Below are 143,771 nucleotides of genomic sequence, written 5' to 3'. Positions count from 1 at the left end.
TCTAATTAATTACATAAGTAGTTTGAATTAGTTGAAAGTTGACTTTGGGGGAAAAAGTCACATACCTACTTCCACTGTCTATTATATTTAACCCACCAACACTATTCTGACCCTACAGTCACTGACAACTGTTCTCGTATTGGCCTGTACGTATTATAAACTGTCCTCACTCGGGTTTCACTTCAGACTAGTGATGAACAACAATGTGCCATTTTATTTGATTGACTTTGTGTGTTCCAGGGGTATGATTAAACGCATTGCGTTTCAGTTCACCCCATACAGCTGGGTGAAGTTTGAATGGAAGCCAGCATCAAGCCTGCGACGTTGGCTGGCTGTACTGGGAATCATTTTCATGGTACGATAAATGTACATCTGACTGACTGTCTTTCTACATGTCTCTCTTTCAGTGGTGTAGACTTTACACCACTGAAAGAGAGTACTTGAGTAAATGTGCGTAGTTACTTTACACTGTAAAGTAACGCACATTTACTCAAGTACTGTACTAATTTTGTAGTATTTTTTTACTTTACTGGAGCATTTACAAATTGCAGTACTTCTACTCTACACTACATCTCAGATGTTACAATTTTACAGTAGATTTTGACTATTAATACAAAACCACTTCAGCCATATATACATTTCAACCATTTGAAAATGATCTACATGCTCACATTGCGCATTGGGAGCTTGCTGTTTTCAAAATATATTTTTGAAAATTTGTGAAATGGTACATTCTGCAATCTGCATAATGAAAGAAGATTTGACTTTTGGTAATTTTAAGTACATTTTGATACCAATACTTTTTACTTTTACTCAAGTAAATTTTGAATTCTGGACTTTTAAGAGAGTATTTCTAAATTGCAATATTGATACTTTTTAGTACTTTCCCCACCAATGCTCTCTTTCTAGTTCCTGTTAGATAGTTTCCTTTTAGATAGTTGACAACTGTGTAGCTGAAGACTGTTCTGTGGGAGCAACTTCTTGACTGATTCTCTGTTAGTTCCTGTTGGCAACGTATTGACTGCTTCTTTGTTAGTTCCTGTTGGCAACGTCTTGACTGCTTCTCTGTTAGTTCCTGTTGGCAACGTCTTGACTGATTCTCTGTTAGTTCCTGTTGGCAACGTCTTGACTGATTCTCTGTTAGTTCCTGTTGGCAACGTCTTGACTGATTCTCTGTTAGTTCCTGTTGGCAACGTCTTGACTGCTTCTCTGTTAGTTCCTGTTGGCGGAGTTGAACACATTCTACTTGAAGTTCGTCTTGTGGATGCCTCCGGAACACTACCTGGTCCTCCTGAGACTGGTGTTCTTCGTTAATGTCGGCGGAGTGGCCATGAGGGAGATCTACGACTTCATGGACGACCCGTGAGTCACGCATAAACCCTGCTCTATAGGGCCAGAAGTCACGACAACATCCCCTTATACTTTCACTATATCAGCCACTGTTACTGTATATTTAACAGCTGTATTATTGTTACATTATTTTGGCAATTGTTCTAATGTATAACACGTTATTGTTTGTTGTAACTACTATGTTGCTCTCCCCCATTGATGCCTGGTGCAACCTATACGTTGTTCTACCTTTGATGCCAGCGCGCTCTCTGTGTCTCATCAGCTATTGCTATACATGTAGCAACATAACGGTATTTAAAAAAAATAATTAATCAGAGTTTGAAGGTTTTCAGAAACCTTAGGTCAGGCCCTAGAAGGTGTTCCCAGATTCGGCCTCAGGAATCAATGGGTTAACAAAAAAAAAAGTTTTAATTACTTAAACGCTTTAGTCTTGACTTGGTAAACCGGACCTGAATTGGCTCTGTACTTTTTCCTCTACAGTCTACACCAAATCAATTGACAAAAATAGTGGATCTACAAGCTCACACGACACGTCACACTTGTAGATTTGCTATTTTTTTGGCTAATGTTCCCCCATGCTAGGGTTCAGTCAAATTAAAAAAAAGTAAATTAAGGCCAATTGACAACTGTTAATAATTTGAATTCCACAGGCGGTTCTATAAAAAGCTGGGTCAGCAGGCGTGGCTGGTGGCGGCCATCACCGTCACAGAGTTCCTCATCGTGGTGAAGTACGACCCCAACACCATCATGCTTCCCATTCCCTTCATTGTCACTCAGTGCTGGGTGCTGGGAATCATCCTCATCCTCACCTGGACTGCCTGGAGATTCTTCCTACGGTAAGGTGGAGGAGAGGGAGGCAGGACTGACAAATGGAGAACTACACTTTCAGCAGTGTGTGTGTGTGTGTGTGTATATGTATATGTGTATTGTTTTGTACAGTTTGAACACAAAATGTTTTTAAGCCGTCTTCCCATCTTCTCTTTTCTCCAACCCTCCATTTTATTTCTCTCCACCCCTCCAGTGACATCACACTTCGCTATAAAGATGCCCGACGTCGCAAACAGGAAGTCCCCGGAGACCGGGAACGACCCCTAGGCAACGGTAATCCGCAAACCCCGTCTGGGCGGAGCAAACTCAATGGCAGCTCTGATTCGCTGCGAAGCAGGAAGTCGTGAGGAAAGCGGTGCAGTCTTCTGGTCTACACTGTCGGTTAGAGTCTGTTTAAAAAAAGAGAAAATGAAATTAATGGGACAAAATGAAGGATAAAAAATGCGACATCACACACATGCAGAAGTGGCTTTGTGTGTGTGTTTGTGTGTAGATTGCAGTTCTTGTGCCTAAATCCGAAACATTGCGTCATTCCAACACAGGCTTCTCCACAGTTAGCAACACTAAAAATCAATACACTAAAAAGCCCCTTTCCCACAGGGAATCCATTGCTGATTAAAAAACATATTCTGTGTAGGCAGTGCAGACTAATATCATTGCGTAGATATTAGTCTGGAACTTCAGTGTGAAAGAGGAGCGGTTCCAAACAGATTCCAACGTCACAGCAAAAACGTCTCACTTTGAACAGTGTGCTCTGATTGGTCAGCCACAACTCTGGGGTGAGAGAAATGTCATTCAAACTGAGTAGTGCCAGACCCAATCTGCCCAGGGCATTTATTTTTCCGGTGGCAGATTCGTCTGGCTTCCTGGCTAGATAGTCATTCACACGTTGACCTCCTTTACGGAGAGGTTCTTTATGGTCTCTGTTCCCACATTAGATGAATGTTACGGGTACAGCACATACTGTGTGCACGGGAGGTGTCTAAAGTACGCATGACTAGGCATTTGGGCATGATATAATATGTATTTCGGACGAATAGAAATCCTCCACTGCACTCATACCTTCATAGCTACTGCTAGTTAACTCTCTGCTCCAGTCGCGGCCTCACCATTGCTCGCGTGCGTGCGCTGTCTCTCTCTCCGCCCACTCCCTACGCACACAACCTAGGAGTTGTGCTGCTTTTAGAACACCAGGACATGCAGAATCCTTCAAGTAATTGCATTGTTGTTGGTAATCTGCATGTAAATTAAAATTTCAGCATATTTTAGCTAGACCCAACTTTGTTCATGTGAAGTTTTTTTCTTCTTTATTTCATTGAAGTTTAGAAGAGACAAACATCATACATTATGAAAATCTAACTCCTTCAATCCCACATCATATTATGCAAACCAATCACGGTAGGGAGTTGGGACATTTGTGTACCTGTAGCACAATAACCCGGCATTCAAGACCAGCGCCTATCTTTCCACAGGACGCCAACATGCATTGGTTTTACATGCCAGTGGAAAAGGGGCTTAACCTACACACACACACAGGCAGGGGGAGAGGCATTTGCAAGTAGGATGTAGTCGGAACTGACAGAGGTAGGGCAGGGCTTGGGATGTTAATGGGAGTGGTCTGTATATGTTGGTAGTGGTTGCGTAGTTACCATGGTTATGATTCCACACAGTGGACTTACCTCATTGTATTATTATTTTTTAAGTCAGATCTTCCGGTTGAAACATAAACGGGAGAAATATTGTATTTTTGTTATTTATATGAATCAAAATCGGGGTGACAAATTATTTTTGTGGGTTTGAAGTACGGAAGTAAAACATGGCTTAATGAGAGAGAGAGAGAGAGAGAGAGAGAGAGAGAGAGAGAGGGGATATTAAATGGTAGGAATGAGCTCTTCTCATAAAGGTAGACTGGGAAAACAAGCTATTTTGGAATCCTAAAGGAATTGCGTATCGACCAATAAAAATGTATGGCAGTTTCCCCCACATCTCTTACATGCACTGATTCCAAAATGAGAGATGGGCGTGCGCAATATGGCTGCCAGCCTTTGTAGATAAGCTCTAAGCATAGGTAGGTCCATCCTGTTGTTGTGTATATCAGTGCAGACGAGGGGGTCAGAACCGTGTCGGGTTTCATCCACCTCTATGCAAAGTTCACCTAAGACTTTACTCTATTAGCCACAGTGTTGCTAAGAAACATCAGAAATTAAGCATAATTCAAACTCACCAGTCAGAAGGTTCTATTCAAACATTGTCACCCTGTAAAAATCCTGTTTCTCTCTAAAGTTTTGGAAATAATACAATTCCTCAATTGACACCTCAATTCAGTGTTCTGAAATGCATTTTCACTGATTTGTCTCAGAACCAAATAGAGGTATTTAAAATATATATATTATGGAGCATTGAGTCCTTCAGATATCATGATTTTATAGGAAGATATCAAAACGATTGACTGACTACACTTCCCAGAATGTTTAACAGCACAGCGAGTCCTGGGAGAATTTCTTTCATAGTTCATAACAAATAATTGCTCTTCATATTCTGACAGAGACCTCTCTTAAAAATAAGACAGCTGTAGTTTGTAAAAGCTGTAATATATTCTTGCTAAGCTAACTGACGATTATATATGCACCCTGTAAGAACTCTAGTTTGTTATTGTGATGTTGTTTTTGAACATTGAAGAACATGAAACACTAGATTGTTGATTTGTGTTAGAATTTGAACTCTGTGTAACTCTACTGCCCCCCGCAGGCAAAGAGCAGCAACTAGCTAGTGTAGATGGATGGATAGCTAGATGTCAGGAGGTGGGTCACCAAAGACTTCTATGCAGAATGCTACTAGGAATCATACTGCCCACTTCTGTACCAACAGTACCTGTGATAGGAGAGGAGATTTAAATGTTTCCATCGGGTTCATTGCTCACAGTTACCTGTTTGTTTCTGTAGGGGTGCCCGCACGCAGTACACGGTTTGTCCCTGTTGTCTCCACTGGACAGACGGTGCTGTCTGGTTTGTCTCTGTAGGACAGTCTAAATTAGCGGTTCCCAACATTCTCTGGACCAGGGCCCACTGGAAAATATCCAAAGCGCTCACCGCCCTCCCAATGTGCCGTGGTCAGATGGGTGGGCGGCGTGCATTTTTAGGTTTATTTTAACCAACGTAGTATACTTTAAAGTTCAAATTTTTCGTGTCTTAAGGAAAAGTAATTTTGTCCCTTTTTAAAAATATATATATTTAAAAACAAATCACACTTGTGTGAAGTGAGCGGTGCCTTGTAATGTGACGATGTATGATGAGAATGTCATCATCATACATCACATTCCGTGCTCAGCCAATCAGCTGAGCATATTCCGTGCTTAAACGGACCCGAGTGGAATAGTAAGAGTGCGGCGACAAGCTTTGATCTCACCGCAAAGCGGGTGCCTATGGGCTATAGTTCCAAATATTAGAGCTATCCCATTGAGATAGAATGAGCACTTCCGCATTCCATTGTTTCAATGGGAGTCAGCGCTAGTGTCACCACTCTCATACTATTCCACTTGGAAACGGACATACACACAAAGCTGTGCATTGGAGCGGCTGCACCGCTCAAAAATCTTAGGGTTTTGCCCATTATTTCTTTGCAGACCCTTTTGCTAAATCTTCACGGCCCACCATTGTGCCCCGGCCCACATGTTGAGAATCGCTGTTCTAATGTACATTCAAGACAATCATAGAGCTCTCATACAGCTGTTCAGAGAGCGGACAGTTAGTGTTGTTTGTCCCTGTTATTTGTCCCTAGGTTAGTCTAGAGCAGTCGTTCCCAAAGTGGGGTCCGGGGACCCCCAGGGGTCCTTGAGGTAGCTCCATGGGGTCCCCAGCTAAATGATAGTTTGGAACCAAATGGACCCTTATGGGTCTGTAACTCAGAGAGTGTACAAATGGAACCAAATGGACCCGTTAAACTCAGAGTTAATTTTACAATATAAATTGCCGGTCCCAGAGATAAAAATGCCATTAAATGGGGGTCCGTAGACTAATGCATGTCAAACTTGGCGTCCTTGAAATTAAAATGGTTGAGAGTCACTGCTATAGAGTCGTAAAAATCTTCTGTTATGGGGGGTCCCTGGCATCTCTTCAAATGGGGGTCCGCGCGCTGATAAGTGTCCATTTGGGGGTCGTTGACATGAAAAAGTTTGTGAACCACTGGTCTAGAGGTGCTGGTTGGTTCTGTAGGACAGACAGTTGGTGCTGAGTGATAGTGTAGTGTAGGACAGCTGTAGTAGGTAAGCTGGGACTAATACAGTCCAAGACTGTCATGTCTTTAAACCAAATCCACGTGAAAAGGGATGTTGAGTTCTTAGTTACTAGTCTTTACTAAGCTACTCGAGTGACAGCTTTAAGAAAACTAGAAATGCACTCTGTCGAGGTTGGCAACTCGACAGACAAGTACTGCTACAAGTACTGCTACTAACTAATGTCTATTACAACTGCTGTTCTAAATCCTTTAGACCCGTTATTGACCTTATATCAACCTTGAAACATACCTTAGTTACATCACCATCAAAAGCCAATAAGGGACCACCATTCTTCCATCACCAAACATACCTTAGTTACGTCATCAAGAATGGTGGTCCCTTATTGGCCAGTGGACAACACCGACATACCCAGCCGGTCGCAGTACTTGCGCGCTCTGCTTGCACAAGTAATAAGGCTGTAAGTGGAAATGGCTTTAATATTTTTATTTTTTTTATAATCCAGTTCAAACTGGATTATATGAACAGTCTGAAAATTTGTGAAAATGCTTATGTTCTCGTTTTTTGTTAGTCACGCCTTTCTAAAGTGTCGCAAACCATATGCTGTCAGAACAAAATAAAGTTTGTCGACTGATGTCATTAAGAAGAACTATGATTTGTACAGGACATTTCATATGCAAGTCAAACTCAACGTGCTTCACAGAAAATGCACAGAAACTGGCAAACAGAACGCAACACACGGCTCACTTCATCAATTTCAGTTACTTTGTTATAATTGTTCTGAACCAGGTGAAAAGGACATATCCACTCTTCTTCCAGTGCAGGTGTTCATATTTATTAACACCTTGATATAATAAAACATGTCAGTGTGTAATAATAAAGGTTTATACTTCATCAAAGGGAGATGAGTTAACTTTCTCCTGGTTTTCAGCACCACTTCTCTCTCTCTCCTTTTGGAGAATGTAAAACGATCAAGAAACAAAATAGAAAACGGGTATCCCTGCTGTGAGCTTATCGGTCGGATGGTTTACTCACCGAATCAGATCATTTCTGGACACTTTGAGATGCTAGAAGGAGAAAATAATTTTCCAAAGATTCAAGACGGAACCGTTTAGTCTCCTATTAAACACTGTTGAGGTTGTTTCTGAAGGTTGTGTAGTTGTGGGTTTCCAGTCTTATGTGCGTGTATAAACCAAATGGGTAAAGAGCAGGGACTACTTGTGTGTTTGACTTGGTGCTGTTGTTGTAGGACAATATTAGTGCGGTTTGTCTCAGTAGTCAGTAGGGCAGAACTTGTGCTTTTTGGCCAAATAGATACATTTGTGTGAATGGCACTCAAACATGCTGAGTCCAGAACAATTCTCTTCTTCCTGTGAATGTATATCAACATGGATTCTGTGCAGTCCCTCTCTCGGCCACACAAGGGCAGTAGAGCATCTCTTCCCCAGTTACCTTGACAACAGTTTAGTGCTGTAGTCTGTAGAAGCCATTTTGTACGTGGTTTGAATAATGTGAATATGTCAAAGGATGTAAAAAAAGAAAGTGATATGCTGCTGTAACATGTTATTTTATAATGTTTACAATAAAATCAGCTGAAACTCATTAAAAAATACGCTTAGGCGATGACTGTGATCATTACCGTTTGTTTAATCACTTACAAACATAACAGACCATTTCATAAACACAGCCAACGTGCTTCTGCTTCACCTTACTAATTGGCTAACCAAGGGCCTTAGGCCAGTGGTAAATTACTCTGGGCATCTTCTGACCTTAGAAAAAGTCACTTTATTCATAGTTGTCTGACAGAAACAGAAACCGAGTAAACACAGTCAATAAGCAATGACACAGCTGGCTTCCTAACATTGCTGGCAATGGTGATAACAGCTTTACACCCCGATAAGATAAAAGCATAAAATAGGTCAGTCGTGTTTGTGGAAAAAGGCCTATTGCTCGTTTAGTCTTTCCCAACAAAAGAGAAGACTGCTGTATTACAGTGGGATGTATTCATAAATGTATAGAATGGATGAATAGGATGGCAATTGCCAACCCCTGGCGTTCGCATTTAAGCTCAAATTGTGTTCTTTTGTGCATAATACTCTCCACTCGAGTGTTTTTTTGCAGATTAATCAGATTTTAGAATGGCGCTGAATGCAGTTGTGTGGTCTCAGGAAATGAGGTCACATGAACTGTGAGACAATTACTGCAGAATCGGATGTTATTGCAAACTTTTCCTTGTATCAAACAAACGACCCGCTTCATCATTCAAATCAACATTTTTTTAAATAGGGCTTAAAGGGCAAGACCACTTTTTGATGGAATTTGCGGAAATGATAATTGCGGGAATTGTGGAAATGGAAATTGCGGAAATCGTAATTGCGGAAATTGCGGAAATTGTGGAAATGGAAATTGCGGAAATGGGAATTGCGGAAATGGTAATTGCGGAAATTGCGGAATTTCCATGATGTAACTCCAAAGGTGTACAAGAAATCAAAAATAATAAAATAATAAATAATAAAATCAAACATAACGGAACACACGACTCACTTCATCAATTTCAGTTAACACAAAGTTTATTCAGATAATACAGAGCATCACAAAACCCTGTTTTGTTTTATATTAATGTTAACATCCTGTTGATTTGACTATTTGAAGATGTGGATCCGGCTCCACGGATCCAGTCTGGGCTTTCTTCCTAATAAAAATGGCAAAATCAACAGATAACTATACAACTCAAACCTCAAAAAAGTGGTCTTGCACGTGGTTTATTTCTGAAATGACGCCTCAGAATTGAATATAAGCAACACATTGCATGGCACTTTGTCACCGAAACATGAATCAAAGTTATAGTGTCCCAACCAGAAGGACTCCAGTTCCACAGGAGTGGACAGGAAGTGTCCCTTGACATTTTACTTGGCTGCCACAGCAGACAGCTGGTCCCTGATCCGTCCCAGGCCGTCCAACATGGTGTCCAAAGACTCTCTGCTCAGCTCCACGGTTACTGAGGACTCTCCACCTCCTAGACATGATGCTTCCTCTATCTGAATGGACAGACACACAATCTATGGTAAACAATGGCATTTCTACCTAAAACAGTGGCATGGGTCAGAATGTAGTTTCCACTTATGTTGTACAACATATAGAGGACATAGTTGGGGAGGGTGAGTGAAAGTATTTTTTTGCTTTATGAACATTTGCCAAAAATATGGATGGCAGGATTCATTTTGTTAAGATGTCTAATTTGTCTATTATAGCTCTGCTGTCGGACAAAAAACAGCTTACCGTATATTATATTATGAAAACCTTATATGTATATATTTTTAAACAAAGCAAAGTTGCTATTGTGACTATTGTGAGATACTTGCATGAGAGGCGGTGGAGTTAGCTGCTATAGCAGAAAGTTTGAGGGTCCAATGGAGTTAGTTGGTTTTGTCAGAAGCACTTTTTAATACTTCATTCGTTAAAATTTTTTTAACCAACACACAGACATCAAGGGTGTTTAATAGCTTTGTTTTAATGAAAAGAAAAACCTGAAAAATAGAGTAAGCTGGTTTCTGCGGGACAGCGACAATATGTTATTATGTACTCTGTATACCTGTAGTTGTAATAAACAGGAAGGAACAGCCATGCGGCTGATGGAGTCAGATGCGGTCATCATGTCAACTCTCCAATCCAACTGCTTTAGCTGGGGAAGAGAGACTACATACACACACACACAGTAAATATATTAACAGTAAATCTGATCTATGTAATGGCACTCTCATGCTGCACACAATATAGATATGATTAAAAAAAACTCACTATGATTGTTGAGAGCCTCGTTTCTCCACGCCACACTGAAAAATATAGAAATCAGCCGTCGTCAATCCGATCTACTCACTATTTATAAAAAGTAAAAACATTTTATAATCTTCTTAATAAAACATATTTGACAAAAATAGAAGTGAACCTGTATTTCATAATTATAATCCAATTATAAAAGAAAGTACATAAAAAAAATATATAGACGTGAACCTGTGTTCCAATATAATCTTGGTGATGAGGGTTTTGAGGTTTGAGTGGAAGGACTCAGGGAACAGAGAGAGAACCTGGTCCGCGGTCTTCATGTTGGACAACACTACGCAGTGGGACAGGCTGTGCAGAGCTACAACCACCTAGAGTGACAGGTACCAAACACACACTTGTTTGTAATTGTATTACTATAGTTACGATAGTAGGACAATTGCATTTATGAATGCAATTATTTGGTCTTTTTAACCCCTAAAACCTGAAAATAGACGATCTACAAGCTCACAATGTGTCGCTACGCAACAGATCGGCTACTGTAAGTCGATCTACAGAGCTTGTACATTGCCTTTTTTTTAACTAAGTAGCCAGGCCTATAACCCATAAACCTAACCTCTAATTGCCTAACCCTAACCACCTGAATATTCTTTTCCCTGTGAGGACCAGGAAAATTGTCCTTGAATGTCAACTTTTCACATTCTTCTACTGTACTTGTTGGGACTGTTGGTCCTCACAACTAGTAGCGAGCAAACGCACACGTGTGGTCGTGCACACACACACACACACACACACACACACACACACACACACACACACACACACACACACACACACACACACACACACACACACACACACACACACACACACACACACACACACACACACACACACACACACACACACACACACACACACACACACACACACACACACACACACACACACACACACACACACACACACACACACACCTGTGTAGCTTCTGTTGTAGAGATGTTCAGGACCTCAGCTGTTTTCCCAGCCAGCTGCTGTGACTCTGTTGCTGCAGGTGGAAAACTCTGAGCACACAATTCACGCACAGCATCCTTAGATGGAGCCTGAAACGAACGAACACGAACACACACACACACACACACAGCTTTTACTGCAGGAACCCCCTCAAAGACCCCTGGAAGTTTGCAAACCCCACTTTGAGAACCATTGGTTTAATGCAACACATAACACAGCTTTAATGTTATAATTGTAACACAAACAATATGGTGACTGTTCATAACACTGATGTAAACCAGTCTTAGTGCTTTTTCTGGGGTTTAGCCTCTTAGCAGTTTTTGTATTGACTTGTATCTTCTTTGTACCGATTCTGCAATCTGTTAATACAATTCAATTAATCAATCAACCAACACAATACTAGAAACCAAGACAATATTTAGCTCAATTAGCTGCATTGTAGAGTAGACACAGACAGAATAATTACATGTTTGACATTTGACGACAAATAGTGTTTCAGAAAATAAAGTTATTGGTGATGATAAATAGACTACATCTCTTCGAGTTTTAATCTGCACACATATGTCACAAATTCAAAAAAGACAGTAGACCTAAAAGACGATGTCAATAAATATTTAGCTATTTAGAGATAAATTGCGGCGGCAGCTCTTTACAATAAATACCTTTAGAAGTAGCTGTAAGGAAGAAAAATGTTCATCTGTAACAGCAGCCATGTTGACATGTGACGATGTGATTGCTGCGTGTCATGTGACTTAGTCTACAGTAGGGGGGATGATGGGAAATGCAGTTCTACAGCAGTATCTGTTAATATTCCAATGTATTCAAGCCTATGATTCAAGCGTATTAGGGGGGGGGGATCTATGGAGGTTCACAGGCATAGTCCACAATTAACAGGTCCAAAAATGTCATAATAAATACCACAATGAAATAAATACTATTGACAATGAAATAAATAAAAACACAAGGATATAAATGAAAATATTTCCATAAAACACATTACAAAGTTTTTTGTTAAAACTCTAATAACTGCTCTCTACGGCTATTTAATAAAGAGTGGGTTTCCAATTTCAGCCAATCAGGACAGAGTACCTATTTATCAGCTTCAATTTGATAGCGTTCCAATTTTGTCTGTTCAAAGTTTTTTATTTGTGTCTGTCATAAGAACTTCCAATTTCACTTGTTTATCCTGTATTGTGTACTATATGAGATCTCTCTTCTGATTGGATAAAATTGGTATCCCAGCCTGAAAATGCATTTTCTGTTTACTTAACGGACCACTTTTCAACCTATCTTCATCTAATAGGTCCTCACTAATAATCATGATAAAATGGCACGATTTCTTTCTACTCAGTCTGTGTCTCATAGGAGGGCTCCGGGCAGTTTAGAAACCGTCCTCTAGTGACATCATCATTAGGCTGATTTCTTTTTAAACAAGATTTCTTTACAAAAATGTTTAGATTTTCATTATCATGAGAACGATGGCTTACATTTTCGCATTGCAACCTTTCAGGACTAGAAAGCCTGCCGTTTCTATTGGCTTGTATTCCCCATCGATGATGTCACTGGAGGACGGTTTCTGAACTGCCCACAGCCCCCCTATGAGACCATTGCACCATTTTATCATGATTATTAGTGAGGACCTATTATATGAAGATAGGTTGAAAAATGGTGAAGTGGTCCTTTAAGACCTGGAGAGACTAGGGAGACCCCTGTTACTGAACAAACACTCGATAGCAATGAATGACTACTAGCAGAAAAGTGTGTGTGTGTGTGTGTGTGTGTGTGTGTGTGTGTGTGTGTGTGTGTGTGTGTGTGTGTGTGTGTGTGTGTGTGTGTGTGTGTGTGCGTGGGTGTGTGCGTGCGTGCGTGCTTCCTGGGGCTTCACTTCAGCTTCTTTAAAATAGAACAGAGTATCTCTTACTGTGCTGCTATGTTGGCTCCTAATGTGCTTTGAAGCTGGTCTGATACATTTGGTTTGATCTTCCATGCAGATGCAGAATGCAGATATTTTTTGACACAATGCTGTGTTGTGTTTTGTCGATCACATTTAGCTCTGATCAGGGCAGATCCCACCTGCTGTGTGGATAAAAAGAAATGCTTTTAAAATGTTCTAGTCCACACCAATGCAACACGATGCAACAAAACCGTTGCAGAGAAAAATTACACAGGTCTGAATTCTCTCAGTGCAGTACTTAACATGAGCAAGAGTACACATGTTAAATCCAACAAGAATCTGTATGATGGAATTCCAAGGGTGCAGCCAGAAAATAGCAGCCAGGAGAATGAGACTAGCAGGACACTGCCAAAGACACCAAGAGCTGCCAGCTCTTGGTGCGCTTGGTTCTCTGTGGGAACCAACACACGGGCACCGGTCACAAGGACGTCCCACGTTAACATTATGTGGATGTACTCAAGAAAGACGCAGAAGCGCAAAACACCAAAGACTGATTGGAAGCAACGATGGAGGGCTCGTCTGAGGACGACCTAGAGAGATTGCAGGTCAGCATCCGGGTGTGCACTGTCCAGTTGCAAAGCACATAAGTTTTAGGCTTCTGTTGCAGGTTGCAATTCGTTGCATTATGAATCTTAATGATTTGCAACACAGCTAGTTAGAACTTGCATATTCTTGCAACATTCTTGCCAAACTGTGCGGACCTGCTGCAACAGGTCAATTCAGGCCACTGCGATGTCCTGCAACCGGTTGCGGGTTACAACTGGTTGCAAGTTACAGCTAGTTGCAATTTACAAATAGTTGCGTAATGCGTTGCAAATTATTGGTGTGGACAGGGCACACCAATGATTCAAGCACAGACTATAATATTTCCTGTACATTAGTTTTTCAGCCCACTGTTAAATTATTTCCCAGTCAGGAGAAGCTAATATTGGGTGTTTTTAAAGAGTGGTCAGCAAAGTCAGTAGTTGAACCATACAGACATATGTTGAATTTGTCACTGGTCTGAGAAAATGTCACAGGTACGCAAACACTGAGCTGCTATTTCTGGACCTTAGACTGTTAGATCAGAGCTGCTTTGAAGACTGACTGGCTGGCTAGCTGGCTGTTTGACTGACTGACTGACTGACTGGCTGGCTGGCTGGCTGGCTGGCTGGCTGGCTGAAATGTACTGTTTGAACGTCATTCACAATGCCTTCACTCACTGGAAGAAAGTAACTAAGTGCATTTAGTCAAGTAGTGCTTCAGTACGATACTTTTAAAACACGATGCATTGTGAGTTTGTAGAAGTCTACATTGGCAGCCGGAATGTAGACGGCACCCGGGAGCAGTATGGGTTGGTGCCCCAGACTGTCTTCCGAGAGGAGGAGGCCCAACAGCCCACGGTAAGGCCTTTAGGGGGGCCATTCAAGCCGCAATTGGAGCCTGCAGCACCACTGTTTCCCTGCCGGTGGAGCCTATGGAACCATTGCAGCTCAATAATCCGCCACATCACCACTCCTGAATGAAGTGTCTGGTGCTGGGAGTCTGATGCAACGCACAGGTCCTGCGCTGCACCTGGTGAGTGGTGAGAGCAGGAGTGGACCTGATGAGACGTAGGAGGGGCCCGGACAGGAGTCAACCCACAGTCAACACAGTCAACCCACAGAACCTAGTCCTAGAACACGCCAGCCCTCCCAGTCCCGGCAGAGTAGTTCGGGAGCGGCGGACTGTGTGACCCTGTCTTTCCCTAATGGGACTGATTGTGGGTAGCTCCGTTTGGAACCTCTATATCTACGCTGCTGCACTTAGCTCCAAGATGAGGTTCCGTGAAAAGCTATCACTGCGCTGGTAGAAAGAGTCTAGCTGGGTAGAGCCCGTCGACAAGTATAGTGGATTAAAACCCTTGGCTTTCACAGTATTTATTTTAAAAAGTAAAGGTATCGATAGGTATACAGTTGAAAAACTTAACATAGGCCCCTAACATTTTAACTGAGGCATTAAACAACCGCTTACAATGCATACTGCGCATGCCAACGGGGGTTGACTGGACTACATTCTTATTTAAGCCTGATTTAAGCGGTTGTTTGAGGCCTCAGTAAAATGTTAGCGGCCTATGTTAAGTTTAGGTATTGATACCTTTACTTTTTGAAATAAATACTGCGAAAGGGTTTTAATCCACTACTAGTGGACGGGCTCTACCCATCTAGACTCCAATTCTACCAGCAGGGATAGCTTTTCTCTTAACCTCATCTCAGAGCTAAGCACAGCAGCGTAGATATAGAGGTTCTAAATGGAGCTAGATTGTGGGTAGCTACTGGGACTTCAGTCAGGACTTGATCACCCCGGCTGGGTCACCTGCGAGGGTATGATGTCCAAACCCTGATGACCTTAATTGGGATACATCAATGATCAATGAGGATACGTCCCAGGTGCATACATCCATGCGATATGTTTTTTAGTTCTTCAAGTTGAAAAATTACATAGCCTAATTTTCATGTCAAGGACCCCCAAATTTATATTTTTAAGCATACATGAAACAAATAGAGATTATGTCTCTATTTGTTTTATGTGGGTCTGAAATAAAGATTATTATTATTATTTAAAATGTTTGAGAACCACTGTTAAGAACAAATCATCTTATGAATATTCAACATATATGACGACGTACTGTATTAGCAGCTCGTGGATATTCAACCAATGACGTAAATCGTACCAATCACTAACAGGGGGAGGGACCGCGCGCCACGAGAACGAGCCCCCCCATGCAGCCTGTTGATGCTTGGCGTCACTTTGCCTTTTTGAATAATAGTATAGTAGCTGTTCAGTGAATAGTGAATACAGATCAGACAGTCACAGCATTGTGATGATTTTAGGATGGAGCTTTCGTTTGGTTTAAGACAAGAGTGCAGTTGGACAAGGAAGCGGGTGTTTGACAGATCCCTTAGATGCACTTCGTTTGTTTATTTATCTTTGTTTACGCCGAGGAGGGCTCGGGGAGCGAAATGCACCAGTTCATCATCATCATGAGGGACTGCAGGCGGACTTTGGCAACCGTGCTATTAATTATATGTTCTCCGAGGACTAAATTTCACTGTGTGAATTTCAGCGAAGGAATTGACGTCTCGGCAGTCTGAAGTGATTTGGTAACAAAATAAGGTTAGTTTATGTTCTGTCTGAAATGTCACCAGTAGGCTACAGTACACTATAACTGCTATGTGAAAATAAACACAATTGGTGTTTAAATTAAGCACAATGTGTTTATTTACAGAAGCCTCAAGATTATGATCTGTATCTCACAACGAGAATTGTTGCTGCAGGCTGCATGTCTTCAGTTGCAAAGAGAAAGAGAGAGCTCAAACAAAAAACTCCACCAGTCCAGTTTGTGTCAACCCGATCAACCGATGAGATCTTGTGCAAGTTGTGATGTATATAAAACCTTAGCACAGCCACAGGGTGTTCGATCTAGATCTGTACCCCGCAAAGTTAACGCGTTGGCAATGCAATGAATCATACATTCAGGACTTTACATTTCACATGTTATATAGCTGAATCTGATTATGTCATGTGCTCAATAATACGGATTTCAATCGTTGGGATACATTTCTACAAATGAGAGAGCTATAGGAAGATGTCTGTGACTTTCTGTATACTACATCGGTTTCAGGGGAAGTGAAGATGCTCAACTGATGATGAGATTGATCTACGGTATCTCTCTCCCTGACTCTTTTCTTATCCTATCTCTCTTTTCTTAATTTTCCCTCTCGCCAATCTCACCTAGCCCTAGAAGGGCTGTGTGATGTTACATTATACATACATTTCATTTGTATGGCAAATGGCATACATGAAATGTTACCCCTATTCTAATTCTAGGGCTATATCCTCCCTCCTCTGACCCTAGCTCTGTTCCATAGCCTTCTACTGCTTCGATTCTGCCCTGCAGTAAGGCTATGTGACTTTCCGTTTTAAATCTCAAATCGAAATCAGACCAGCCTCTCCTCTTTTGTGGAAATTTCACGAACGTTTGACCTACTCACCAATATTAAGATGGGTTGTGTCAATAGAAAGCCTACTTTCCTTAGTGGAAGCACTCTGAGCCCCCCACCAAAAAATACTTTTAGTTACTCCGCTGCGCCCTCTACCGATATTGCCCAGAGAACTGCCTCATAGAGAATATTTTTTCTCCGGTGAAAGAAAATCCCTTTCTGGCCAAAAAGTACCGTTTATACGTGTGGTGGGGGGCTCAGAGTGCGTCCACTAAGGAAAGTAGGCTTTCTATTGACACAACCCGTCTTAATATTGGTGAGTAGGTCAAACGTTCGTGAGATTTCCACCAAAGAGGAGAGGCTGGTCTGATTTCGAGTTGAGATTTAAAACGGAAAGTCACATAGCCTTACTGCAGGGCAGAAACGAAGCAGTAGAAGGCTATGGACCTTAAGTTTGGCTCCTATAATATTGCTCTTTTCCTCTCTCTAGCGCCCATCTTCTCCCCTTCTCTGTCCTCGCTTTATATACCTTTCTGCCTTTCTCCTTGCCAGTCATTGTGTTTTGACCCCTGGCACATAATTGTATTAACCTCACTGAGTAGTTTCCCATGACAGGGGTCGCCTGTTGCAAGGATTAGAACGCAGACTCTGTTAATACCGTAACACACAACACACAAAGACAAAATCCAGTCCCGTTCACTCACACCCCCAGCCCTGCAGTGCAGCCCACAGATAGGTCATGAATTCATGATGGGTCTTTTTTCATTCAATTTACAGCCTGTAGCTTAGGGGGCTCGGTAGCACTGACACCATCACAGCTAGAAGGTCCTGGGTTCGATTCCCGCCGGGGATGCTGGAGGCGTGTTCTCTCCTCCGCGTCATCAGCGCCCTTACCCCCTAGTGGTGTTGGCAAAAGGGCCTTTCTGTATAGAGTTCGCATGTTCTACCCTCACAAAAACATGCAGTAATCCATTATCCTGGTCTCTATACTGCCTCCCCCTGGCCAGCCGGGGCACCTGATGGAGGGGAAAGGAACTGGTTGGAATAACGTGTTACTTCCACGGTGCGCTACGTCCAACGGGGGAAACTCCTCCCTGTCAGGTGAAAAGATGTGTCTTGGACTCCTCATGCATTGAAAGGAGCATGAGTCAGTCTGTTGCTCTCCCCAGGTTGGCAGATGGAGTAGAGCCCAGGTTTACATTAGACAATTGACACTGAAAAAATGGGTTACAAAACTCATGGAATACATTTTTATTTAAATGAAATATTACAGACCTGTATAGTTTGATTCGATTACATTTCACTCTTACTTAAGTTTACTTATACTGTGTAATACCTTTTGCCTATTAACATACAATTGTTTTTTTAAGATAAACAAGCAATGCAAAGGTCAGTTATAATTTAGCATATATACTGTATGCTCATTGACAAACTTCTTTATAATTTAACATGGACAGTGGAGGCGTGGCCGTTATTTCAGGAACCAGAATGGATGAGTTGTGACTGACCGCTTCCCCTCTAATTCTACCTACCTGTAGAATAGAGAAGAAGAGGTAGTAAAAAAAAAAAGTGTAACAGATTGTGTAAAACAGTGGTTCTCAACCAGTGGTCCGGGGACCACAAGTGGTCCTTGACCTTGAGTGGCTTCCAACAAAGTGGACCCTATATAGATCTTTAACTCTTGAGAGTGTAACATTTTACGCTCTCAAGAGATATCTTGGTGAATTGTTCTCAACTTCAAATGTTTTTGTTAATTAGATTATTAGACCACGAATGTTAAGAACGTTATTTATATAGCATGACGTTTAGACAAATACTAGGTTCATTGTTGGTAATACTTGGTATCCTAGTTTCTTTGAGGCACCACATTGTACTGTACTTAAGTGACTATTTCCCTTGTTGTTCATTGACTAGATTGCATGCCAATCCGGCTTGTTCCAATCTAATTATGTGTTAACTGTTTTAAGGTCAACCGCATCAATGCAACTCCTTGCAACTGCCATTGGGGATAATGGTTGCGAGTACTTGGCTTATTATGTCAGTCGCATAAGTGTAAACAGAAAAAAGAAATGTTTGCAACGCTTATAGGTAAATATTTTGCACAAGGAAGTAAGGGACAAACATGTTTGAAACTTCATGTAGTTTATGCAACCTCCTTAATATTGGTCGATTGTAAAGGTTGCTGATCTAGGATCTGAAGCGTGTGATCTCTCTGGATAAGAAGAAGCCATCATTTAAATGAACACAATGCAAAAACCCAGCATTTGTCTCCCGTCCAGACTCCAGGTCAGGGGCCTCCATGCTGGGCTGTGGTGTGGGGGGTCCTCCCCAGCCCAGTGTTGTATATCCCACAATCCTTTGCTGTTGATGTGGAGCCATGCTGCAGTAACAGGAAGTACCCGCAAAGGGCTCACACACAAACACATTGTTTGTTTTCTTGTGGTCTGCCAAAGAGAGCAAGGGAGAGGTTGCTAAATGCCGAGTTATAGGTCGCTAGGCAACCGGTATAGCGGAGCAGACACAAAGAGGAGGCTCGGTGCTGCTGGGGGGGGGGTAGTGTTTTATGTTATATTTCTAATTTTAGATTTTCCTAGCACTTCTTTCTCACTTCACAGATAGTCTCTTTATTTTCTCTCTCTCTCTCTCTGTGTGTGCACCTCCGTCTTTCTGTTGCTGCTCCCTCCCTCCCTCATGCACTTTCCAGTGACTGTGCTACACTGTGTGTGTGTGTGTGTGTGTGTGTGTGTGTGTGTGTGTGTGTGTGTGTGTGTGTGTGTGTGTGTGTGTGTGTGTGTGTGTGTCCAGGGCTGTCACGATTACACATTTAAGTTGACGATTAATTGTCACACAAATTTTAGCGATTTACGATTACATTGTGTTTTTTTTTTATTTAGTACAAATAACTTAAATACACAAAGAAATCACTGGCACATTTAATCATTCTTAATATTGTTTTCTTTCCAAAAAAGTACAAAATAGCAGAGATAGCAGAAATAGCATGATGTTGCTGTGCGATATACTGTAGTGTGTTAATCAGAAATGTGGACCTCCTATAGGGACCTACCAGTGTGAAGGGTAGCGATCCAGGAGTCCCGAGTTGGTGTTGGCTAGACCGCACTCTCACAGTAACTAACTTTGTGTGTGTGTGTGTGTGTGTGTGTGTGTGTGTGTTCGTACGGGGCGGGCGTGGGAGAGGGACCATGTGTGACACACCCACAGTCCCGTGCACACACTCATCTGTTAACCACATGTTGGCCTAGCATTATTTGATGGCATCAACTTGAAGGGTCTTGAAACTTTCTTGAGATAGGTAATCCTACACACGATGTAACATTATCATTTTCTGTATTGTATAATAAGTGACATTACCATTGTGTTTTAATGCATTTTAAAGTGTCTGCCAGAGATACTATAGCACTATAGCATTACTGTTCTTGCTGTAGCATATGTCACGGTTAGGGATGGAAATGATCAATTAATTAATTAATTGATAATTAATTAATTGATAATTGATATGTTTTGATAACCTTATCAATCGATTAACCAGTTAGTGGCGTTTTTGTAAAAGATCTGAGAATCTTAATTACTTTCCCTCAGTGTCTAACATAAAAATCTACATTTTGCTGATATTCAGAAATAATACAAAAAGACATAATATTATATTCCTTAATCAAATATTTATTTGACCATTGACGATAGAGGGCCAGTCAATGGCATCTTTGTATGTGCGTTCCTTGGCCACACACTCGATTAATGATGAACTATTAACATCCCTAGTCACGGTCTATGACTTGGCCAAAAATTGCACTGTGCTACGAAAAATGTGGGCGTGGAATTTAGAAAATTGTAATAATAGATATAGCTAAAGCTGTGAATAGAGTGGGATGTATTGACAGTGTATGGTTCAAGCTGAACAGAAGTGAGACCATGTTGATTATAACGTTGCTGATCTGATCCTTGTATATACATTAACTATTGGTTGATTGTAATGTAATGAATGTAAGGAACTTAGCTAGGCCTACACCTAACGTGTTACCATAATGTAGTTGGAGTTTTTTCTGCAAAAGTTGCTTAAAATGTCGGTAGTTAAAGTTTTTTGCTTAGTGTCTTATTTGAACTTGCTTCTTAATATTGTTTAAACCATTATATTATGTATTAGTCCGTGGACCCTCCGTGGAATATTTTGTGCCATGGACTCCCATACAACATTTGTGTTGTTAAAATGTTTCCAAAATAGTCCAAATACTTTCAAATCTTTTCCAACATTATAACCGATGTGACATGCTGTGAGCTTGTAGATCGATCGCAAAAATCTGGCAACGTCTATCTGCACTACTGCTGGCATTGTCAGTGTGTCCGTGGCGTCATTAAGGGCATGTTCGGAAATACCACACCAGAGCTCACTCGCCTATTAGTTTGCATTGCACAGTGCGCTCATTTCCGAACGCACCCCTAAGACAGATGTTTGTGCTGTAAACAGTTCTGTGGTGGAGTCAGAATGCTCATACAGGAAGCTGTGGATGCGAGGGAGGAAGCTGCTGTCACAGCCTGACTGTACTGGCTTTTCACATGAGTCATATCATAATATGTCATTATACATGTCTCTCTCTGTCTTGTTCTCTTTGAGAAACCCTTGTGTGCGTCTGTCTGTCTGCCTGTGCCAATTAATGAATGTCATTATACCTTTTGTGGTCTCTCCATCTGTCATCTTTGGGACATCTTTGAGCCAATGTTTGGTCTACTAGTCTCTGCTCTATCTTTGTTGTGAATTGAACTGAAGTGAATCGATCCACTCACCTTTTCTTGTTCCTCTCTCTGGGTTTCTTTAAGAATGAACAACTAATACCAAATCAGTTGTTCGTTCCGAAACTCACGATTCCACACAGACACGTCAAGACATCTTAACAATTTGGATGTCGCTAGCATCTGTGCTAGAGTGCCAGCAGATATGGGAGATTTTACTCTGAAAAGCCCCGCCTTCCGTTCCCTCCAAAACCGGGAGACATAATCTTCCATTCTCAAAAAAGCCCTAAAGACATATATACTACACGTCCAAGGCCACCTGCGGTTTGATTAGAAAAGACGTGTATACACGTCCAAGCCCTTAATTGTCTTAATACACTGACTGCTACAGTAGGTATCAATTAACATTCCTTGCCCATGACGGTATTGACAACCTTTTTCAAAGTGTCAATTTGTGCACTTGAGGCCTTGACGATATTTGACGACTTTTTGACATTTTCTGGGTACAGACGACCCTCACTTCCACGAAGCGTAAGCGGTGTTGTTTCCATAGGAGACGATTTCATTTTGCAATGGTGGGCGATCCAAAAATTTGCCCCTCCATTCACAGGTTTTCCCTGAATCTTTTCTCCATCCGTGCCTCGATTGGCAATTAGGCAATTTGGACCTCAATGAATAGAATATTAGCGCTTCTAGCAGCACCAAAGGAGCTCCAGAGTGGCTCAAAGATGGTGGATCAAAATGCCAACGGGAACCACATACCTGTACAACGCACCTGGCCGTTGTTGCATCATGAGGAGCACAGTAAAGTGAACCAGGGCATCGGCAGTGAATTGACTGAATTCTTCTATCTGCTCTTTTCACAAATTTGTGTGACACTCTCACAAAAAAAGATATGATGTTTCTGCCTGACAGCATCAATATATTAAGAGAGGAGGAATCAAATGGAAAACATCACCAGTGGGGGGTATTGTTGGAGGGAGATACTGTGTTCACAGCTGCATCGCCAAGAATCTACAGGAACAGAGAAATGTTGCAACTTGCAATAACGTGTCTGAAAGGCAGGTGTATTCCTTTTGTTGAATCACCCCCTGGTCAATAAAGTCCATGTCATCTTCAACTCCAGACAGCCCTGCCAGCCAGATGGCGTTAAAGATGAGAATTATGAAGACCAACTGACAAAGGTCAGGACAAGGGATTGGATTTCTGTAGGCCTGCCACAATTAGTACATAATCGTCCAGTCGCAATTCATTTTCAAAATCGTCCACAATCATTGCCATGGTTAAAAATGCTCAAACAAATAGCAGATCTACAAGCTTACAACGCACCACTTTGAGATGTGTTGTAAGCTTGTAGATCAGCTATTTCCGCTATTTTTCCGCTTTAAGTATTACATTATTATATGTAACTAATTTCTTTGTATTTTTAAGATATTTCTCATATCTACGCTGTGCAATATCTAATTACGAAACCTAAAAGGCAAACGGAAATTACATTTGTATTCTATTCATATTTTAATCGTCAAATTAAATTTGTAATCGTGACAGGCTAGCCCTAGATTTCTGTTCTGGTTAACGCATTTAGACCGGAGGCAGATTCAAAGTAAAAATAAATAAAAGTATGTTGCTATACACTGTACATAGCAACAACTACCCCACCTTGAAAGATAAAAACCCCAAAAGGGGTTCCCGTCCTAAATGGGTTAACTGAAGTACTTCTGTGTACAACACTTTGTGGGACAGATAATGACATCTGAAGTCGTCGCTCTGTCTGTCAGTTAACAACTGTAATCCTTGTGATTTTTGTCTTGTGTTTTCCTGAAGGAGCCCAGGTCCGTGATGGGATCATTCCGGCGCCCGCGCCCTCGCTTCATGAGCTCCCCGGTGCTATCGGACCTAGCTCGTTTCCATGCCAACTCTCCCTCCATGCATCGGTCCAACGCTAGTGTCTGGAACAGGTAAACTGAACGGGATTATCCAAACGACTAACTTGATCTGTAGAAGCGAGTCAAGCTAAATGAAATGACTACAATTCCAGAGGTCCCCGGGCCGATTCAAATATGATTCAACTACAAAATGATTCCCGAGTGCGGCACGGCTGTGGCTCAACACCCCAATAGATGGGTCAAATGTGAACAAGTTTCACTGCGTTAACGTGCGTGACAAGTAGGACTTTAACTGGAACTCGCATAACATAAACCTTACTCTTAACTCGAACCTAAACCAGATTTACACATTAGGTTAGTTCAAGTGAGGTTTAACCTAACTCTAACTAAACATTTTTTTCTTTTTTTCAATTTAGTCATGTCAGTTAAATTCTCTTATTCTCCACACATATATTTCTGTGTGTTGTCCAATATGAGGACGTAGAGCCCTACACCAACACAGTGTTGTGATAGCCATAGCCTTGCATGACAAAATGACACTATAAGACACGACAACACACTAAGACACAAGAAGAAAACACAGCACGACAACACACTAAGACAGTAAAGACACAAGAAGAAAACACAGCCCGACAACACACTTAAGACACAAGAAGAAAACACAGCACAGCAGGATTCTGGGTGGCCACAGTGGGTGGCATACTTTACTTGCAGTGTGTTTGTTTCCCCAACTGGTATAAATACACATAGACAAGGTAACTAGTACTACACAGTACACACACACACACACACACACACACACACACAACGTCTGTGTGTGTTCAGATTGTTGTTTGTGGCTGTGCATGTCTAATGCTTCAGAGATTACCATATCTTTTCTCCCTGCTGTTTACTAAACGTCTCCCATCAACACACCAAACCACTGTCTCTCCTCATGAGACATTTTGCGTGGGAAAGAGATATTTCTATGTGCTTACAGTGTGGACACAGTTTAACCACTTGGACCCTCACAAGCATATTCCGGGCAGGGCATGTCATAACATTTCAACTTTTGGCAAAAAATATTCTACAAAGCGTTTCCTGAAAATAGCCAATCTTAGACCATTGAGGATTTTCGGTGAAGAGGGGGGGTTAGGGGCTAAGTGTCTTGCTCAGAGACACTTTGACACATTGCTGAGGCCTGGAATCGAACCTGGGACCTTTGGCTGGCGGGCTCTCTAACCATTCAGCTATGTTATCTGGTCAGGCTTAGGATCAACAACTACTGAATCAAATCAACACTGAGTTGGTCAGCCCCCTCCATTGCAACAACAGCATGATCTGTCACGGTGTCCTCATATTTACATAATGTTCTCTCTCTTCTGTTCATAATCACTGTCACCAAAGGTTTTGATGTGTGTTACGTTTTCATCAGTAACCAAGTCCAAGATGATCTCAGCCATTTCGAGACGCGACGACGGGTCATGTGTGTTTCCAGAAACACATGACATTCCTAGGTATTTCCGGTGTAAATGTTGCGACGCAAGCTTAGTGAAACTGAACATACAGAGCATCTCAACTTCGTTAAACCGGGAAAACACAGTTATGCCCAGAGCCTATTAACTAATTTGATCAAAATCAGATTAGACGTAATTCTATCTTTTCGCTATTCTTGTGAAAAGCCCCATATTTTCCACACTGGGTCGAAATGCACGCGGCCTGACCACTTAATAGGATGCTGTGTTAAGTGGTCAGATGGGTGGGACGCAAACGCTTTCAGGGATTTTCAAGTGGGCTCTGATCCAGAAAAGGATCAAGCACTGGTCTAGGAGGATCATTATTTCCTTTGTGTTTCCTCTCTGCCTACTGTCTGTCTCCAAGAGAAACGTGAGTCAGCCGTGGGCCTTAGAAACGTGTTCGTTTGTTAAAAATCACACCCGTGTGAACTGAGTGGTGCAACACCCCCCCCCCCCCCCCCCTCTCTCTCATTAGCAGGCAACAGTGCAGCACTCTCTCTCTCTCTCTCTGTTTCTGGCACAACAGCGCCCTACTGGTACTAATAGTCATACTGGTGCTCACAGTCACATAGGTGCATGGGTGGGTTAACGTCACATAGTTAGGCGGACACGAACATTGCTGTTCCTTGGAGTGGTTGCACCACTCAAAAAGAAAGAGAAAAAGTAGCATGTAGTTTTCCACCATTAGCTTGTTTTTGTTGTTTTTTGTGAGCTGACCTGCTTCCCTTTGATTCCTTTATGAGTCTGCAAGCAGGAAGAGAATACAGTGGGAGGAATGTTAAGAGGAAGTGTGTGACAGTTTGTGCACGTGTGTGTGTGTGCGTGTGTGTAGGTACTAGGTGTGTATAGCACGTAGGGGTGCGTGTGTGATTGGGTCTGTGTGTTCATTTTTGTGCATTACTTATCCTTAAAGGGATTGTGAATGTGTGCTAGTGAGGATATAGTAGCCACTCGACTCCACTGGGCTTTCCAACCAGGAGAAACGCCACGTGTGTCTGTCTGTTTCCTGTTTTGCCACAGGAACTGGTCAGAGCCCTCGGCAGGAAGTTCAGTAGGAAACGGACGTTGCAGTAGGCAGATGCGACCCATAGGGATAACTTCTTTTGTCTCTTCCTGTGACCTGGCTGAATCAGCTGGAGGTGCCGTGGGTGGCACCAAAACCATACTAACAAAGTGCCGGCGAGCAAGGCACTGACCCCCCCCCCCCCCATGCCGAGCGTTCCAATCCATACCGATTTAGCAGATTTACCCAGGTCAAACGGTAAATCTCTTCAACTGCGCGATTATCTTTTATCTGCTGTAGATGATGTGGAAAATAAGTCCACACAATGTTGTCTACTAGAATTTCATGCCCGCTTCGCTGAGAGCTGGTGACTCTGATTGGCTTGCCACATCTTTTCCGCACATCTTTTTCCGAACATGTTTTAATTGGCTGGGCCGCACATCTTTTGGCCACGTGACCAACTTTACAATTGTTAAAATAGATGGCAGTCCAGAACGGCGTTTGGCCCCGCCTACCTTCTTAAAGCCCCAGTGCCTTTTTCTCTGCCACTAACAGTGGTTCACGTACACATTATCAACAGAATTCAGTAAAAAAAGAAACAGCTACTGTGGAATTCTTCATTTAATTGTTATGAAGAAAATAATCAAATAGGAATTTGGACGTTATACTTCCAGACAGGAAGGCCCTGGGTCAGGTTCTGAGAACTGAAGGTTCTGACCTTCCACAAACCTCTGACCTGCAGTGTGTGTGCGTGCGTGTGTGTGTGCGCGCGTGTCAGTGTTCAGACAGCCGTGGTGAAGGTGTTTGAGGGAGGAGGACTGCAGCCCAGTGAACTCTACACCCTTAACGAGAGCATCAGGTTCTGAGAACTGAAGGTTCTGACCTTCCACAAACCTCTGACCTGCCGTGTGTGTGTGTGTGTGTGTGTGTGTGTGTGTGTCTGTGTGTGTGTGTGTGTCTGTGTGTGTGTGTGTGTGTGTGTGTCAGTGTTCAGACAGCCGTGGTGAGGGTGTTTGAGGGAGGAGGACTGCAGCCCAATGAGCTCTACACACTTAACGAGAGCATCAGGTAATTAGCGACCTTCTTCCTCAACTTCTGAGTTGGCTTCATTTCTCTCGATATAAACCCTTTATTGCGGGTGAGGTTTTCCACGGTTGAGGTGTTTTTGAACCTGCTATCCCTTTCTTCTCTTCGTGGCTTTATTTCCACTACATCGAGTAGGTCGGTCTTTCCATGGTTTAATTGTTTTCTCGCCTTGATCTCTGATTTGGTTTTACAATACAAATTGCTAGAGCCGTAAAATGTTCTCTTATGGGGGATCCTGGCATATCTTTTCAAATGGGCTAATTGTACTGTACTGTACTGTACTGTACTGTACTGTACTGTACTGTACTGTACTGTACTGTACTGTACTGTACTGTACTGTACTGTACTGTACTACTGGGTTCTGTTACATGCTGTGTTCTACTGTACTTTTTCTGTAGGTGGCTTCTAAAGACTGAACTTGGTTCTTTCATCACTGACTACCTCCAGGTAAATCAACTCTTTCACCTCTGATGTGTTTGCATACATACAGTGTGTACACACACACACACACACACACACATGCACGCACGCACGCACGCACGCACACACACATACATACAATACCTACAGTACAATACAAACAAATACATGTACAATACAAAAGTATAATTATTTACATTTTTCATGTCCTGCTTAAAGGCATGTGGACAGTGATTATGTGGTCTGTGGGTCAGCCGATGTTCTCTTTTATTTGTCTGCTGACGGTGCAGTCTTCTCAGACACAAACCACCAACAGGGCTGCTGCTGATGGCTCACAACTCCAGCTCCAGGCTATAACATGCACTCTTAGCTGGTCCGGAATCAGAATCAAACTTCATCTGGGATCAGATCACAGTCTTCTCTTGTGTCTCTCCTAAACTGTCAACTTGTTTTGAAAGCAGCTCTCGCTGCGGCTGGGTTCCCTTTAATTGTGGCGCTGTGACCGTAAGCTGATTACTGAATACCTTCCTTCTAAACTTTGTTCTAGAGCAGCAGGAGAGCAGGAACATTCAAAGAGAAACTGCTGCTCCTTTATTCAGTCCTTCTGCGACTTACTGAGTCTAAACCGGGCTCACTGCTCAAGACACTGACGCCCCATTTATATTTAACTGCCCACCACTGTCTCGCACACCAAAAATAGCCGATCTATAGGCTTACAACGCCTTGCTCTGCAAGGCGTTGTAAGCTTATAGATCAGCTATTTTCAGTAGATGCATTATAGTAAGTATACATCAGGCGTTAAACTCCATATACTACTACTACATGTACTGTACAGTACGTTGCGCTGGTGAAGGATACAATACCAGTAATCCTACGGGTTTCCCATGCACTCTCTCTCTCTCTCTCTCAAATCCTGCTATAGCCATGTTTCCTTCCTGTCGAAGTGTCCTTGTGCAAGACGGCAAACTCCCACCTGCTGTTTATTAGAAAATATAAATCACTCTTATGGCGAATTACTAATATGACATTGTGATATGAAGTCAGCTGTCAGATGCTTTTTGAGGTGTCGGACAGGACATAAGGTGTCGTCAGGAAGTCATCCTCTTCCTGTGTGGAGGAGACTTCCTGCCACTGACTCCTCATCCATCCTGTTCGGTGTGTCTGGCCACAGCGCAGGCTGTCCATCCTGTTCGGTGTGTCTGGCCACAGCGCGGGCCTGACTGCCAGGAACCATGTCACGGAGCGGGGAGAGCTGGGGAACTTCCTCACCACACCGAGTGACTGACTGGAAAGGCTGCTCTGTGTTTTGGAGTGATGCTATTTGTGTCCATTTGCCATGTAGTGTTCTCTCCTTTCGTCTCATTCCCGGTACAGCCGGTCTTCTGCTGTTAGAGACTGGGAGCTGCCCAGTAAATAAAATGGTAAATGATGCATTTATAAATGTAGTGCTTTTATCCAAAGTGCTTTACATAGATTTACATTCGCCCATTCACAAACACATTCACACACCGATGGTGGAGGAAACCATGCAAGGCACCGGTCAGCACATCGGCAGAAATTAGGCTTTCAAAGTCTTGCTCAAGATTGTGTGTGTCTTTCCCTAATGGGACATGATTGAGGGTAGCTACTGGGACATAAGTCAGGACTTGATCACCCTGGCTGGGTCGCCTGAGTGAGGGGTATGATGTTTGACAGACCCGAAACCCCGATGACCTGATACATCACTGAGGATACGTCCCAGGTGCATCCATGCAATGTTTTTGTTATAGTATGTTTGATTGATTGAGTAAAAAAAATTCAATACTGCAAAAGTACAGAGGCGCAATACTGCTAAAAGCATTAAAAAAAGCCCTGGAGGAAAGACCAATCGAAGGTGCTCTTTATCTCTACTGCAGCCATCGGGCGTCCGTCAGAGTCACGCCATCATCAACGATGGGAATGTTCCCTTATTAATCAATGAATGTTGCTCCACTGCCGACGTTGCGTTTGGACGGTTTCACCCGTTCGCCCCGGTTCAACACACTAGCTCAAGGGTGCCCCGGCCTAATACAGACACTTCTCTGGACTCTTCATCAACCACAACAACATCTGGTGTATTGGCTGTCAAAGATATACAAATGTTTGGTTTATCACAGAGATGACACATGGATGGAATTACACCGGAATGTTTGTACATTCTCACTGAGGATGTGAGAATATGTTGACACACACAAATTCACACACAGCCCTTTCACACAGCGGATGGCTCTATCTGTTTATCATACAAACACATAGGCCCTCATTTATCAACGCGTCATATGCCAAAATATGGGCATTTATCATTCCAGTGTAAACTTGAACTTCAAAGGCATAAGTATAAATGGCACCCTTTTCACATTGGCCTATTATAGAGCCACCAGGAGGCCACAACCTGACCTGCCCTGGTGGAGACCTGTGAGACTTTTTCTAGTTATTATTATTATTATCTTTCAGATTTATTGCTCACACGGAGAGCTGTTTAGCCAGGCCGTTTTCTTGACTTGTAGGAAGGATGTGAGGCATGTTACTTTGATACTTTCCCTGTTTTCACCACAGAACCAACTCCTGACCAAAGGACTGAGTCACATCCTGGAAAGGATCCAGCTGTACGAGGGTGAGTGCTTCTGTTAGTACATGGTGATAGACAGTAAACACAACACATTCTCTACCCAGATCCCTAGTCCACACCTTAAGGTCCGTTCACATTTTCCATTTTAATGATTGATTGATTGAATACTTTATTAGTCAAAGATGTACAGTAAGACTTCAACATTCAAGATTGCTTTATTTGTCATTTGTTTTCCCATTTAGTAAAATAAATAAATATATATATATATATATATATATATATATATATATATTATTATTAGTTTCTCCTAGTTAAAGACATTATAAAGTTCATGGCATAAAAATCAGCATTACCAGATAAAAACAGAATAAGAACTGAAAATAGAGTTCATCTGATCTATTTTGTTCATATACTATTTAGTAGGGAGGCTGGAGTCCAAAAGTCTGATTGCCTTGGGAAAGAAACGGTTGAGCATCCTTTCCGCCCTGGCACTGATGCTCCTGTATCGTTTCCCAGACGGCATAAGGGAGAGGGGTGGGTGGTGTCCTTGAGCTAAAAGGATAACATTGTGGACCATTCGTTTCAATTGAAACCAAATTGGGAATCCATCAGTTAAATTCATATTAAACGGGTGGCTCTGTCGAGCATTGAGCAGTTAGAATAGGATGCACTTTACTTCTTAGTAGCCTACAGGTACAGTTTGTCTTTCAAAGCTACATTGAAAGTTGAGGTTTATTGCAAATAGTGACCCTGCAATATCCCCAGTCTTTTCTAAATCTTATACTGTAGTCTGTGACAAATTACCTTTAGAGGTGAGTCTTTTAAATGTCTTTTCAAAGTCTTCTATGTTGGAAGGTGTCAAAAGACTTCTTTTAAAGATCTTGGCATAAGCTGAGTGCCCAAATCATAAAGCTCAACGTGTGTGTAAAGACACAGGGCCTGCAGGAAGCTGTAACAAACTCCTGAGATACTGTCACGGAATTTGAAACCTTCGTGTCAATTCTTTCCGGCCAAGAGGAACGGCTTTCAGAAAAGTGCTTAGACCTGGAGAGGGACACCCTGGGGTAATAGAAGGGGCTGAAAACCAGGGACTTTGTTGCAAAGTCGCTGAAGAAAGTGCTTCAACTGTGGATGGTTATCCAATATCTCAGTCTATGTGATAGACTGAGCCCGGCCAAAGGCACCCAGGGGATGATGAGCCACCGTGACATCTGATTCTGAAGGGACACTACTGCCATGCTGTTGGCGGAATACTGTGTAAGGTGGCAACCAACAGGAATCATAACATTTCAATGGCAGAGCATACAGGTATTCAGTGATCTTCCAGGCAGTGGTCCAATGCTGTGCAGCTTTTTACTCCAGAAAGAAATCCTCCAGAGCAAATTTTGGACAGCCTGTAGTCAGGCTCGATTGTTCATATCTATCTATAAATGCACCACGTCTCTGTCTGTATGTACGGCTGAAATGCACGTAACTCGAGAACCGTTCGCCCCACCGACTTCAAATTCGACACACGAGTTCCAATCCACACCACCACAGGTGGTGGTGTCGAGTCGGTCGGCCCCACGGTTGTCCAGAACTGCCACAAAAGGCCTCTGCCCGGACTCTGGACAGGACCCCTGCCCAGGCTCAATATATGGAGCTGCCTGTTCTGACATCACAACACTCCATATTTGGGAAGGTCTGACACAGAACTCCATATATAGGAATAAAGAGACACAGAGAGAGATTACAGAAAGAAAGATGGGTGGAACGGGTACAAGCCGGATGGGGCATGGATCTCCAACTTCCATCATTACCGACTCTCTGCTCTACAGCCAGGCACTGGTCTAGTTGAAAATAAAGTGTTAAAAATAAAAAGCACACAAACTTCTATACTAACTACTAACTAAGTTGGTGTGCTTTTTATTTATATACTTCCTGATTTACGTGACAACAACCCATGATGGTGTGCAGGGATTGGGGAGGGAACACGACGTTCAGTATGTAAACACAGCTGCAGTGAATGATGGAGGAGGTTAAACTAAAGTTTATAACTATCAAAAACCAAACCGGCAAATTGGCGGTATGGTTGGATTTCAATTTAGTCGTCAGTGCTGACACTAACGATGCAGTTGGTTATGTGAAATGTAAAACTTGCTGTGACCCGATGACAGCAAGAACACCGGGAATTCAGTCTTGCAGCGACATGTGGATAGAGCCGAGGGTGCAAAGGCAAGATGCCGGCCTGCACCTTGGAGATTACTTCTGGCTTCGCTACTACATAGCTCTTTATAATTCTCTTTATAAATCTTTATAATCTTTATAATCTTTATAAATTATACATCAGTAAAAAACGAAGTTCAGTGTGGTGAAGATACTGTATACAGCGAGACCATTTGATTAAGTTGCAGGAGATGGCTTCATGGATTTGGTGGAAGAGCTATTCCACAGTCTGTGTTTCACAAGGACCTGTCTCAGCGACAATACTGCTGACAATTTCCAGTTTTCTTAATATTCCAAGAATCCATTGGTTTCGGGGACAGAGTGGCATTCCGACGCACTGCTATTCCGACTATGGTACATTTATTTTAGTATGGTATTGTATGCAAATACCATACTCATTGGGCTAAACATGCAATAACACAGTATAGCCCTTGTGGTGGTGTTAATTAAACTGTTAATTAAACAAATTAGACTGTTGAAGCAGGACTCCAAATTCAGCTACATGGCATTTTGTAAGAATATGGGTGAGAATATCATGAGATAAATGATCAGACCGACAATAACCGAATACAGCCTAGACATTAATGTGCTCAATAATGTGGTATGGGTAATGTGGTATGCTCTCAGACCAGACAGACAACTTGATTGCCATATAATAGTGTGCAGCCATTCCCTCTACTCAGAGCCTGGTAAAGACGGCTCATGAAGATGTGTACGTTCTGCAAGCTGCCAAATCGTTGAAGTGTTTAAGAAAGTCAGGCTATGGCAGGCTTGCTGTCAAAACCGGTGAAGCAAATGGGGGACACGAGATTTTGTACGGTCTACCTCCCTTTAAAATCTGTCAAATTGGTGAGCCAAGAGTTGTGTGAAAAGCTAGAAAGTTGGCCCACCGAGCGAGCACTACTGCAGAACAGAACAACAGCCACTCCTTGCCAGGCACTGATCCGTGAACGTCATGTGGAAACGTTTTGATAAAGGATCAACACAAAATAGCCACGTTTCTTTGGCCCAAAAACAGTCAGCTCAGATTGTCCAGTGCCAATATACTGTATAGCAGGTGTTCCCAAACTTTTTTGGACCAGGTACCCCTTTTGGGGTAGATATTTTTCCAGGTACCCTCTCATCCTCGCAACACGGATAACAATATATGTACAACCACAAGCAGTGTTTCCTGCAGGACAAAGCTTTGGCATGGTGCTGGGCACAGGCCGCAATTTTGATTAATTAATTAATTAATTTGATTAATTAATTAATAAGATTAATACATTAAGATTAATTTGTATTATTGCTCTTGTATTACTATTGGAGACACTGGGGGGACACTGGGGGACACTGGGCAGGCACTGAGGAGGCACTGGGGAGACACTGGGGAGGCACTCAGGGGCACACTGGGGAGGCACTGGGAAGGCACTCGGGAGGCACACTGGGGAGGCATTGGGGAGGCACTCAGGGGGACACTGGGGAGGCACTCAGGGGGACACTGTCTAAATGTAGACGTCTAAATGTATACGTCTAAATGTATACGTCTAAATGTAGACGTCTAAACGTATAAGTCTAAATGTAGACGTCTAAATGTAGACGTCTAAATGTATACAGACGTCTAAATGTATACAGACGTCTAAATGTATACGTTTAAATGTATACAGACGTCTAAATGTATACAGACGTCTAAATGTATACGTTTAAATGTATACAGACGTCTAAATGTAGACGTCTAAATGTATACAGACGTCTAAATGTAGACGTCTAAATCTAGGTCCACGGGCTAAGTAGTGTCAATTTGGGGGTCCTTGACATGAAAAAGTTTGGGAACCACTGCTTTAAACACTTTAGCACTTTATGAACATGAACAAAATAGATGGGTCCCCCCTGGAACTCCCTCAGGTACCCTACCCCTGGGGGTCCCCGGACCCCACTTTGGGAACCACTGCTGTATAGACCAGCTTCACCAGTAGGTTCAACAGCTGAGCGATGCAGATTATGTAACATGATAAAATGTAGTGCTGCTGTGTTACTGTATGTGAGACCCTCACTTGACTATGGTAGGGATGTTTACAAGGAGCACAAGCACAGCACTTAAATACAATGGAGTCAAACCGCTGCTTATCTAGTGGATGATTAAGTTGATTGCACATTGTAAGCACATCATAGACCAACGTAAGCCTACAATAGCGACGCAACTCACGCAGGGACTCTGTAAGGACCGAAAATAAGCTTGTGTTTTTTGTGTGCATTTGACTCCCCTCCGTAAGGCAAAAACGGACTCTGTCTTTGCCTTTAGGCGCAAACAGGTGTGACCATGCAAAAAGGCACGGTGAATGTTTTCACCTAAATGAAAAACGTTAGCACAACAGTGCTCCCAATGTAAATAGTTATTCTGGAGCCCTGCACTATACAGACTACATACTCATCCTGTTTGAGGTGCACAGATTAAAGATGACAAGATTAAGTTCTGTAAAAAGATGGTTTGACTTGGCTTTCTGTCTTCTGTGTCTCTTGTCCAGGAGAAAGACAGCTCCTCATCCTGTCTGAAATGTGGATTCGATTCTTCACTGAGACTCTACCTACTCTACAGGCCATCTTCTACCCTGTACAGGTACAAATACACCAGCACTGTCTGCTGAGCACAAACGCTGTATGGAAATCAAGTCTTTCAATTGCGTGTGAGCGCAGAATTTGAGAAATGGTATTAATTTGTGTGTGTGTGTGTGTGTGTGTGTGTGTGTGTGTGTGTGTGTGTGTGTGTGTGTGTGTGTGTGTGTGTGTGTGTGTGTGTGTGTGTGTGTGTGTGTGTGTGTGTGTGTGTGTGTGTGTGTGTGTGTGTGTGTGTGTGTGTGTGTGTGTGTGTGTGTGTGTGTGTGTGTGTGTGTGTGTGTGTGTGTGCGCGTGTGTGTGTGCGTGCACGTGTGTAGGGTCAGGAGTTGACTGTCAGACAGATGTGTCTGTTAGCCTTCAGGGACCTGGTCATATTAAAACTCCCTCTGCAGGACAACCTGAGGACTTCAGGCTGCATCCCTCCAGCCATCACACAGATGCTGCTAATACTGCAGGTACACACACACACACACACACACACACACACACACACACACACACAGTAGGTAGACACCTTATAAAGTGTGTAATCTCTGGGTTCTATTTTGGCCCACTGCTTTTTACACCAATTGTCTTTGTCAAAAATAGCGACGTGCAATGTGTTGCACTGTGAGTTTGTAGATCTGCCATATTTGCTGAATGTACACCTAACCCAGAATAGGGCCACATGGGGTTAATTGTCTGTCTGTCTGTCTGCAGGGTGTTCACGACAACAGTGCAGAGTATTTCCAGTTGGAGCGTTTGGTGGAGATGGTCATCTCTCCATATCTTGGCAAGGTCCTGCATAACAGTACCCTGTTGCTAGGTCAGTTATCTTCTGCTTTATTATTATTATTAATAAAAGGTTAAAAAAATGTGCGCGCACGCGGTAGCATGTGCTCGCAGGATTCCCGCAGGATTCCCCCCAGACATTCGCACCCCCTGGGGTCAAGTTCAAGCTACGCCCATGATCGTACCTCTGATGCTGGTGCTCTTCTGTGTGTAGGGTAGTAGAGTGCAGGTATGCAGCTGTATGATCCTCTTATGAGGAGCTAATCTCTTGTTGTTACAGTCAACTGTGGGAGCAGCTCAGCCTGTTGGGCTGCCCGGGAATTAGTGAGGTCTTACACACACACACACACACACAGGTTTCGTTTGATGCATGTACTGTATAAACAGAGAAATGGTCAAACAGCTTGTGAGCAAATACTTGACCTCTGGCCCTGCTTTTGTTCTTACAGCAGGGAGCCGAATTTTTCAGAACAATTTGTATTCCAAAAGGAGAGTTGACAGCAGGGAAGGAGACAGTGTCAGAGAAACAGACAGTAGGAAAGCTGAGAGGGAGACAGTGTAGGAGAGACAGAAAGTTGAGTTCTTGACTGACGAACTGTCTTGGAGAGTCAAAGTGTTTAAATTAGGGATTTTCATGTCATCTTATTGAAGCATTTTATATACCCTGAACTTCCCCTTCTATTGTACTACCATCGAATATATTTGTTGTCATATTGTATTATGAACCGTGTTCCTGAAAAGAAAACACAAATTGTCCAGAATATTTTTCTTAATTGTAGGCCTATAGGATCTATGCACACAAAATAACTCTTCCTACTTCTGGGCCCCTTCCCTACTTCCTTCACAGGTGTTACCAATGATACTAATAAGGCTCTGTTCATTTAGCACAGGGGTTTTCAACCCGTGGGTCGCGACCCCTCGGGGGGTCCCACCTCTAATACTGACTAGGGCTGTCCCTATCTGTGCAGAGTCCCACCTCTAAATACTGACTAGGGCTGTCCCTATCTGTGCAGAGTCCCACCTCTAATACTGACCAGGGCTGTCCCTCTGTGCAGAGTCCCACCTCTAATACTGACCAGGGCTGTCCCTCTGCAGAGTCCCACCTCTGATACTGACCAGGGCTGTCCCTCTGTGCAGAGTCCCACCTCTAAATACTGACCAGGGCTGTCTCTCTGTGCAGAGTCCCACCTCTAAATACTGACTAGGGCTGTCCCTATCTGTGCAGAGTCCCACCTCTAAATACTGACTAGGGCTGTCCCTATCTGTGCAGAGTCCCACCTCTCGGGGGCGTCGCTAAGAGACCGGTCCCGGCCGGAGATCTGTGTGACCCAGCACCACCACGCGTCCACCACCTCTGACTACTCCCTGGCGCCCCTGGTGGAGCAGGACGGCGAGGCGTACCTGGAAAAGTCTGGCGGCGTGCGGCGCCACACGGTGGCCAACGCCCACTCCGACATCCAGCTTCTGTCCGCCTCGGGCAGAATGATGCATGCTGGGATGGCGGAAGAGGACAGCGGCGGAGGAGGAGGAGGAGCGGGAGATGAAGGGGGAGGGGGGATGGCCGAGCGGCCGTACTACAGCCAACCGGATATCCTGGAGGTTCCTAGGTGCAGGCCCGTGGGAGGGTCTTGCCAAGCTGCGGAACTAGGCTGACGTCGGACTGCTGCCGCGAATCATAGCTAGCCGCCCAGAGGCGAAGGCTAACGAGATGAAAACAACCACGACGATGGATGGATGGATGGAGAGGAAGGAGAAGTCTCCAAAAATGAGGAGTGGAACAGCGGGTGATTGGACAGGATGTGACAGGACGACCATGAACAACCAATGGACTGTCTGTCCTCTGGAAGACACGGTGTGGAGGTGTGGCGCCTAACGATGCCTGGGCGAAATTAATTCGTGGTTCACAAAAAAAAGTACTAATTTTAACCTTATGAAGCCTTGACTTCACAGAGATACATTTAGTTTTTGTCTCATTCCTGAGCCAATAATTTGATGACCAGCAGAGATTCAAACATCTCGGCCCGGACATGAAATTATTGGCTCCGACAAAATGTAAAAATCTCAGTGAATTCACGGCTTTATGGGGCATTTAATGTAATTTTTTGGGTGAACTGCTCCTTTTTTTCTGAAAACCCTGGTCAAACAGAGGCTACATTGTGTCTCGGCCAATCACAGTCTACCGTTCCCTCAGCTATGGGACATAAAACGACACTGCCTTATGTCGAGGCAGAGAGAGAGAGAGAGGCAGTGCGAAATGTTACTGCCTCGCCTATTTCTCACCTCAAATGTTTTCAGATCCATATTTTAGTGAACTGTTTAAGACGAGAGCATTTGTAATGCACCGTCCACCATCTTGAATAAAATTATGTGTGTGTGTGTGTGTGTGTGTGTGTGTGTGTGTGTGTGTGTGTGTGTGTGTGTGTGTGTGTGTGTGTGTGTGTGTGTGTGTGTGTGTGTGACACCAGGGTCTAACTTTCTAGTAGTAGGGAGACCACCTCCAACCACTGCAGATGTGATGGTTATATTAACATAGTCTAACATACATACTGGTTAAAATAATAATAATAGCACTTTGAGTGCCTTTATATTGTCTGTTGAAACTGACATCAGAGATTGAGGTTATGTTGTTAGGAAAGCCTGATTAATGTATGACAGTGTGACGTGCTGCTGAAAATAGCCTATTTTACACCTGAATTTTTGTTATGCCAACTTACTGCCCGTACATTTCTGTGTTGCCACTGCTGTGGCAGCGACAAAGATCACCATCCCCACCCGGCTTCCCTTACCTGAACTCTGCCATTTGTGTTCATATACTGTCTGTAGCATCTACAGTGTAGATGCTCAGCCAAACTGGATGCAACCCCAAAGGTGGATTCCAACCCCTAGACTCCGCAGTGGTGGGCAGGCAACCTGACTAATGTATAAATGAAACATAACTGAAGGGTTGGATACCATAGATGAAGGACATACTAAACTGCTGCTGTGGGTTCAATTCATGGTGTTTCAGAGTCTGGTCTGGATCAGTTGTAACTAGCGATTTTTTTGCTCATCCGATTCCGATCATTTGATTTTGAGTATCTGCCGATATCGATTTTTCCCGATTCGATATTTATATTTTTTACAGAACACTTATTCCATATCACAATAAGTACAATATCCAAAATCACAGACAATGTCCAGTCTAATATCATGATATGGATATAATATTGATTGTCCCGATTTACGCTTTTTTGTTCCCGATCCAATTCTGATCATTTGGGATTTGATTTCCGATATGATTTTTGGTCAAACTACAATCCCTCTCGGACATGACCATTAAACTGTTGGAATACCTCTGATGAACTGAACCGGTCCACACCAGTTCATATACCGCCTGGGCCCTGGATAGAACCAGAGAACTGCTAGGATAACTGGACTGGACTAAACTAAAGGTTCTGCTACTGCTTTATGTTGACATTCATTAATAAAGCCTGCTGTAATGAACTGTTAAATCATCAAGCTGTTTGAAGTTATTTATTATTTATGTATTTAGTTAGCTTGTTGCTGTGATAGTTTTAGATGTACTCCGACACTGGATAACTGGTGCATTCAGTGCATGATCAATTCTAAACTAGCTGCAAGAGCAGCAGTTTAACCCATTTTGACCTGAGATCAGATTCTAAAAATATCTTCTACATCCTGGCCACTGTGTCGACCCCGAAGGTCGCCGGCTCAGGCGCCCTAGCTAAATCATTATAGCATGTGGCTAAATCTGTGCAAAATTTGGCGCTTTTAGACAAATTAGCACAAAATATTCCTAAGCTCCTCCACTATGAAGTGAGGGGCACCTTTTTTGCTTTTGTACATCACAGGAGGGTATAGGCTTGGCTGCTACTGTACATGACGAGGTGACGTTTAAAATTACACTTTTCCTAATCCTTTCTACAGTACAATGCTTACAGTGGTACTGTTTATTTTCCTTTTTCCATTCTGGTCTTTCTCCAGTGAATTCTCCTGTGCTGTTTCCATTTATTGTTTCTTGTGAAGCTTTCTCCACATTGGTTACAGCTGTACTGTTTCTTTCCTTTGTCCAATCCTGGATAGTTTTTTGTATACATCAATTTGTTACAAGATGTAATGGGCTGCATGGCGTCTTACGTTGGATGTTATTTAGTGCCCTAAATGAAGTATTCTAAGTTGTGTTTATGTTTGAGGTGAGGAGGTGAGGACACGTTGATTGAGCTGATCAGCTAAGATTACAAAGTCTCAACCTCCTCTGGCTTCACATTAACCTCTAACGACCTCTGCTCCCTGTTGGGCCCTCAGGCCTGTCACTTGCATATAATCGCCTAATCGCAGTTATTTTTTAGGCCTATGCCCAGCTTTGTGTGTTCGTGTGAATCATAACGATGATTTGATTGGCTGAGCAAAGTATACGTATTGAGGATTAGAAAGTGAGGACAGAAACGTGAAACCTTGTATAATCAAGTTATTTGTCATATCTGCCATAGTGCAATTTGTGATTATAAAGCCTAAAAAGGCAAATAGAAATACAAATTGTAACGTTACAATGTTCAATGCAAAAAAGTTTAAACTTAAATGTGTAAATAATCGTGACAGCCCTAGGCAGCGCCCACCAGCAGATGGTCAGGTAGACTAGAAGTCACTAGAGGAAAGGAGAGGTCATGTCCTTTGATCTGCGACAAGCTCTTTTAAAACCTGCTCAGACAGACACGCTTTCAAGGTTGGTACTGCACCCTGCTGGACAAAATGGGAAGTTACTCAGCAAGAGCAATACCAGTAGTTACATCTTAAAACAATATTACTCAACCTATTACTTAATATATCTAATTACGTTACGAGTTATATTACTAAACTATACTTTTACACATAGGCCTACAGCTTATATCACAAATTAGCAAAAGCTATTTCAAAATAACAGATCTACAGTACATACAAACTAACTGACTAGCATGTCACATTGCAACGAGTTGATGTCTTGTAGATCTGTCCTTTTTCACATGTGACAATCTCCTACTATGGTGTATAAATTATAGGCAAAATAAAGTATCTCAGTCAAAAACAAATCACATTTGTGTGTAACTTATGTTACTAGATCTCTTGTATTTCAGTATGAAAACCAAGTAACCTGTGTCCTGTATCATAATTATACTACTTCATACCATACCAGTTTGGGGATATGATGATATATTTTTTTTCTTTCTTTTGCTGAATTTGGTTGAGTGCATTGTGAGTACATTTGACCCATGCATGCTGTCTGTAAAGCCTACTTGAGTTACACATTTGGGCACCAATTTCAGCACAGAATATCTGCCACTTATACGGGTGTCCCACTCCCCTGTGGCACACCCGTTATGCGATGCTCAGCCGATTCTGTCCTCATTACTAAAAATATTAGTTATAATATCCATGGGATTATTTGCATGCCCATATATGGCCATATACTGATGACATCAGGGATCTCGATATATGGGCATAAAATGGATAGCTCACCATACAGTATATGGGCATATGGGACATGAAAGACATCAGACATCTCTATATGGGCATGTCAGTAAGATAGATCACTGGACTGGTGAAACCAGTGATCTTATTTATGTTATCGTGAGGGCCCTCACAATAGGGCTGCACGAGATGCATCATATATCATCTCATTCCGGCCAATCACAATTTGCGTCCTCACCTTCGTCTTCAATGTTTGTGTGTTTACACAAAGACATAGCTAATATTTATAACGCAAATATTTAACTTTATTAGTGTGGTTGCTCAGAGTGCAACCGACTTTATTATGTATTTGTGCTGTATAAACGTTAGGATCCCTGTGACGTCGTGACTCATGTGGGTCAATATATCATCATCATTATCATACTGGACTTATGCAAGACTCAAAGCTTGAAATTATCGGTGCAACCACATTTCTAGTTAATTTCGGTCAGATCAGGGCTGAAACCTATAGTTGCCCAAATATGGAGGCTGTAAGAGCCATTTGAGCCTCCTTATCATCTCTGTAATGTCACTACAGGGCAATGCCAATTTATCAATCAAGGCCTAGGTTGCCATAGTTACTGGGAGGGTATTTAACCCTGTCCCTAATGAATTGCAGGTGTTGCTGATAGGAGGCAAACTGTTTTCTGACTGTGCAGACAGGGACTGTTGCATTCACCACGTTTGACTGTTTGTTATTTATGTTATTTGCATTAAAAGTATAGGATTCTGGACAGTAAATAAATATAATTTAATATCAACGAACAGCGAACATTCTGGACCTCAGGTCTTTCAGTTTCAGCACACGTCTATGTCATACTGATACATCATGACATCATAGACTATGTTGTGAAGCGTGTGTTGACCTTATATGGTGTCGATGTGTGCAGCTACATCAATTTGACATTGTTTTCAGCACAGGAGCTTTGACTATGGAAGACGAATGGGAGGAGCAGGAGCAGCTGGTCGTAGTGGAGCTGTCTGGTGTGATGCACAACGACCTGTCCAAGTTACCACGAGGCACCTGCAAGATCCTGGACATCGACAGCGAGAGCCCCATGATGCAGCTGGGCCAGTGTGTGCTTGTTGGGGAGTATGAAGACGCGGTGGGTACCTGTGTGCTTTTTGAGGAGGGGAACAACCCCAAAGAGCTCAAGTACAAGTGTCACACTGTGAAGAGGCTAGTGATGCAGCGTACTTTCCTCACTGAGAAGGAGGGAGAGACCAGCACAGGAAGTGGTGATAGACGCTGAATGGCAAGACGCTATACCTTCCACCCTGCAGGACAAGGAGAACACATGGACGAAGGACACAGGGTGTGAACATTAGCAGGGGGTCTTCAAAGCGAAAAGAAGATGAAAATATTAACAGCAGAAAATCCAACATTCAATGCAGGGGAAAAAAAGGAAAACGTGAATAATTCTGTCTGTCTGTACTGTAATTACTGTTAGTTCAGCAAGTTCATGGTAGTTCAGCAAGTTCATGTTTTTCTGAGAGGCAATAAAGGATATAGAATATTTGAGGCATGTAGAGATTATAGACCGGGGCCAGTGCCCTGGGGCCTCTCCAATATGGCATACGGCCGTAAATGGGGCCCCAGGCCCTCCTAGTCCTAAAACCTGTACATCCTGCTGTAAATAGGTCTGTAAACGGTGCTTTCAAATGTTCCTCCCTTCAGTCCTCTGACTGGTATTAAAGTTAATACATAGTGTACCAAGTTAACCCCATAGCGCATACCCTTCATATCATATTACGTCACTCATTAAATACCTGATGTTACCGGTGTATATATATATATAAAATGGCACAATTCACCCTTTGTCAAGTCCTGCCTGTGGTTATGCCCCTCTTCGCACCCATTGGTTGCCGTTTCATCGTCCTTTCTCTCCCTCCACTACCATTGAAATAACGTTGCTTCAGTTGCTTCATATTCATATTGATATTCTATGCATTCTGTGCATTCTGTGCATATTGATATTCTGTGCATTCTGTGCATATTTTAAACTTTGTGTCAGTAAAAAGGAACATCACAGGTGCAGCATGGTCACTGGGCAATGGCATAGGCCTATCATGTTTATTTTTGAGGGGTGCTAGAAGGGAAAATGTACGTCGTCTTGTCCCTAACACAAACATTAAATGTTTGTTTTATTCATGTTTTCATTATGTGGTGCTGCTAACATCACTGAGGTCCAAGACCTGAGGCTGTGGCCCCCCCTTCTGGACAGTAGCCCAATCAACAGTACAGTAAAAAGCTAGGGTTCTGTTCACATTATGGTTGATGTGAACGGTGCGTTCTAACATGCCAAAGTACATTTATAAATAATACATAATTAAAATAATGACATATGTGCAATATTAATAACCAGTAGGCCTACAAAGTGTCCTAATGTAATTTCTAATGTTCAGGGTATATCAATTTGCGGATATATACTATATAGACTAGAGCATAGACAGTTGTTGGAGTTGGGCAGTCTGATCTGAATCATCTGATGCTCCTAACCTTTTTCCTAATGGGACTGATCGAGGGTAACTATACTGGGACGTAGGTCGGGACTTGATCACCCCGGCTGGGTCGAGTGAGGGTATGATGTTGTGAGACCCGAAACCCAGAGGACCTTGGGATAGCCTACATCACTGAGGATACGTCCCAGGTGCATCCTGCAATGTTTTTTTGTTCTATGTAGCATGTGACATGTCAAACTATATAGGGCTTTTGAATCAAATGTAGCCTATTAGTTTTGCACAATAGCCACTTGCCCAAATGTGCCCAAATTCCCCTACTGCTTGGAATGGATTCAGAATATGAAAAACCCCTAGTTTGACATGTCACATGCTACTTAAAGCATAATGAAATTTTGACATTTTTGCCTTTATATAGGATGTTAATGGCATGGTCACATAAAAACCCCTATAAAAACAAATTGCTCAATATCGACAGCCGGTCAGTAATTCAGATTCATGAATGTATGACAATATTTTAGGCCAATAAAAAAAATATATAAACCAAATGTCCCACCCCAGAACCCCGGCTGGCGGACTACGGCCTATATCATTCACTACAAGAGTTATGACAAGATAGGATGGACAAGGCGGGCGGAGCTCACAAGAGGGCAGTCAGAGGTGGAAGGGAGGGGGCGACCGGCGGACGGACGAGTGAAATCCCAGCAGGAGAACCAAACAAACCCGGTGGGCCGTGGCATTCTTCATTATGTTTAACATGTAGATTAAACAAATTTCTGGCATCCAAGCGGATTCCTTTCTACTAGTACTAGTACAGAAGTTGAACCTGACAACCTTCTCTTCTCAAACAAGTTCGTCCTTGCTACGCCTTCGCCTCGCCTGCGGCTTGTTGTTAGCTGAGAAGCAGGTGGATTATTTGCGCCAGTCATCAGGGAGGTTTCACATTCCCCGCCTCCTCTCCTTCACCGGTCGCTGATTGGCATTCATTCCTACACATCACGTCCATGCAGTCGCTGCTGTGTTATTATGGTAGCACGATGCAGCTGCTGCGCTTCAGTGAATCAAACTGCCTTGCCGTAAAACAGCGATAACTTAGGGAAGGCGCAGCCAGCAGCAGGGCCAGGAGTCAGCGGACAATGGCCACAGTGCCTTCGGATTGAAGAATGGGTTCCGGGGCATCGCAACAGCTATGGCTAGATCAACAAACAGATGCGTCAAGGATGGAGATTCACGGGTGTCCGCTCCCACCACAGACCGAGCAGAGGCCCGAGATCTCACCGGCGACCCCCGGGAACTGTCTCTGGAAGAGGTGCTGAAATCCTACGACCAGCCTATAAACGAGGAGCAAGCATGGGCGGTGTGCTATCAGTGCTGCAGAGCGCTGAGAGTGCCGCGCCCGCCGGCCACCGGCAGCAGGGTCTGCCGGGTGAAGGACCCGTCCTCTATCTTCCTCCACAGAGACGGCACTGTGTCGTTACACAACGGTAAGACTGTTTACTTCACCCCCAACTTCTCTTTATACTGTTCCGTCCACCGACGTGCCTGGAATTCATTCATAGTTAAATCACACTGCCTATTTGAGTTGTTAATTTAATTTAATTAGCCTGCCTGCATGTATTAAATAGTTATGATTTGATTGATCTACCCACTTACTTAATGATTTGTCGCACTCCGGACAGGTACAGTACAGGCCTGCACTTGGATTTATAGCTATGTCAGTAACTGATTAATTATTAATTAGTATAGAAGACGGCTTTCCTCTTGGTTCTGGTCAGCGTTTAGACCTACAGTAAGAGGAAGTCCATGATTGATTATACACAATCTTGATCCTGAAAATACCTGCATAGTAAATGCCCCCTGTACTCCAGAATAACCCGTTTCAACATGGACGTGTCAGACTTGATTTAGTTTCTGGTTATACATATAATGTGCAGAGAAGGCATGATGAAGACGGGCTACAACCCAAACATTCCAATTATGAAGCATTTGTGTATTGTTTGGGTGAAGTTTTTAAAATGAGAGCAATAACCATTATGCGTTGACTTTTATTGCATATCCCCAAGATACTAGAGGCTATTATGATGTTTATAACCCATCAAGTGGGCTTTGGACAGTCCACTTCAGATAGTAACCAAAGAGAAACAAACTTTGGTTACTATCTGGTGACCCATAATAAAAGCAGACCAGGCTCATATCACCTCACCATCATGATTTGTTTGTTGCAACCGCATGTCGCATTTACTATATGAATTATGAAATTCATATGGTGGTCATGCCCCGTGACATCATGTCATCAATATTAAGCCCATATATGGAGATCCCTGATGTCATCAATATTGGCCAGCAACTCTACATCTGACCTCAAACCTAGTCATACCCTTAGATATCCATATATGGAGCTGACCTGTTCTGTCATTTCATACGTTGATCCTTCCCCTTCCATCCTTCCTCTTCGATGTTTCCCTTTTTGAGGGGTGCTAACCCCTCCTATACACAGGTTTAATGTTTGTCTTTAGTTCAATGTTTGTTTTGTAAACTCCATTTAATGTTTGTGTTTGCACTGTTTGTTTTACATCACCATTACATCACCATAATCAACATGAGTTAGACGTTAATATATTAGCGCCCCTCACTTCACACAGGTGTGATTTTGTTAAACTCTAGATGGGCCTGCCCCAAAGTTATTAGTGTAGCTGTGCCCACCAGCCAGGCCTGAAAATTAAGGCCCGGCCCTACCTGGGCCCTACCTGGGCCCTCATCAAACCCTGTACACTCCAGATACTGCCCCGCTGCCACCCTTAGATCTCCATATATGGAGCTGACCTGTTCTGACATTCCACATGTTGATCTCACCGAGTCACCTCATCAAACCCTGTATACTCAAGACTCACTCCATATATGGCCAGTACAGAATTTATTCCATATGTTGATCTGACCCCCATGCCAAAGTGCCAGTGCTTGCCCAGCAGTCTGCTGTCACCCAGGCATATATGTTGATCTGATCCCCCATTCCAAAGCGCCAGCACTCACCCAGCAGTCTGCTGTCACCCAGGCAGATGCGTGCACGCTTCTCGCCTTCAGGCGTCTTACTGGTACTGTGTAGTATAGCCTACAAACCGATATGTTTGTTATTGGTAGGCCTACAGTATGTTGTAGCCTAATTATAGTTATTCATACTGCTTACTTACAAGAGGGCAATTTACTGTCTTTTACTGACCAATAACTGATACATATTATGCTATTTGCAAGTTATGGTGAGATGTAATTAGCCAGATGGCAACAATAAACAGCTACTATAACAATAATTTCATTTCAGTCAGACAACTCTTAGAGCCTAGATTGGCGTCAGGGCTCTGTCCCTGTAACATTAACATTTGAGTTAAATTATAAGCCAAGTAGAATTACAGGGAATGAATGAAGAAAGAAAGACAGAAAGACAGAGTGTATAGTGTGCCAGCACACGACACCATGCGTTGATGCCATGTGTGCATAATTATGTGCAAGCACCCAACACTATATCCATACAAAAACACAATACAATACAGATAAAAGAAAGACAGAGTGTATAGTGTGCCTGCACACAACACCATGCGTTGATGCCATGTGTGCATATGTGCAAGCACCCAACACTATATCCATACAAAAACAAAATACAATACAGTACAATACAGGAACAGATCAACATGGTACAGGGGACAGAACAAGCAAAGTGAAGTGAAAAATGACACAGGAGATGAATACTAAATAGTGCTGATAGTTACTCATGATTACAGATTTGAATTGTTTTTAGCCACCATTTCAGGTTAAATTTGAAGGTCAGATAGTTAGAGGTCTCTCTTACTTCTGTAGGGAGACTGTTCCAGTGATGGGAGGCTCTAACAGAGAAGACTGTTTTACCAAACACACTACTGTACGTCTGATTGGCACTTCACAGTCTCCTCTGGTAGTTGTGTGTGTGTGTGTGTGTGTGTGTGTGTGTGTGTGTGGAGACCACTGGACCTACAGATGAACAAAACGATCTTAGAATCAACAGAGCATACTGGATGTTTTCACATTTAGATGATTCTCTTTTCATGTGAATGTCAAGTACTGTAGCAATAATTCCAGTGTGATTCTTTTTCAAGTTGACTCGCTTCTGATAAACCTTCTCAGCTTCAGAAGACTGCAGCACAGCGCCCCTCCTATATTCAGCTTTTTATTCAGATTTATTCAGAACACAAACATTAAATGCCATTAACAACGAATGGAGAATTTACGTCATACAGTATGTGTCTGAGCAAATCGACATGTTAGCGCCCCTCACTTCACATGGGTGTGATTTTTGTGCTCTGATTGTCATTGCATGTTAAAATCAGGGTCTCTCTCACTGGTAGGCTCTATTTCTCCCACATTTTCCTCATTAGCCATCAGCCCTTCTTTAACAGAAGCCTAATTTATACTTCAGCAAAACTAAACCTGAAAAACATTCAGAATTATCTACAACATACAGGATTTTGCCCCTCCTATGCCCAGATTTGTGTGTCTGTGTGTAGTCTGTGTACCCCATAGTGTTGATTTGATTGGCTGAGCACGGAATGTAATAAAAATGTATGATGATGTATGACGATAAGAGCACCCCTCACTTCACACGAATGTGAGTGTGAAGTTATGTGGTTGCCCCTGACTACAGGTGTTCCTTCATATTGCCAGATTAGCCACTCTTTAAAAGGTGACCAAGTGCTACCTTCTGACAATGATTAAACAATCTGTCTCATTGAAATACCAACATTGTATTGTATACAACACTTTCCAACAAAAATAACTTTCACTTGCTGAATAATAAGGTCAAGGCCAATGGCGGAAAGGACAAGGTTATCAATGGCATAAATAAATACTGGAAGTCTGAGGCTCTGTTTTCTTCAACAATGAGAGAATGGCTTGTCTTTTCAGGTAATGACTAAGAAGAGATAACTCATTACTATCAAACAGGCACTTACAGTATATGCTAGTTAGCTAGTACATGCAAGATAGAGGAGTATTCAGCTGGACAGTGAAGAATTACTGAATTACTTCTCTTTAAACTTCTTAAGAGAGATAATCTGCAAGGTCATCCATCCTTAATTATTAGCACACATTCATATTAGGGGAGATGAATGTGTGCTGTTGTTAAAACACATCTCCAAGAACCACAGCTCGTCAGCAATGTCCCCTTCTCGTGTAAAGCATAATTTATACTTCGTCATGCAACGCTGGTATACGTTGAAGTATAAATTTGGCTTAACAACATAGATAATTATTTTCCCTTGTGTTTACCAGCCAGTAACCGTGGGAAACTGCAAAGTGTCGTTGGTTCCGTGACCCTGTGCCCATTATTCCAACCCACCCAACAGGTTCAGAGGGGGCTCATGTTATCATCGTTCCCCTGTTCCGCAGGACGCATGAATAGAGGACGTCTTCACTCCCTCGGGAGTCAGGACGCGGCCAGAGAGTTATGTTACTGCTCTCCTTCAGTGTCTTTTGTTGTACATCAAACCTGCATTCCTATTCAGCCAAGGAACAGTGCACGGCTCTGTGTTTGTGTCTGTGGTGAGCCCCGGTCTCAGCACGTTGTTGTTGACAGGAAATGATGCAGTATGCCAAGGCATATCCCTCTAGTTTCCTCTACTCTTTTGCGCCAAACACTCAGTATATCTAGCCTTATTCCCTGACCCCCACGGCCCACCTGTCTGTCTGTCTGTCTGTCTGTCTGTCTCTCTGTCTCTGTCTCTGTCTCTGTCTCTGTCTCTGTCTCTGTCTCTGTCACTCTGTCTCTCTCTTCTCCTTCCATTTGCTGGTCCCTCTTCCTCTGCAGTGAGAGTTGCTGAACATGGAGTTTCAGGCCTCCTGGGTGTCATCACTGACATCTGAGCTTTGAGCTAGCTCTTTTTTAACATGCTCCCCTCACACTGAGCTAAGGCATATTACTGTCAGGCTGAGTTGTGACTGCAGGACATAACATATGGGTACGGTGCGAAATGTGATTTATTGACTCTAGAATGGAAATCGGAGGTGGAGCCTCAGCCTCGTCTCAGTCATAAACTGAGCAATGTTAGGTTTCTGTCAGCCGATTTGGCAGTGAATCATGTCCAATCGCAGTTGAAGTATATATTCTGTTGTTTTTCCTGTTTTTATTGTAAGAAAGTGCTACTGCAAGACAGTACTAGTCTAGTACTGTACATGTACAAATACTGATGAGCTGCCTTTCTTCCTCATTTCTGTAGATGACTCTGATGGACCTCCCCTTCCACCCACTGCAGAGTGTCAAGTGAGTTTCTTTGTTTCAAGTTATGTTTATTTATACCAGTCATCTGAGTTTTCTTGGAACAGTATTAGCCTAAAAGGAGACTTTCTTCCCCCTTTGTACCTCATTTGTGGTAATATTTAGGTAAAAGTTTCCTCTATGCTTTTGTGTTTTCTTAAGTGATTCAAAAGTGGGGCACCCGAGTGGTACATACAGTAGGTAGGCAGGGCGCCTACAGGGCTTGACCGGACGTTCCAACGAACACAATTCTCTGTGTTCACGAGGAACACCCATGCAGCGTTCTCTGTTGCTGCATGAGTGATTCCTTCTGGTTGGTCAGAGGCCTGTTCAATAAGGGAGTGGAACTGAGAAGAATGGTGTGTTCCTCTACATTATGTCCTCCTGGTGAAACTCCTCACTATCAGGTGAAAGAAAGCAGCTGTTGTGTTGGAGGGCAGCCATGGTTGTCTTACTTTCTATAGCCTCCTCAAGACCAACAAGAATGCATCAGCAGTGACTGTGACTACCGTATGTGTGTGGGGGAACTTGGAATTGGCCAACTAAATATGGAGAAAATGAAAAATGGTAAAAAAAAACCACAATGACAACAGTCAAAGGCATTAATCTTTAACGTTTCTTCATCCTTCCAGCTGGTGCAGTCGCTGGGTGTGGCAATCTACCAGGCACTCGACTGGGGTCTGGATGAAAGTGAAGAGCGGGAGTTGGGCCCGCAACTGGAGCACCTCATCGAACGCATGGCAGGAGGTGACCAGAGCCTCGGAGCGACGGCCGCCAACGGAACGACAGATGAGGGCTACAGTGGACAAGAGGAGGAGGAGGAAGGTGACGACGAGGAGCAGGGAGTCGTGAGGCCAGTGTGCACGCTTCGGCAGGTGATGGTGCTGTGTGCGTCTCGGCTGGCCAACCCGGCCCTGGCTCCGGAGCACTACCAGGCAGTCTGCAGGGCTCTGTTTGTGGAGACTCTGGAGCTGCAGACCTTCCTCAATAAGATCAGAGATGCCAAGGAGGTTTGTTGGTGTATTATTACAGGGGCTGTTGGATCTTCTGCTGTCTCACTAGTCGATTCCGATTCTTGGGGTCACGATTCGATTAGAATTATTTTTATTTTATTTTATTTTAATCGAAACAAATCTCAATTCCGATTCTTGGGGTCACAATTTGATTAAAACTATTTTACATCTACTCGCCTCGGAAGGGAAACCACGCCCCCGTAATACAAATTGATATGAAACAAACGTAAGCATAGGAATTAGATATGCCTACGTCACGTCGCAGAAATCCAATGTGTATTTTCGTTCTATAAATATCCATTTCACATGTTTTTATTACCTCTGACGAGACAACGGACGCTTTTCGGCTTCCTCAGCGTTGTCCATATATGGCTGTATGGCTAAGCACTCATCACTTAATGATTGGGTTATCTTAAGAAAGGTCCTGTGCGACTGAAATGTCAATATTAACGTCAGTGCCGAGATGAGACTCCTTTTGAACTTTTCTCATATTGTTTTTGTTGGAATATTTTCAGATGCTGAAGAAGATTAAAAAAGAAGAAACTCAGGAAGACAGAGCCACGGCTGAGCTTGACGCGTTGAAAGGCACAGACTGGGTGAGACAGAACGATATCTGAAATTGTACCTACAGTATGCTGAGAAAAAGCTGAGTTGTATGACAAAGTGTGTGTGTACACATGGCCCTTGTAGGCACGAATCTGGGTGCAGCTGATGAAGGAGCTGAGACAGGGAGTGAAGCTAAAGAAGGTGCAAGAGCAGCCTTTCAACCCACTGCCGACTGAATTCAGCCTCACACCTTTCGAGATGCTCATGGAAGACATACGAACACGCAAGTTCCAACTGCGCAAAGTCATGGTGAGAATGTAAAGTAAACTCACATTCAAAGCCCTGGAATGGTACTGTTAGGACAGTAAGGGAACTAAAACCTTGTTCGCTAGCCAAGGCTTGGCGAAACATAATTAATATCGCTGGACTGTATAATAACTAATATAACCATAACTAATATAAACAAAGTTGTACTCCAGGTAGACAACTAACCTGCATGTTCACAAGAGACCACGTCCACAGACGTGTACTCTGCTCTCTACATATCTCGGAAGGATGATTGTGCTGCGATTGCCTAGTTCATCGTTCTGTCAACTACATCCCATATCCTTGATGGGATGATTGCTCTGCGACTGCGACAGGCAGAGACCAATGCTGTCAGTCAAAAACATAATACATCTGTCTCTTTTTTTTGTGATCAAGATCTTATTTTATTTTCCGTTAAAATGTTTCCCCTACCCCCACCCCACATGGCTCACAGGTTGAACAAGCATAGACAGGAAAGATAAATAAGTAAATAAAAAGTGCCCCCTCGGGGCACAGGTCTCCACCAGGGCAGGTGAGATTGTGGCCTCCTGATGGCACTATAATAGGCCAATGTGAAAAGGCTGCCATTTCTTCTTATGCCTTGGATGGCAATTGGATGTATGCCTTGGATGGCAATTGGATGATTTGAGGCATTTTGTTCCAAAAATGTGTTTTGCAAAAATCCACCTGTTAGTGGCACTATAACCCAGCCAATGTGAAAAGGGTGGGACTGGGATATATCCCTCAGCCTAGTAGAAAAGTCTGTGAAAGATTTCACGTAAATCGCATGCTGCAATCTGGAGGAGTAATATCAAAAAATGTGTTTTTACAAAAGTCGGCCTCCTGGTGGCACTATAACAGGCTGTTCTGGAATATTTGGGGCAGAGGTTCATGTTGGCCTCCAGGGAGTGTGTGTGCAAAATTTGGCATCGACCGGGTTAACGGTGCCGGAGATTAGCTGTTAACAGACGGACGGACGGACGAATACACACACAACACACACACACACACACACACACACACACACACACACACACACACACACACACACACACACACACAGACACACACAGACACACTCACATCACACACGGACAGAGTGCAAAACATACTCTCTCCCCATGCCTTCGGCTTGGTGGAGACAATAAGCAAAGAACTAAAACAAATGCAGGTACAAAACCGTTGAAAAAAGGTGAGAAGAAAATAACAATAATCAAGACAGTAAATGCATAATAATGTTAATGGCATGATTTAAATTTCTCCAATGCTGTGGATAAGACGTTAAGTGTGTTTTCTTTTGCCCCATTGGTTCGAGCTATAGAGAGTTCCAAAGAAATCCATTAGTGAGATGATCCATTGTGAAACCTCCCTTGGGCTGGCATGCCGGTCAGCGGTCCAGACAAAAAATAAAGTCTGTAGGGCTAGGCTAGAGTACGCTGACGTAAGCAACACAGCTGCAGCTAATAAACGTAATAATAATAGTGTTAGATTTAGGTGTGCCAATGAGTAAGTGATGGTGAGCAGCGATGCGGTCATTACTGAGAAATATTACTGAGAAATATAACCTGACGGTGTGACGCAGAATCAATCATTTCCACCTCGCTGTTCATTATCCCGCTTATTGCACGTCTACTTAATAAAGAAATCAGTACTTTGACACAAAAAATACATGTTGTTGATTCCGATGGCCCCATTTTGGGTTGCTGTGTGATCCAAAAAAGACTTCCGTTTGTGAAACACCGGCTGGATTGTGTCTAGAATATTTCATCCTGTTTCAGTGTGGATTGTAAAGAACCAAATTGCCAATCATTTCAATTTTATGTGCCTTACAGGCAAGTACAAGAGTAACTACAGCATACATGTGATTTAGTGTTTCACCTTGAACGCCTTTACCATAACTCTAAGAAGACAGGTGCTGGTTTTATAGCTAAGCAGCCTGTACTATTAAAAGGACCTATAACATAAAATTCAACTTTTTACATTTATTTTGTGTTTTTGTGGCTCTATCCCCACAAATAATTTTTTTTGAACAATCAGGCTTTCATATTATTTAAGTGCTTTAAAGTGAATGGCAAATCGAGTGTCAAAGCAACATGCAAAGTGAGTTTAACATCGTTTAATGTTGTTTAATGCAATCAGATAATTATGACTTCTCTGTTTGGATGCATGGGCTGTCAAGGCCAGAAAGTAGTTTTTAGCCACTCAGTAGGCATTCCTGCATAACTTTCGGGTTTGATGATGATGTCACGCGCATACCCTCTATTCTGAGTGTCATCTGCCCTTTATCTTCCTCAGGTAGATGGTGATATCCCCTCCACAGTGAAGAGAAGTGCCCATGAGTTAATCCTGGACTTCATTCGATCTCGACCTCCTCTCAAACCAGTGAGTGGTCTTGGCTTTAAGCACTGAGCATGGTTGACTTGAGTATTTACACGTATATTTATATACTGTATATGAACAGCATTTCATTGCATATCAACCCCCGTTTTTTCAATATAAATGGATATATCACTTTATTATCATCATCATTATTATTATTATTTCTTTCAAAACATTATTTAAAACGGTATGAAACTGCTTTTTCCCCCCTCACGTCTTTAACGATCGGACGTTTCAGCATGATTAAAGCTGTGTTATTATTTTCTCCTCCTCCTAGGCTTCAGAACGATGCCTAGCCCCTCCTCCTCAGGTGGAGCAATCTCTCCATGAAAAGGTTCTGGCTGGGATCAAGCAGGAGAGAAAGCTAAGGCCGGTGCTCCAGCATAGCTCCAGACGTAAGTGCTTCATTAACGCATTTTGGACCGAGATCAGATTCTAAAAATGTCTTCTACATCCTGACCGTTTTCTATGTCAGTCGTCGGTCATTTTTCAAAAATAGCAGACCTACAAGCTCGTAGCGTGCCACTCGGTGGCGCACTATGAGCTTGTAGATCTGCTATGTTTCAATAGCTAAAGCATAACATAATGCTAACACCAAAAGGTGTTAGTTACGAGGTTCACGTGCTCACTTCTCTGCACGTCTCAAATAATCGCCCGCCTCTCTTGTTACAATGCATTGTTCCCACGTGTCCCTAACTAAATATTATTATGTGTGGGGCACAACATGCTAAATTGTCAATCCATATGTCTGGACAATCATTTATACGTAATAGTTTTAGTGCCCATATAAGTATTAGCATTTTGTGTCCTTTGTGATAGGGAGCAGCAATGATATAGTACAATTCTCTCATAGGCTTCTGGTTTAAACGCTTTCTGCTGTTTCTGTAGCTATATTTCTGTGTGTTTCCAGGTTTCTGGGTACAAATAAATATTTGGCGGCAGTCGTTAAAGTTTACATACTATGCGTTCGATTTCTGCGATGTGACGTAGGCATATCTAATTCATATGTTTACGTTTGTTTCATATCGATTTGTATTACGGCCTGTAATACAAATCGATATGAAACAAACGTAACTTACGGGGGCGAGCAGCGGAGAAGTGCAGAGAGCAGAGCATACTGGCTCTTCTAACCTCGTTTACTCACCCTCATAACAACATGACCCCCGTGTGTGTGTGTGTGTGTGTGTGTGTGTGTGTGTGTGTGTGTGTGTACACAGTATGTGTCAATCTGTATGTGTTACTTCTCGACTCACAACATGCTTTCAACTACCTAGAAACAAATTGGATACTGAAAGTTATTAACGCATACATTATGGCTCAGACAGTGCAGTGTCTAATCGATACCAACGCATATAATGGCCATACTATAACTAAACCGCTTACTGTATATTGTGTACATTTTGCTGAGGTTTTCCAATAGAGCCGTGGTAGTAGTGTACATGTGGAGGTGGTATCATATTTCATGCATATTGACTGGCTATTTTCAGACCAAGATCAATGTACTGTCTCCGCATACTAAAGGGATGGATAGAAACACATGACTTAAAACAAAATAGAAAATAAGGAAGCACGAATGTGACAAATGGCTTCAATTACTACTGTTCCTGCTGGGGCTCTTATTGCTCTACTGTATGGTAACATAAATTACACTATTGTCATAAATAAAGATTTGCTAGGTTTGTAGCATCGTTACATCAGAGTCATTTAGTCACTGTTGTGTTTTGGCCTCTCTCCTCAGCATTTGGCTCTCTGCCCTGCCTTGCTCAGGCTTGTCCTTGCAATGTCAAGTCTACTTCCTGCATCGACCTCTCTGAGTCCGGGTCCCGCCCCCCTTCCCGTCCTCGCATCCTCCTGAAGGCCCCTACTCTTGCTGAGATGGAGGAGATGAACATATTTGAGGTGAGAGAGGAGACAGAGGGACAGAGGGGCGTCTGTGGCTCAGGAGGTAGAGCAATGATCCATGGGTCGGCGGTTTGAATCCCGGCTCCTCCTGTCTACATGTCGAAGTGTCCCTGGGCAAGACACTGAACCCTAAATTGCTCCCGATGTGCTGGTTGGTACCTTGCATGGCTTCCGCCGCAATCGGTGTGTGAATGGGTGAATGTAATGCACAATCTATGTAAAGCGCCTTGGATAAAGGCGAAACACAGAAAAACATGCCTCTTCTCCTTCATTTCAACACAAACCTTCCTGCTTCCTTCTTCACCTATTCTCCCCACACACACACACACACACACACACACACACACACACACACACACACACACACACACACAGGAAGAGGATTCCCCAGATGGTGCAGAGCTACGTCGGATTGAGAGTTCCCCCACGCCGATAAAAAGGGACCGTTCCTTCTCTGAGCACGACGTGGCTGTGCTCCGCAGCGAGATGCACTCGTCGCTCACGGACACAAACCACCTGGGAGGTGGAGGGGGAGTGAGACTGAGGACGGAGAGGACCCGGTCCCGAACATTGAGCGGAGCAGGGCCACCTCCTTCACACAGAGGTCAGTGTGTGTACACATAGACCTCCTTCTGGTTTTCTTTGTGTGTTTTTATTCAATATGAATCTATAACTCAACAGCAACTACTTTGACATGATGTGTCAGAAGTTCTGAACAGATCACACTCCGTTGTGCTTCGTTCGCCCTAGTGGTAATGTTAGCTCTTGTCCAGCAGAGGGAGAAATTACTACAGCAGGTCTGCCAACTTGCATTCGATGTCTAAATACTTTTCATAATCTTCAAATTATGTTTAAAAGAATGATATAAAAAATATGTGTGTATTTTTCACAGAACCAAGTAAATTTGATATAATTCTATTGAAGATGTGTATCAGACAGACAACCACTGGTTGCCTCTTAATCCTGAGCCATACAGCATGTGTGCTTGGTAGATTACTCTGAGCATTACCGAATGATGAGAGCTGAAACAGTGTAAAATAGAGAGCCATAATGTGTGTCAAATTCAATCCACCGCCTGTAAACGGCTTACAACACTTGGTTTCAGAGGCTGAGAAGCACTACACTATTACTCTGCTGCTGTGTAATAGAACTGTGAGTGTTGGATGGATTCTGATCAATTTAGTGTGCCATCTGTGCCCATTAGACTATCTCAGCAGAAACAGAGTGGGCATCAGGCCTCGGAAGAGTGGGCACTAGGGGGAATCCGAAACGGGATTATTTGAAGGACATGCGTATTACTGGAATGCAACTACATTCAGATCTTTTTTCCCCCATCCAAAACATTTTCAGGTTAAGGTTCGGCACAGTTCTGTGAGGTTAGGATAATCACGGTAAAGCACACCGTCTCATGTAATATTGCTTAATTCATCTGTGTTATTGCAAGTAATATTTGCTACACAACATGACCCAAACATCTATTTAGTAATAGTTGTCTGTCATGAGGTTCAAGCAATGGCATGATAAACATGGTGGTTTATTATTGTAGTTCGTTACTCTGCCAATAGAGGACTGTCACACCATAACTATCTAATCCCAGAAATGTAAGCCTGTAAATCTGCACGCTGTCATCCACATCTGATCCAAAGTATACCTACTGCTAGTTGTCGCCGATCTCTCAGATGGGTTACTTGCTTTCCATTTAAGACTTGAATTGGCATCTTCCATTTGCAGGATTGATGAGGCACCCAATCTCAACTGTGTGTGGTCTTTTAGGAGTTGCATAATTTAGAGCCCCCTGCTTGCCCCCCTCACCACCTCACCGCCTCACCTCCTGCAGTGCCCGTCTGGTTAATTTCTTATGGTCTCGAATCTCTCGATTGATTTCTTCTTTTGAACGCGGCAGTGAGGCGGCCTCTCGCTGTGATCTGAGTTGCAGGCGTAGGTCAGAAGATGCGGCTGACGGACACACTCCTTTAAAACCAGATTAATAATGGAGAGGAGCATTAGTGTAGAAATAGATGACTGAAGGCTCTGGGGTGAGATCTGAGATGCAGCCGGATAAAAATAATGTTGGACTCAAAGCTTCCAAATTTGCTCTCTGGCCTCCACTCATCTGATTTCCACTGTATCTTTACCATTACCAGGGGTGTTATCTGAAGGTGGGAGGGATGAGCGTGGGGAGGGGATGCGCGCGGGCACAGCCCGCCTGCCGAATTTGGGCCTATTCCCGGCCAAAATTCCCAGGTAGGCATGCTTTGGGTAGGCAAAAATGGCACAGTTGCTGTTCAATCAATCTTAAATGAGCCAACAGGCTTTCATATAGGAGAAACGGAGTTGTTGCTGACGTCCAAGTGGAAAAAAGTCGGGTGGTAAAAAGTGGGGGGGGGATGAAATCACCTATCTGTGAGAGTGGGGGTGTCACGACGTACTCACAGTGAATGGTGGTGACGTGCCTGACCATTACTTTCTTTATGTAGCTGGCTATCTCTTACTCTGCCCCCCCCCCTCCACCCTCTCTCTTTTGTAAACTGATGATGCTCTCTTCCCTTTCTACTATTTCTCCACTTTACTTTACTTTTTTCGATCTCTGCCCCTCCAGCGTCTCTGCCCCCGTGGCTTCCCCCGTCCCCAGCTCGCCTGTCTCTAAGCTCTGTCAACGAGGCCTCAGAGGGTTCAGAAACCACCTCCAGTTCCAACAAGCGCCAATGGATGGTGAGTTTAAAACCATATGTGATGAATGACCGGTAGTTCTTTTTTGGTTGCTTTGTCACATTCACAGTTGTACTAGTTAACAGACTGACAGTAGATAGTTGGATTATAGCTGAAAGTAACATCTTATATGTTATACAACATAAAACACACCCTCGACCATGACTTCTGCTAAATCGCTTTTGGATCTAGACCCCTTAATGTGTGATTGCAATTTGGGTCGGATTGGACACTGCGTTTATGATTTGTGGAATTTATTTTACTAAACAGGCCCCTCCAGCAAACTTTTGGATGGCAATCATATAAAATAAATCTGACTGATACATCTTGATCGATGATCACATGACTCAAGGGAGAATTGTGTACCGATTTGTGTGAATTTTGGACAGAATCTGTATGAGTATTAGCAAAAAGTATGTTGGCAATGTGTGCAATGTTTCCGATCGGTCCAGCGGTGCCCGAAATTTCGCGGTGCATACACACACAGGGGTGAAAACATCATCCCCACCCCAGCCGTAACGGCCAGGCGGAGATTAGAAAAGAAAGTGTTGATTTTCACATTTTGCAGAGATTGTCTTGTTGAACAAAATATCATAAGCATTTGTTTGTTACAAAGCTCCTTTCCCCATCCAAAACGGTGCAGAGATTTCACTGGAATTCTGCCATATAACCCATGGTGGAAGTACTTTAACTACTGGATTAGCATACAGAAAGACCTCATTGCCTGAACACTCATATTATTGTATAATTATAAACCCACCCAGGCCAGTACTGCACTTTACCTTAACTGCACTTCACTATTAGAGTGCTGCATCCTTGATGAAACCTTATGAAACCATCCTTGATGAAACCTTACTCTAGCAGTACGTTTTAACAGTAGGAGACCTTAGAGAACAACGGCGAGCGTCGCTTGAATTTCATTGGCTATTGCCCTATCGCCGGTCGACGTCGCCCCAAAAGATGAATTATTTTTCATTATCTTTTCGGCCGACGTTCCGCCGCCGACGTTTGTAGATTTGTAAATTAAAAAAGACAAAGTAGTTTAGGGTTAAAGGAGAATTCCATACTAAAAGGCTTTCTTACCTTTCTTTGTAGTTGTTACGTCCCCACCAAAGAGGTCCAGGTGTTATTTTGTGCAAAAGCTCCTTATTGGCTATTTCCCCTACCATAAGCCCTAAATGAATTGCATTGAATTGAATGGGAATTGAATGGGGCTATGGGGTGTTTGCTTATTTCCATTGCTCAAAATTATAATTTCTTTGTATATATCCTCTCTTCATAATGTAAATAATATCCCAAGCGGCACACTTTACTACCGGTACTTCTTTCGATGGAAATAAGCGAACTAGCATAACACCCCATAGCCCCATTCAATTCCCATTCAATGCAATGCAATTCATTGAGGGCTGATGGTAGGAAAAATAGCCAATAAGGAGTTTTTGCACAAAAAAACACCTGGACCTCTTTGGTGGGGACGTAACAACTACAAGAAAGGTAAGAAAGATAAGAAAGCATTCTAGCATGCAATTCTCCTTTAAGGGGTTTAGGAGCATGGATGAAAATAGAGCCCCAGGTCTAAAAGGGATATCACAAAAAAAAAAAAAAAAAAAAAAAGCCTGCTGAAAGGTGTATTTTCTGGCCTGTTTTAAAGGATACCAGGAGGCTCAACTGGAGGCTGCCAGGAGGCTGAATTCAAATATTACAAAAGATTATGATTACATACAGTATGTACAACAGTACAACTCTGGTTTTTCCCATGTAAAAGGATGGATAGATGGAGTTTTAGACCGTTTTTCACTAAAAGGTGGAAAGAGAGGCATAATGTTGATCATTACAGTATACAGTATTATACAGTAGGAGTCGGACCTAATGCAACATACAATTTAATCTGTTGTACACATCAAAGACTCTCAATTAGAGCACACAGCATGCCCACACATCTTACTGCTCCACATATTCCCTTTGGTTATTTGGCAGCTGACTTCCACTTTATTCTGACCTTTACTAATTACCAGCCTCTAGACTTATGACCTGACTTCTATAGAGATTTAAAAGGCAACTTCACCCATGGGGTGTGAGTGGGGGGGGGTCTAAAAACTTTCAGAGAGCCCACATCGACCTTTAACGGCCTTCTTGTAGCCATGAATGTCAGGTAGAACTTATATTGGATATTGGCTATGCGGCACAAACATGGTGTGGCGCTTCGCCAATCGTGTGTGTGTGTGTGATTTTGGTATGGTTGTGGTCAGGAAAGAAGCTAACCATTTGACTGTTAGCATTAGCTGAGGCTCTATGATCTAATGAAGGGAAACGTCTTGATTATATAAGCCAATTAAGGTGTGACTCTCAGACATTGTCCGTCCATGTTCAGGAGGAGTTTAGCCACCCTGTGGAAAGTCTTGCCTTAACGGTGGAGGAAGTCATCAATGTGCGCCGAGTACTGGTGAAAGCGGAGATGGAGAAGTACCTTCAGAACAAAGAGCTCTACAATAACCTGAGGAGAGGCAAGGTAATCACTTCATGGACAATGCCAAGTGTTATGATACTCTAGGAGTTCTCACAACTACAGTAAAAATCTATTTTTTTTAAACATAATTTTATAAATTTAAAGAAATTTCATTAATGAAAAATCACACCCGTGTGAAGTGAGGGGCGCTCTTATCATCGTACATCATCGTGTGTGTGTGTGTGTGTGTGTGTGTGTGTGTGTGTGTGTGTGTGTGTGTGTGTGTGTGTGTGTGTGTGTGTGTGTGTGTGTGTGTGTGTGTGTGTGTGTGTGTGTGCTCCTTACAGGTGTGTTGCTGTTGTAGAGTCAAGTTCCCCCTGTTCTCTTGGCCATCAACGTGCTTACTATGTAAAAGGTATAAAAGATGCTATCTTCGACCTCATGCCTATTCCTGCTTCACAGCTGTGCTACTACAGTAGTACAGTATACTGTATAGCAGAGGTTCCCAAACGTTTTCATGTCAAGGACCCCCAAATTGACACTAATTAGCCCACGGACCCCCATTTCAAAAGATATGCCAGAATGGCTGTAGTGATTCTCAACCCGTTTTATTTCAAGGACCCCCAGTTTGCGTAGTCTACGGACTACGCATAGTCTACTACGCATAGTCCGTAGTCTACTAGTCTACGGATCCATTTGGATCCATTTGTACACTCAAGAGTTACAGACCCATAAGGGTCCATTTGGTTCCAAACTATCATTTAGCTGGGGACCCCCTGGACCTCCCCCAAGAATCCCTGGGGGTCCCCAGACCCCACTTTAGGGAACCACTGCTGAATAACAGCACTCCCTCTCATGTCATGTCACGTGATACAGTACATAAAATGACATACTTTGGAATGCACCTTCTGTTTTGAGCAAATGTCCTGAACTAAAATAGCTAACATCCCAAATTATATACCAATTTACAATTTGCCACATTTTTATTCCAGAATTTTTATTTTCTACCATATTTTGAATAAACCATTCATCCTTATGTATTTTCATTCCTTTTATTTCCCCCTACAGATCTGTCTGTGGGTCCTGCTGTGCAAAGGTAACTCGCATTATCTGTCTGTCGTGCTGTGGCATAGTCAGTTTATTTTATTGTTTTAGTATGCTTGCAGTGCTCTGCGCTTATTTGTCTCATTGTTCAGTTACAAAGCCTGAACAAGAAATAGCATTTCCAAAATACATGAGCTGAATGGAATACTTCACCCCCAAAATTGCTTTATTTCTATCAATTATTCACGGTTTGAAGCCTTACTTAATACCAGGAGAAATGTTGTTTGTGTTGCATTTCTTTACAGTGATTGAGAAATCCAGACATTTACATAATACTTGACGAATCGGAAAACAAACAAGAAATCCAATATTAACAGCAAAACGTTTTATCTCCTCTAAAACAGCTCTTAAGTGTCTTGTATCCAGTCGTACCCGCCTTACTTCCAAAACACTGCTTTTCCGCTGAATCAAATTTATATTGTTTATAATACTTCTGGGCTAAACAGGCACGTGTACGAAGTACGAACAATGCACATGCCTAGCCAGCACGTGCATGTGAACTCGGCTTGTGTGTTGAACCCCACATGCTCATCCAGTTTACACTGGAAGTAATTTTAGAAGTACAACTTTCAGTGAAATGCCAGTGTTTTGGCAGTACACTGTGGAATACACTGAGAGTCTGAGAGTTGTTTTGGAGTTTGTAAATGTTTGTAAAAGTTTTGCTTTGTCAATATTGGACCTCAAACATTTTTCCAATTCATGAAGTATTCTCACGGAGTGAGTAATTGATAGGAGGGAACAAAAGTAAATTTGGGGGTTGAAGTATTCCTTTAATGAGTTATGTCAATATATTGAGTATATTATTTGTTTCCATTGGCAGATATTTCTGTGAATGTTAATCATTTTGTTGATTTTGATTTGCTGCCTCAGTCCTCAGACCATGTGGATGTGTGGTTCTGTGCGGTGTAGGTTTGGGAATTGGCCTGTTAGAATGTTTGGCTTTCTGTTTGTTCTGTGTCTGAAGGGGTGGGGGTGGTGTGTTTGCTGTGAGTCCTGTACTGTACTGTATGTCTCTTGTTGTGCTGTGTTACATAATTGTGGTTTGTGTGTATTAAGTAGTACTGTATGTCCCTCTGTTTTATTTCTCATTCTGTGTCCTTGGATGCTTTTGTGCAATTTGTATTATGTTTTGTGCACTGTGATTATGGACTCACTGTGTGGGTTTGGTTTGTTTGTAGTCTAGTGTGTGGTGCTTGTAGTTTCTGCCTGTGTGACCCATTGGTTCTGTGATGTAAACTCATCATTTGTGAAATGGTATAATTTTAAATGTAGAAAATGTCCTCTGTGCTTGCTGTCCGGTTTCCTATTCTCCCTTTACATTTTGCTCTTCAATGCAATCTCTGCTTGGGCCCGGGTCACATTTCATCATGTGTTCTGCACTCCCATTGTGTTCCAGATGAAGATACCATCAAAGAAGATGGCCCATATCCCAGTCTACACAGTGGGCTTCCACAACAGTCCAAAGAGCCATGGACGCAAAAGTGAAGTCTACAAGTAAGTCTGTGTTTTCTGCGCATGAATAGAAGGAGAATACAAGGATTTTTGTAGTAAAGAGGATGAATTGAGCAAAGGACAGCTCCTCAGACCAATGTTGTTAGACCAATCCATTGCTAGTTAAATCCAAGGGCAAATGCCACTCCAGTATGAGAGTGCAGGTTAAATCTATTTAAGTCTTCTTGTCCCTCCCCCCATGCACCTAGACACTGATTGCTCACCTAAGCGGAAGTGCTTTGCTCGCGTTAACCAATGGGATCTCCTACCCATTGTCGATTCTCTTCTTTTCTGTCTTTGCCACCTACTGTGTTTTGTTATTATCAAACTATAATTCTGTCTGAATGAATGTCTGAAACATTGTCGTAGCTACTCACTGGCTGCACCAATCGCTCCGACTTTTCACACATAATATTATGGATTGAAGTATTTATTAACAGTTTGCAGAATTACAGTACATTTCAAGCTAGGTGACCAGATGTACCTCTTTGCGTGGGACAGTCCCTCATTTCCAAGACTTTTCAGGCGTCCTACAAATTGAGACCCTGTCCCACATTCTGACTTTTCAGTTGTACATTTCTCTCTTTTTCTGCAAGATGTGTTTAAATAACTGTTAAAATAACATGAGAAATATCCCCTAGGCTACAGTACCAATTCGGTCATACCACCTATGACCAAATGTAGCATTTAAAACAAAAAGTGACACACCAGAGCGTTTTAATAACAAAACGATAGGCAATAATTAGGCCTATGGTTGAATATGACATCAAGGCATTTAATAGCAACTTAAGTAATTAGCTATTCCTGTCCTGTTCCACTTGTCCCACACAAGCAATACAGTACTTCTGTCCCTCAAATTAACAGTTTGGACTCAATACAAAAACTGTCAACTGAGAGTGGACGACCCAATAAAGCATTACACTTGTTTACAAGAGGGTCCACCTTGTTCAATTTATCATAACATTTAGAGACGTACAAATGGAGGTCTTAACGAAGCCCTTTATTCCATTAAAAAAAAAAAAAATATAATAATAATTACTTCATTAGTGAATAAAAATTTCCCCATCTACTCACATGGGAAAACGCGCAACATCACACCACCGCCCCCTCACAGGCCACTGTTCTCGGTGTAATGCATGCTGTCATGCTTCCTCGGCTACAACCGCACCACAACAAACAGTGGCCTATACAATTTGGCGTCTGGCCCAGCGCCACCACTGCCGACACATTGGGACGCACTCGCCACTCAGTGGACTGTTAACATTCCACCACGGCGGTTCATTTGGTTACACTCCCAACTTCAAAAAATGACTGTGTACTTTTTATATCTGTTAGATCATCATATATCAAGAATATACTCCACCACTTATTTTTTATTTTCTTAAATTCTGTTTACAACAGAACCGGGAGGAGAGTGATCAACATAAACATTTACAGCATTATTGTACTTTTGTTCTGGTTTTTTTCCATTTCATTTTTTTTTTACAGTAGATGTGCCATTTCCCCCCCCATTTTTTTATATGGCTGTGTATACATACATATATAACCCCCCCTCCCGTACCAGGGTCAGTGTCCAAGTGTCCGTACAGTCTGTTAAATGTACACAGAGAAATTGTCTGCGTGAAGACTTATTGTATGCGAGTATAAATAAGACAAAAAATAGTGACCACAGTGAAGCGACTGAAGCAACTGGAAACATATCTGCTTTGAACGCACCTTCAGTCCCCAAACCCGCAAGTGTTGTCTGTACTGTTCACACGCCGTCCAGGGCGCTGCTGCCATGTCAAAACCAATTGGCCTGGGCCGTGGCTCAGCGGTCCAGGCACCTTGGCTGGTAATCCAATCTGACAGTGCCTTGGTTTCGGCTCCCGATCCCGACGGCCTTTACTGCATGTCACCCCCCCATCTCTCTCCCCATTTCCTGTCAGCCTACTGTCTGTCCCTCCATAAAAAAAATCACACCCGCGTGAACTGAGTGTTGCAACTCCCCCTCCTCTCCTCTCTCTCTCTCTCTCTCTTAGCAGGCAACAGGCAGCACTAATACTATCTCTCTCTCTCTGTTTCTGGCAAACAACGCCCCTGCTGGTACTAATAGTCATATACTCGTGCTCATGGCCACATAGGTACACACGGACATTGCTGGTTGTAGGAGTGGTTGCACCACTCAAAAATATAAAATAAAGGCGAAAGCCACAAAAAAACAACGTAAAAATAAAACAATTTGCGTGGGCCGTGCGTGTTTCAGCCAGTGAGTCCCAGGAATACACAAACGTCCCCCATGGAATTATCTGCACACTACTAATATTAATAATCTTAATAATAATATTAACTTGTGCCCTTTCCAAGCTCATCCGTTAACAATTCCCTCCCAAACAATAATGTGATCTATACATCGCATTACCCACACTGTACCTAATTTGGTGTTCATGTATTAGAACGGGTAAGGACTAATGTAATAAATTCAGGACCCTGTCCAGGGCCTTTAAGCAGCCCTTATGCAATAATTACCCCAGGCATTTTTAATATCCTCCTTGCTGCTTATGCTATGTGTGAGTGTCAGAGTGTGTTTGGGATAGAGCTAGACCGATATATTGGTTTGGCAGATTTATCTGCCATTATTAGACACTTTTTACGACATCGTTATGTCATTAAAAAGTCATGTCGCTATAATGCAGCTGATTTATCCTGATTTTAACAGCTTTCAAACTGCCGTCCCTTTAGGTATGTCATTAGAGGCCAAAAAACATTCGGTGTGTTGTATTTTATTTTTGCTTTCAAGTGAAATGTTCTCAAGTATAGAAACTTTCATCAACGTTTTTCAAATATTTCTCAAAAATGTTTGTACTCAAAACAAAAAAATCAGCAATCGGTGGTGTCAGACTCTTCCAAAATCGTGATCGGCATCAAACCCAACAATCTGGCACCGGTCGGCTCTTTGTTAGGGTGCGGGGGATGGGGGGACAAGGAGCAGTTCGAAGAGAGAGGGAAAGATACAGAAAGCGTTTGTTTGTTGATATGCAGCTGCCTGATACCTGTCAACACTGTTAAGCATTATACTACTGCCGTTGGCTTTTATATTTCATTTTATTATTTTACTATTTAGCTATTTATATTTTATTTTAACTTTCTTCAACAAAATAAAATGTATGTGAATTATGCCAAACGATGGCCAATACAGAGTTTTGAGCAAAACGGCCCTGATGCCTTCATCAGAGTTCAGATTTGATGCACTTCATGAAATCACCAACGTCAAAACTCCTGTCATCAGAGGAACTGAATCTTAGAGAAAGATAGAAGGGAAAAGGAAAACAAAAACGCTGGAAAATGCAGATAAGAAAAAGAAGTCCACTTCAAATTGTCTCAATTCAATTCAAAGCTTTATTGGCATGAGAAAACATATGTTTACATTGCCAAAGCAAGTGATAAAAATCACACCTGTGTGAAGTGAGGGGCGCTAATATATTAAAGTCTAACTCATGTTGATTAGGTGATGTAATGGTGACGTAAAACAAACATTAAATGCCATTAACAATAAAGAGACAATATGATGTAATGAGGTAACCTGACTCCGCCTCTCTGCTGCCCCATCTGGCGGAGTCAGGTTAGTAATGAGGGACAATATGATGTACACTTTCCCTTCATTGTCAATGGCGTTTTTAATAGAAAAATTTAACTAAAAACAAACATTAACAACATTTCCAGTATGGAGGGGCTAGCCCCTCAAAAATATAAACTTGCCTAACAGTGACATCATTGGGCAGTTTTTGTTCTTCTTTTTCTATTAGCTTGGATTTTTCATCGATTTATGTCACTGGTAGGCAGGTTTCTGAATTGTCCACAGTCAGACAAAAATAGTCCCATATTCTAATGCACTAGTGAGGACCAATTATCAGAACAAATGGCTGACGTCTTCCATTGACATGTTACACAGCTCTTCTCTTACCCTGTCATTACAATCTCTATTGAAAAGTACACTTGTCCCTGGACACTAACAACACCTCCATCTCCCACCTGCAGGTCCCTGCGCTGCCTGACGCGTCGCTCCGTGGAGGAGGAGTTTCCCCACCTGTACGCACATGGCTGTAGTCTGCGGGACGTCTGCGGCGACTGCACCAAATTCGTTGCCGACGTCATTTCGTCCAGCCGCCGGAGCCTGGACATCCACAACAACACTCCCAAGAGGGAAAGCAAAGCTGCTGCTGTTACTGAAGGACTACAGCCACACCACAAGACTGACCCATTACCACCTCCGCCTCAGTGCCCCCCTGTGTCTCACCTCACACCTCGCCCGCAGCCACACCATCAGACCCAGTATCATCCCTCCCCGTACCATGCACTTCACTCGCAACGGCTTGTTTCGTCGGCTTCATCTTCGCCACGGCTAACCACTTTGAAGACGAAGGACGATTTGGACAACTTATATGACTGATGATTAGCCCTAAGCTCATATGCCCTCACTTGCTCAGCAGTGTCGCTTCCATGATGCACTTGGGCTAAGCAGTTGTAAACACACTCCCCCCACCGCCACCTTCACTCCCCAACTTGCAAGTGCCCCAGCATCCTCCCTCTCTTGCTGAAATGCTCCGTAAAGCAGCTTCTCCACCTCCACCTGCTAGGCTACAGACCCTGACCCTCAGTCATTAGAAAGGTTAATGGGTGGAAAATGGTTCGGCCTTCATCATGATGTTGCTCCCGATGCGCACAGCTGTAAAAAAGAGGTGGCGTGAAGGGAGATGGAAAGAGAGGACATCTGAGGGAAGGGGAGGGAAATGTGGGAGAAGAGTTGCAGTACCATAATGGCTGAGCTTCTTGCTCTCTGTGGTTGCCTTGGTTTTTTTTATGAATGTATTCCATTCAATCTTGAGGACACCAAAAGAACAAAGTGTATGCTTATTGAAAACACCACTTTAACCCATTTAGACCTAACCCATTTTAGATACTAAAAATGCCATCTAAATCCTGACCTAGGTTTTGTGGAACTACACACAGAGGTGTTCCTGGCTTGAAACTTTAAAGGTATAACAACAACAACGCATAATGTGTTCCACGTCTAAATGAGATGGTTTTTTCTTTTCTTTTAATTGTTCTGAATAATGTTGAGTGGCTGCTGCATATCAAGGTTGATCTATTATATCGATCATTTCCGAAAGGCGCTTGGTAAGTCATTAATAGTGCACCTCGATGAGGGAGTATAGAAGTGACACTGTGAATGTAATGGATGTAACTGAGCTGACAGCACTTTTTACTGTTTCCAGAGTGATGAAGTGAGTTGAGCAGACACCCCCTCCCCCCCCTCCTCTCTCTCTCTCTCCCCAAGGACATTCACAATCTGCTCTGGTTTTGTAACACAAAGTAAAACTCTACTGCAATAAAGTATAAACGATAAACCGAGCCAGTCCCATTCCTGTGAGTTGTTTATTTTATTCCTTTTTTCCCCCTTTTTTTTAATATACATGCAACATGACACCCTGGCCTTCCTCTTGCCTTGGTCGATGCATCTGTCCATATCGGAAATGGATGTGTGAGCTGCCTCACAGCTGTTGGTCCAGGTCAATTCTGATACAGCAGATATAATGATAATTGCATAATATAGGTTACTTTAAACTAGGCCTGCAATAAAAGCAGGGCAAATGCAGGGCTATTATTGGAATAAAGGCAGTGGGTCTCAAGTCAGTAAATGAGCCCTGCAGTGTGACTTACATTGGTAAACGCTGGAATGAATGGTGGTGATTGATGTTAACAGTGCCTCCAGAGTCCAGAATATGCAAAAAAAGACATAATCAAGCTGTCCATTGATGGACAATGTAGAAATACATATTTTGTCCACAGCGGATCTATTATAACTGCATAAAACCCAAACCCCGCCTCTACCGTCATGAATATGTAATCAACATGTCTAAATGTCGATTGGCTGCCTGTCTCTGTCATCCGGCTCCGAGTTTCCACAGGCTGACAGACAGCTCAAAGCAATCACCATCTAAACAACAGAACGAACCCTCCTATCCTATCCCGCCTGGATGAGTACAGGCGGACAGTTTCCCGATTCTCTCTCTAGTTTTAGGCTCTTTTTTTCTCCCCTCCGTTTCCTGCAATCAGTGCGTAAGTGGGTGTGTCAATGTAGGCCAGCGGAGTGGAGCCGAGTTGGTGCTTGTGCGCACTCTGAAAAAGAGGAAAAAGTTCAACATGAGTTTAGTCTGAAACCCGCCCGCCTCGGAGCAGGCTACCCGTCCACGATGGCTGTTTGGACGAGAGCAGACAAAAACGGTCAACTGGACCTTCTGCTCCGGGACCGTTGGATCCGAGTGGCCGCCGAACTAACTCGAGAAACACTGACTTTAACAGCCGAAGCGGAGGCGACCGGACATGGGGCCAATAACATGGATTACATCAACTCTTCGGCGGGCCTGCGAAATGGAGTGTCTAACGGAAACGACCCGGGCCTGGCGGTTTCGGGGAATCCGACCCGAGGTCCGACCCAGAGTCAAGATCAGCATCCCAGCCAGAACCACGGCGGGCGAGGGCGCAGCGGCAGCCCGCCGGGGCGCGGGGGGATCACCCGGGGCCAGTACGACGGCAACTACGCTGTAAACAGCCCCGGCAAGTATCCCAATAACGGCACTAACTCCGATTTTGGAAGCCCGGGGTCCAGCTACGGCAGTCCCGGGTCAAGTTTTAGTTCCAGGCAGGGCGAAACTCCCATCAGTTTGGACGGGTCGTCGGAAGCGGTGCGTAAAGTTCGAGTTGTCAAACAGGAGTCCGGCGGGCTGGGGATCAGTATCAAGGGCGGCCGGGAGAACCGAATGCCCATACTCATTTCCAAGATCTTTCCCGGGCTGGCGGCGGATCAGAGTCGGGCTCTGCGGGTGGGAGACGCCATCCTCTCGGTGAACGGGAACGACCTGCGAGAGGCGACGCACGACCTGGCGGTACAGGCGCTCAAAAAGGCAGGGAAGGAGGTGACGCTTGAGGGTAAGTTGTGCAACGCAAGAGCGGGGATTTATTTAAGGCCGAGATTATACTCTCTCTTCTACTCGTCTGCTTCTAGATAGATTGACAAGGCGATATGTGAATTAATAAAGTGCGCTACGTGTCCAATCAATTCAAGACACGAGAAGGCAAGGGACAGATGTGAGTGATCCATTGGGCTCACTCAGTCAACAGAAGCACAGTTTCGTCAAAGCGTGGTGAACTTTCTAGACGTCTTGTGCCCCAGGGGCATACTATTTCATTCACTTGTTATGAATTGCACTACTGCCCAAGTTTATTGATGACCGGTCCGTTGTGGCCATTCATTCGTATATATTCATTTCACTGACACGAGTGCAATTCCCGGGCCATGCCCGTGACACACATAACGTAGGCTGACCAGTGACCACGCAGTCATATCCACATAAACAAACTGCCGCCTACAACTGTTGTTTCTGTCTGAAGGGGGGCGGGCCTAGGCTCATGGGCTGTATCAACAGAAGATGGCCTTTGATTAGTGTAAACAGGAAAGTAAGCACAATTGTGGTCACAGTTAAAGTTAGTTACACCGTGTATGAATGGTTGTAGCGTTTTTAGATAAGCGCTCATTGTACATGACGTGAATAAATCAAATTTATGTCTCTGACTCCACTGATGTTGTCACTCAAGAGAGAGAATGAAGGGGGAGGGAGAGAGAGAGAGAGAGAGAAAAGGAGAGACCACAGCACAGAGCCCTTGGGGTTTGGAAACTTCAACTCCAGGAATGGCTATGCAGTGCCTAATGGTTTGGAATGAACACTGGATGAATACTGAACAGCTAGTTTTAGGAACTAATCAATGTGTAGCACATTTCCGCTCAAAGCCAAATAAGGCCTCTGTGTTGCTTGTTAAATCCCCTTGGAAATATTTTGGTCTGTCAAGCTGTCCAGTCGGCCACTGCGCTCTCTGTTGATAGTTTCGCAAAGCATTAAATATTATTTCAAAACTAAAGACATAATGTTTGATTCTTGGGATCTTAGGTTTTGTGCTGCTTGTGCTAGGGTGAAAGTGAAAGTGGTAGTGTGCAAAAGTCACATAGACTATATTTTCCTATTGCCACATAATGTTTCCAGTCAAGGTCCTTCAACACTAAGTACACATTAATTTATTTTAACAATGGAAAAATGTCCAAACGGTAAATGGGGAAACATTACACGAGATGCACGTTTCCTGTTCCACAAAGTCCAATCCAGGATCTCTGTGTCTGTATGAAGGAATGTGTCAGCTGCCTGTCATTGTTTGTCAGATGCCGTAGTTGTGTTGTTTGTGGATTGACTGCCTCTCTCACTCTCCACGGTCCCTTCTCTGAATGTCCGTCAGGCTCCCAGGCCTGAGGATGGTTGGAATGGGGTTTGAGTTGCCGTGTACACAATACATAAACCTCCAGATATTTTGACAATTAGCTGGGGCACCCCACATTCCTGACCTCTGGTTGTATCCAGACTTATAGGGCAAAGGTCAGCACCGATGGTTACAACCTGGATTTTACTACACCACGCTTGCAACACACGTTCAAATTATGATCTTTGTTCCACAAAGTGTGTGTGTGTGTGTGTGTGTGTGTGTGTGTGTGTGTGTGTGTGTGTGTGTGTGTGTGTGTGTGTGTGTGTGTGTGTGTGTGTGTGTGTGTGCCGTTTGAAGTGAGTGTCGCTCTTATCATCGTACATCATCATGACGTAAAATAGTCGCTATGCCTCTTTGCTCAGACACTATGAAATTCTCCATTCATTGTCAATGGGAATGCAATGTTTGTGTAGGACAAAAATAGACACCACGCCTATTTGCTCAATGGGAGTTTAATGTTAGTAGAACAAAAATTATCACTATGCCCATTTGCTCAGACACTGATTCTCCATTCATTCATTTAATTGTCAATGGGAATTTAATGTTTGTGTAGGACAAAGTTGTGACCAATGAACAACACTAATAGCTGGATATAGGAGGGGCTAGTGCCCCTCAAAAATAGAAGGATGGCAGTGCTGGACGGAGAAGAAGGGTATTGCTATCCTAGAGGTACATCTACAGTATCCCGGTGAAGTAGTAGTACTGATTCCAGAATCTTAAGACAAGAATATATGGCCTCTAATACCTGTTCCTAAGTCACATATGACTATATTGTTTCCACCATTAGGGGAGAGATGTGTGAAACATCTACAGTGATGTAATCAAGTAGAAAGCTTAGTGAATGTGTGAAGTGAGCTATGTTAATGTCCAAAAGCCAAGCAGCAGGGTGCATTTCATATTCTGATTATGAACTCCTACTAGTGTCACATGTGACACGATTAAAAAATAATCCCATTCGTGTGTCACATTTGACTTCATCCTCGGATTAATCTAATTATATGAATTCAGAAATGGAAACATTGTATCGGCATGTTTGGAACGAGTACAAAGGAAATGGCTTTGAAATGTGATACAAGACGTGAATGAATGTACACTTGACTGTACAGTACAGTACAGTACACAGGGCTCTCATTCAACAGAACGCTGCAGAACATGCATAGACAGTTGTTATGCAGTATGCTCACCGTGGTATTGAGGAAGTATGTATGACATTGTCAGTTGCAATGTGATGGTGAAGTCATAATATTATCATGGGCAATCCTATGTTTTAAACAAGGTAGGAACTTAGAATGAGCTAACAATGCTCCTGTAGTGTATGACATAATATTGCATAAATAGTCTTTAGGTGCATATTTATGCTGAAACCCTTTTTTAGTTTTTGCATGTGACGTCATGCATACTATTCTAGAACAGTGGTTCTCAACGTTTTCAGGTTGTGACCCCCCCCAAAATAATCATATTTGAACTGGGGACTCCCCGAAGTCCCCACCCTGACTAGCACTTGGAATTGTACGAGTTGACTCAGTTGAGGCATTTCATTTTTTATGTTATATTTGACTCCGTTCCACAGAACAATATTGTGAAAATAGCCGATCTACAAGCCCTGCATTGCGAGCTTGTAGATCTGATATTTTCACAATTGTTGCCTCTTTCCTATATTATTTGGCCAATGTTTGACCAGTACTTAATAATATAGATTGATTACTGTTGATGCACGACCTATGCTGCGTGTCTCTCCCCTTCTCTCTCTCCCTCTTTCCTGTCCATCTTCACTTCATATTATCAATAAAGGTGTCACTCCTTTAAACAAACTTGGCTGCCACATGACGTCACATTTTAGTACTCTAAACAAAACAGTAAAAAAGTTCATAGACTTGGCTGCCGTATGACGTCATTTCCAAAAGCCAGACACCCCTCAATAAATGGTCACTTCACTGTCATCTGACAGACCAAAAATAAATAAATAATATCATGTTCTGGGGTCCGACCCACAGGTTGAAAACCCCTATTCTAGAACAGGACATGATGCTGCCAGGCTAGCTTCCACCCCTGTATGAGTGACCATGCTGACTGACAGACTGCCACAGACATAACAGTCCCATATGGCTATAACCATTGAAAAAGGCTGGTCGTCTCTCATACTGCTGACATCTTATTAGGACAGCCTGCCGGTCAGTGGCAGGAGACACAAGATGGGCCCATTGTGTGCGTAATTGGAGGAATAAAAACAGCACATGCAGACAAAGACGCCATTGAAGAAATGGGGACAGCCCTGATGAGGAACAGAGCTATTTTCTTTTGTTCAAAGGCCAAAACTAACCGACCACCCGTTAATTCGGTCGCTGTCCTCACTGGGTGATACGCCATGTTGTATGAGTCTGCAAACCCTGAAATAGGCCAGGCAAGATTTTTTCAGTGCGGTCTTTTGCGATTTTACGGAAAAGTCAGTGGGCCTTTGTTTAGTCCAGTGGTTTTCAACGTTTCAAGGCCCATTATTTATTCAGCATTTGAGCCACGGACCACCATTTGATGACATTTAGCCTCTTTTCCAATTCCATGCTGTATTGATGTTGGTACCATTAGGAGAGATAACAGGAAAACATTGATCAAAATTACAATTACTTTACATTCTCTAATTGTGTAGACTATAAGTCTTGTAAATTAATTAATACAGATTTAATTTTTACACTAGAAGGATCCATTTGGTTTAATTTTTACACTAGAAGGGTCCATTTGGTTACACTAGAAGGATCCATTTGGTTTCATTTTTACACTAGAAGGGTCCATTTGGTTTCATTTTTACACTAGAAGGATCCATTTGGTTTCATTTTTACACTAGAAGGATCCATTTGGTTTCATTTTTACACTAGAAGGGTCCATTTGGTTTCATTTTTACACTAGAAGGATCCATTTGGTTAACAACTTTCCATCATTTCGCTGCGGGACCACCTGGAACCTTTTCAAGGACCACTGGTTGAAAACCAGTATAAACCCTATGTCAAGTTCCATTTACAATTCATTGTGAGCTTGTAGATCTGCTTTTTATTTATTTAAACGACGTACTACTGATGGCAAAACCTGATTTCATGTGCCAACAGTCTGGAACATTTAGTATTTCACCATGTCTTTCATCTTTCCTTCTGAATCAGGTCAGAGGATGGAAGTGAGTAGGGGGCAGGTGTAACTTTGTGTGTATAAGGTGGCAAGGGAATTTGTGTGTTTGAGAACCTCTGCTCTACATTAGGTGTGTGCGTGCGTGCGTATGTGATGTTTGACTGTGCAATCAATCATGTGTTGATCTGCAGTTTGTGTGAAATTGTGTACGTGTTTGTGGCAGGGTGCATAATATATTTTATATTACGTGTTTGTGAGAGGGTGGCAGGGTGCATAATATATTCACATCGTGCAGCTGTGAATGCATACATGTGCTCACATGTGTGTGCATTTCAAGGAAAACCCCGAGAGAGAGAGACGTAGAGCAAAGTACTCCTGCAAACTTCCACTTCCCTCCTCTATATATATATATTATACACTGGTGTATAACTGTATATATATATATATACACACACACACACACACACACACACACACACACACATGCACGTTGCTCCCTCCATTGGAGCATTCTCACACATTGTTCTCATTAGGGGTCTGGCAGAAACAGACGGGGGGAAGGGGAAAGAAAGGGAGATGGGAAATGGGTGACTGAGAGGGAGACTTTTGGGGGGTATTGAAAAGGGGATAGACGATTGGGGCGAAAACAGTGTTGCCATGTCTGCCGACGTTGGGCTTCTTTTTCTTTAAAGTTGCTTGTAAATATTGGTGGTTGCGTTTTTTGGTCTTGTTTCTAAAGTGTAGTTGCATGTTGCAAAACAAACTAGTGATTCTCACACATTTCCATCTCAAGGACCCCCACATTGTCCAAGGACTGTACATCTAAAAAATCACACCCGTGTGAAGTGAGGGGCGCTAATATATTAAAGTCTAACTCATGTTGATTAGGTGATGTAATGGTGATGTAAAACAAACGGTGCAAACACAAACATTAAACGCCATTAACAATAAAGAGACAATATGATAATACGTAATTTTTCCCTTCATTGTCAATGCGTTTACAAAACAAACATTGAACTAAAGACAAACATTAAACCTGTGTATAGGAGGGGCTAGCGCACCTCAAAGATATTGTGTGCCAGTGACCTCCATACCAGATTTGTATTGGTAAAATGTTAAAATACTACATTTATCACTTTTTTTCCAATATTCTTTTGTTGTTGAAACTAGCAGATCTACAGGCTCACAACGGCACAGCACGTCGCACATTATAATAAAATAGCCTGCTCGCTTATTTTGGGCTTGTATTCGTAGACTTGGCTGCTTATTTCTTCCACACAATCTGGCACAACACTGAGCGAAAAACTAAAGGGAAGAGAGGAACATAAGACAGAGTATTAGATGGAGGAAGAGGGGAGAGTGGGATTGGCCCGGCTGCATGGGGATTTTTTTTGGTCAGTTGAAAAAAAAAATGAGCATAGGGTCTGACTCACTGACTTACTGCTTTGTAAGCTATTATTCAAAGCCATATACCATGATTACTGTGTGTGTGTGTGTGTGTGTGTGTGTGTGTGTGTGTGTGTGTGTGTGTGTTAGCTGGCGGATGGACATAATAGCCACAGACTGAACATAGGCTCACACACCACAGCTAATGCCACAGCCAAATATGTGTCGAGTCAGAGTGTTCTGCTTTTTGCATTCCTCTTCCCTCCTCTCCTCTCTCATTCTCTATAGCTGTGGGCAGTGAGGTATGAAGGGAGAGGTGGGACGAGTTGGCCATGTGGGACTTTGGAGCATGGCTTTTGTGTGTGTGTGTGTGTGTGTGTGTGTGTGTGTGTGTGTCTCTCTCTGTCTTTGTTGCTTACTGTGTCTGGTGCTTCAAACGCATGCATCATTGTGGACCGGTGTGCATGAATGAATGGACGAACAGTCACTCCTTCATATGAAGCGCACACACCCACACAGGCACACACACACACACACACACAGTTACACACGCACGCACACGGCTGATGGTCCTCTGAGTGCGGGCCTAATTAGAAGCAGAAGGGGAGCTGAGTGACAGCGCTGATAGATGTAATGAGTTCTTTAAACAGCACTGGTGCACTGACGGAGGCAGAGAGAGAGAGCCAAGCAGGTAGAGAGACGAGCAGACATGCGATTACATGCAAAAACTAGGCTGACGGTGAGCGTATCTCAGAGCTGGGCTATGTGGACTGTTCAGAAACCTGCCTACAATGACATCATCAATGGGGATTCCATTTCCAACTAATGGAAACTTTACCTTTCTTTTCCAGGAAAGTTATTAATTTACAAAAATGGCTAAATAAATAACCTGAAGTTTGAAATTGTGCTTGAAATGACCAGACCTGACTACTGATGGTTTCATTGGTAGGCACGTTTTTGAACTTTACGCAGCCCACCTCTGAGACAGAGCAAGTGTACAGAAAATTAGCTTTAGTGAGGAACAATTATATGAAGACAAGGTTGAAAATGGTGGAAAATGATGTCAGGGGGCACGGTGGCGCAGTCGGTAGCGCTGTCGCCTCACAGCTAGAAGGTGCCGGGGATGCTGTGGGCGATGAGGGCGTGTTCTCTCAAATCATTAACATCTTGATGACATCATCAAAGGTGACACTTCCTGTGTTTGTAGCATGATTCAACGCTGATAAAGACTTGTTGCTGCTCTGCAGCTACCATGCCAACTCTTATAAGAATAAAAACGTGCCTTAAGACAAAAGTTCTGTGAGTGCAGTTGTTTTCTCTTTTAGAGATGACCTTTTGCAAAGTTACTTACCCGACCGAGTTGTACGAGCTACTACCTTATAACCTGTGCACACTGCACAGTGTGAAGCTCAACAGCGCCACTTTGTCACCTGTTGGTACTCTAAACGGACATACATAGGGACAGACAGACAGACAGACAGACAGACATTGCTGGGCATTGGAGTGGCTGCACCATTCAAAAAGTAAAATGGCTGATACTGTTCTCTGCATAGGAGTAATGTGTGCAGCCTTTCTTTTTCCTCCCAGTGAACACTCTGGCTGCATCAGTTGCAATGAGCTGGAGGAGCAGCATCAGTCAAGCAAAGTGATTTGGCATTACAGTAATCTAATCCGATGAATGCATGGACACGTTTATAAGGGGGAGGCGTCATAAGGTGTCCTGTGGCTGTGGAGTGTTAAGAGTCAGACTAGATGCCTTTTTATGATAACACTGCGCTGGTAAGAGAGACCGCACCCATGAAAGGCAACTCGGAGACAGCAAACATTATTCAAACAGTGAAATATGAACAAGTATAGCCATTAGAGGTGCTCCGATCGATCGGTGATCGGCCGATTTTCACTCCAGCGGCAGCGGCACTCTCTCCATCGGCACTCTATCGGCAATTTACATGATCCGGAGAAACCGATCTTTTTATATAATTTTAGGGGTCTAAAAGATAATATCGTTTTTGACAGGACTAAACATTCTCCCCCTCCTCCCCACACAGGAACAGTTTTGATGTGTTTTTTTTGTGGCATATAATAATTTTGGAAATATTCAAATTTCCCCCTTATGCACAAGATTGGTGAGCCGATCGTGAGAAAAAACAATCGGTGATCAGGATCGGTCAGGCCTACCAAAAAACCTGATCGGAGCATTTCTAATAGTTATAAACCTGCTGTATTTTACCTTTTTAGTACAAGAACTGTTACAAGAACAAGTAACGCTTGCTTAACCCATTTTGACCTGAGATCAGATTAAAAAAAGATCTACTACAATACATCCTGACAGTTTTCTGAAAAAGCTATGTTTCTATCTCAGTCGTTCTTCGATTTAAAAAAATAGCAGACCTACAAGTTCATAGCGCGCCACTCGGTGCCGTGCTATGAACTTGTAGGTCTGCTATTTATGAATCATATTTATGAATAATTTAGCTGGGGACCTCCTGGAACACCCCCAAGGATCCCTGCGCGTACCCAGACCCAATTTTGAGAACCACTGTAATAATGGAAGGTTTAGTGTCGGGATGTTGTCAGCCCAACATAAACATCAAAGGACAACAAAGCATGCTAGTCTGAAGCTCTGAACGTTCTGACTCATGTGATATACAATTAGGCTTTCAGTTTGTAATCCTTGTACTTTACAGTTATAATATAGCATGTTATTTACTATTTAGAACGTATTTTTTTAGATACTTATTGCATTTTGCTCCCATTCATGTCAGCAGCATTCAACAAAGGCCGGGGGGTGGTTGGGGTTGTGTTTGCTCAGTTCACACTCATCCAAATGTAGTTCTGGCTGTGGATCCTTTCTTGTTTTACTGCCCGTTTTGCCCCCTCTCCGTGCGCACATCCATCTATCGTCTGTCTGTACAGCTAATCATTGTAAAACTGTTGTGAAACTGCACTCTCCCTGGAGGCCAGAGCAGAACATTTCTCAGGTTGTTTATAGCACCACTAGGATGCCAGATTTAGCAAAACACATCTTTTTGCTATTGCTCCTGCAGATTTTGTCATGCAAATTGGCACACACATTATCTCTATAGTCATGTCATCAAGACGGACCAGATTTTTCATATTTCATCCTGATTGGTCTACGTGGTCCGAGGAGCACTTTTTGTCGTAGTTGTAGATAAGGGAAAGATACATGGTTGTTGGGGATGTAAACAATGGAAACCCTGTGTGTATATAGCAGAGATAGACACACTCTAAAGGCCATAGAGCTCTGGAAACTGTGGCTGGAAACTATCTTCGCTTAACATCTTCACTGCAAATCTGATTATTAGCCTGAAACCACGGCTGGCTTCCTTCTTCCTTGTCTTACAGACGGGCTGGGCACCCCCCACCCCCCCACCGCTCCTCTAACTCAATGCTCTCTCTACAAGAGAGCATTGAGTCTGGCTGATATATCGGTATGTCGCAGATTAGGCAGTCGATGCCCAATTTTGGCATTTGGTGACATTTTTGAGGGGCACTCAAATCCAATGCCTGGCTTTGTGCGTTGTTGTTATTATTTGTTGTTTTGTTTCATTCTTGTTGGTTCTGTTGATCCTGTTTGCCTTCCTTTTAATTATTTTCTTTTGCTTTAATATGTTTTCTTCTTTTTCTTTTCTTTTCTTTTGTTCTTGCTCAGAACTTTGGTTCGACCTTGGTCGTTGATTGATTTGATTTGAAATCTGTTTTTCAAATTGTCTGGACTGTTGCACTCATTGACAAAAACTATTGGACAAAACACCAGTAATTTGTGGTCTCGGATCAGCCTCGGACTTGGCATCGGTCATACTCTCTTCTGTACAGTAAACAAACCATAAACGCAGCACATGCACTCTTCAAAGTGAGTGTGGGGGCGACGTAATTTACTTGCTCCAAAGCACGCACTTACGTATGCAGAAACGCATGTCTCCCAAACACTGGTATGGGTCATGTTGTTATGAGGGTGAGTCAATGAGGTTCTGTTTAATCTGTTACCGTACCAGCATTATGAGGTTCTGTTACCGTACGAGCATTACTGCTATGGCTGGCCTGAGTTCTTCTGAGTCATATATGACTTACAGTAAATCTAATTCATCCATCCTTGTACAAAGAATGATTTTTCTATCGAAAATCGGTTATTTATGGTGGTGAGAGGTGACACCATTGTGCGAATAATAATAATAATAATAATCTTTATTTATAGAGCACCTTTCAGACACAAGTGTAGTTCAAAGTGCTTTACATACAAGTAAAAATCCCACGATTTTTTTACCCAGTGTCAATTGTCTAATGTAATCCTGGGCGCTACACTTCCTCTGCCAACCTGGGCGGGCAGTGCACTGACCTTATGCTTCCTTCTATGCATGAGGAGTCCAAGCTGCTTCTTTTCACCTGACACGTGTTCCGTGTGGAAGGAACACGTTATTCCGACCAGTTCCTTTCCCCTCCATCAGGCGCCCCGGCTGGCCAGGGGGAGGTAGTTTAGAGACCAGGATTACTGCATGTTTTTTGTGAGGGTACCTACCCTAGGGGACACGGAGAGTACATGCAAAACAGAAAGGCCCTTTCACCAATCCCGCCTCGGGTATGGGCACTGATGACGCGGAGGAGGGAACACGCGTCCCCAGCGGGAATCGCACCCAGGACCTTCTAGCTGTGAGGCAACCGACTGTGCCACCGTGCTACACAGATTCTGAAACTTTGGTTCTCCATCTATTCAAATATAGATCACAGCGCACATATTCCCATTCAGTCAGTCACTCTCACTCTCCCACTTGCACACACGCACACACGCACGTGCAGACCAGTTATGCTTTCAAACCTAATATCCCAGACATTCAAGAATGACCTCACCTCTTTGGAGCCTCATCTCAGGTTTCAGACGGAGTAGAACAACATGCACACACACACACACACACACACACACACACACACACACAGCATGAGTAAAGTCAAAAGTGGAAGAGAAACGATTGATGTGAGGGGGATTGAAAGGAAAGCTATAAGCGTTGTAGAGAGTGAGAAGTTTCACTGAGAGCAAGAGGTGGAACGGTCCATGGGACCAAATTTGGAAACCAAATCCATTAGATTGGAGTCAGAGCCCTTCTTCTACAAACAGCAGACCTGCCAAACTCACAGCTGTACCGCCAAGTTAACTCTGTTCTCCGAACCCAATTCCCCTCTCTGAAGTGCAATACATCCTTATTAGACATTAAAGTAGATAGCAGGAACTGTTTATTTAAAAAAAAATCATGTCCAGATTATGATTAACCCATTTTGGGCGGGAAGTTCCGGGAACCCCTTTTGGTGTTTTAAACATTGTTATAATTTAGCTATTGAAAAATAGCAGATCTACAAGCTCTGAGCTTGTAGGTCTGCTATTTTCTTTTAATCGTGAAAATGTGGCTCACATCTTTGAATATATATTCTTTCAAAGTGAATGTTTTTAACTTGGGTCTAAATGGGTTAATATCTTTCTTTTCATTTGGACAAAATACTAATAAATATCTCTAGAATTATATTTGGAGGAACACCAAATGTGTTCATAGTTAATTTTTAGAGTAAGTCTCATTTTCCAGTGGTCCCAGCATAATAAACACTGATAAGATAAACACGTACAGTAAATATATCATCACACTGTGGAATCATCAGTGTTTTGATTCTGAGAATGTACAAATGGACCGTTCATGGTGATACATTTACACCCAAGGCTTTGAATTTTACTGTCAGGAAAATATAATCCACTGAGCATATGCATACATTATGATGTACTGTAGTGTTATAGCATCCATTTATTACTGTAATAGTACTGTGTTGAGAGACTGAGTGGACCAAAGACACATTTCCTACCGGAGTTGGACAAGAAAAGTTTTATCTCCTCCTATTGTGGGGGATTTACATTTTCCAGATTGTTCAAAAGACGTTTTATTTTACAGTTCACTTAAGGCTACAGTACGTTTACGGTTGGCCAGACCATATCGTATCTATCTAATTTATGCTAATATAAATGCACCACGCCTCTGTGCGCACGTCTGTAATTCACATAACTCGAGAACCGTTTGCACCACCGACTTCAAATTTAGCACCAGGCACCTCTGCCCCAGTGCCCGGGCTCTGGACAGGGCCCAAATTGTGTCGCTCGGCCACTCAGGGTCCAGGGATTGTGTTTTTTTGGTGGCGTCACTCGGCCAATCGGAGCGCTGCGTATGTCTGTGGCCCCCTCGGCCAATTGGATTAGCTCCGTATGTTGGTGCCGTCGCTCGGCCAATCGGGGATTGGCTAATGATGTAACTATGTATGTTTTATGTAAAAACGTGGTTCCTGATTGGCAGAGGGAGTAACCGACATACGCAGCTGAAAACAGTACTTGCACTCTGCTCGCGCAAGTAATAACTGGGTGGGGCATGCATTTCCAACTTGCATCGTTCCAAGTAGGCCGGTGCCCAACAGGCACCGTCGTCTTCAATGTTTGTGTTACGCATGCTCGCATGTTCACTGTTAATGTTTGTGTAGGACAAAGTTTGTGCACACACACTAAAAGCTGGACATAGGAGGGGCTAGTGCCCCTCAAAAAATAGATCTACGAGCGGTGAGTTGTTGTTGATTCAACACTTGCTGTTGCAAATTAATCTTGCTATTAAACCATCCAACTGTCACACAACTAAAGATACATTTCTGCTTTACTCAAACAAACCACAATTTCATGTCCATGTGGGGGGTGGGGGGTTGGGCTGGAGGTGTATCCAAGGTCACTGAAACATTATTCAAAAGTCCCTTTAATTGGCACGGCTCATCACTTTGACAACTTAAAAGCAGCATGTTTATAGACAAATCCGCAGAGTGGTGCCCTGTAGGCCAGCTGTAGGCAATCAATGCTGGGGTGTCGAGCTGCTCTTAATGTGACACCGCAGCTATGATTGTGCCCAGGGCACCTCTCTGTGGATTCGTCTATTCTAGACCACTGGTTCCCAAACAGGATTGGGACCCATTTGTGGACACATTTTTAATGGGTCCCTTTTTATAATTCTTTTGTTTCCAAGATTTTGTTTTAAATATTATTTCAAAACATTTGCATGAAACATTCCCCAAAAAAGGCAACATTTTCCATGAATTAAAAACCAACTTCAGTGGTTTTATTTCAGTAATTTAACACATTGACTCCCAAAGGAATCGATAACAAACCTTTTGAAGAATCACCCGATCGTGATCCATTTCACGAAAGTCTGCCTTAAAATAATGCGATCGTTTGTCATAATGTTGAAAACCTTTCCACGACAAGAAGCCAGAACAGAGCCACCCGCAGACTGCCGCCATTGTCCATAGGATTGCATTGGGACTCGATTACCCAAGCGAGCGCCAGTTTTTTTTTTTCCGGTCACGTGATCCAAAAGTGTGACGTATCACAGAGTGTCTGTGTGGAAAACCTTGTATGTCTTATCAAAGTTATCAAAATCGGCTAATAAAACAAATAAAACATAACTCGGGAAACTTGTGGCCGGCCGTAGTGAGCCGCGTTGTGAGCTTGTAGATCGGCTATTTGCACTCATTTGGGTCACGGGCTAAAAGGTTTGGGAACCACTGGTCTATACTGTAGGTATTTAAGTAACAAGTATTCTGTCCTTCCATCTCACCCTGCAGGTTTGAAATTGTCAAACTGAACATTTCGTGTTTCTTTTGATACTTTTATTTTGCATCATTGGGATACTTGGAGCTGGACCATTAATTCCTTTTTGTTTTTTATGAAGTCTTTTTGGAGATATGCACATACATTATTTGTAATGCTATCTTCAATAAATGTGTCATTAATTTCTTTGTATATTTAAGCTATTTGTCTTATCTTCCCCTTGCAATTCCTGGTAACGAAGCCTAAATATTATGCTCCAATGTTCAAAGCCAAAAACACAACTACATCATTAATTGTAATTATTTGTGCGACAATTAATCATCCACTTCGATTTGTAATCGTGACAGCCCTATCATTGCCATTCTTCATGTCCGGCTCCCTCTGTGTTTCCTCCACAGTGAAGTACATCCGCGAGGTGTCTCCGCTCTTCAAGAAGCCGTCCCTGGTAGCCGACCTGCCGTGGGACGGCATGCGTCCTCAGTCCCCGAGCTACAGCGGCAGCGAGGACTCCGGCTCCCCCAAACACACCAGCTCCTCTGGCTCCAAGGACAGGAAGGTCATCAGTCTGAAGATGTGCTTCATCAGCAGGAACTTAACCATGCCGGACCTGGAGAACAGGTCTGAGATTGTGTGTGTGAGTGTGAGTGTGAGTGTGAGTGTGGTTGGGTGTCGAAATACCTGATTACGTGGGAGTTTAGGTGTGGTTGGATTATGTGTTTTGCAAGTGGGTGTGGGTGAGGTTTTTTTTTCCCCCTTACAGAACTTAGATTCATTCGTTTGGAATGCTTGGCATGTGAGAGAGAATTAATTAGATAAATAAATACATTAAAAATGGCTCACCTGGCCCAGACTTCGTGTGTGTGTGAAGAATAAGATACAGACAAAGTGTAGATGTGTGAAGCTTAGCTCCTCCATCGTGACACTCTCTTCTCCATCTAGGCTGCTGGAGCTCCACTCCCCTGACGGACAGCACACGGTGGTGCTGCGCTGCAAGGACGGCCCGTCCGCCAGCTCCTGGTTCACTGCCGTCCACACCAACATCGCCGCCCTGCTGCCACAGACGTTGGCTCAGGTCAACGCTTACCTGGGTTCCCCGACCAACACCTCCTCACACCCCCACCTCAAACACATCGGCTGGATGGCCGAACAGGTATTTTAGTTTGTTTTTGTTTTTGTTGTGAGCCCTTAGACCAGTGGTTTCCAAAGTGGGGTCCCGGGACCCCCAGGGGTCCTTGAGGAAGCTCCAGGGGGTCCCCAGCTAAATTATAGTTTGTAACCAAATGGACCCTTATGGGTCTGTAACTAAATTAACTTTTACAATATAAATTTGGGGTCCCAGAGATGAAAATGGAGGTCCGTAGACTAATGCATGTCAAACTGGGGGTCCTTGAATTTAAACGGGTTGAGAATCTCTGCTAGAGCCGTACAAATCTTCTCTCATGGGGGTCCCTGGCATATCTTTTCAAATGGGGGTCCGCGGGCCAATTGGTGTCAATTTTGGCGTCCTTGACATGACAAAGTTTGGGAACTAACCTTTTACCTTTTAGAGTTTTACATGCCTTAGGGCTTAGACAGCCATGTGAGAGCTGCTGGGGGTGTTTAGTGTTTTTCACAAGAAACCCCTTTCACGGGCAAGTAAAACTCATAGACACATGCACGGTACCCCACAGTATGGGCTGTGATATATATTTAAAAGGAAGCATGATGACAGTGAGACGTGACTGACATGTAATGCAGTAACTGCAATATAAACAGGCAAAAAAAAGGCATGTTTTTATGGAACAACAAAAAAGGTAAACTCATGCATTTCCATTTTGGGGGCAAACGTTCAGTGAATATAGCCGAAACACAAGCTCACAACACGTTGCATGGCAACACGTGAGCTTGCAGGTCGGCTATATTTTTGGCAAAGATATTTGGTGTAAAGCAAAGACAGGAGGGTGGCCTAGTATGGAGCCCTGAGGGACTCCGGTCGACTAAGGGTTTAAGTGGTTAGCCATGCTGGAGTTTTCATTCAAGGCCTTGTATGAATCAATACATCTATGTGTGTGGGGTTGTTTATTCTTGGAGACGTAGCCTGGGTTGACAGGAAATACTCAGGCACAAAGTCAATAAGCGTTTCCACCACATTAGCCACTTCCTGTCTGGCGCCCTACGTACTCCAATCACTCACTCGCTCACTAACGGACTGTCACTAATTAATGTCACCAAGTTACGAAACTATCAAAAACCTAATCACTCAGGCATGACACACATTCTGGCATGGCAGACATAAACACACCCACATATATATATGCGCACGCATATGTGGACACACACACACACACACACACACACACACACACACACACACACACACACAGTACATTGTATTGACTTACAATCATCCCGGCATATAACACCCTCCCGGACCTCATTAACCTTAAAAACTTAATATTTAAATGGTGAAACCTTATTTGGCCCCCAATTTGATATGCCGATCCCAATCAACTTGCCGATCCAAATCGACTCATTTCCAGCATTTGACCCCAAACTATGGCGGGAACACACACACACACACACACACACACACACACACACATATGAAAATGGATGCGTCAGTGTTCATGTCTTCTCTAGGTCCAGCTGGATGGAGGACGGCACCAGTTCAGGCCCATTGTCATGGCTCTGACAGAAAAAGACATCCTGCTCTTTGAGTCTGTGCCGTGGAGCAGAGAGGCGTGGTCCATGCCTCTGCTCACTCATCCATTACTAGCCACAAGGTAATCACACTATTACTACGGATGTTTTGCACACACAAGTTGTCACACAAATAATTGCTATTATTAACCCATTCTGGATGGGAACCCCTTTTGGTGTTTTAAGCATTATGTTATACTTTAGCTATGGAAAAATAGCAGATCTACAAGCTCGTAGCAGTGAGCTTGTAGATCTGCTATTTTTCCGCTACGAGCTTGTAGATCTGCTACTAAAATCACGGTCTTTACTTCTGGGGGGGCGGGGCGGGGTGGTCCCTGGAACAACATACTGTATTATCAGAGGGGGGGGGGGGGCAGATATGACAAATAACTTCAATATACCAAAACATCTAATAACTGAAATAACGCGGAGCATCGCAAAACATTGTGAACTTGTAATTTTTGAACATGGAAACAATTATGATCATTATGCAACAAATTGCGATTATGTCGCATAGTTGCGATTATCTCAAATAATAGCAATCAGGCGACAGTCTTAGAAATAATACTGATATTTTCAGTTGTAGTACAGTATCTACTGATATTGTCGTACCACTGACAACATACAAATTCTACCATATTTTAGAGTAGACATTTTATTTCATGGTTCTTACAAATAATGGCCCATCTACAAGCTCACAATGCGTTATGATTTGGGATCTTGTAGGTCTGCTATTTTCTGTTCTTTAAGATTTGTTTTGGGGCTTTTTTATGCCTTTATTGATAGGAATCAGTAGACAGACAGGGAAGGGGCAGAGAGATGGGGAGTATGGCAAAGGCCATCGGGAGTCGAACCCGCAGCACGCCGTCTGGCTGGCTTGGCAGCCTAGGTGCCAAGACAGTTTAGCTAACCGTCCGGGCCATAGATTATTTTGTTAATCTTCAATGCAAAAGTTATTAAAAAGTCATATCACCTTCAGCACTACCTAAGTACAACCACGTATTAATCACGGTTCTCTCTGTGTTCAGACTGGTCCATTCTGGCAGTGCCCGGAGTTCCCCAGCCCAGGGTGCAGACCTGGTGTTTGCCACGCGTACGGGCACGGGACGGGGCATCGAGTCCCATGTGTTCCGGGTGGAGACCCACTGGGACCTGTCTTCATGGACGCGGGCCCTGGTACAGGGGGGACATGCTGCCGCCGAGCTCATCAAAGAAGTCTCCATCGGTGAGATGATGGGTGCATATTGTGTGTGCGTGTGTGTGCCCATTTAGTCCCCATACTATGCTCAATGCACAGTTCATTATGTGTTTGTAGAAGTGTTTACAGTGGGGGTATGTGTTACTGTATTTATTATTTATTTGTCACAGTCATCAGCATAACCTAGTATATCCATCTATTCTACAGTGTCTGTCCGTCTGTCTTAAAGGACTTTGAGAGTGAGTTTGTGTCACCCTTTTAATGTTGTTCGACCAATACTTACCATGTGCTAGTATACCTGTAGATCATTCTTTGCAAATGTACTGATGTGTAATGCATAGTTTGGGAATGTCACAGAAAAGTATTCTGAGGTGAATAACTGGGCTTAGAGTAACATCCTATGTGTTCATGAGGCAGGCCTGGTTTGTCTCTCTGCTGACAGAACACTGTGTGTGTGTGTGTGTGTGTGTGTGTGTGTGTGTGTGTGTGTGTGTGTGTGTGTGTGTGTGTGTGTGTGTGTGTGTGTGTGTGTGTGTGTGTGTGTGTGTGTGTGTGTGTGTGTGTGTGTGTGTGTGTGTGTGTGTGTGTGTGTGTGTGTGTGTGTGTGTGTGTGTGTGTGTGTGTGTGTGTGCTATTTTTTTTGATTGAATGGTTGAATTATTTAGTGACAAAATCACATGTACAAGTGAATACGGTGGTGATACAATGGTCCAAAAACAAAGTTTGAAAGCGTATTTATTTCCATTGGGGTCCTTTCGAAGTGAAGGGGGATGGTTGGAGAAAATAAGAAATGGAATTTGCGTACAGATGAAATGGTACAGAACCCAATAATATAGTTTCCCTATGCTCTGTAGGAAAAGGATTATTGAGGCCACATTTGGACTATGGGGACATCATTTATCGTCATGCAGCTGCCAACACACTCAAGCCTCTAGACACAATTTACCACTCAGCCCTGAGGTTTATTACTGGTGACAGCCACAATACTCATCACTGTACATTGTATAATAATGTAGGCTGGTCTTCTCTGACTGACAGACTCAATAATCATTGGCACCTTTTCATATATAAAGCCCTGATTGGAAAATTACCACCATGCTACATCAGAAACCTAGTCACATTTTAACTCTCCATGCCAACTGGCTCCTTTTGCCAACTCTGAGCTGGGAAAGGCTGCTTTCAGTGTTAGACAGTGCACCCAATTCTTGGAATATTTTACAACAATAACTTTAAACTGAACAACCTAGCATCATTTGGCCATTATAGGAACATACTTAATAATCGTGTATTACCGGTATGTAACTGTTTTAACTGATAGCCGTCAACATTTAACCGTTTTAAATTGTTTGTTCTTAATTTGTTTTATTGTTTTCTTTGATATTCTCAGTCTCTCAGTCTCTGTGTGATGCTTTCACATATTTTTCTCGACTATCATGGGAGTGCAGCCACCCTGCCTAATACCATGTAGTGTCATGGCAAATTTGACAATACATGGTTTTCATCAAAACAAGAGTGTCTAATAGTGACTAATAAACTGTTTTTGTACATAATGACCTGCCACTGACACCACAAAAGTAGTTTCCTATTGGGGACAAATATATTGACCGTGGCAATGCTTTGCATACATTAATAATCAGGATGTTGGCTGGAACACCTTTAAATGGGATCAGGTTTATTGACTCTTGCTGCCAATCAGCTACTAACTATTGTAATCAGGCATACAATCTATCTATGGGCATGTACTGTATGCCAGTGGTTCCCAAACTTTTTCATGTCAAGGACCCCCAAATTGACACGAATTAGCCCACGGACCCCCCATTAAAGTACCAAAAGTAGAACATATTCATTATGCAGAAGGTCCCATTTCACAAGTTTTCAAAAGTATAAAACCAATGAAAAAGGCAGATCTACAAACTCACAATGTGTGGCATCGTACGCAAGTAAATGTACTTAAATGTAAATGTACTTAGTTACTTTCCACCACTGGTCATTTATACGGAGTCTCCTGTCACAGGAAGTTTCTGACAACTTGTGAATCTGTAGTAATGTACCAGAGAGTAAATGTCGCACAGAGAGAAACTCTGTGTAGAGAAAAAAAAGCAGAAGTCTGTGCCAGTGGAGGGGAATGTTTCCACTCGGTTAAGAACAATAGTTGGCTGCAGTAACGGGCCTGGAAACCGTTTGTCTTTTTTCCTTCCATGTCCTGCTGCTACATAAACACAGTGGTGGTGGTGGAGGAACATTAAAGACATTTAGACCTGAGGACAATTCTACAAATGTCAATTTTACAATTTTTTTCAAAAATAGCAGACCTACAAGTTCATAGCGCGGCACTCGGTGTCGTGCTATGAGCTTGTAGATCTGCCACCAAAAGTGGTTCCTGCCCAGAATGGGTTAAAGACATTTCAAGTAACAGTAATACATGTGGACGTTCTACAGACCTTGAATTATGGAATCACCTCTTGTGTATCCAATTGAGTTCGCCGAACATTCTGACTCAATCCTCTATCCAAACAGGATAAAAATACGTTAAAGCTCACAAGCTTGTAGATCTTTTTTCTTTTTTAAATCGTGAAAACGTGTGCAAATATTTTGAATATATCCCTTCCACAGTGAATGTTTTTAACTTAAATATTTGCTTCTGGGGTGGTCCCTGGAACAACATATTTTCTGATGGCGGACCACGGCCAGATACATATAATTTGGGAGTGTTTGACATGAACCAGTTTGAGAACCGCTGACAAAACATAGGTTTTTCAGAAAACTGTTTATTTAAGAAGACATTTGTAGATTCGACCTCAGGTCTCGATGTATTAAATGCCTCCATCCCCTCTTGTCAACAGGCTGCACGCTGAACAGGCAAGATGTTCGTCTGACACTGCACTACGAGAAGGGCTTCACTGTCACGCGAGAGCCAGCGGATCCTACCGGGGGAGCAGTACTGTTCAGATACCCATTCGAGAAACTGAAGATGTCCGGTGACGACGGAATCCGAAATCTTTACCTTGACTTTGGTGGTCCAGAGGGTGAAATGGTAAGTTGCTACTGGCGTCTGAAGACCTTCAGCGTTTTCTCTCACAGTACTCTGAGTCAGGTTTTTGGTTAAAGTCGCACAATGTAGAGAAAGTCCTGTGTAGCCTATATTGAGAACAATATGCTGCCTACATGCGTGGTCAAATATTTTGAGATGTCCATTATTTTCTTAAATTTGTGCATTTTCCTTTGCTTTCTCCATCTCTTGCTTTCTTCTTACCCCACCCCCTTCCTTTTTTCGTCTATCTCTCTCTCTCTCTCCACCTTCCATCCTGCAGGTGTTTGACCTCCACTCAGGCCCAAAGCCTGTGGTGTTTGTTCTGCACTCCTTCCTGTCAGCAAAGCTGACCCGCATGGGCCTGCTGACGTGAGTGAGCACCAGCTAACAACTGGCCTCCATGGGACCAGGCATAGGGTGGAGGGTGAAGTTGTCCCAAAATGCTGATCTGGGGCCTATTATTTCCCCATATGCCGTTGATGTTAGAAAAGGCTGTGGAGAAGCTGAACTCAAGTCTGTGCTTGCAGGGGCCCCCAACCCCCGCCTAGAGTGGTTTTCTGATTGTTTCAAATATGTGCCTTCCTCTTCAAACGTCTCTCCTCGGCCTTCCTCGTAGACTTTCCTCACATGGTCAATGGACAAGGGACACTTTACACAAAATGGGGAGAGGTAATATAAGACATTCTAGACATGCTATAAACATTCTGAGCTCATTATATTTAGAATGTAACAGGAATTATATCTGTCTACAGTCATGCTAGTCATAAAGAATCAAAGGATTGCAATTGTTTTGATTTTAAACAACATTTTACTTTTTCAATGATCAAGTGATGAGCTGTAATAATTTCAGAATAATGCAAATATGCTATAAAGTCCTTACGATGCCTCATAATGAACATTGAGTAAAGTGCTCCCGCAAAGTATTAAGGAAAGGAAGGAATTCAAACAAGCACAGCCAAGAACAGATGAATGAACGTTCCATCTTTTTACTCTGATATGCCTATCATTCTATCACAGCCTTCCATCGTACCAAGGACTATTTTTATGTATTTGTTATGCGTTGTGGTGGATGAGAAATGGGACGTGTTGTGTTCTAGAGTTAGCATGCGATTTTCTTGGAGACTGTGTGCTGCGATTGGTGTGAAAGGACTACACAGTATTGTTGGTGTTTACCCTGCTTGGCATGAAAGAATGTGTACTGTGTGTGTGCGTGAGTGAATGTGTTTTAATACCACATGCTTCTGTTGGCTTGATAGTGTGCCTGTTGTCTGAAAGACTCAACTCTAAGCACATTATCTCAGATTACTTTATAATCAGGACTGCCAACTGTGCCTTTTTACATGTAGTCAATGATACTCCTCGTAATGTTTATTTTTTCCACATGACAAAATAATTTTGAAACAATGTAAGTTTTCAACATGCACAGCAATAGTATTACTCTTATACTGTAAACAATGTTACTTCATGTTTATTTTGTTTCATTTTTATAAGTGTGTCTTCGTTTAGCATGACTTACTGACATTGAACTGACATCAGATCATTTCTGACATGGCAGTGTAATGTTCACAACACTGTTGTGGGCTTGTAGATCTGCTATATTCGGTGCGCAGCATTGCGCACAAACGAGCTGTAAGTCGGGCATTATTCACACAGTCATCCTTGCTATTATGTCAAAGTTGCTTGCTTCTCCATTCCTTGGTGCCTGAAATTACTATTCTCCTTTTACCATTCAAGTCTGGTCCCAGATTTGGTTTCTGATCTGTTCTCAAATGACAGGAGTAGTGAGTACTGGTATGTTTCATTTTACCAGAGACCAAACATTCTAAGTCAAAGAGCTGCTGTATCATAGCAGTAGTTTATGCCTATTAGATTATTATGGCATTTCCTACCTTGTACTTTTTGGAGCATTAGGCTAAGAAGGTTTCATGTGTATAATAACTATATGTTATCTGAACCTTACATTATGGTCAGCTTCCATCAAAAATAAAACTACAATCACTCCCAAAATAATAAGCTAATCTCAATGCTTGTATAGCTATATATTCTCTACCATTGTTCTGCAATAGACAGTACAGTATGCCAGTGCACTAGCTAATCTAATTACAAATGCTCCTTCAATTCTCAGATGTAGTTTATCAATGTCTGTACTGAAATGAGTTATGAATAAGAGTATTAACGTATATCATTTAAGCTTAACAAATGTTCACAACCTTCAATTGGTCAGTGCTGCATAATAATCATATTTCTAAATGGATCCTTTATCCTCAGTTGATCTAACCTGGTAGACCATCCCGGTCGTGGGATTCTCATTTAATTTAATTTAATTTCAGCAGACCTGAAATGAAATGAGTTCCGTGACCGGGATGGATGGTCTTACCAGCCAGGCTACAGTTGATCAACCGTGTCCTTTTTTGGCATTGGTGTAATATTATGTCCATTTGCTTATCTCGTAAAGCACACCACATCAGCACATGTTCGTAACCTCTGGCTGAACCGTAGGCTTCATATTTGGACCTTGATGTCTTACCAGTCATGTTTGGAATGGTTTACCCTTTGTCTGAAAAGAGGACATAACAGTATTGCTGCATGATTCTGTTGGTTACATATTCTTTATTTTGTTCCTGTGAAGTCTCACACTGACATTATGTTTCCTTCACAAAAGGCAATTATTGCAACGGGTACTGTGCAGCATGGTACTGTAGTTGTGTATTCCTGAAAATCTGATTTGGACAAGGGGATTTTCCCTTGGCTGACAGTAAAATGTCAGAGAGATCATTTATCATTTATTTACAAAAAGCGAAAAGCATTATTGCCAACTATTGTGAATCAATTATTTCATTTCACTTTTCCCCACTACTTTGATGTCTTGTTACTGAGATATAACAAATTCTATATCGCCATCCATGTCTGCAGGAAATGTTGGTAATTAATTGTCATTATCTTTTACATGTTCACATTTCTCTGTAACTTGCTGAGCAGCCTGTTAAAATATTCATGACTTGTAGTGATGAATCAACTCCAAGTCTCCAACATGAACTATACATTTGGCTCTGCTTGATGTGCCAGTGCAGAGATTCTGTCTGAGGTCTCAGTTTGCCGTGCTCACCCATCAAACTCCTTTGAAAACTGAATGTGGGGTTTTTTTCCCCTCAAATAATTCAACCTAAAAGGAGTCAATCATTTGTAAGAAAAATTGCTTCTGTTGTCTTTTCTTAAGTAATGCTTAATATCTTTCTTTTTTGTCTTTTTTACCAAAGTTAATATCTGTGGCAGCTTGCGTCCAACACAATCATTTAGCAGATATTAAGTCGTAAAGACATAAGTGCTATGAAAGAACCTGTGACGTTCAAAGTATGTTAGACTTTCTACCAAGCCTGCTTCCCACTAAATATTATGCAATGTATAATAGCAGTGTAATAATCTATCTTCAATGTAAATATCTACTAATTAAAGCTTTTAAACGTGTGTTTGTGTGAACTCTCATGAAACGTACAAAATATAACTAAGCTATTTAAAATACATTTGACATCTTATTATGTGAGCCTTATGAGTGTGATTTGGGAAGACATCCATATGTCCGCTGGGAGGCGCCATGAACTGCCAATAATGATAGCAAAGCAGAGATGTTGGCACGACAACAGCAGTGTTGATGCTAGACCGACGTAAAGCTGTCTTAATTCTGTCCCCTTGAGAATACAACACAGTTGGCAGGCTAGATTCTCAAGACAACAGAGAGCCGAGACATTTGGGCGGACAGCAGAAGAGAGATGAAATGACAACGTCAACATTGCAGGTATGATTTAGCTAGCTGCTGAAGGTTAGCTAACAGCTAGCAATACAGAGCTAACAGCGTTAGTGAGCTGCATCTTTTTCCTGCCATTGAACAGATTCCACCTGTCACACTGGAAACTGGACAAATTGTATGAACGGCCTTATCTACGATTACACAAAGCGTCGTGGCAGGGTGCAGCCAACGATTGCCACATTATTATATTATGCTGCTAGCGTAGCTTAATTGTGATTGTTAGCCTATAGCTGCTGCTCAAGTTGTGAGCTAGCTGGCAGTGCCCACAACAACACAGATGGTGCTGATGCTGACTAGCTAGTCAAACAAACATCTGGTTGTGTGTTTTGTTAGGGTTGACAACTTGACATTCTAGTGGAATAACTTCTGTCTCATACTGTAAACATAAATAACGACTATTGACTGGACCTGTATATACAGGTTTTGTAGCAATAATTAATTGTCGAATGTTTAAGCATATGCTAATCATTTTATAGTTTACTTAAAAAACTTTTTCCAAATTATTAAAGTTTAACATTTAGTCAAAAATAGCCAATTTAACACAGAGGTACTCCGGTTACAGTTGTGTTTACCATCATTAGGTCAGATGCTGACTCTTAACATGAACAAGAATGTGAATTGTGAAACTTCTATTTCCCTAGTTCCATCCTCCTCGCATTCCTTTCTGCCCACCTCCAAGTATATTATATTATTATATATATTTTTTTAAAGCTATTTTGTCCTAACAAAAATTCCCATTGACAATGAATGGAGAATTTACGTAATTTGTCTGAGCAAATCGACATGTTATGTCATGATGATGTATGATGATAAGAGTGCCCCTCACTTCACACGGGAGTGATTTTTTTTTTCTTGTAGAAAGCGATTGATCTTGTTACCAAAGCCACAGAGGAGGACAAGGCAAAGAACTATGAGGAGGCCTTACGCCTTTATCAGCATGCCGTGGAATACTTCCTGCATGCTATCAAATGTGAGTACAATATTCATACATTACAGTCCTACAGTGTTGAATACCTCCGCAGTATCATGCTTGCCTTTAACACCCATCACCAAGAGAGAGAACCTCGGAAGCGACCGAGGGTGTTTGCTTCTCCATGCAATGATGCAACCTATACGTTGCAATTCTTTCCATAGACAACCTACTTCATTAGAAATACAAGTCCTATCTGCTTAAATATTGCACCTCCATGGAAGGGATTATCTATTTTGTATCTGAAAGCCTTTGGTTTCACAAAGGTCCACTGTTATTATTCGAGCAACCTTGTCAACTCTTGTGAAGCGTGTGTTCTTTTGCTGTGATTTACACTTGACTGTTACCCGCATGTGCTCATTATCGCCAGTATGTGAGCAAAGTTATTTTCGGGAGCACTCACTCAACATTCTGCTTATGTTCAATTAAAAAAGAAAATAAAAACTGAATAGGTAATAAATACATTTTTAGAAATGGCACACGCAGGATGTTCAATGATGTAGAACTTGCTTTGGAAATGGAATTCATCTTACATGCTGAAAAAGAAGACGTAGAAATATGCAGTGCTTCAAAGAGCTTATTGGCAGAAAGTTGCTTATAACATGACAAGTTGACAACAGTGGATTTGCTTGCCCACAATCAAATACCATCAGATAGGACTTTTCTTTCTCACGAGGAGTATATTGAAGCAAAATGCGTCGTATCGCTTGCAGTACTGCGGCTAAGAGAGAGGAGGTAGGGGGGCCAAATACACAATAACTCTAGGGGTTCTTGACATGAAAAGTTTGAGAACCACTGAAACATAGGTTTTTCAGACAACTGTTAGGATTTAAGAAGATTTTTTTTAACACATTCTGTGCTCCTTTGTTTTACTGTGTGTATTTTCTCTTCTTCAGATGAAGCCCATAGTGACAAAGCGAAGGAAAGCATACGAGGGAAGTGCATGCAGTACCTGGACAGAGCGGAGAAGCTAAAAGACTACCTGAAGAACAAAGAGAAAGGCGGCAAGAAGCCTGTGAAAGAGGCCCAGGGCAATGACAAGTATGCTCACTCGTATTTCACAGTTAATTGAGACACTTCGGCTCAGATTGATCATAGACCATTTATTGCAAAGCTTTTGCATGATAGTATGGCGGTGTGGCTCTGCTCATGTGATATCAGATGATCTTCGTACCGAGACACAGGTCTGATTATCTCTGATATCACATTTAATATCTCCGTGTATCTGTGCACCAAGACACAGCTCTGATATCAACAACCCCCCAGAGCAGAGCCAAAGATACAATAATCCATGAACAATACACAGTAATGACACATCAACACATGATTCAACACAATGAAACACAACACAATACAATAATATCCCATAACCCCTGGACTAAGAACTACAGGGAGGAGGCCAGGGAGGTGGGGGAAATTGTCACGCAGCGCCGCACGAGCTGAAGCTGAAGAGAAGTGAGCTTAGGCTGCTTAAGTAGCCGCCTGAATTGCACTGTGGGAATGAGGGCGTGGCCTAGAGAGGCAGCAGATTTAAAGAAGCAGTATAGATCACTAGGGGGAATGAATGAGGGGGAACCGTGTACACATATAAACCATCTGCCCTCCGTGACGCAATGAACTAACGCTACGCTTGATTTCAAGAAAAGTAGATGAAACAGCAGAGACGACATTAACATTTTAGAGTGGTAGATGTTTGGCATTCTTCCTAATGTGTGCATCCTATATCCCTCCTAGGAGTGACAGTGACAGCGAGGGTGAGAACCCAGAGAGGAAGAAACTGCAGGAGCAACTTATGGGTAAGAGAGTGTGCACAATAATCTGTACGGTACATTTATGAACCAGAGCGTGCATACATGCAATGCATAACAAATGTAATAACATTAGAATCTAATTTTGAGCTCTGTTAACACTTTTTAGCCAGGGAATTCCTCAAAATAAAGGCGCTAGAGTGCCAGCAGATATGGCAGCTTTTACTCTGAAAAGCCCTGCCTTCCGTTTCCTCCCAAAACCGGGAGGCATAATCTTCCATTCTTAACTCGCGCAAATACAAATTGACCTCTATTATAACCTTATAATAGAGAAAATATATCATAAATAAATACTGAAACCAGATATAATCATTATGGAAAGTTAATGCATGTACTGTGTACTATGTAAACTCTAATTTCCATTTTCCAGCCGACCCCCAGGTTGAGAACCCCTGATCTATAACACCTTGTATTTGTGTATTTCTATTTTGCAGGTGCCATTGTAATGGAGAAACCCAACGTCAGATGGAATGATGTCGCTGGACTGGAGATGGCCAAGGAAGCTCTCAAGGAAGCCGTAATCCTGCCCATCAAATTTCCTCATCTCTTTACAGGTACTACTGTGCTGTAAGGGTTGACCATAGTTACACAGTGGACATTTTGCTGTTACAGTATGTCATTATCGAGAGATTTGAAAGCTCCACCCCGTCGGACGCAAGAGGGCTACAGTCAGTGACGCGTGATTATGAATCCCACCAACGTTCTAGGGTAGACCCGCCTCACCATGTGTCTGATTGGCTCCCGGGAAGGCATAGTTTTACTGAGGTTAGGCCGTTCGGGTTAGGTTTAGGGGGGTGCATACTTAGTTTAGACTAGTCATTGGATAGACATGGGTTAAGGTTAGGTTTAGGTGTGCTGCCCCGTGGGAGGTGAGGGTTTGAGATAGGTTGTAGTTGTAGGACTAATGACGCAAAAACGAGAACTGTCAATCACAACGACTACGGCCAATCACAGCGGGGATTCCTAGAACTGCGGTGGGATCCATAATAACTCGTCAGTGACGCGTATTCTATTCATAATAATACTCCAGGTCAGCGGTGGGCAAATTTGACGATGGAGAGGGCCACTATATTTTCACACTCACTCCAAAGGGCCAAATTGCATAATACTGTCGTAGCAAAAATAGCCGATCTACAAGCTCAAAACGCGTCGCACTGTGATGTGTTTTGAGCTTGTAGATCAGCTATAATTCGCTATTATTTAAATTGAAATCCTGAAAAAATCTATTGGAATGCTGAAAAGTAACATGTTTATTTAATTTCAAATGCCTTTAATTATAGTTATGTAACTACATTCATTGGACATAAAAAAAGACAATAACATTTTAATACTACTCATTAAGCTACTACTTTAGAAGAAAAGAAAAAGCGGGTCATGAGTATTCTACCCGAGGGCCGCATTATGTTTGCCCATGTATGCTCCAGGTTATGTAACGATGTCATATTACTATGTCTGCCCCAGGTAAGCGCACTCCATGGAGGGGCATCTTGCTGTTCGGCCCTCCGGGGACCGGGAAGTCCTACTTGGCCAAGGCTGTCGCCACAGAGGCCAACAACTCCACCTTCTTCTCCGTTTCCTCCTCAGACCTCATGTCCAAATGGCTCGGGGAGAGTGAGAAGTGGGTGTCCTTCTTACAATATACAACTGTTCATCGGGGGTTCTCCCCAAATGGGAACACCTGAGTTCCCAATTGTAGGAATCCTACATTTAGCATTTTTCATGTCTGTCACTACCTAGAACAGACTGGTTCCAAAACTGTTTCATGTCAAGGACCCCCATATTTACATTTATTAGCCCGTGGACCCCCCATTTGAAGAGACATGCCAGAGAAGATTTGTACGGCTCTAGTAGTGATTCTCAACCCGTTTAATTTCAAGGAACCCCCCCCAGTTTGACATGCATTAGGCTGCGGACCCCCATTTAATGACATTTCTATCTCTGGGACCCCAATTTATATTGTAAACTCAATACAATAATCTAACTCTAAGAGTGTACAAATGGACCATTTGTAACTCTCAGAGTTACAGACCCATAAGGGTCCATTTGGTTCCTAACTATCATTTAGCTGGGGACCCCCTGGAACTGCCTCAAGGACCCCTGGGGTTTCCCGGACCCCACTGACCTAGAAGAAATAGAAATCTCTGTTGGGTATCTTTCCTTGATCACCAACCCACCCTACACTGTAAATCATTTCATAATCTAATGTTGGGGACAGGGGACGTGTTGCAGGAATGCTACAGTAAATACACGTACCCGTGCCTTTTTTTAAACTGTTGTATGGCATTGTGGCCAATTTAACACATAGGCTACAAGGACTCACTTTTTAGAGTCGAACCATCATGGTATTAAACTTCTTAATACCATTTTTTATTTTAATTAAATATTTCTGTGACCTTTCTCCATCCATCCTTCACTTCCTCTCTCAGGCTGGTTAAAAACCTGTTTGAACTGGCTCGCCAACAAAAACCTTCCATCATCTTCATAGACGAGGTGGACTCGCTGTGCGGCTCCAGGAACGAGAATGAGAGCGAGGCAGCCCGCAGGATCAAAACAGAGTTCCTGGTACAGATGCAAGGTGAGATGCTGTGCAGTACATACTTATGCATGTCCAGTACATCCAGTACATGAACTTATAATGTGCCATTCATTCAGGTTGTAAGAGCCATTATGAGTATGACCTAATGTTGTTTTTCTAATTGATGACATCACTGCAGCTTGGTCAATGTCAAGGCCAGCCCTGCCCTGTTCTGAACAGCCCTTGAACAAGTTGAACATTGAACCTGTAACTAGAATCTGCCTTTTCTGTGAAGGTCCAGCTTAAAACTACTAGATTTTTGGATCTTGCAATTATGAACATTGCCCGAGTTTATTCATGCCTAAAAGTTTTTTGTATTTTGATTAATTGTTTTCGTTTTACATGACTCTTTGTATTTTTGTATTTCAACAGTCGCAATTAGGGGCTGACAGCTCCCACACAGGCCTATGCTGCATGACACTATCAACTGTCCTATTGACTCCTGCTCTGATCTGTCAGGTGTGGGACAAAACAACGATGGGATCCTGGTCCTGGGAGCCACCAACATCCCCTGGGTCCTAGACGCTGCCATCCGCAGAAGGTCAGGGTCCACCTGAATGTAGACATTGTTAACTGTGTGTTTGAATGCGTCTATACACTGTATACAGTATGTGTATATTAGTGAAGACTAAAACGTATGTGTTGCTTGGCCAGCCCTTCCAATAAATACAACTGTGTTTGTGGGAGTGAAGCCAGACAGGGAACAGGTTCTTTGTTGCTGCATTAACGGATCCTACAGCACCTGTCAGCAGGGGTGTTTAACTACGAGCAATAGGGTGGTGTTCCGCATGCAGGTGAAAAATGCATGCAGAACAAAATGTTTTCTAAATCCTGAAAGATTTCTGAAAAACCCATGTTTCTATGTCAGTCGTTCTCAAACTATTACATGTCATGGAGCCCCAGAATTACCTGTATTTGGCTGCAGACCCCAATCTCAAAATATGTTGTTCCAGGGACCCCCCAGAAGCAAAGATTTGAGTTAAAAATCACACCTGTGTGAACTGAGTGGTGCAACTCCCCTCTCCCCCTGACTCTCTCTCTCTCTCTCTCTCTCTCTCTGTAATTAGCACTAGGCAACAGTGCAACACTATCTTTCTCTCTCTGTTTCTGGCACAACAGCGCCACTTTTGCCCCTACTGGTACTCATAGCCACACACATAGGTTAACACATAGTTTAACACGGACATTGCTGTTCCTTGGAGTGGTTGCACCACTCAAAAACGTTTGCTCTGGAAGAATATATATTCAAAGATATCAACCACATTTTCACGATTTTTCAAAAGCAGATCTACAAGCTCGTAACGTCGCACTTGGAGCTTGTAGATCTGCTATTTATCAACAGCTAAAGTATAACGTAATGTTTAAAACACCAAAAGGGGTTCCCATCCTGAGTGGGTTAATTTAACAAACAAATTCATATGATTGACACCTCCTATTTTGCATTCTGACTCAGGTTTGAGAAGCGTATCTACATTCCTCTGCCTGAGGAGCCGGCCAGGTCCACAATGTTCCGCCTGCACCTCGGCAACACGCCACATAGCCTGAGCGAACCCGACTTGCGGCAGCTGGCGCACAAGACAGAAGGCTACTCTGGAGCCGACATCAGTATCATCGTCCGAGATGCGCTCATGCAGCCCGTCAGGAAAGTCCAGTCTGCCACGCACTTCAAAAAGGTGTGCTTGTTTTGCAGAGAAAGTAAAGGCCCACCGCATACTCCAGTTTTAGGTGATAACCTACTCACCACGGTGGTTGGGGAAACAACAACATGACGTCACTGAAGCCATGGCAATAAGTGACTTACCGCTCACCCCAACACATCTCTCTGTTTTTACTAACCGACATCATCTAAAACGTTGATATGTTGGCACCGGCCGAGTATAGATAAAGCATCACTTCTGGGATCTCAGATCCCACCATGTTGTCTGTTTATGACATGTTTTTAATTAGTATGGATTATTGCTATAAACTAAATTGATTAGTTTGTGATGTGAGATAGGGCTGTCAAGTTGACAATTAATTGTCACACAAATAATTGCGATTAATGATGTAATTGCATTGTTGGCATTGGAAATTGGAACGTTATGAATATAAATTACATTTCTGTTTGCCTTTTAGGCTTTGTAATAAAAAAGTGCACAGGGCAGACATGACAAATAACCAAGAAATGACTGGCATTTTAATAGATTTTATACTTTAAAAAAGGTTAAAAAAAATAGAGTAAATGGCTGATCTACAAGCTTACAACATGTCAAAGTGGTAAAAAAAACATCTTTCATGAAAAATAATAGCGATCATCTCAAATAATTGCGATTAGACGATTATGTAATAATTGTGACACACCTAATGTGAGTGTGTTAGTGTTGCTTATTTGTGAAAACAAAATGGCGTGAAACATGGAACATACGAGATTGGATCAAGATTTAGTCTAAACGTTTCTGTATTGTGTACCTGTAGGTATGCGGTCCGTCCCGCAGTAACAGCCAGTTAATGGTGGATGACCTCTTGACCCCGTGCTCCCCCGGTGACCCTGCTGCCATGGAGATGACCTGGATGGAGGTGCCTAGTGACAAGTTACTGGAACCCATCGTGTGCATGGTGAGTGACACACAACACTTAAACACACTTTGGGTCAGTACGTTTTGGTCAGTTGGTCTGTTTTGGTCAGTAAGTAAAGTAAGTAGCCATGAGCCATGAGGCCCATAGGGCAGGAGCTATCTCCTGTTTCTGTAGCGTGAGGCAGCTTGATGTACAAGTACACCCCCTGGACATGACGCTAGTATGTCGCAGGGACTTACCCCCAATCCAACCCTTGATGCTGAGGGCTGTATTTTGCGTGTCTTAAGTACCAGGTCTTATTCCCTAACTTGAGTAAACTAAAGACCTGGAGGCGTGGTCAATGCTCTTTGGCCACTCAGAATAGCCAAATGGCATTGACCACGCCTCCAGGTCTTTAGTTTACTCAAGTTAGGGAATAAGACCTTGTACTTAAGACACGCAAAATACAGCCCTTGAGTGTCAAGCAGGGAGGCACTGGGTCCCAGTCTTTGGTATGACCTGGCCGGGGATCGAACCCCGACCTCCCAGTCTCAGGGCGGACACTCTAACCACAAGGCCACTGAGCTGGTTTTGGTCAGTGCTATACCCCTTATCCCTACATTTCTTTGCTTTTTTATAAAAAATTTATCATTTTTTGAATAGTTCAAATAGCCAATCTACAAGCTCACAATGCATTAATATAAATCGACTGTTTTTCAAAATAGTAAAAATAAAAAAGGCAAAGAAGTTTCGGGATAAGGGGTTTAGCACTGACGGAAATAGAGCCCCGAGTCTCTAATGGCGCTGCCACAAAACCCACTAAAATGAAGCAACTGTTGTCTGTGAGTGTCACTCACTTTTTAACACTCTAATTGCCCAGGGTTATTTAATCCATTAAATGATAGCGCCCAATCGATTCATAGCAACGGAGCACTTTTACAGACTGACCGGATGTTATGCCGGATGTGGCTGTCCACTGTAGCAGCTAAAGCCCAACACACACCGGATGTTATGCCGGATGTGGCTGTCCACTGTAGCAGCTAAAGCCCAACACACACCGGGTGCGCAGCGACGCGGCACAGGCGTTGCCGCGCGGCAACGCCTGAAAAATAGAACGGTGGCGTATCGGAGCGTCAGGCGAGGCGTGAACGAGTGTCGGACGCCGCCGGTGTGCGATAGGTTCATTGAAAATAACGGAGGCGGCTGTTTTGTCGCGCGGCGTTCGCAGACGGTGTGTGAGGCCCTTAAATGTAGCCAACGGGAGGTAAATCTATCACGACTAGCGACTGGACACAGTGGACAGCGGGGGCCCGTCTAACACATGATCTTTTCTTAGAATTGGACGGGATGATTTAGATTGCGAGTTATTAACGTGTGGCCAGTGGGGAGCGTGTACTTTATTGGAACCAGGGCTTGCAGTCTTATTCCCAGTATACTGTTTTTATGCCAGTTTTTGGTTTTTGCTGTCTGCTGTGTCACTTTAGATTTGAACCACTTTAACCTTTTTGGCTGTGGCTATTAACCCTTTTAGACTGTAAAAGGGACTTTTACAGACTGTTTTAGACATAACTAATCCAACCGACGGGTTGCTAGGACGTGTATACACGTCATAGCGCATTTTCATTGATATCAAAGGAGAGAAAAATATATTTTTATTTTTATTTTTTTTGCCTTCCAAGGCCACCATACTCCTTGCTCTTCGCACATCCGCGGTCCCGTTCACTTCCCTGTTTACTGCTGCAGAAAGAATCCCTCGTATCTCCTAATCTAGGGAGCTCTCCGTGGGTTTTGATCAAATGGATATACTAAGCTCTTCATTTCTGACTTCTGACCTGCCTCTCATTCAAAATATGAACGCGAGGGATCATCAAGCGATTTTATCGTAACAATAGCAAGGTAAGCAAGCAAAAATATGTCTCACGATTTGTTTTCTTTACAGAGTAAAAGCGGACATATCTTCCCAGCGCCCGAGCTTCTATTTTGAAAGAAATCCCGGTGCTGATTGTGTTAAACAATAGCAGATATATAAGCTCATAGCGCATTACTTCGTGCTGCACTGAACTTGTAGATCTTCTATTTTAGAAGAATTTTGAACATTTGTGCAATGAATATATATATAATATATATATTGTTTTTTTCAAGCGAACATTTTTAACTCAAATCATTGCTTCTATGGGTCCCCTATCCCAACATATTTTGGGATAGGGGTCTGCAGCCAACTACATAATTATATTAAAGGACCACTTCACCACTTTTCAACCTACGTTCATATAATTGGTCCTCACTAATGTTCATGATAAAATTCTGTGTTTTTGTTCATAATACAAATCTAAATATTCTTTGAAAGAAATCTTGTTTAAAAAATAAATCTGCTTAACGATGATGTCACTGGTGGACGGGTTTCTGAACAAGTTTGAGAACCACTGGTATAGCAACATAATTTAGAAGATAACATTTCGTAGACTTGGCCTCGGTTCTCAATGGTTTTAACCTTCATAGTATAGTAAATGTTTTGTGTGTTTCTCTTTGCTCTCCAGTCTGACATGCTGCGCTCTCTGGCCACCACACGACCCACGGTCAACTCTGAGGACTTGTTCAAGGTCAAGAAGTTCACAGACGACTTTGGAATGGAGGGTTGAGGGACAGGAGAGACATAATGTTGGAAGAAAGAAAGAAAGTGAACCCCTATTCCGCCTGAAGGGTTCAAGTACCACAAAAGAACAACGCTGGTGTGTAAGAAATACACTGAAGAATTGTATATTCTGTACTTCTAATCCACCCGTCCCGTTTTTGTTTTGTTTTATCCATGGAGGAAGTTGGAACAAGTGCAATAGAAAACAAAAAATGCATCTTGGTAGAAAGCGATTTGCCGACTCTGTGATGTCAAGCCCCATTTCAGACAGTAGGCAGGCAAGTCTACTACATATATATACAATAATTGTTTACATCAAACCTACATTGGCAAGAACATTAAAACAAATGATATGACAAATGTTTCCCTCTCTAAGCCTCCACTGGCGACCGAAGGGCTTTTTTGTTTTTGCCATACTGCACTTTGTTTGGGTCACTACAAATCCAGAAACTGTGACCTTTGAAAAGCTTTTGAAGGAAAGTTTTGTGTGTTACATTTTGTGTTAATGTATTTATTTGGTATTATTTAACAGCCTGTTCATGTTTATTTGGTTCTGCTAGATTCACAACACACCCGACGTCTCTCTACAGCTACACTTTAACAAGTATTTGGAAACCTAAACTACTCATTTCACTTTCACAAAGAGCAGCTCATTTATTGTATCATTTTAAATGTAATGATGGATGTTTCTGCCTCTGAAAACAAATCATTGGTTATTCAAATTAGGAATATAGTAGTATCAACGGGGTTCCCAGGGTCAGGAAATTCCTGTTTCCCGGTCCTGGAAAAGGTTTTGAATTTTTATTTTTTATTTTTAAGGTCAGGTGGTTCAGATATTTATTTCCAAACAGTGTTAGCACTATTTATTTATTCATATCACCTATTTCAATTTGTTTTACTGTATGACAGACTGACCCACTTCATAGTTTCTTGTTGAAGGTGAGAGTTGTTTACACTTGAGTACTGTATATCCTCTGTTGACCATGTTATGTCAGCGAGTTCAATGTTTGGGAGTTATTTTGTTAGATCAAGAAGTAGACCAATTGCAAATAAAATGGGTCCCTCAAAGATAGTTAGTTAGTTTATTGACACAAATGTATAAAACATTGGGTCCAAACAATAATAAAAAACCCATGAATCAAGGTACAATACATTAAAATATACAATACATAACACAAAATCCCTTTACAACAGGAGCTTCCTATTGCTCCACAAGTGACAGGCAGGCATGTAGCATACGCAAAGTCTCTCTGTTGGTGTCCACAAAGAGTGAGCTCAAATCAATACCCTCATGTCCATACAGAGTACCATTTTGTTAAAAACATGACGGATATGAAGATGCAGGATTAGATAGCCAGATAACTTTGAACAAAGCATAGTTCTTTTTCTTTCAGTATTACACTTGAATGCTGGTTCTTTGTGTAATGCAGCCATACCAACCAATAATCTTGCACTACAAATTCTGCTTTTATTTCATGGTCACTATCTGCCTAATTGAGTAATCCTGCTTGTTGAGGTATACCCCTAACATTTTTTGTGTAGCTACTGGTTCAATTCAGGGTCAATTATGGTCCAGAATTTTATCGTTGGCCCATGTAACCATGACTACTACTCTTAACTTGAATTAATAAAAACTTCAATTTCAAATAATGTGACACATTTTGTTGTATAATTTCTAGCTGGTGATACCTAGCATATTGGGGTGGGCCAAGTAGTTGGATAAAAGGTTTCACTTCAATTCACAACTGTTTACAACCTGAGAAGATTACCTAATACCTCAACCCGAAACGGTTAAATATTAGGCCACAGCTAATAAGCAGAGACGGGTTAGCACAGCAGTCACTTGGCTACACTACCCCGTAACCCCAGCAGTCACTTGGTTACCCCAAGTGACTGGGAGTAACCTTTTCGCGCCCCAGACTCGGGCCAGGCCAGATCCAACGAGCTGTCCGCCGTCCCGGTATGACCCACCGTTCGGGCACGATCGCCGTTTTAATCCAAACATTTTAGAAATACTAGCCAGTTAAAGCTGCCTGTGTCTGCTCTGAGGAGGGTTTTTTGACTTGAGTAAATGTACTATCCAGTATCCACGCATGTTTCACACACTTAATTTATTTGGTATTAGTTACTGTCGAATTTAAATCATTGAATCGTGTGAATGAACCAATATTGTTGTCCATGTATATCGTCACCCATGTATGCATATCGAATCGCTGTTAAAATGTATCGTTCAAACCCCACCAAGTTGGTTGCCCTATTCTTGACTCCGAAACCAAAACATGTTTTGAAAGCTAACAGCCAGAATAACGTAAAGCATTGGAAAACTGTGGCTCAGTGTGTCAAGACATTCTCTAGTTGTTTCCAGACTGTTTGTTCAAACTGCTGAGCTTATTGTACTCTAAGTCCTAAGCACTGTGGCTCGCTGTATGTTAAGATAAGATGTTCACAAGATTATTGGCTCAAACACAACCATTTTAAGTTGCCACTCTCGAGTCCAAATTAATGTTTTGAAGGCTAACACCCACAACATATAGGGCATAGCAGTGACGCCCATTTTTTGTTTCCATTGATCCAGACACCATAGAGATTTCCAAAAACACTTTAAGCCTAGAATCAAACCACCTGGGATCCTGGTGATTCTTGATTTTTCTCCTCACAGAATCTAATGTTTTATGGTTATGATTCACCAGGATCCTGGATGGCTTGATTCTGGGCTTAAAATACTATATATGAATATTATATGAACCAGAAAATGTCTGCCACTGCTGTGCCCAAACCCGCATAGCATATAATATGAAGGTACTGTATAGGCAGTGGTGGAAAGTATCTAAGTACTAAGTTAGTTGGCCACAAGGCCCTTTGCTCACACTTAAATCTTTTCACTCTTCACTACTGACAGCTGTAAAGTGTTTGTATCAGCGCACTAGTTATTAATAGAAAGTTAAGAATAGAAAGAAACACTATAGACCCATGAGAGATTTTTGTGAATAACTGCTCTAGCCTGGTTAACCACTCCCCCTTGAAATCACACTGCATTTTGGAATGAAACGTATTCAAGGGGGAGTGGTTAACCAGGCTATATCTGCTCTGCTATGAGATGGTACCGGATGGTACTGGACTCACATACATGCTAGCCTCCGTCCCAGGCTTAGGCCTGACCCACACCTTTCGATCTAGCATACAACATTGATGCATGCTAGATGTATGAGACTTGTTTACTGATGCAAGCTCCCAATGCATTTCCAATGGAAGTCACATGGTTTGACACAACATTTTTGTTGTACGGCTTTCGGCTGTGTTTCGACTGCCCCCCCCTCCCCCTCACTGAGCTTGCATCAGTAAATAAGTCTCATGCATCAGCTATACATCAATCTGTTGTGAAGGTGTGAGTCAGGCCTTACTTATCTGCATACAGGTTAAAGTAGTGAATAAGTGAAGATGACGTTTTGGAAGAATTTTGAACTCTGATCAATTGTCTTGAGTGATCTTCAGTGAAGGATTTGGAGCCATGCAATGCATACAACTTTGGAAAAAACTCATCATTTTGAGCACATGTAAATGTGGCTCTTCATGAAAAGGAGTCAAAATGATCCCACAAGAGAATTGGAACCAACAGCCTTTACAATGCATGTCACTTTAATAAATAAAAAAACCACGAATGTTTAATGACATTTTTTTTACTGTTTAATTAGATTGGATGAAGGACGAAATAGCATATTTCAAATCAAACAAGCATACACAATCTTGACAATCATATTATACGAAATGGAATATATTGGAGTCATTTAAAGATGTCCACTGGTTCACTCCACTATAGCGTGTCCCCCGAAGATCCAAAGCAACAACAAAAAAAAAAGATATAATAAATTAGTCAACGTTAACATTATTGTTATTATATGTCAACAGATTGTTGGATTTCATAACATTCTATATTTCTTAATGTTGTTCTTGATACTCACAGCTGATCGGCCCAATGGTCATGAATTTGAGGGGTAGTCCTGCAGTTCTGCGAGCGAAGCGTTTGGCCCTCCTTGAGCAGGTCTGTCAATGGTGAGAGAATATGAGTAAATATACACAGGTGAATAGAAAACACAACAGACAGTCCTATTTTCGCCAGTGATATACCCCTTATTCCTAAACTTCTTTGCCTTTTTTTACTATTTTGAAAAACATTTTTGAATAGTTCAAATAGCCGATCTACAAGCGTGTCGATGTAGATCGGCTAGTTGAACAATTTTAAAATGTTTTCAAAATAGTAAATAAAAAGGCAAAGAAGTTTAGGTATATAGCATGTCAAAAATAGAGCCAGTGGAGTATATTCACAGTACTTCCCGAACATCTGCACTAATACTGATTTAAAGGACCACTGCCAACATGTTTTTGTCTAATCACAGCTTTGACCATACACCACTGCCAACATGTTTTTGTAGGCTTTAGTTTAATGTTATATATATTTTGTCTGTTTACATTTACTCAAAGGTCAATAAAAAGAAGAAAATATATATTCTGGCTAACATTACTGAGCCATTAAGGGGCTATTTTCAGTTTATTTTCAGCTTTTCAAATCGAATGTTAAAATGCATTCAAAATGCAACATAACAAAGCCTTGTCAGATAAAACCGTCATAGTGGAAATCCCACGTCGGACTACCTATCTAAAGCAAGTTTCCAAGTCTTTGCAAGTTTCATTTTCATACCATAATTAAATGAAAGGTAAAGGGTTCCTCAAAGACCAAACAAACCACTGTATACTTTGTAAAAGGTTGGCAATATGTCAAGTGAATGAAATGGAGCAGTGTGAAACTTACAGGAGTACAAGAGGAGGCTGTCTGGTCACACATGTGGAGTGTACAGTGAAGGAACATGTCGCCTTGGCTTCTTGTTCTTCCGAACAGGAAGAGCAGGGTAGAAAATCTAGCCTTGAGGGAAGTGCCGTTCTCATCCACTGTCACCTGACCTGGACGACCTGGACACCTAGGGGGTACAAATCGGTCCGGTTGTAAGCCCATGCCACATCACTATCTCATTCTCATCCCTCATTCCTTTCCTTTAAGTACATTTTGATGCCAATACTACAGTACTTTTACAAAATTGCAGTATTGATACTCTTACTTAGCTTAAGTAAAACACTTGAGTACTTTTTCCACCACTGGATTCCACCACACACACACACACACACACACACACACACACACACACACACCATACCCCACTCCAACCCAACCCTCTATTTTATATTGTTCTGCTGAGGCTGAGGAAATTACACATACATGTTTTTGATGTAGTAGTATCGTTCAGAGTCTTCTGGGCTTGACGAGTGACTGGCGTAGCAGTCGTACAGAACGACCACAAACCTCTCATCCATTTCCTCCACAGACACTTGTACGTGCAGGGTAGAGCCCACCGTCAAGGTGAGGTTACCTGCCGGGTAAGGCTCTGTGTAGTTGGCGTTTTGAAATAAGGTCACGGAGGTGTTGGGTTGTGAGGCCACGCTTGAAATGCTATTGTCCAACTCCATCCTGTCAAGGAAACATGGCACTTAAAAGGATCATAACGTACCAGTGGTATAATAATATTAATAAATTAATGATGAAAAGATAATTTCTATTTGTTACGCACTTATTTATCTTCATTTCTGAAGACAATCTCAAAGTGCTACATTGAAAGAGAAAAATAATAATAATTCAGGTATGTTTTCCTGCATATGAAATGTGCTATAGGCCTACAAATATAATGGTATGGCAGCAATTCATTTAAAGATGTTTTATAGATTTGTTTTAACTGTCGCATGTCGATGCCTGTGTTTTCAGCACCATTAGCAACTTTTATATATAGTAGGTTACTTACTGAAGGAATGGACTGATAGCTGCAAGGCTGGCCTCTGCGTACAAGGGATAGGTACAAGAGAAGGGGAAACTCAGGGGTGCAGATCCATCGTTTTCAGGGTAGACAAATAAACTGTTGGAGTAGGTGGCATGGGTGCCATTGGTCTGTAAGACAGAGGTTACATGAATGATCAGTCGAGTGAGTGAATATCTAGCCAGCTTGTAATCGATGTTATGTACTACATAATTAGAAAGTGTAACAGCAAATCAGTCATACAATACATCATAATAAAATGAGAAGACTAAGAGTTTAAAAGCCTTGGTCCTACTCCTAACACCCTAGTAGTGAGTACTATGTGAGATATTTTGTTTGGGTCCAAAGTGTTGGACATACATCACATGTTTCATGGCAATCTACCCATTCCATTTTTTCTATATATTGTGTGAACATTTCTGACTTAGCATGCGCTAGAAGAAAATACATCAAAATAGTTACTCTTGCAATTTTCTCATGGTATTATATTAAAATATATTATCTTGTTGTGCAACGTTTCCATTTTGGCCTCAGGGTGGCACTAGAAGAAAGGTCAAAGTGTTGGATGGACAGATGGACCAATGAACTGACATTGCCATCTTTGCTTCTAGCTGGGCTAAAAAACACAATGCATGGTTTTACATCAGAACTCCTGTAACATAAGGTTCAGTTTAACCTCTTCTAACTCTAATGTGCTGTGCCCAAGAGCATCACTGTCGTAGCCTCCTGCAGCTGAATTATAAGTAGACACACACAAATCATATTGGAGAAGAGGACAAGACTTTTGTGTCTATTGAGAAAAATATTCTTCACAGTCTTCACAACAGCAGCAGCACAGAGTTCGTAGACAAAATGCTCACCTTGAACATGTTGCCACAGACGTTAGCCCGAGTTTGCACATGGTACCACACTCTGTCATCACGTACTGTGAAAGATGAGCAGGACTGGTCGGCCAGGTGACCAGAGGACACATTCAGCCCGGAGTATGACTGGCTAGTGCCACTAGTCAGGGAAATTTCAATTTGACTATGGCCACATATAACTTCAGAAACTGGAGGACGATGGGTACGTCACAGAGGGAAAGAATAAAGTGGAAAAGTGAAAAGACAGCAAGCAACAGTAAAATACATTCAGTAGCCTGGCTGCCTAACAATAGGCTATATCGCTGTCTAGCCTATTCATGTTTACCTCTTTTAGCACAGACAACGCCAGCAATTTCACCACGACCACATTTTCCGGTTCCCCGTACCTGACCTGTTGAATGGAAACAAGACCGCAAGGATTTTTTTCCAGTGATATCCTTTTAGACTAAGTGTTTGACTGTACTCTGTACTGTTTACATTTCTGACTAATAAAGTATTTAATCAATCACTTACTTGTATTCAAACCTTTAGGTGTGCACAGTGCAAGCTCTGATTCGTCGCCTGTGCAGCTCACATCATCCAACCAGATGTTCATTTCTTCACTGCTCTCTCCTAAAGATCTACCCGTTTTTGCTTCCAGCGCCCTGCCACAGCCAATTTGTCTACACACCACCTGGGCATCCTTCATGTCCCAGCCGTCGTCGCACACTGTCCCCCACTCCTCTTTGAAAAAGATCTCCACTCTGCCGGAGCAGACCTCGCTGCTTCCACTTATGAGGCGAATCGTACCCTCTTTTATATCGACATGCATGTCCATGACCATTTTGTCAAAATTGTCAGTGGGCTGAGGCTCTGCTAAAAGAGGAAAACAGCAATCAAGAATTCAGAGCCACCGAACAAGCTTTATTATAATATACCATATTATTATACATAATAATGGCATACACACTATATTCTCAGTTTTCTGAACATTCTATACCCTATAGTGACAATATCTTTTAATTTTGTATTCACAATGTATTGAAATCCAGAAGTACGGTATGTGGTAAATACAGTATACTGTACTTACATATTTTCTAGTAACTAAAGTTTTAAAATAAAGGTAGTGGAGTCAAGTACAATTACCTCAAAATTGTACTTCAGTAACAACTATCATGGGCTCTGTTTCGTCCATGCTAAACCCCTTATCCCTGAACGTTGCCTTTTTTACTATTTTGAAAAACATTTTTGAATCGTTCAACTAGCCGATCTACATCGAGACGTGAGCTTGTATATCGTTATCGGCTATTTGAACAATTCAAAAATGTTTTTATATTTCAAAATAGTAAAAAAAATAAAAATAAAAAACGTTAGGGATAAGGGATTTAGCATGGACAAAAATAGAGACCCATATCCAGTGGTGGAAAGTAACTAAGTATTTACTCACGTACTGTACTACAATTTTGAGGGTTTTTTTTTTTTTTTTACTTTAGTGGAGATCTCAGAGGCAAATATTGTACTTTTTACTATTATTATTACAAAACATTATATACATTTCGCCCATTTGAAAATAGCTGATTTACAAGCATACAATACGTCGCGATGGAAAACATTGTGAGCTTGTAGATCGGCTATTTTCAAATATGGATAAACATGAAATGGGACATTCTGCAAAAGAGTACTTTCTACTTTTATTTTATTTTAATACCAGTAATTTTACTCAAATATGTTTTTTTATTCCAGCCTTATACTAGTAACAGTATTTCTACATTGCAGTATTGATACTTTTACTTAAAGTAAATGATTTGAGTACTTTTCCCACCACTGATCATATCAATAGGAGGACATTAGAGTCAGTTACCTGTAGCCAGGTCCAGGTCTTCCGCAGTTGCAAACTCTGGACCTTCCACCATCCCCTGTCCAGTGACTGTCTGTATGAGCAGGACTAACAGAACAACCTGCACTCTCACCATGGTCCACATCCTGGAGATCAGACAGAGAATATATACACAACTGGTTCAATGCAAAGCTGGAACATTTTACTTACAGTATAATGATACGTTATTGTTACCACACCTGAAAATCACCTCCAGGAAGAAATAGAGAAACTTCTTTGACGGATCCCTCTCCTTTTACCTTGCAGAGGTCACGTTAGAGAATTTATAAGCCTATGTTGGGGGTAGTATAGGGAGATCAGTAAAACATGGACATGCTTGTTTGATATTATTTACTAGGTTATAACGATAACAATATTTTTATTACACTTTATTTGTGGCTATCAAAACAAAAACAAGGTCACAAAGTGACGGCAAGACCGATTAAAAGAGCACAGTTAGCTACTTTTGAGAGATACAATAAAAGAGATTACATAGATAGGCCTCTGTTGAACCCACGGGAGACATCCGGTCGCCAGAGGCGGCGGCACAATAGTTTTAGAGAAGTACTGTAAGTAAGCCATGCCGAGCCATGAGGCCCATATAGCCTAGGGCAGGAGCCTATCTCCTGTTTCTTTTTGCTGTGGATTCTAACATTACACCTAGCTACATGTTTAGGCATTTGTTACACATTCCAGTTCTGACATTTATTTCAGACTAGTATGTGAAGTCTGCCTGCATGTGCTATTAGCTCATTTTGGATGAAAACAGTTTTTCTCTTCTCAGTTAGTCTTGCCGTCATGACTGTCTCTGTATTAAAATCACACCCGTGTGAACGGTGCAACTCCCCTCTCCCCCAGCCCCCCCCCCCCCTCATCTCTCTCTCTCTCTCTCTCTCTCTCTCTCTCTCTCTCTCATTAGCAGGCAACAGTGCAGCACTATCTCTCTCTCTGTTTCTGGCACAACAGCGCCCCTACTGGTACTAATAGTCATACTGGTGCTCATAGTCACATAGGTGCATGGGTTAACGTCACATAGGCGGACACATAGGTGAACACGGACATTGCTGTTCCTTGGAGTGGTTGCACCACTCAAAAAGAGTCCCCTCCTGTTTCTGTTGCTTGAGGCAGCTTGGTGTACAAGTACACCCCCTGACGTGACGCTAGTATGTCGCAGGGACTTTCCCCAATCCAACCCTTGCTGCATGCTGAGTGCCAAGCAGGGATGTACAGTATTGGGTCCCATTTCTAGAATCTTTGGTATCGGACCCGGGCCGGGAATCAAACCCCGACCGCCCAGACTTAGGGAGGTTCAGTCTAACAACAAGGCCAACCTTAAGTGTGCCCGGATCTCCGCTTTGTTCTAAAGGCCACTGTGCTGGTGAGATGCAGCAGGGTAAAACATCACACACAAAACCACTGTAGGCTTTACACTGTACACTCAATAATGAACAATACTATATGTAACATTGTCCCTTTAACCCATTTTGGGTGGGAACCCCTTTTGGTGTTAACATTATGTTATGCTTTAGCTATTGAAAAATAGCAGATCTACAAGCTCATAGCGCGCCACCGAGTGGCGTGCTACGAGCTTGTAGGTCTGCTATTTTTGAAAAATCAAAGAACGACTGACATAGAAACATTTTTCAGAAAACTGTCAGGATGTAGAAGACATTTTTAGAATCTGATCTCAGGTCAAAATGGGTAAAGGGTAATGCATGAAAGGGGTGCCCAGGTCAAACATGAGGCCTCACACCTGACAGGTTTGAGGCCTCATGTTTGACCATGAGCCTGATTTGAGTGTTTGGGGACCTGGAGGCATGAGGTGTACAGCCTAGCACTTGGTAAGAAAACCTCAAACAAATGTTGACGTTTTGATAATTAACTTTGATTTTATATAGGGATATAAAACACAAGCAACCAGTATACAAACAAGACACCCCTATGCCTATGGCCTGCAATATGCATAACTGCACACAGTCAGTTTCATTACATTATCATGCACTATGACTATGCTAAGACAAGATTATAAACCAGTTAGATATTCATTTAAACCATAACCAGTGTTTTCTAATTAAATCAAACGATCATTTTCATGACCATTTTGCCAAACCAGCTAACTCAACCTGCTTAGCCATCCTTTTCCCTTCATAAATCAGTGCTATTGAACAACAATATTATGTTATACTTGTCTTTAGCTATTGAAAAAAAGCACATTTACAAGCTCATAGTGCGACACCGAGTGCCGCGTTAAGAGCTTGTAGATCTGCTATTTTTGAAAAATCGTGAAATTTGGCACAAATCTTTGAATATATATATATCCAGTATAGAAATGTGTGTTCACTGATCATTTATCTTTAATAAATGTCTTATAGCCTTAATATGCCTATGTTACTGTAGATAGACTACAATTGTATGCTGTCTTAATATTAGAACTGAGTATATTAGTGTTTGCATATTCTAAGTTTATCATTTTAGGAGACAGTCTGTATAGAGGTACCTTATGAGAGATCTAATTGTGCCATGACTCATGTCTCCTGGCCTGGGTGCCAACAGCCAAGGCTGGGTCACACTGACTGAACCCATACCAAAGCATTACTGGCTTCCCAGAATCCTCCATGACCTCCACCTCCCAGAGTCAATGGCACCATGATTGCTGATAGTACAGCTAAACTTAAATGGCACCATGATTGCTGATAGTACAGCTAAACTTAATGGCACCATGATTGCTGTCTGATAGTACAGCTAAAAACACAACAAGTGATATGTTCAGGGTCCCTGCTTTTGATTGATTGAATACTTCATTAGACAGAAATGAGGTAATGCCTAGCCAGCTGTATCTACTGTTTCTGTAGCGTGAGGCAGCTTGCTGTACAAGTACATACCCTGGAGTCTGGACATGACGCTAGTATGTCACAGGGACTTACCCCAATCTAACTCTTGATGCTGAGTGACAAGCAGGGAGGCACTGAGTCCCAGCAAAAGTAATATGATTTTGGCAGTGAATGGGAAAAAATGTGTTTACCTCCCCTTGAAAGATGGATTTTCTGAAGAATTACTGTATCCACAATATAGCTATAGCATCTCTCCTCTCCTTTTTCTATGGAAAACAGGTCATTAAACATACTGTAATCCTTTAATTGTTTTTGAGTCGACAATTTACCCAGACAATTTAGTCGTTATGCCAATCCCTGATTTGGATTCAAACCCACAAGAACGAGGCAGAAAATATGGCCTGATGATGGGGTGTTAAAGATAAAGTGTTGTACTGTATGAGTGCTTGTGTATTGGTAGTGTGGCATTGTTTCATGTTGTATAACTGAGCATAAGCCCTGATGAAGTGGTCGATAAGTCTGTTTCTGCAAGTGAATGAGGTCAACCTTTTCATATCAAGGTCCCCCTAATTCATTCTATAAAATCCTAAATCGGTGGTTCTCACACTTTCAAGATTTTTCAAAAATATCAATATCAAAGTGACGAAGTGATGCTCTGTGAGCCTGCCCTGTACATATCTGATATTTTTGAATAGCCAACGCAAACATCTCAAATTATTGTAATGGGTTAGGTTAATCCAGTTGCACGTCCATGCCCTTTTACTCCATGTTTCCTGTTGGTTTCCACTGTGTTATCTAACAAAGCAGACCGCAATTATCTATATCAATTATCTTAAATACACAAAAGCTAAGGCACTGGTGTCGTACTTCTGGTTTACCGGAACGGGGTTCAACTCCCTGCAGTGCCCTGCTCAATGTGTTGTATTTACCGGAAAAATTGAGTGTTGCGGAGGATGAGAAACATTAGCAAATTGCGGAAAATTTGCGCAGTGTTTTTTCCGCAATTTCTGAAATTTCCGCAATTACCATTTCCGCAATTCTGCAATTTCCATTTCCGCAATTACCATTTCCGCAATTTCCATTTCCGCAATTTCCACAATTACGATTTCCACAATTCCGCAATTTCCATTTCCGCAATTTTTATCTTTTATCTTAACCATTTCATGAAGATTATAAAGTCGTATCTATTCTTGTCTTGAGTCCTTGACATTTCTGTAGCTGGTAAAAAAACAAACATCAGACCCATCTGAAGTGAGTGGTGCTGTACTGTACTTTAATTTTTAAAGACACTTAAAGGTACTTTCAACAGCTAACTTATGAAAAACAAATGTTTATTACAAGAAATCTTGTGAACAGAGAAAACACATCAATTTAAAAGGTCAACTTAACAATCATTTTCCTTTGAAAGTTTTCAATGAACTTTACATCACTTTACATGTGCAGCCAGGTAACACAAAAATGTCCAAATTATAGGAACACTATGAAAGGAGTTCTACATAATGGTTGAGTCACGTTCAGAAGTAACAGTGGCAAGACAAAAGACAAGCAAGTTGTTGATTCAGTCCACGTTAGCCCAGTCACTTTGCTGTACTCCTTAGTATAAAAACTCGTCCCTGCGAAACATAAAGCCTAGAGACTAATGCTTGTACTTCAGAAAAGCTGTCAGGAAGCACTGTGTTTGGCCTTACCATTTCCTTATTTACAGTAATATACAGGCCTTATGGCAGCAATGAGCTAACTAATACATTGCAGAAGCAGTGTATTACTGTGGAACCAACAGCAGTACTATTTGTTACTCATACAAATACAAGCTAAATAATAAATGTGGCCCCTTTAGTTGTTGTAGGGGTATTGGCCAAGTACATTTGCACATACTTGAAATTTGTCCTCGGCCGGTCCACGCTGTATTGAGCAGCTGAATCGTGCCTAAAACACAGAGACCAGTCTACCAGACCTAGAAGTATGCAGAGCTGTGCCACGGTCCACCGGGTGGCATAGACTTTTGCTTGGCTCTATCTGTATATAAACTAAATTGAAACATGCTCAAATGATCAAAACAAAAATGGTCAGTTCAGTCATGTGTGATTTGACATCACTGTCACAATCACACTTTGCCTCGTTTTGCCTGTCCTTCGACTGGTGGTGCAGCCCTTTTGTTGCGATGGTGAGGAAAGGTTGGCATAAGTTCAGCTTTGCAGGCTGGAAAGAGCAGAGAACACAGGCTGACTACCAACACTGACTACCAACACACACTGACAGTAAACAACTCTCTTTGTTTGTTGTACTTACGTAAAGGTTTCTCCTTGAAATAGGAACTCTCTAAGCAATCTTTGGCAGTAGCCCTGAATTTAATAAACAAGAAAAAGACATGAGGTCATGATAGCATATTTGTACAATATACTCCTGCAGCCTAGTTATCGCATGTGTGTGTGTGTGTGTGTGTGTGTGTGTGTGTGTGTAAAGTTCAACTCTGTTTCACTCCAAAGGACGTGTGTGTGTGTGTGTGTGTGTGTGTGTGTGTGTGTGTGTGTGTGTGTGTGTGTGTGTGTGTGTGTGTGTGTGTAGGCTAATGCATGAAATGTAATGCATGTGTAGAGTCGGTACCTGCGCTGTGGATGGTACATGAAGAGCAGGTTGAGTAGTCTGTGGCCAGCTTCAGACAGCCAGGTGAATTTGTTCTTCAGGTTGTTGTATGGCTGCTTCCTCAGACTGTACTGGCCAACAAGAGGGAGTCGAGAGAAACCCTGCATGCACACACACACAGTGTTGCGTGCAGGCATCATACATAACATAACTATCAAAGCTCAGGGATGCTAGGTTATTTACTGATTTGTTTAATGATTTATGTCATCATTCATTACACATAATACATATTCAGAGGCTGAATGCTTACAGGCCAGATGCTCTCATTGGGTGTGCCCAGCAGCTGAACGATCATGTCTACCTGCTGGATCTCAGAGTTGCCGGGCAGCAGGGGCTTGTGTGCCAGCAGCTCAGCCAGGATACAACCTACAGCCCTGCAGACAAACATCTCAAATCAGCTGACAGATAACCTTGGTGTCTTTCGAAAACAAAATTGAGAGGGGGAAAAAAACACCCTAAGATTAGGCCTTCACAGAGTTAGAGATGTTTATTTGAAATGCCTTTGTTGTGGGAAAGGCCGTCGGTCTCGGGAGTCGATCCCGCAGTACACCATCCGGCTGGTTTGGCAGTCTAGGTGCCCAGACAGTTGAGCTAACCGCCCCGGCCTCTATGGACTTTTTAACGTTTGTTTATAGCACTTATGATAAATCTTTGCCAGCCAAGTCTATGGACTTTAATGTTTATTTAGGGCACTAAATGACGATGTAAGGCGTCATGTAGCCAATATAAATACATCTTGAGACTGATCCCGTTTTATACCAAACTGCTACCCCTTAATTCACACAAGTGGGTTTTTTTTTAATCGTGTTAGACCGTGGAGTCTCACCACATATCCAGTGCCGATGTCTGTGTCTTGGTCCCTAGGAGGAGCTCTGGTGCTCTATACCTGGTGAGAAAGAGACAGATAAAGCTTAAATTATACTTTGCTGTATGACTCACAAGAAATAGTTTTTCAGTTGAAAATCTGTTCTTGCCCGGTAACAGGGTCTAATAACAGCGTGGCTTCCATGTGGATCTCCAACTTCATTATGTCAATAATGTGACATCTGCCATCTCCATATTTGGGGAGGTTTTGAGCCTGATTCGAGTGCCATTGACTTCAATTATAAAATTCCAAGTTTCAAACAGATAAAGTTAAATATTAAAGAAATATAAAACATTTGGATTTACTTCCTTAGCCTACTGACAGTGTGCACCTACAATTTGGCACTGATTGGTCCCCAGACTCTCACACTGTCACTGTATCATGGGCGGGAAGACATTTGATTGGATAGTGAGCCAGTCAGCCAAACAAACAGATAAAGTCATTAAGACAATGAGAGAGACAGGCAGTCAAACAACATGCATTCAAATGATGAGCGACAGTCAGACTGAGACGCAGAGACAATCAGAGAGTCAGCGGGAGAACAGCTGATGAGCATGGATTAATTAGAGGGATTAATATGATACATACAGTACAAGGGCAATCTTAATACAAGGTTCAGCTATGGAGCATGCACACACACACACACACACACACACACACACACACACACACACACACACACACACACACACGTACGTCACTCACCACAATGTGACCACTCTGGGGGTCATAGGCTGCATGGGTATGCCGTTCATACGGGCCAAGCCAAAATCAGCTGTAAAGAGAGAATAGTGAGAAACCTTTTTAGCAAAGTCAAGTTTATTTAAATTGCCCTTCCTCACTGTTACAGCGTCAAATGGCTTTACACACTCTTTACATACTATTTAATTTAACACAGGAGCAAAACAACACCCCTGTCCTCAATTGGGCAAGGACCGCTGGTTAAGAGATGGTGGTAGTTTTATTATGGTATAAACTCACCTATCTTTACACAGCCCTTGTCTGTCATCAGCAGATTAGACACCTTCAGGTCCCTGGTAACAAGACACACAGTACAGAGATTACAATCATCATAGTGTCGACCACATAATCACACATTGTCCCTGGTTTGATTCCACTAGGCAACCGGTTGTTGCATGTCCACCTATTTCTGCTGTTCGTTTCCTTTCTCTCGATTGAAGCATTTGGAAAAGTCATCCTGCAGTTGGATTATTTCCATGAAGTAGTTGGATAAATACATTATACATGAAGAACTGACTTAGAAAAAACATAATTACGGATTTACGGGCAGCTGATAATGTCAGTTTTGCCAATATATCAGCCACAGCCGATTTGTCCCGAACTAGAGTCAGAATACTGTATACCAGTAAACTGCAATTAATCGTCATGTAAACTTTCATAATGGTGACAGGCAGCTGGCAGCCCTACCTGTGTAGAATGAAGTTATGGTGGAGATACTCTATGCCCCACAGCAACTGAAGGACAATACATTTCACCTGGAAATATCAAAGTCAATTGGGCATTAGTTCATAGAGGACATCTAATGAAAGAAACATACATATTGCACTTTAATGCAACGTGTAACTGAAGTTACCAAACACAAATACCAAAACTAAAAGTGGTCTTAAGACCAAGGACACCCTCAATTTCAAACACCAGCTTTTAAATAGAAATAATTCTTGAAAGACAGAACAGGCCAAAAGAGTTTTTGTCATTTCTAGACATAGATTTTCCACTCTGACCTACCTGAGCCTCAGAGAATGGAGTCTGCATGTTCTCCAGTAAACTGGCCAAGTCTTGTTCACAGTAGCTCATTACCAGAAACAGGCTGGATAAGACGGAGATATAAAACAGACAAACTCAATATTTATTATTTTATTTTATTTTAAATCTCAAGTTAACATTGTTGCATTTGATGGCAATGGCAATTTGTGCAAGCTAAAAACAGCACAACAAAACCCTAACAACATCATCAATCATCAATAAGAAAAATATACAAATTCCCTAAAATACAAATCCCTAAATATTCCCTAAAATAAACGAGCCGAAAACCTCACATCTGCTGCCTATTCCACATCATTATGTAAATTATAAAATGATGACTCCTACAACAAACTCCTACTATACACATGAGACATATGAGGCAAATGTTCATTATTAGATTATTATTCATATAAATAATTGTATCATAAATCATTCTAAAATCTGATCAGTGGTTTTCAACCTGTGGTAGTGTAACGTTGGTGGTACGAGAGGCACCCTCTGGTGGTACGCAGAGGAATCTCTACTAGGTGTGTGTGGACAACATTAGGATCAGCCTCAAGCAATTCCACATAGACAGCACAAGCTTGGAAGACCTTGCTCGAAATAGAAGCACATGGAGGAAAAGTCTCTATGAGGGAGCCATATTCCATGAACGCAATCTCCGCCGGGCTGCCACAGTCAAGAGGCAGCAACGGAAGGAGAGAGCAGCAACCACCATCAGAGACCGTTCCACATCCCACCCCCAGCACCTCACACCCATGCCCACACTGCACAAAAATATGTGGTTCTAGAATTGGCCTTCATAGGCATCTGACGACCCACAACAAGGACCCCCCAGGAGGACCATCATACTCGACAGAGTGATCGCCGATGATGATGATGATGGTGTGTGAGTGAGTGAGTGAATGAGTGAGTGAGTGTTACCTCTCTAGCTGGCTTCCTATGACTACCTCCTTCAGCTCCACTATATTGGGATGTCTCAGCCTCAGGAGCAGTGTGATCTCCCGGAGACTGCTGATGGGGATACCTGCAAGAGAACGGAAATACCTCACATAAACAATAGGTTGATTTAGACAATAGCACATGCATACGGGAATGACACAAACACACACACACACACACACACACACACACACACACACACACACACACACACACACCTCCATTGTTTTTGGGAGCACCACCAGTAAACAGTTGTATCTTTGTCTATTTGTCTATTTTGAGTATGTGCACGAGAGAGAAAAACCATCCCATATCGTACATGGTCAACTCATCTCCCTCCCTTCATACCTCATTGTCTACACTACAGCAACAGGACAAGAAAATACAAAATTAAGGAGAGAATGAAACAGTCAAACCAATCTGGACAGTTAGAAGTGCATGCTCATGCCAACTTGCCAAGGTTGTACCGCTATGCACCTTTCTTGGCACATGGAGAACATGAGGGAGGGTTATTCTGTTAGGAGGGTTTACACTTTACAGCAATGGTCTTACCATCTTTCTCTTTGTCCATGCGGACTTTCTTCAGTGCTACAATCTCATCTGACTTGGTGTCCCGGGCTCGGTCTGTGGAAAAGGGAGGAACACGTGTGTTATCTAAAAAATAGTTCCAAATCAGGTACGTCCTGCAGAGAAGTTGATGTTGGATGCTAATTTGAGTAAGTAACTTACACACAATGCCATAGGTTCCTTCGCCTATACGGTTCAGTTTCTCAAACTCTTTGACACTCCTGCAGTTTCCAAACTGAAAAGGGAGAGGAAAAGGAATTCTTAATGTGTTTGCATTCTGCTGCGTTTTTGGACCTGAATATCGGAGCGAATATCGGGTCTGACGTTTTCCCGGAAAACTCATCAGTCTGCAAGGACCACAGCAGTGTGCAAACACCTTGCCTTTCGTTAGAAAGCACATTTTAGCGATTGACAAAAAAGGCAACAAAAAAATAAAAACAATTAATCCAGGTCAGGTGCATTCAGCCAGGTTGGTCAGTGATGTCATTACATGAAGCCGTGATTGAAGTTAATTGGTAAAACTGGGAATGCCAACCACCTAAAGAAAAAATTCGAAATGGGTTTTGAAATGTAAAACAGATATGTTTATGGACCCAACGCCTCAGTGGTTCTCAAAGTTTTCCATGTCAAGGACCCACAAATTATTTATTTGTCCGTGGACCAGGACCGCCATCTGAAAATATTGTGTGCAAGGAGACCCCTTACAAGAATTTTATTGTAACATGTATTTATGTATATATTTTAGTAGCAGATCTACACGCTAAATTTGTATTTTTTTTATGCAGCTTAAAGGGGCAACATCATCAAGATGTGATTCACCATGTTAATGATTTTTTTTCAGAACTCCAGTTCTAGGGGACACAGACAGCTCTAATGTATATTAATGACATAGTAAAATGTTTAAAATGAGTGGTATTCCCATTTAAGCTTATTCACTTTAGCTGGGGATTCTATTTTTGGGGTAGAACTGGGCATTATTGGAGACAGCTAGGATTTTTTTTTGGGGAGAACTGACCAAAGAACCCGTTTTACATTAGCAGATATCTGTTAGCTTAGAACCCATTTCCAATCACTTAGGCAAGTGGTTAAGTCATAGAGAGTTAAGTGCTCATTGCTCAGTTCTCCTCAAATAGTGGGTGGTTCCTTGCTGGCTGCGGTACTGACGGAACAGTTACTGTTGATACTGTTGATTGTCAAACATGAGTTTTCTCACGGATAACGATGGCAGTAAATGAAGCTGTTATGATCCATTCCTTACCCTATCCTTTTGCGGGACAGCAAATGTTCTGTTGTTCTTTATGGATTTCAGCCTTATAGGCTCCGGTTCGTCATCGCCAGCCTCCATTCTGAGATTTCCTACTCTAAATCTGCGCAAAAAAAGACACGATTTAGGATTTATTTATGTTCAAGAAAGACAGACTGTGGGCTCCGCCATTGAGCTCAGCTTGAGCTGCTAAAAGGACAACTGTACGCTTTCCCGGAGTTCGAGTAGAGTCGACAGTAGAGTAGAGCCAAGCCAACATTGGAGGCTGTACTCAGGCCTGAATATTTTTTTAATAACAGTTACAGGACTGTCCTCGGGAGTCGGGACGGGTAGAAATAAATAACACATAATAATAATAATAATAATAATAACAACAATAATAATAATAATAATAGGAATAGGAATGATGATGATGAATCAAATCAGTAGGCTTTTGATTGATTTGATTGAATAAGTATTTATTAACAGTTTGCACTAGAATTACAGTACATGGTTTATTTACAAAAAATGCAATCGTCTACCTGTAAATCTGCGCTGTGTTCAGGCATGGTTGGTCAACGTACAGTGCAGCAGCCAGCCAGCCAGCCACTATGTTTGTTTACTTTTCGTTGGGGTGGGCTGCCCCGGGCTGCCTCGTTGTGGTGTTGGGCTCCTCCACGGCGCCACCCCAAACCACGTGACCGCCGCGGAACCCGGAAGTGTACAGTCGTGTTTTACACTTTACACTTAGAGTACTTTACAGGAATCAAAATAACAGATCAATAACTGCCTGGTTTGCTGTCGAAGTGAATTAATACTGTGATCGCTCGAAATTTAGAAACGCCTCGACATGGACGGTATGTATGGAAGAGTCAACCTTCTTTGCTGTTCGCCTTTGTTTTTCGAGCTAGCGTGACAGCTAGTTAGCGAACGTTCAGCTGGGTAGCTAGTACATTATCTTACTGTCTTTGACACTTGACAGGAACAGATTTAGTAGATACTCGTTGATTTTGCCTCAGTAATGTGGCTCTGTGTTACTTCTCTCCGATTGCCTTGTCGTTTCATGTTACTTGTTTTTGCTAACCTGTTTGGCATGGTTTTGTAGTGTTTAATATCGGCATAATGCAGACCAGGGATTGTCATCAACTTCATAATTATAGGACCCCTTAGTTTAGGCCTCTGGAACCCTAGCTCTGGTCCGCTGGGACCCTAATCTTTTCATATGTTCAGTTAACTCTGAGAGTGACCTATATGGGTATGTTTGGTTCCATGTGTACACTCTTTTGACCTAGCCCGAATCGAAAAAAACCTCTACGAGAATCTAAAATGTTGGGCTAGATACTTTTGACCCATAAAGGTGCATGGATTCCCTCCAGGGACCCATGATGGGGATCCCTGCATCCCACATTGAGAAGCAGTTGTGTAGAGTAGACAATAGACATTAATGATATGTAGGCTAAATGTTTAGCATAGGGACATAAAATACAATAGAGGGAACAGAATTAATGAGGTTACAGAATGATGGAAAATCTTGATTCATAATTCAAATTAAATTTCTCTCCCTCTCCACAGAAACACTCTTCCAGTTGAAGGTACGTTTCTGAGGAAAAAGTTTGGTTGATCTAAGTTGGATATAAACCATATTTTTAATTGATTTTGTGTGTCTCAGTTTACAGCTAAGCAGCTGGAGAAGCTTGCCAAGAAGGCAGAGAAGGATTCAGAAAAAGAACAGGCCAAAGTCAAGAAGGTGAGTAAAACTCCATTATTGTGTGATGTAGTACAATTAATTGAGCTGTAACAGAAGCCAAAGGGTGTTCTGTGGTTGATTCTTGGTACTGTAGTTAGGAATCAGGATGTTCTCAGCCTGTTAAACTAAGTGTATTTTTCTGGACAAACTGAATGAACATGCATCGCAAACGGTTACATCCAAAGTGGCAAGCCCATAAACTCTTTCTACAAAAGTGTTCTTTGTCTTAGGTACTGTGTGTGTGTGTGTGTGTGTGTGTGTGTGTGTGTGTGTGTGTGTGTGTCCGCAGGCACACCATCGCGCACAGACACATCAGAAGAACCTGACGCCTTCTTCTTCGTGGGGTTTTTAGACAGCTGGTGGATGGAAAAGAAGCTCAACCTCCGCGGCTGACTGACGCGACGGACAGATTCCCGGAAACCCTCTCCTCCACGTCAGTCAGCCGCGGAGGTGGAGCTTCTTTTCCATCCACCAGCTGTCTAAAAACCCCACGAAGAAGAAGGGCATCAGGTTCTTCTGACGCGTCTGTGCACGAATGTGTGTGTGTGTGTGTGTGTGTGTGTGAGTGCTTGCGTGCATGCGTGCGCGCATCTTTACTATTGTTAGGTGTCTACAGAGGCATTTGGGTGTGGCTGTTGGCATATTTTTACCATTGAGTCATTCATCTATTATTTAGGTTTAGGACATAAGCAGACTTTACTTATTTTTAATAGGTAATAAATAGACAGTTCAAATGTTATACCCAAAGACAGATATGACAATTTTAAAAGATCTACAGTATGTTCTGCTAGCACCCATGTGTCAAGGCTGACAAGTGGCAGGCATTAGCCAGCAGATGGCAGTCAAAGTTTATTATTGAGCTGCTGTTTACTTTATGAATTATGATGCTAGTTGCTGCTGTTTACTTTATGATACCTTGCTTTCCTGACATTGGGTCTCGAAAGCTAATTGTTTTCATTAGAAACTATGATGATTGAAAATGAATGTGCTACAGTGAAATTGTGTTCCCAGCTGATTAGTTTATCTGTACATAATAGAAAGTTGAATGACTTCACTTATGTAGCAAAGGGGTGATAAAGTAGCACACCCCTTCTTGTTTCACTGGGTAGATAGATATGTCCCTGTTGAATCATGTTTGATTTCACTAACTATATTTAACCCATTTTGACTTGAGATCAGATTCTAAATATGTCTTCTACATCCTGACAGTTTTCTGAAAATGCTATGTCAGTGATTTTTCCAAAATAGCAGATCTACAAGCTCGTAGCGCGCCACTCTGTGGCGTTATGAGCTTGTAGATCTGCTATTTTTCAATAGCTAAAGCATAACGCCAAAAGGGGTTCCCGCCCAAAATGGGTTGCATTTTAATGGAAGGGTGGAAGTTGTATCATCTGTTTAGATTCTAGAGTAGACTGTAATATTATTTTGCACTTTTCATAACAAATAAGATAAAGAGCCAGGAATCAGGTTAAGATTTCAGACATCAAGCATACTTGAATTAAAAAGTTTACAAAAGATTGCAAGGCACCAGAACTTCTCACCGGGAGCAGTTAGGGATTTTCGTGTCATGCTCAAAAACACTCAACAAAAAAAATCCTTTACAAATATGAAGCTCTTCAGGCAACATGTTCAAACATTTTGGGAAATGAGAAATAATAAGCAAACATAACAATAATTTTATTGTTAAACTTTTCTGGATCAGGGACCACTTGGAAAATCTTGAACGTTCACAGTCCAATCAGCTGACCACTTAACACAGCAGCCGAATCGGAGCAATCAGAGTTGATTGTACTGATTAATCGATTGCGTTCTAGCTTCGATAAATGAAATCAACATAGTATACGTTTAAGTGGTATCACTATGAAAACATTTTCAAGTTTTAAAGATAAATACCATGTCTAAGCCACCAGGCACCCTGCAGTGAGTGCTTTTAGGCCTGCTGCTAGCAATCTCAACCAACACATCTCGAAGCTACCAACTGATTGCCCTGGGATTTGGTGTGCATCTTCATGCTCGATGGCATTGGATCTAATTTTGACGCCCCTATGATCTTTCCCCTGGTGCCACTCGTAGGCCAAAATCTCCACTTGCACATTGGCTCAGAATCTGATTGGAGGATTTTCCATGAAACTTTACTTGTTAAGAGTATTCATACTCACTGCAGCCCTAACGTTTTTAGTTACCCCATGACCTTTTCTCTATCGCTGTTCTCAGTGTGTCAACTTTTCCCGCAAAACCTCATAATTTAACATGCACACTACACAATTCTTACACAGTGTTTTCTGCTTTGAGGCGCAACCTAGGTTTAGAATTATAGTACTTATTTTATTCCACTAACGCTATTGGGGGTCCAAGGATGGCAGATTTGGGTCGGTTCAAAGCCCTTTGGGCTGGTTTGTGTGTCAACAATAGCCTCAAGATGGAGCTGGTAGGGCTTTCAGACTCTTGTCTGAGGTCTTGTTAGTTGTTACAATTGAGAAAAAAGGAGGAGGCCACACAGCTCGCAGCCATGATGCAATATTGTTTTATTTAAAATACAGAAGCACTGAGAAAACTGTTTCGCCTTTCTTCGTCCTTTTTTTCAAACTTCACAAGCGGTGGTCTCAAAAACATAAGGGAAACTTTGACAGGAAAAGACTCGCTCATGGTATAGAAAAAGAAGTAAAACTCCTTAGACTGAGACTTATATCGCACATAGCACTGACGAAGGTCTTAGGACCGAAATGTTTGCTTTTTAATTGCACCATGAGCACAGAGCACCATAAGAGCATGATAAAATAAAGTCTCAGTCTAAGGAGTTTTACTTATTTTTCTATACGGTGAGCGAGTCTTTTCCTGTCAAAGTTCAAATCAAAACCATGAGGACTATCCTGTCGAAACGTTGGTTTCAGCCATAAACATTTACTTCCCCCCCCTCACCACACACACACGGGATCAGAACTTCCCCCCATCATCATATATAATCGATGTTGTTGGTAACGCGAGCAGTCCTAACTTAACATCATGGTTTCCCCATACATATTTAGAATACAAACGCATACACGGTTCGCTTTCACGCTACTTATTCAATAAGGTCACTGTATGTTTGTCCCATTACCAGGCTCTCCAACAGAAGAATGTGGAGGTTGCCAGAGTTTATGCAGAGAACGCCATCCGGAAGAAAAACGAGGGCCTTAATTGGCTGCGCATGGCGTCTCGTGTTGACGCAGTGGCATCTAAAGTTCAGACTGCCGTCACCATGAAGGGGGTAAGTTACTATTTTTAGATGGTTATTGTGCCGCTGTCCTGCACATCTGCTACGCTCATTTATATTTTATAGGGCCTATGCCGTACCAACAATGGCATATAGAGAATCAGCTAGATCATTTTGATCATGACCTATTTTCAAATAATCCAATCACATAATCCCTTCCATTCCCTCTGAATTATATTTTCTCTTTTGTTACATCCCAGTCTTGTGGTCTAGGGGGGAAAGGGACAGAATATCCAGTAAATGAACTGGAAAAGATATCTGATCTGTGATAATCTGTGTTTATTTACATTGTTTGTTATTTACATTACACAAAATGTACTGGAGCTTGACTGGAGCTACACAAAATGTGGAAAGCAAAACAAACAAAAAGGAAACAAAACTGGTACAGCAAGCAAAAAAGGGACAACGAATGCATCAAACCAAAGTTACTCTAAGTGGGTGAAGTATAAAGCCCCCCCCTCACCTACAATTCCAAACTACGGCCTAACCTGACCTCGCCAGATTGCGGCAGTATTGAGTTCACCAGTTCCCTCCTCCTGCCTGCATCTGGGATCTCTCAAGCAGAAACGATGAACCCGGAAGCAGCGGGACAAACATTTGATATCTCCATAATCATTTCGATTGTAGTCTTGTTAGGTTGTGTTTACATTTGCGCTGTGGCAGGGCTTCAATATGTCATAAATTGATCCCGCCTCTAGCGGCCTCATACAGCCGCATATCACTCCGGCCAGAATTGGACCGGAGTACATCATCTCTGCCTCAGTTCCCAGACTCTCCCTGCTGGCAGAATGCAAATGTTGTCCAGCAGGGGGAGTGGTTTCGCCAGGCTAAGACAGGCCAACAGAACGTATGCTCTTGCACTTTTATAGAATGTTGTTAGGAATGCAAGGTATATACACTATGAATCCAAACTGTTATCTAGTATCTGAATGGAATATTCATTCTGTGCTGCACTAATCTATTTCCCCCCCCCCCCCCCCCCCTCCAGGTCACTAAGAACATGACACAAGTGACAAAGGCCCTAGACAAGGCCCTGGGCTCTATGGACCTGCAGAAAGTCTCTATGGTTATGGATAAATTTGAAACACAGGTTCAGAACCTTGATGTCCACACTTCGGTGAGTGGGAACTGTCCCCTTTGTGTTTTTGTCTGTACATAATGAGTATGTGTTATAATAATTTAGCACCATTCTGGGCTACAAAATACAAAATAGAAAATATGTGCAAGGAAGAAGGAATATACTGTAATAGTATGTCACAACATTTTATATTACTTTTGGGTGGTCAACTGCCAACTTTTGTGAGGACCTGCTGTTTAATTTTCCCTACTCCCTAATTGAGGTTTTTACATTGTTGTTCCTGACCATAGAACAAACAAATCGATTTAGGCTTGATCATTTGTGTCGATGATTAGATGTAGTTATTTTTCTTCTTATAGACTAGTAAGCTACTAACAAAGCTCCACTGTCAGCGCTGGTGTTTCTGTCTTCACGTGGTGAAATCCAATTCCAGCTTTATATTTAGATCTGTATCCCCACTGGCCACAGGGCTCTGAGGTTGGCTGTGTCTGTTAACCACCTAGATTTTCTGTGCACCTTCCATGAACCCCAGATGATGTTTTGGACCAAAATATATATATCACCTCATCTCAACGAATGGGCAGATTGCCACGAAACTTAGGTCACATTCCCACCTGATACTTCGGTAGACCCGATGCGAATGGGCGGAGAAGTTGGGATTCTTGCATATTTAATTTGCTGCGGTTTGCCTTCACACTGTCATCCGCAGCAATTGGAAACGCAGCAGGGGGGACCTTTATCAATGTGTTCCATAGCCTACACAGTGAAATCTATGGTGTTAAAATTATACTCCTAACGTGCATGTGCCGTCAGGGACTGGACCTCTCTCTCCCGCTCTCTCTCGCTCTCTCTCCCCCCCCCCCCTCTCTCTCTCTCTCTCTCTCTCTCCCTCTCTATACGCACGCAGCCACCCACTGTGCAGCAGGATTCGTTTTAATCGCAGTAAAGCTTTCTGGTGTGAATGTCACCTTAGTGCGCTCAACAAGGCAGGCACTCCATGGCCTTCCATCTCGGCGTCCATCAACCAAGCATTCCACTTGCACACAAATGATCTCAACATCTATCTAGAAAGTCGTGTTCCTTCCTTGAATAGCAGATCTCCGCCAGGCCTGGTTGCATACCCAGAGCTGTGTCAGCCGTGGGGTGCTCTGTATAGAGGCCCCTCAACATGCGATTCCAATTTAGGTATGATTGGATGTTGCGTCCGCGTGCATTATATAGCCTATGCCATTTTTGTGAGAAATTGAACAAGTTTGTGAAGGCAATTACAGGCAAAAGGTATAGACTTATATATAGATTTATGCAAACCATGTTTATTGTTTAACCAATTTGACGGAATATTCCATCATTTACAATTCTCTGTCAATTAATGTATTTTACCGACTGACTTGGTTGCTAATCAACGCCTTCGTTACCCCCAGCACCAGGAGACGTGTGTGCGCTTTCCATAGGGTCCCATTAAAATTAGGATCTTCTTTGGCTGTTACTACGAGCGCTGTCTGTGGTGATCATCATCCATCCGATGTTCGGATCTGATTTGTGATTTGTCATCGCATCGCTCCTGACATATTAATTACAATGGAGGTCTGCGAGTGAGGAACCCGGATGTGAAAACCCAGTAGCAGTTAACTTGTTTGATCAATGTCACATGATTCACAAGATCATTTGTGCGTAATTTGGTTTTTAGGGGTGGGAAAATCAAATCTCTGGAACATTAGCATTTGTAGAGCCCCCTAATGTGTATGTGAAATGGCTCTGTGTAGTTTAAAGGGCCCTCGATGTGTTGTTTGGGCCAGATCGGATGTTGCGTTAATTTTTTGTGGCATCCTTTGTTAAACGGGCCCCTCTCGCCAAATTTAGAAGCTAATTGTAATAGACAGACGGGGCCGAAAACATTATCCCCGCCCCCGGCCATTCCAGCCTGGCAGAGATAATTAATCTATGGCAAATTGGCATGAAACTTGGTCAGCACTTTATTTTCTTTTTTAAATGTTTTTTGTGGCTTTCGCCTTTATTTTATATTTTTTATGGAGGGACAGACAGTAGGCTGACAGGAAATGGGGGGGGGGGGGGTGACATGCAGTAAAGGCCGTCGAGATCGGGAGTCGAACCCGTGGCACACTGCCAGACTGGACACCATGATTCAACATATCTCATACGCGGAATAAGAGGAAGATTCAGGGATGATGAACCAGGTAGTCAGGGATGAACCAGGGATTCAGGGATGAACCCTACTCAATTTGGTGACTGAGTGCAGTGGTAGCCAACATGGTGCTTGTGAGCACCTGGTTGCCTGCAAGCAGCCAATGAGGCACCCCCTGCGCATGTTCTAAAAATAGCATGTCACGCACATGGTCTAAAAATAGCATATCACAGTTAGAGTGCATTCCAAAAATAGCCTAAATGGTGTGGCAGATATGGATTGGAAATTGCCCTTTGTGTCTAATTTTATATACAGTTTGTGTATGTGTGTGTTTTTTTCTGGACCGTGTTTAAATGTTATCACTTAAAAATGTTTAACTGATTAATGCTGAGATAAATAGAGAAATCATTAAACTAGGATGTTTAAACTCTAAATATGTTTCCCTATGATAACTTGATAAAACTTTAATGATTGTGAGGAATCAATAATTTGTGAACATACTACTAATACCTATTAGGCTATACTCTATATTAGCATATTATATGCATATTATAGTAACAATTTATTTTTTAAATGTAAATCGAGAAAATGTATATTATCTAGGCAATATTACATCGAATACAAAGTGCCCCTCGAATCACTACTGGAAAGGTTGGTGACTCCTGCGTCTAGCGAAGGAACTCTAGCTCTGGCCTGTCGGAGACCACAGTTCTACTATTTCATGGCCTACTCTTCTCTCTGTCTCTCTCTCTCCACACCAGGTGATGGAGGATTCCATGAGCTCGGCCACCACGCTGACCACGCCTCAGGACCAAGTGGATGATCTGATACACCAGATAGCAGAGGAGGGAGGTCTGGAGGTGATGGACCAGCTCAGCCAACTGCCTGCAGGAGCCAGCTCGCTGGGTGGTGGCGAGTCCTCGCGGCAGCAGGAAAAGGAGGATCAGCTGTCTCGAAGGTAGGGAGCCATATTTGTATAATATATGTATGGTGCATTTAGTGTGTACTGTATGTCAGTCTCTCTCTCTCTCTTCAATTGTATAAGAAATAGAACAAGTTTCATGAAGTCTTGTTTTTCAATGATACACATTATTTATTGTCATGCAGGTTGGCCGCTTTACGGAACTGAAGACCGGTTGAAGGGGGTGTGGCAAGCTTGCAACAGATGTTTTGAGACAGACAACTTTTTAAAGACACTGACAGGCGCTGTGTGTGTGTGTGTGTTTCTATTGAACTGTTCCTACCTTGAGGAGTTAATGAACCTATTGATTACCATCCCCTGGGCTATAAATACACACTCTTACGCTACACCTGAGAAGACTTTACCATATCTTTACCATCCTGTCTGTTCTCTCGCCTCGTTACTTTTGTTTTACTTTCACATGTTTTCTTCTCTGGGTTCTCTCTCATTCACCTTCCCCTCACGTATTTGCTGTATCTTAGTTTCCTGTCAACCTTCCTCTTTCTACCTCTTTTTTTCATTGCGCTCTCTTTCTCTCACTCACACACACACACACACACACACACACACACACACACACACACACACCCTCTGAAAATCTTCTCATGGTTTCTCTGTCTCAAGCTCTAGTCACACATCTGGATGTGTTCTTTCCTTTTGTAAAGAAAACAAAAACATTTTACATAATGTACAATGGCAAAAGAGTTTTAATAAGTATAAATATTGATATAAGGGAGTCTGTCTGTTGTAGGGTGGGTTGAAGATGTATGGGTTTTATTTTATGTTTGTCGGACTCTCTTTCAACCCGCTGTCGGACATGATTGTGACGTATGAATATGATTGAGGTGGTTCCTCCATAACTGCGCATGGAAATTCCATGAAGCCCATGCTACTGCTACAGGAAGACAGAAACCATATGCAGTAGATGGGGAAAGGGATATGTACTCATATGCTAATATGATTACGTGTATCTCGGGAGCTAAAGCATGGTGGCATGTTGATAACACTAACGGGAATCGGTAATGAGAGAGAGGGATGCAAGCCTGTTTTGCTTTTTTTCAACAACAATCCTTGATAGTTTCCCGATTTCAACTTTCAAGTGTTTTCTTTTCGTTCTGATCTGGTTATTTTTGTGCAGCTCTATTCATTATATCCCATGCCTGTGTTCTTAATTTTTGCTTTGAGCATTGTATGCCTTATTTGCAAAGCATGTGCTTGCATAGGTGCTTCCTTCTCAGTGCCTGAAATGACACTAGTGTAGAGAATGAACAGAAAGTATGGAACCTGCACTTGACCTGTCTGTCTTAACCCACTTGCAATCCTGTCATCTATTTGTCCAAGGCTCGCTCCACATCAGACTGCTCATTTGTGAGTGCTGAATAGTTCAGTGGTTCTCTGAACGGTATCTGGGAAAGAAAATCTGGTTGCCATTACAAGGTATAAGGCCACCTCTGATCAAGATATCTGTTCAGAAGTATTTAAAATTCTGGTTGCCATTACATTGGTGGATAATATTATACGGTATATGTTCTCTAAAGGGGTGAAGTTGCCCATAAGGTGCTGATCTGTTTTTAGTTTTGGGTGTCTGGCTTGTGGTGATTACAGTAAGTGAAGGCCTACCAGTGACCACATCTCTGCCTTTAAATTAGTTGGTTTCTCTGAAAAGAAGCCACCTGTGATCATCCCCAACTCCACACCCAGTCAAAATGTATTCTGGGTATCTGACTATTGATTCAACATAGATGTTTATAATTGAGTTTTTTTGTATTTGGCATTTGATTTAGTTGAGGCAGGTCTGTGCCTATGATCAACTTCACCCTTAAACCTTTCTTTCATTTTAACATGGAGGGGTTATTTATACTCAAAGGTTGAACAGACTTGGCAGTACTTTTGTTTTGTATATTTATCTTGTGAAAATAAATCTACCCTCTGATGCAGAGGCTGTAATTTGACTTCAAGTATTTGTTTTTATTTATCATTTCTATATATACTGTAGTAACTGTACATGTATTCTTTAATATGTGTGGGTTTTGCAGTGTGTTTACTATCGATGTCCTTGTGTGTTCATTGTTTAAAGCAACAGTAGATGTCACCAGAAGCACAGTCAATCGCGTCGGGTTTAAATGCCACTCACAATAGCAAGGCAATGGAAGCATAACATATGCAACTTCTTCCTCTTATGCATACATTTAGCTGTTTCTGGTCATTGTAATAGGGAAGCTCCAAAAAGTCAACCAATGAGTAAATACAAACAGTTGGTTCTCGTCATTATAATGATCATGGATGACTCATAAAGCTTACTGTCAATGTTACCAAGATCGAGACCTCTTATGTGAGATATTTATTTTGTTCACATTAAAGGGCAAATACAGGCAACTCTATTCCGTATTTTAAAAAATCATGACAAGAAACCAATATTGTTTTAATTCCAGACTGTTCACAGTTGAGTTAATACAATATCTTTGCCTTCTACAAATGTTCCTGTAATTTGTCACTGGGGTAACACCCCAGTGACAAATTACAGGAACATTTGCAATTTCAAAGCAGGAGTGTGATGTGAATGTTTTCCCTCTTCATCCTCTCCCTATTTCTGCTATCTTTTTTTGTATTTGCATGTGAAAGGTTGCCAGTTAAATGAACATACCACAGTCAGTCAAATAGACACTAGACACCTATGTGGTTCAGCAAAGAAATAACAGGCAGGGCACTTGCCTGCCTCACAAACAACCCCATATGGCAGGACTGAATGCCCCTCCATGTTGCCTTGGTGTGCACATACGTAAGTGTTTACACCTCCCAGAACTGAGCCATGGCGACAGAATGTAGGCCACACAAAACAAAAACACAATGCATGATAAACTACTCGACCAACCTTTGTATTTACACTGAAGAATAGTGATACCGGATAAGCCTGGGTGCTTTGGCACTACAACAATACCAAGTGACCTTACACTGGTGAAGAAAACATACATACATGATCAGTAGACTATAATATTGATAGTGCATGTATCCGGCATCCGGATATGCTGACAGAATTTTCCCTTGAGGTTATATCAGAGATCTGTATCAAATTTCACTGTTGTATTTGACAAATAAGCAACAACCTACTTGGCAAGTGACTGGAAGTGGATACTGTGACTACATGTGTTTCCTTGCAACCATTCAGAAAGGTTAATAGCCAGGGGGTTGAAGGTCAGGTGACAACCATGACAAACAGTTTGTAACTTAGGCCTGCTGAAACCGACACTGGAACAATTCATGTTTAAGATTCACTAGTGTGTTTGTAAAAATATGTTACAGTAATCAAATGGACTATACTTTGCCTAAATGCATTTAGTGCCTTTTTAAGAGAAACACAGCTATATTTTGTTGTTGTTTTTGCAACCCTCTCCCCCAATCAGGTAGCCTGTAGCCTAAAATTTAAATTAAATTAGGAAACTTGAACAGTTTACAGTCTCAACTCTCAACCCCCATTTTATGCCCTCTACATAAAGACAGGGATTTAATGAGCTAGCTGTGCCACTGTAAATTCCCTGCTTCATATTGCATTGTGCTTTTTTAAATATTTCTTTCATTTCAGGGCTTCAGTTTCTAGCAAAAAAAACCCAAACAAACAAACAAACATCATTTTGGTAAACAAAAGCGCGCGCGTGTGTGTGTGCGCGCGTCGGGTAATCCCTTGCTGCTTCCCAATGGAACAAGTGGGGGTATTCCCTATGTTATCTTGAGACTCTCCCAGTCAAAGAACACCTCCCGTTAATACATTGTTGTCAATCCCCCTTCGTGACGCTGGGGGACGCGCGGCGGTGTCGCTCGCCGAAAATAGATGATCTACAAGCTGAGCTCACGGGCAGGAAAGCGAGGGCGATGCGTCGATCTTGTAGATCGCCTATTTTCGGCGCGCGACACCACCGCACGACGGAGGGTTAGTCTATAACGCGTCGGGCTGCTCCCATTGGATTAGAGAGGGGGGCTTAGCAATTGAGAGGGGGTTGAGAGAGAAGCCATGTCCATGCCATGTCCATGCCATGTCCGCTTATTATAAGCGATTTGGGCTTGTTTTTCTAGCTGTTAAATTAAAGGGACACTTCACACTTCACCCCTTTTGCAACCAGATCTTATTTTAATGATGTCTGGCCGGAGACAAGAAACACTTTCCTGTGAAATCTTGCATCTCGTGTCTGTCACACCACCATGGTTGCCAATCCATCATGCCTCGTGACATCACGTGACATCATGGAGACCCTTAACGCCTCCATATATGAATGAATGGTTTATTTAGATCTTTTTCAGTTAGGCATTACAAAACATTTTTTTCAGTGGTGCAGCAACTCCAAGGAACAGCAATGTCTGTCCGTCCCTATGTCTGTATACACTGACACGGAACAAGACAGGAACGCCCCAAAAACGTCACATCCGGTTTTTTACCCTGGGCAGAATTTTTTATGAATTCCTGTTCTGTTCTTTGGCTATATAGAAGTGTATTTGTACGTCTCTAAATGTTTTGATGAATTGAACAAGGTGGACCCTCTTGTAAACAAGTGTAATGCTTTATTGGGTCGTCCACTCACAGTTAACAGTCTTTGTATTGAGTTGTGCTTGAAATGTACTGTAATTCTGAAAACTGTTCGTGAACATAGCTCGATTGCACGTGAATGTGCGCCTTTAAATAGCGCGATTTCCGTTTGACTGTAGCAGTGTAGCCTACCCTGTACAGATTACATTTCTGCCAATAAAGTATATTCAATCAATCAATCAATCAATCAATCAATCAATCAATCAATCAAGTAAGTTTTCTCTGTGGTCTGGGGTTTTCTGGCTCAAACAAGTGCTCTGATTTGCCTGTGGATCGACTGTGAGGTAAGAATCCACAAATCCCATATGACAGGAATTTGCCAGCTGATGCCACTGTTTTCACCTTTTTGCCTGTTTTCATTGCAGCTCAAAAGGCTTCACAGACACAGAGAAAACCCCAGGCCACAGAAAATCCACTGAATGTTCAAAGTTTTATTTTTGGGGGGTGTAATTGAGGTCCTAAAACCTAAAATAAAAATAAATGACAGTGTCTATGAAACCTAATAAACATTTTCAGGTAGGTGACACAATTTCAGCCAATCAGGAGAGAGTAGCAATTTAACTTACATTTTTATAGTGTTCCAGTTTAATTTTGTCTGCTCATCACTTACAATTCTACTTGTTAAATCTGTATCCTGACTGCGTTCCTGATACCAACGAAACCAACAAAAATCACTTACTCTACCTTTTTTTTTTATCGAGCTGGTTGCTTATTTTCTGTCGCAAAATCTGGCAACACTGTTAGAGGGGGGTTTAGAGGGGGTTGAAAGAAGCAACCGGGGCGGGGAGGGGGGATAATCATAACGGTGGCTACGATGGTGATACTTGACATCAAGCAGAGAGACAATAAAACCGAGGAGGCGTCGGATTGCCGAGGAGGCGGTTATATTTTCCTATCCTGGAGACAGTGAAAATCGTGTGGCGTGTTGTGAACATTTGGCAGGATTTTTTTTTATGGTGCCATTTTTTGCCGTGGGCGACTGAGTGAGAAGTGAAGAGAGAAGCCCCAGTCAGTCAGTCAGTCAGTCAGTCCGACAGGGCGGGGTGATGTTTGGGTTCCGGTATAAAGAGAGCGAGAAAATGGGAACCAGGCGGAGGAATGGGAATGTGGAGCCGGCCGTCGCCGAGTCCGACGCAGTTGCTGTTTTGCACCGGAGGATATGAGAAGTTTAATCACTTGTTCTAACAGGGCGGCGGCATAGACCGTCTGGGGAGGGAGGCCGGGCCGCTAGCAGGGGGAAGAAGGCAGCGTGTCTATGCGGCGCCCCTCTGCCCCCTGTCCGTCAACACGATGAGGACGCTATTTGCATTCTGTTGTCTCTTCCTCATTACCGCCGGGGAGGCAGCGGATGAAGGGACGACGGCAGTCACGGCACCGGGCAGCAGCAGGTCCCTGACGAACGACAACAGCAACGACACGAACGTAACGGCCGACAGCAGCAGAAGGTATATTAAAATCGGGGACGGGTCTAACCAGGAATTCGAGTTCCCCGAAAACACCAACGGCGTAATTGTCATCTCCAGTCAGTATCGGAGCAGCAGCGGTGCTGCGAGCAGCAGGAAGGGCCGAGAGAGTTTGAAGCAGACTGTGAGGGTTCTCTCCCTGGACCCGGAGGTTCTGTCCATCCTAAACGTCACCGACAGCGGGCACACGGGACCGGCGAAGAGTTACATTATCAGCATACGTTCTGGTTTACCTGGCACGGCACAGCTGCTCATCCAGCTGCTTGACCTGGACCAAGACTCTGTGCCGGTTCTGATCGAAGAGAGGACAGATTACTCCATCAGGGTGGCGGCTTGTGCCGATGACCCAGCCACCCGGCTGATTCAGTCGGGTGGGCTGTCGCACTTTTCAGAGAACCCCGTCCTGTTTGCCTTGCTGCCCCTCATCTTCATAAACAAGTGTGCCTTTGGGTGCAAGGTGGAGGTGGATGTGCTGAGGAGTCTCCTGAAAAGGCCGGTGCCATTGTTCCTGGGGGTGGTGGGTCAGTTTGTGGTGATGCCACTTTATGCATATGGTCTTTCCAGGCTTGCCTCTCTACCCAAGGCTCTGTCCCTGGGATTGGTCATCACATGTTCGGCACCCGGGGGCGGCGGGGGCTACCTTTACAGCCTGTTGCTGGGTGGCGATGTCACCCTGGCCATCTCCATGACCCTGGTTTCTACAGTAGTGGCAGCGGCAGCCATGCCTCTATCGTCAGCATTATACGGCTGGTTCCTGGGGGTCCATGCTGCTCTCCACGTGCCCTTTCTCAAGATCCTGGGTACCCTCCTTTTCATTGCCATCCCAATATCCCTGGGCATGCTGATAAAGCTGCGGTTGCCCGCTCTCACCCGTGTCCTCCTGGCGCTCATACGACCCTTCAGCTTCGTGCTCATCGTTGGTGGGATCTTCATGGCCTACCAGATGGGTGCGTCCATCCTGGCCAACGTCAAGCCCCAGATCGTGGCGGCCGGGGTGACCATTCCCGTGTTCGGTCTCGTCGTTGGGGCAGTCCTGGCCCAGTTGTCGGGACTGCCGGTGACACAAAGGAAGACGGTCAGCATCGAGGTGGGCGTCCAGAACAGCCTCCTAGCTCTCGCCATCATGCAGCTGTCCTTCTGCCGAACTGAGGCAGATTTTGCATCACAGGCACCGTTCATCGTGGCGCTCAGTAGTACCTCAGAGATGCTGCTCATAGTTCTGGGTCATTATGCCCACCGGAGGTGTTGTGGGCCCGCTCCCCCCAGGACTGACGCCTGATTGTAGCCTGTATTTTTGTCCTGAACTATTACAAAAAACCCTGTGGAACGATGCTGCCCTAATAGTCCAGGCTACAAATCACACAGACCGAGGAAAGAGACACAATCAAAAATCCAATCATCACTGTTGTTATACACATGACAGTGGAGGACTTTTTTTTTTTTTTTGGCTTCTTTTGTTTATTTTTCATGAAAACCAAAGGCCTTTATCTCTAAGACTTTTGTTTATTTTACAGTATGTCATTTTTTTAATCTGATTGTACTGTGAGGTACTACGTGATGTAAATATAAAAAGAGAAATACCTATAAAAGAGAAGATATTTTTCTACCAGATTTTCTGTTTTGTAATTGGAGAAAACAAAAAAAAGCTTGATTTGTATCATGTTTACAAGAGGTCCATGTGTCTTAGAAGTGGAGGATGGATTTTGGAAACATGAGATTGTTGAACTGAATTTGAAAATACTGTTCTGTTCAACAGGCATGTTTCTAAAATTAGGAATACAATATTTTTTGAAAGTAATTGCTACTGATTGTTTCCTGGAGTTAAGAATCCATGTACTTGAATATTAAATTGAAGAGATGAGGAATTATAAAATAAAATGCATCAACAAAAGCAGTTCTTACTTTGTCAAAGGAGTATTTTTATAATAATCTGTTTCTAGTACAATTTGTCTGCTACATCCTGTATGTTTTGCAACTGCAATACAGACAGGAATGGTTTATTTTACTGAAATTAAAGGGACACTTGCAAAAAAAGATATGTTAATGACTTTTAGAAGATTTATAATTCTTTCCTGGTGGTCTTTATGTGGTTTTGATATTTTAGATTTTAGCAGTGAGCCCAGTATCTCTGATGTCATGGACACTGGTCACACTTAATTCCTGGACTACATGTTGTCTCAGTAAGACAGCCCTACCCCTATCCACAAGGAGGAGCAGTGCACCAAAGCATTATGGGAATTGTAGTCCAGAAAGGAAGTGAGCCCAGTGTCCATGACATCAGAGACACTGGTAAAATCTAAAATGACTAAAACCACACAAAGACCACCAGGAAAGTGTTCTAAATCTTCTAAACATCAGTAACATATATCTTTTTGCAAAAAAGGTGATGTGTTAGGCTGGGTTCCATTTGCTGCGTTGCTGATCTGAAATGTCACTTGACTTGCGAAGTGACATTTCAGATCAGCGGAACGCTGCAAATCAGGCTGGAACCCAGGCTAGTGATGTGTCCCTTGGACTGAGGCCGATTCTAAAAAGTCCTTTAAATCCTGACCTAACCTTTCTGGAAAAACTTCAAATATTTATATAGCAGGCAGCATCAAAGTTTTTTAATTTTTGAATACGGTTCATAGTACAAGGGTTAGAACACCAAAATGGGTTCCCGCCCAGAATGGGTTAAGGGCTTTTACCACTGCAGGTTAGTGATTGTGTTCTATGGAAGACATGGTTCAATTATTTTTTTTAATTTGCCCACAGTTCACAGGTAAGATAAGAGAGAGAGAGAATGTCTGTACTCTTGACAGTATACATTTGTTATGGCTGGCTATTACGATGAGGATTTGTCAGCAGGTACAAAATGAGTTTATGCACATGTTGTCAGGCATGGATTAATGAGCATTTGTTTCATTGCCACGTAATGGCTTGAGTCCTGACTCCTACGGAAGGAGAAAAGGAAAGGAGGGGCCATGGCAGGGTTTTGTATAGAAGGTAGATTTATGTAAGAGTGTGTTTCCTGTTTACTTTGTCCATTTTTTTAAGAGTTTTTTTTAAAGAGCAGCAGACTCTGGTTTACTTTTCATTGGGAAAAGAAAAGAGTGGAAACTAGGGTGTTTAAACGTGCCGTTTCCCCCAGTTTTTGTGACTGGATCCTTTAGGAATGTAACACTGCTGTAAGACCCACAGGCTGCACAGTTTGGTGCAAGAGGCTTTGTAAATATTGACATGTTAGTTGGTTGTGAAAGAAGTTTGGTTTCTCAGTATTTTCTTTCTTATAAATTAACCTGATTATCTGAAGAAGAATAGGCTAGGCCCTGATTCAATCCCACACCCTTGCATTAGTTGCATATCAATATCTTATTATTCTGAGGCTATCAGT

At 42.5% G+C, this 143,771-nt stretch overlaps 10 protein-coding genes across 12 annotated transcripts in view; 8 read left to right on the top strand and 2 right to left on the bottom strand.

Annotated features, from left to right (window-relative positions):
- The window catches only part of LOC308313555 (phosphatidylserine synthase 2), a 21,961-nt gene extending 14,010 nt beyond the window's left edge, over positions 1-7,951 (top strand). For all 3 annotated transcript variants that reach the window (XM_080760743.1, XM_080760742.1, XM_080760744.1), the window contains exons 10-13: positions 241-355; positions 1,217-1,362; positions 2,001-2,186; positions 2,372-7,951. In XM_080760743.1, the coding sequence (XP_080616869.1) occupies positions 241-355; positions 1,217-1,362; positions 2,001-2,186; positions 2,372-2,525 (601 nt within the window). In that variant the 3' untranslated portion in view covers positions 2,526-7,951. The remainder of the gene's footprint in view (positions 1-240; positions 356-1,216; positions 1,363-2,000; positions 2,187-2,371) is intronic.
- Positions 7,952-8,034: 83 nt separating this feature from the next.
- On the bottom strand, positions 8,035-11,936 carry commd9 (COMM domain containing 9). Its single transcript, XM_080760751.1, has 6 exons — positions 11,866-11,936; positions 11,167-11,292; positions 10,421-10,560; positions 10,208-10,242; positions 10,002-10,105; positions 8,035-9,447 (listed from the first exon to the last, which is right to left on the bottom strand). The coding sequence occupies exons 1-6, from the start codon at positions 11,914-11,916 to the stop codon at positions 9,316-9,318; spliced, it is 588 nt and encodes a 195-aa protein (XP_080616877.1). The 5' UTR covers positions 11,917-11,936; the 3' UTR covers positions 8,035-9,315.
- Positions 11,937-15,958: 4,022 nt separating this feature from the next.
- LOC308314108 (proline-rich protein 5-like) lies at positions 15,959-39,377 on the top strand. Its single transcript, XM_080761519.1, has 9 exons — positions 15,959-16,292; positions 23,687-23,820; positions 27,235-27,315; positions 27,732-27,780; positions 30,328-30,385; positions 35,050-35,141; positions 35,458-35,595; positions 35,840-35,945; positions 37,182-39,377. The coding sequence occupies exons 2-9, from the start codon at positions 23,702-23,704 to the stop codon at positions 37,562-37,564; spliced, it is 1,026 nt and encodes a 341-aa protein (XP_080617645.1). The 5' UTR covers positions 15,959-16,292; positions 23,687-23,701; the 3' UTR covers positions 37,565-39,377.
- A 2,950-nt stretch (positions 39,378-42,327) lies between these two features.
- On the top strand, positions 42,328-42,648 carry LOC308314573 (general transcription factor 3C polypeptide 6-like; the record flags this gene model as incomplete). The annotated part of the gene is made up of 1 exon (XM_080762203.1): positions 42,328-42,648. The coding sequence occupies one exon, from the start codon at positions 42,328-42,330 to the stop codon at positions 42,646-42,648; it is 321 nt and encodes a 106-aa protein (XP_080618329.1).
- A 2,331-nt stretch (positions 42,649-44,979) lies between these two features.
- On the top strand, positions 44,980-69,238 carry spire2 (spire-type actin nucleation factor 2). Its single transcript, XM_080761270.1, has 15 exons — positions 44,980-45,339; positions 50,095-50,138; positions 50,765-51,142; positions 51,661-51,741; positions 51,836-52,000; positions 54,293-54,379; positions 54,654-54,771; positions 56,115-56,275; positions 56,654-56,882; positions 58,878-58,990; positions 61,359-61,496; positions 61,781-61,848; positions 62,502-62,529; positions 63,934-64,031; positions 68,046-69,238. Exons 1-15 carry the CDS (start codon positions 45,045-45,047, stop codon positions 68,455-68,457), a joined length of 2,415 nt encoding a protein of 804 aa, XP_080617396.1. The 5' UTR covers positions 44,980-45,044; the 3' UTR covers positions 68,458-69,238.
- Positions 69,239-69,985: 747 nt separating this feature from the next.
- sntb2 (syntrophin, beta 2) lies at positions 69,986-94,886 on the top strand. The gene is made up of 7 exons (XM_080762417.1): positions 69,986-70,997; positions 84,912-85,131; positions 85,453-85,663; positions 87,133-87,275; positions 88,221-88,417; positions 91,234-91,424; positions 91,702-94,886. Exons 1-7 carry the CDS (start codon positions 70,046-70,048, stop codon positions 91,792-91,794), a joined length of 2,007 nt encoding a protein of 668 aa, XP_080618543.1. The 5' UTR covers positions 69,986-70,045; the 3' UTR covers positions 91,795-94,886.
- A 152-nt stretch (positions 94,887-95,038) lies between these two features.
- Positions 95,039-107,386, top strand: vps4a (vacuolar protein sorting 4 homolog A). The gene is made up of 11 exons (XM_080761411.1): positions 95,039-95,214; positions 96,085-96,196; positions 97,093-97,237; positions 97,931-97,992; positions 98,439-98,558; positions 99,466-99,622; positions 100,431-100,579; positions 101,039-101,120; positions 102,033-102,252; positions 103,034-103,174; positions 105,652-107,386. The coding sequence occupies exons 1-11, from the start codon at positions 95,194-95,196 to the stop codon at positions 105,751-105,753; spliced, it is 1,311 nt and encodes a 436-aa protein (XP_080617537.1). The 5' UTR covers positions 95,039-95,193; the 3' UTR covers positions 105,754-107,386.
- An 11,014-nt stretch (positions 107,387-118,400) lies between these two features.
- On the bottom strand, positions 118,401-125,378 carry cdk10 (cyclin dependent kinase 10). The gene is made up of 13 exons (XM_080761479.1): positions 125,193-125,378; positions 124,097-124,169; positions 123,920-123,991; positions 123,350-123,452; positions 122,408-122,489; positions 122,090-122,157; positions 121,643-121,695; positions 121,367-121,436; positions 120,623-120,682; positions 120,047-120,170; positions 119,758-119,897; positions 119,443-119,495; positions 118,401-119,352 (listed from the first exon to the last, which is right to left on the bottom strand). Exons 1-13 carry the CDS (start codon positions 125,277-125,279, stop codon positions 119,258-119,260), a joined length of 1,080 nt encoding a protein of 359 aa, XP_080617605.1. The 5' UTR covers positions 125,280-125,378; the 3' UTR covers positions 118,401-119,257.
- Positions 125,379-125,859: 481 nt separating this feature from the next.
- Positions 125,860-136,311, top strand: chmp1a (charged multivesicular body protein 1A). The gene is made up of 7 exons (XM_080760695.1): positions 125,860-126,034; positions 126,750-126,769; positions 126,847-126,924; positions 130,025-130,171; positions 131,166-131,294; positions 134,160-134,356; positions 134,506-136,311. The coding sequence occupies exons 1-7, from the start codon at positions 126,028-126,030 to the stop codon at positions 134,525-134,527; spliced, it is 600 nt and encodes a 199-aa protein (XP_080616821.1). The 5' UTR covers positions 125,860-126,027; the 3' UTR covers positions 134,528-136,311.
- A 3,437-nt stretch (positions 136,312-139,748) lies between these two features.
- Positions 139,749-142,292, top strand: slc10a3 (solute carrier family 10 member 3). The gene has a single exon (XM_080761272.1). It carries the CDS (start codon positions 140,226-140,228, stop codon positions 141,675-141,677), a length of 1,452 nt encoding a protein of 483 aa, XP_080617398.1. The 5' UTR covers positions 139,749-140,225; the 3' UTR covers positions 141,678-142,292.
- The last annotated feature ends 1,479 nt before the right edge of the window (positions 142,293-143,771 follow it).

This window comes from Protomyctophum bolini, assembly GCF_963924005.1.
Source record: "Protomyctophum bolini genome assembly, chromosome: 4".
NCBI classification, from domain to species: domain Eukaryota; kingdom Metazoa; phylum Chordata; class Actinopteri; order Myctophiformes; family Myctophidae; genus Protomyctophum; species Protomyctophum bolini.
The sequence above is the reverse complement of the archived record's forward strand: the minus strand, read 5'-3'. Positions and strand labels throughout refer to the sequence as shown.

Excerpts from the sequence above, each read along its gene's own strand:
- commd9 (XM_080760751.1), bottom strand. The coding sequence starts at position 11,916 with ATGGCTGCTGTTACAGATGAACATTTTTCTTCCTTACAGCTACTTCTA. Across the intron at positions 10,561-11,166 it reads CTACAACAGAAGCTACACAG|GTGGTTGTAGCTCTGCACAG; the intron begins GTGTGTGTGTGT and ends CTGTCACTCTAG. Across the intron at positions 9,448-10,001 it reads CCTGTTTATTACAACTACAG|ATAGAGGAAGCATCATGTCT; the intron begins GTATACAGAGTA and ends CTGTCCATTCAG.
- LOC308314108 (XM_080761519.1), top strand. The coding sequence starts at position 23,702 with ATGGGATCATTCCGGCGCCCGCGCCCTCGCTTCATGAGCTCCCCGGTG. Across the intron at positions 23,821-27,234 it reads AACGCTAGTGTCTGGAACAG|TGTTCAGACAGCCGTGGTGA; the intron begins GTAAACTGAACG and ends TGTGTGTGTCAG. Across the intron at positions 35,142-35,457 it reads CCATCTTCTACCCTGTACAG|GGTCAGGAGTTGACTGTCAG; the intron begins GTACAAATACAC and ends GCACGTGTGTAG.
- spire2 (XM_080761270.1), top strand. The coding sequence starts at position 45,045 with ATGGCTAGATCAACAAACAGATGCGTCAAGGATGGAGATTCACGGGTG. Across the intron at positions 52,001-54,292 it reads TCCAACTGCGCAAAGTCATG|GTAGATGGTGATATCCCCTC; the intron begins GTGAGAATGTAA and ends TATCTTCCTCAG. Across the intron at positions 56,276-56,653 it reads AGGAGATGAACATATTTGAG|GAAGAGGATTCCCCAGATGG; the intron begins GTGAGAGAGGAG and ends ACACACACACAG.
- sntb2 (XM_080762417.1), top strand. The coding sequence starts at position 70,046 with ATGAGTACAGGCGGACAGTTTCCCGATTCTCTCTCTAGTTTTAGGCTC. Across the intron at positions 70,998-84,911 it reads GAAGGAGGTGACGCTTGAGG|TGAAGTACATCCGCGAGGTG; the intron begins GTAAGTTGTGCA and ends TTTCCTCCACAG. Across the intron at positions 88,418-91,233 it reads CATCAAAGAAGTCTCCATCG|GCTGCACGCTGAACAGGCAA; the intron begins GTGAGATGATGG and ends TCTTGTCAACAG.
- vps4a (XM_080761411.1), top strand. The coding sequence starts at position 95,194 with ATGACAACGTCAACATTGCAG. Across the intron at positions 97,993-98,438 it reads ACTGCAGGAGCAACTTATGG|GTGCCATTGTAATGGAGAAA; the intron begins GTAAGAGAGTGT and ends TCTATTTTGCAG. Across the intron at positions 99,623-100,430 it reads TGGCTCGGGGAGAGTGAGAA|GCTGGTTAAAAACCTGTTTG; the intron begins GTGGGTGTCCTT and ends TTCCTCTCTCAG.
- cdk10 (XM_080761479.1), bottom strand. The coding sequence starts at position 125,279 with ATGGAGGCTGGCGATGACGAACCGGAGCCTATAAGGCTGAAATCCATA. Across the intron at positions 121,437-121,642 it reads CAAGGGCTGTGTAAAGATAG|CTGATTTTGGCTTGGCCCGT; the intron begins GTGAGTTTATAC and ends CTCTCTTTACAG. Across the intron at positions 120,171-120,622 it reads ACATCGGCACTGGATATGTG|GGCTGTAGGTTGTATCCTGG; the intron begins GTGAGACTCCAC and ends GTTTGTCTGCAG.
- chmp1a (XM_080760695.1), top strand. Across the intron at positions 130,172-131,165 it reads CTGCCGTCACCATGAAGGGG|GTCACTAAGAACATGACACA; the intron begins GTAAGTTACTAT and ends CCCCCCCTCCAG. Across the intron at positions 131,295-134,159 it reads ACCTTGATGTCCACACTTCG|GTGATGGAGGATTCCATGAG; the intron begins GTGAGTGGGAAC and ends TCTCCACACCAG.
- slc10a3 (XM_080761272.1), top strand. The coding sequence starts at position 140,226 with ATGAGGACGCTATTTGCATTCTGTTGTCTCTTCCTCATTACCGCCGGG.